The following is a 144179-nucleotide window of genomic DNA, read 5'->3' on the forward strand; positions in this document are numbered from 1 at the left end:
AGTACTGTCTAAGGCTAAGGATGAGAGTGAGGATTTGCTATAAAGGGCAATCAGATAACTTTTTGAAGTGATGGAAATGTTGTAGAACTGGATTATTCTGATAGTCACACAACTCTATACATTTACTGAAACCATGCAATTGTACACTTATAATGGGTCAATGTTGTGCTATGTAAAGTATACTTCAGTAAAGTTGGCAAAAATGTTAAAAATGGTAAAAATAAATATCAAAAACTAAATACCAAAAGGGGCGAATCTCATACACAGCCAATAAGAATGTAAATTTGTACAAACATTTTGGAAATAGTCTGTCACTATCTTATATAACATTTTCATACCTTATGACCCAGTAGTTGAAGTGCTAGGTGTGTACCCTAAGGTATCTTGTGTTTATAGGTGCACTTTTGTAATAGCCCAAAACTATAAGACATGCAAATGTCCATCAAGAGTAGAAGGACCAAATCAATTGTGGTATTTTTATACAGTGGAATACAATATAGCAATGGAAGTAAACACACTACATTTACACACACCACCATACACGAATCTCTCTAATGTTGGTTGAATAAAACAAGTTAAGTAACCAAAGAATATGTACTTTGATTCCATTTCTGTGAACTTTAAAGATGGTTGAAACTAAATTATATATTTATTTATTTTTAAGTTATTTGTTTATTTTTGAGGGAGACAGAGAGAGGGGGGAGAGGAAGAGAGAAAGAGGAAGAGAGAGGGAGAAAGAGAATTCCAAGCAGGCTCTGCACTGTAAATGCAGAGCCCGATGCAGGGCTCAATCTCACGAACTGTGAGATTATGACCTGGGCCAAAATCAAGAGTTGGTCGGTCAACTGACTGAGCCACCCAGGCGCCCCCAAACTAAATTATATTTTTAAAGGGTGCCTACACAGGTAGTAAAACAATGAATAAATGCAAGGGCTTTATTATTCAAAATCTAGATAGTGATTACCTTTGGGGAGAGAGAAATAATATAATTAGGGGAAGAATAGGGTGGGAGTACTTCTAAAATACTAGTAATGCTTATCTGGGTGTTTTTTTTTTTAATTTAAATCCAAGTTAGCATATAGTGCAATAATGATTTCAGGAGTAGAATCCAGTGATTCAACCCCTTTGTATAACACCCAGTGTTCACCCCAAAATGTGTCCACCTTAATTCCACTTGCCCATATAGCCCTCCCACCATAACCCCTCCAGCAACACTCAGTTTGTTCTCTGTATTTAAGAATCTCTTAATTTTTGTTCCCCTCCCTGATTTTATTATTTTTGCTTTCCTTCCCCTATGTTCATCTGTTTTGTATCTTAAATTCCACATATGAGTGAAGTCATATGATATTTGTCTTTCTCTGACTGACTAATTTCACTTAGCATAATACCCTCTAGTTCCATCCACATTGTTGCAAATGGCAAGATTTCATTCTTTTTTATTGCTGAGTAATATTCGTGTGTGTGTGTGTGTGTGTGTGTGTGTGTGTATACATACATATCACATCTTCTTTATCCATTCATCCATCAATGGACATTTGGGCTCTTTCCATACTTTGACTATTTTGATAGTGCTGCTATAATGATTGGGTTGCATATGCCCCTTTGAAACAGCACACCTGTATTTTTTGGATAAATACCTAGTGGTGCAATTGCTGGGTAGTAGGGTAGTTCTATTTTTAATTTTTTGAGGAACCTCCATACTGTTTTCCACAGTGGCTGCAGCAGTTTGCAGTCTCACCAACAGTGCAAAAAGGTTCACCTTTCTCCTCATCCTTACGAACATCTGTTGTTGCCTGAGTTATTAACTTTAGCTAATTTGACAGGTGTGAGGTGGTATCTCATTGTGCTTTTGATTTGTATTTCTCTGATGATGAGTGGTGTTGAACATATTTTCATGTGTCTGTTAGCTATCTGGATGTCTTCTTTGGAGAAGTGTCTGTTCATGTCTTTTGCCCATTTCTTCACTGGATTATTTGTTTTTTTGGGTATTGAGTTTGATAAGTTCTTTACAGATTTTGGATACTAACCCTTTATCTGATATGTCATTTGCAAATATCTTCTCCCATTCTGTCAATTGTCTTTTAGTTTTGCTGATTGTTTCCTTCTCCATGAAGAATCTTTGTATCTTGATGAGGTCCCAATAGTTCATTTTTTCTTTTGTTTCCCTTGCTTCCGGAGGGACGTTGAATAAGAGGTTGCTGCGGCCGAGGTCAAAGGTTTTTGCCTGCTTTCTCCTCAAGGATTTTGATGGCTTCCTGTCTTACATTGAGGTCTTTCATCCATTTTGGGTTTATTTTTGTGTATGGTGTAAGAAAGTGGTCCAGGTTCATTCTTCTGCATGTTGCTGTCCAGTTTTCCCAGCACCACTTGCTGAAGAGACTATCTTTATTCCACTGGATATTCTCTACTGCTTTGTCAAAGATTAGTTGGCCATACGTTTGTGGGTATGTTGGCCATACGTATGTTGGCCATACGTTTCTGGGTTCTCTGTTTTGTTCCATTGATCTGAGTGTCTGTTCTTGTGCCAGTACCATATTGTCTTGATAATTACAGCTTTGTAATACAGCTTGAAGTCCGGGATTGTGATGTCTCCTGCTTTGGTTTTCTTTTTCAAGATTGCTTTGTCTATTCGGGGTCTTTTCTGGTTCCATACAAATTTTAGGATTGTTTGTTCTAGCTCTGTGAAGAATGCTGGTGTTATTTTGATAGGGATTACATTGAATATGTTGATTTCTTTGTGTAGTAATGGCATTTTAACAATATTTGTTCTTCCAATCCATGAGCATGGAATATTTTTCCATTTTTTTGTGTGTCTTCTTCAATTTCTTTCATAAGCTTTCTAGTTTTCAGTGTATAGATTTTTCACCTCTTTGGTTAGGTTTGTTCCTACATATTTTATGGATTTTGGTGCAATTGTAAATAGGATTGATTCCTTGATTTCTCCTTCTACTGCTTCGTTATTGGTGTATAGAGATGCAACTGATTTCTGTGCATTGATTTTATATCCTGGGACTTTGCTGAATCTAGCAGTTTTTTGGTGGAACCTTTTGGATTTTCCACATAGAGTATCATGTCATCTGTGAGGAGTGAAAGTTTGACTTCCTCCTGGCCAATTTGGATGTGTTTTATTTCATTGTGTTGTCTGCTGAGGCTAGGACTTCCAACACTGTTGAAAAACAGTGGTGAGAGTGGACATCCTTGTCATGTTCCTGACCTTAGGGGGAAAGCTCTTAGTTTTTCCCCATTGAGGATGATATTAGTGGTGGGTCTTTCATATATGGCTTTTATGATCTTGAGGTATGATCCTTCTATCCCTAATTCCTTGAGAAAGGATGCTGTATTTTGTCAAATGCTTTTTCTGCATCTATTGAGAGGATCATGTGGTTGTTATTCTTTCTTTTATTAATGTGACGTATCACATTGATTGCTTTGTGGATATTGAACCAGCCCTGCATCCCAGGTATAAATTCCACTTGATCATTGTGAATAATTATTTTAATGTATTGTTGGATCTGGTTGGCTAGTATCTTATTGACAATTTTTGCATCCATGTTCATCAGGGAAATTGTTCTGTAATTCTTTTTAGTGGGGTTTTTGATTTATCAATCAAGGTAAAGCTGGCCTCGTAGAATGAGTTTTGTAGTTTTCCTTCCATTTCTATTTTTTGGAACAGCTTCAAAAGAATAGGTGTTAAACCTCCTTTTAATGTTTGGTAGAATTCCCCTGGAAAGCCATTTGGCCCTGGACTCTTGTTTTTTGGGATATTTTTGATTACTAATTCAATTTCTTTACTGGTTATGGGTCTGTTCAAATTTTCTATTTCTTCCTGTTTCAGCTTTGGTAGTTTATATGTTCTAGGAATTCGTCCATTTCTTCCAGATTGCCCAATTTATTGGCATATAATTGCTCATAATATTCTCTTATTGTTTTTCTGCAGCGTTGGTTGTGATTTCTTCTCTTTCATTCATGATTTTGCTTATTTGGGTCCTTTCCTTTTTCTTTTTGATCAGTTAGGCTAAGGGTTTATAAATTATGTTTTTTCTTTCAAAGAACCTGCTCCTGGTTTCATTGATCGGTTCTACTGTTTTTTTTTATTTTGATATCATTGATTTTTGCTGTAATCTATATTATTTCCTGTCTTCTGCTGGTTTTTGGCTTTACTTTCTGTTCTTTTTCCCACTCTTTAAGGTGTAAGGTTAGGTTGTGTATCAGAGACCTTTCTTCCTTCTTTAGGAAGGCCTGGATTGCTGTATATATCCCTCTTATGATTGCCTTTGTTGCATCCCAAAGATTTTGGGCTGTCATGTTTCCATTTTCATTGGCTTCCATGTACTTTTTAATTTCCTCTGTAATTTATTGGTTAACCCATTCATTCTGTAGTAGGATATTCTCCAAGTATTCATGGTCTTTGCAAATTTTTTCTTGTGGTTGATTTCGAGTTTCATAGTGTTGTGGTCTGAAAATATACACGATATGATCTCAATCTTTTAGTACTTGTTGAGGGCTGATTTGTGTCCCAGTATGTGATCTATTCTGGAAAATGTTCCATGTGCACCCAGGAAAATGTGTATTCTGCTGCTTTAGGATGAAATGTTCTGAATATATCTGTTAAGTCCATCTGGTCCAGTGTGTCATTCAAAGCCATTGTTTCCTTATTGATTTTCTACTTAGAATATCTGTCTATTGCTGTAAGTGGGGTGTTGAAGTCCCTACTATTATGATATTATTATCAATGGGATTCTTTATGTTTGTGATTAATTGATTTACATACTTGTGTCCACATTGGGGGCATAAATGTTTACAATTGTTAGATCTTTTGGTGGATAGACCTCTTAATTATGATATAATGCCCTTCTTCATCTCTTTTTATAGTCTTTATTTTAAAATGTAGTTTGTCTGATATAAGTACGGCCACTCCAGCTTTCTTTTGGCGACCATTAGATGATAGATTGTTCTCCATCCCTCACTTTTAATCTGCAGATGGCCTCAGGTCTAAAATGAACAGGAACTCTGTGCTCTCAGCAACCCACAATCAAGCACCCCTCCTTTGTCTCAGGCTTCCATCCACCCCTTACTTCTACACTGTCCATGTCCAAGTCACCTCCCTCCCAAGTTTTATCTCAGATGGGGCTGTGTTTTGAAACCCCTCACTTCTGAGAACCCTGCAGCTTGGACCCACTGCGACCCTCTGGGGGGAGGGTCTCACTGAGTAATGGGTGGTGCTGGCTTGCCCTAGAGAACATTCAGTGCAATGGCAAAGGTTCAGAGACTATGGCAAATCACAACACAGAGCCAGCGCCAGGTTTCATTGCACTCTGGCATCTTTGTTCCAATACTAGCAAACATGGCCATTCTCCAGGGTCTGCTGGGACCTTTGCCTGTGGGGAGGCCATATGGCCTCTACCAAATGCCTTCTAGGCAGGGGAACCACTTCTCTTCATGCTGTCCAAGGACTCCTCAGACCTCGTTGCCTGCTCCTGAGGGTTCACCCTTCCTCCCCACCAGAGCACTGCCAGATATTGAGCTCCAGAATTTCTGAGTATGTGCTCCCCTGTTTGTAGAGTCCTGATGGTATTGAAACCCTCTCCTTTCTCCCCATCAATGGTTTTGGGGAACAGATTTCTTGTTTAGTCCCTTGTGAATGTTTTCATTCTTTTTCTTTCTCTCCAGCTACTTTTGGGGAGAGCACTTTCCTGTACTCTCTTAATGTGCCATACTCTCCCCCCCTTTCTCTGTCCTCTCTCCGCAGAAACAGCTCCGTATCTTCTGTGGCTTTTCTCTCTCCCAGTCTACCTCTCACTGCATACCTGCTGAGTTCTGTGGCTCAAGTTATGCAGATTGTTGTGTTAATCCTAAGATCCTTATCTGGCTGGTTGTTAATGGGTATTCCCTTTGTAATTATTTTTTAAATTGTACATGTGCCTTATATACTTTTCTCCATGTATGATATATATCACTATTAAAGATTTACGAAATAATTGAAAAAAAATTGAAGGAACTTGTTCATAATTGGTATAGGGTATTAGGAAAAGAGAAGAGTGCAGAATTATTCTCAGTCTTTTGGAGTAAAGTTGTGGCAGTGGAGATGGAGAGAGATGGATGTATTTGAGTGATATTTAGTGGGGAAAAATGGCATGGTTTGGTGATGGGTTTGATATAGAGAGTTATTCCATAGGGAGGAATCAAGGATGATATCTAGTTTTTTTTTATTTGGAGAATAGGAGGGGTAGAAGTGTCATTCATTGAAATGGGGAATGGAATAAGAGGACAAAAGAGACTGAATAAAGGGAAAGTGAGGAAGACCATAAATAAAGTGTTACGCAGTTGAAGGTGCCTATGAGACATCCAAGTGGTATTGGAAAGTAGTCTGTTGGCTACACAAGCCTGGTGCTTAGTGCAGAGGCCTGGATTACTTTTCACCAACATTTGCAAATATAGCTAAAATTTACCGAATGCCTATCACATACCAGGCATTTCACACATAGCGTCTCTTCTAATCCTTTTTTGACAACTCTGTGAGATCAGTACTATTATTATCTTTATTTTATTGAGGTAGTTTAGGGAGGTAATTTAACTTCTTTGAAGTCACACAGCTAAGAAACAGTAAAGATGAGATTAGAGTCCCAAGACTATGACTCTTGAGCCCATGGTCTTTTGAAATCCTGGGCCAAAGAAGTTTAGTTCCAGAATGCTGTTGAGAGCGCACACAGCTGATGACACATAGCTTTCATGGCACCCAGTTCATGGGTCCGTGTTGGCATGGAAATGTTCCTCATAGTTCCTTTAGAACTTTGATATTGGTCAATCCCCTTAGATTTCTTGTCTCTGCTTTTCTTTGGTATCTCCCCCAATGCTGACCTCTCTGGTCATCCTATCCAAAATCTCATTTCTGATCATTCTCAAACCACCTTTGCTTCCTGCACACCAAACCTCACTCTGAATTCACTGTCCTACTGCCCGCTGTATTGACATTTTCCACAGGTGCCTTCTGGAGCCCTCAAATGAGTCCTGGCTCTCTCCTAGTGTGGGGGCAGTCTGTGACTCTAAGTACTTGCTGCTTATTCTTCTATGGGCACAAACTGTAGGAGTGGGGACAGGCCAGTATTATCTTTGACTCAAGTGCCACTTCCAACTGACTTTTTCTCTACCCTTATGTAGAAAACTTTTCCTCTTTAAAGCTTGTGTCATCCAGGTACACCATCCTCTATTACTGCTACTTCTGTCATTTTCTACCTCCCTGAATACTTCCTTTTATTTGGTGAAACATTTGCTACCCAAATAACTATCTTCATCTATACACAAGTACCATCATTTTGTTTCTTTTCTTTTTTAAAAAATTAATCAATTAATTAATTAATTAGTTAATTAATTAATTAATTAATTAATAGATAATCCCACGTAGACTCTGCACTGTCAGTGCAGTGCCATAGGCGGGACTCAGTCTCATGAACAAAGAGATCATGACCTGAGCCGAAATGAAGAGTCAGACACTTAACCAACTGAGCCACCCAGGTGCCCCTTCAAGTGCCATCATATCTATCCAACCTCCTGGTCTTTCCCTTCTCTATCCCTTTTTAATTTTCCCTCCACTCTACGTTAGCCATTTACCTCCAAGGCCACATTTTGAAACTTGTCATATTTCATCTTTGATACCTAATCCTCTGACATCCCTCTGTCCACAAGTATATATTCCCCCAAGCTTCTTACTCTCCTAATCAGACCATATCCATTCCTTGATATAGTTGAAATAACTTCATTTTTTCCTAATTATTATCTCTCTTCTAAATTCACCCTTTCGCCCTCTGTAACACAGACACTATGGCTCATTATGTCAGCCCTTGACTCTTGCTTTTATTATTCCACCTGCTTGCTCACCATGTGAAATTCAAACTCCTCATCAATGTAAAATTACAACTCCCTTTTTCTGCCCAGGCTGCTAAACACTGCTAGAGAAAAATAACACAATTGTTAAGATTGGGATCAATGCAACTTTATGTTTGTTTGTTTGTTTCTTTCTTTCTTTCTTGGCAAATATGTTTCTAACCTTAATGGGGCCTTTAGTACTAAGTTCCGCTCATCCATCCTGCTCTTTTTCTGTAGTGTCACCTCCCATTCTTCTCAGGGACTATTTTCAAACCTTCTCAACTCTTCTCAAACCCTTTAGCCCATCACCTCCCTCCTTAATCTCAGAATATAATCTTGATTCATAGGATATATAACAAAGCCACTGGACAGGAACTCCCTCAATTCCTTGCTGTAAACCTAGCAATCTATTTACATCTACATGCATTTACATCTGTGCAAATTTGCTTCCTTCTTATTATCAGAAAAGACTGGTCTGTTAATACCAGTCCCTCCCACTTTGCTTTGGGTACCATCAGAGCCATTGCTCCATTCTTCCCACCAGCAATTTCAGGAAACTTATTTGCTGTACTATTGTTTCTAACTCCTGTGCATTAAATCACACCCTCTCCAGGGTGCCTGGGTGGATCAGTCAGCCAAGCATCTGACTCTTGATTTCAGCTCAGGTTATGATCTCATGGTTCATGGGATTAAGCCCCATGTTGGACTCTGCACTAACAGCGTGGAGTCTTATTGGGATTCTCTCTCTACTCTTCCCCAGCTCTTTCTCTCTTTCAAAACAAATAATAAACTTAAAAAAATAAATCACACCCTCTCCATGGGATATTTATTTAGCAAATTTAGAGATATACAATCTGAAAAAATAAATAACAAAAACCAAAATGAAAAAAACTTCCTTAATTCTGGATGCCTCTATCTCTTTACTACCCCCATATATATTCTTTACTTTTCATGCAAGCTTGTCCAGAGAATGGCCCACATTCACTATATTCATTTCTTACTTTCCACTTTCTCTTTAATCTGTAACCATAGGGCTTCTTCTTTACCCACCCCTACTCCCCATTAGTCCTCTGAGTTAAGGTCAAAAGCTCCAATAAGTTCCTTTTTGTCAAAATTAAGGGTCTATGTGTTCCCACCTGACTATATTTATTTTGGCAGTTGTCAGTGATGACTATTTCTTTTTAAAATTGAGATATAATTGCCATATAATGTTGTATAAGTTTAAGGTGTACAACTTGTTGATTGATACACATATATATTGCAAAATGATTACAGCCATAGGGTAAGCTAGCACCCACGTCATGTCACATAATTACTATTTCTTTTTTTGTGGTGGTAACATTGAGTATCTACTCTCTTAGCAACTTTCAAGTGTATAGTACAGTATTATCAACTATAATCACTATGCTGTACATTAGATCCCCAAAATGTATTCATCTTTTTAAATTATTTTTATTTAAAAAAAATTTTTATTATGAAATTTATTGTCAAATTGGTTTCCATACAACACCCAGTGCTCATCCAAACAGGTGCCCTCCTCAATACCCATCACCCACCCTCCCCTCCCTCCCACCCCCCATAAACCCTCAGTTTGTTCTCAGTTTTTAGGAGTCTCTTATGTTTTGGCTCCCTCCCTCTCTAACCATTTTTTTTCATCCCCTTCCCCATGGTCTTCTGTTGAGTTTCTCAGGATCCACCTTATAAACTGATAGTTTGTGCTATTTGACAAACATATGTATTTTCCACACCCCCCAGCCCCTGGTAACCACCATTCCACTCCCTGTTTCTATGAGTTAAACATTTTTAGATGTCACATATAAGTGATGTCATATAGTATTTGCCTTTCTCCATCTGACTTATTTCACTTAGCATAATGCTCTCAAGGTCCATCCATGTTGTCACAAATGGCAAGACGTCTTTCTTTCTCATGGCTGAATAATATTCTATGACATAATCTATATCATCTCTCTCTCTCTCTCTCTCTCTCTCTACCTATCTCTATCTGTATCGCTGCATCTACTACACCTTTTTTTTTAACACTTATTTATTTTTGAGAGGCAGAGAGAGGCAGAGTATGAGCAGGAGAGGGGCAGAGAGAGAGGGAGGCACAGAATTCGAAGCAGGCTGCAGGCTCCAAGCTGTCAGCACAGAGCCGGACGCGGGGCCCGAACTCACAAACTGTGAGATCATGACCTGAGCTGAAGTCAGACGTTCAACCGACTGAACCACCCAGGCACCCCTCTACTACATCTTCTTTATCCATTTACCTTTTGATGAGCACTTAGGTTGTTTGTGTATCTTGGCCATTGTGAATAAGACCATTCTTTTCTTGAAATTATCTTTACATTTTGTTTCCATGGTGGCATTCTTTCTTGGTTCTCCTCCTACCTCTCTGATTATTCCTCAGTATACTGTGCAAGCTCTATTTCAGCCCACCCCTTAAACATAATTCTTCCTCAGGATTTCACTTATTTTTTTTTATTCCCCCCCCCCAACTCTCTTTGAGTGAGTTTATTCAAACCCTTGGCTTCAACTACCATCTGGTAGCTGGAGATGCCTGAATCCACATCTCTAGCTTTCCCTTGAGCTTTAGACATGAATATCAAGTTATATATTAGACATCTCTCCCCAAACATAACATGTCCAAAACTAAACACCTCATCTCAATCCACCACCCTAATGGGCTCCTTATCTCCATGGATGACATTCAAATTGCCCAACTTAGAAATCTAGGTCTCATTCTTATTTTCTCCTTTACTACTGACATCTAATGTGTAGACAAATTCAGTAGATTCTACCTGCTTCTCACCTCTCATATCTGTCTGAGCCCGATATGTACTGGGTGCAGTACCAAGCATTTTGCATATATTATCTCCTCATTTAATACTTATAAAAACTCTGTGAGATTGTTATAATCTCCATTCTACAGATGATGAGATTGAATCAGAGAGAGGTTGAGTCATATCTTCAAAGTCACACAGTCAGTAATTGGCAGAGAGGGCACTCAAAGTCAGGTACTAACTCCTAAACCTGTTCTCTTAACCACTAAAGCCACTGTTTCATTATGCCCTCTACACTAGTATGGTGTGTGGAGCCTATGTATATAGTAGGTTCACAGTAAATATTTTTGATTCATTAGCTTGTAGAATGCAGATAATAAGTTTTGCTTTGGATAAAGTGAGCTCTGTGGAAGTGCTTGAAAAGTTCCCAAGGCTCGATAAACGTGAGATTTTTTTCGTAATATTTGCTTAAGGATTGTGCAAATGAGTGAATGTGTGTGGTGATAATGCTGACATCCTCAAGTTGGCAATCTCATAATGCTATTCCCATGTATCATACTGGAAAGGTTCCAATCTTTCCTAAGAAGTATACTTTTCTTGGGACACTAAAATCTGGAGTTGAAGAATTCTCTAAAAGCTAGTCTCAATGCAGACCCTCTTGCCACCTTGGTGAAAAAAGCCTAAGATTCTCCTACAACAAATTCTCAGCGGCTTTTTTCCCCCATTTGTAAAGCTTCTAGCAACTATATTCCTCTCATCTCCATTTCTCTACCTTTCTGCAAATGCAGCTAGGCCTACCTGACATCTAACCACGCTAATAGCCTCTCAGTTGCTATGGGGGTTCTTTGGAATAAGTCAAGCTGTTAGAAGCTTTGTCTGGGAAAGGTGTGTAGCTGACATCCAAAGGAACTATTCCCTGAGGTAGGGCACTCATCCCAACAGAAAAGGAAGAGCTGCCAAGCCTGGAGGGTGCGCAGCTACGTGTTTTCAAAGCTTGCTGAATTTCGAATAGAAAATCTGACCAGGCATACAAAGAAAGGCAATTTAATATTCTGACTACTTCTCTTCCTTCCCTAATGCCATCTGCAACAGAGGCACAGTAGCCCTCCCTCTTTTTTATTAAAACGAAGACTATTGTTTCACTCTGGATCCTCATGTCTAGTCCCAATATGCTGTGTGTTCCCTACCCAAGGCAAGTGCAGGGAAAGAATGGAAACAAGGTACAGAGCACTTAGCAAGCACGTTTATATTCAGGAAAGTATGTAGAGACAAAAGAGGGCTGTAAGGGAATCTGCTAGGGGTAGATAAGAGCTGCAGGTCACCAGCACCACATGTGACCTGCTTGCGCTATAAGCCATGTGCTTTATGCCATAATTCTTGTTTAACAAGGCAATAAAGTAGGGGTGGGGGTGGACAAAAAGTGCTTCTTAGTGAGTGTATTTTGGTCACGTCTTCTGCCCTTTTCTTTTCTCTTCATAAATCTGGCATGAATGGCTTAGTTGATTGGAAGTTTTGTGCATTGTTTGGCTTATGTATGCATAGTGCCTAGGCTCTGTCTCATTATGCTTATGTTAGCACAAATTACTCCACGTGAGGCTCTGTCACCTGGAGAAGGACGAAGGAAAGGGCAAATGTCACAGGAAAGGGAAAATGAAGCTAGGTATTTATACCTTCTCTCTGCCACATTAAAATAGTATAAACGTTGATGACTGATTGTTTTAACATTGCATCAAAATATTTTAAAGGACTTTTTTTGTATATAAGAGCACAGCCTCCGGAGTCAGATAATCTTAGGCTCATGTTTCAAATATCGTATGACTTCACTTACTACCTGTGTGACCTTGGGAAAGTTATCTGACCTCTCTGAGCATCAGTTTCTTCATCTTTTGTAAAATGTTAGTCTGGCTCCTGAACCTGTACTTCTAACCACTAACCATATTGCTTCATTATGCACTAGGCAGTAGGGTACTGGATTTTATGGTTAGCATTAAATATGATACTGTATTAAAAACACCATAGTGTTTGGCATATAATAAGTATTAAAACATGCTTTTGTTATTTTTCCTGAGTATACTGATACCTGGAGAGAATATATGGACTGTGATAAGTAAGTGTAGGAAGAAGTAATTTGGGGGGTAGGGAAGGACTAGTATAGTCTAGTGGTAAATACCATTACACTAGCCATTTTGCTGAGAGTTCTAAATATCATGCGGAGTCTGATGAAAGCCATGGGCCCCCCTCCCAAAAGAATATATATAAGCCCTAATTTCCCACCCCCACACAAGTTAGTACACAATTTTGAGAAGCTCAAAGTCTTCCTGAAGTCTACTATGGACCCTATAGGAGTTTATGGACTCCAGGATAGGAATCCTTGCATTAATGGAATAGGACTTTTATGATTATGGAATCTTGATCATTGAACCCTTCATTCTTGGCATCGGGGCACATAAACAGTAAATTCATGGGATGAAAATTTTTATTTTAATCATTAGTTGCCTTTCTTTTCCAGAATTATGCTTGTACACATGAGGATACATTAAAGAGGCTTGGTTTCCAGAGCCAAAATGAAATGGCTCATTTATATGAAATGCAGGGGGAATACTTGTCCTAATGCTTTGATTTGGTTTTGTCTGTGGAGAGCTGGTATGAAACCACCCAGGAGAGATTTAATCAAATTCTGGGAGTTTGACTTATAGAAATACATATTTTTAATACTTACCTAGATACATGGGGATGAAATTAGCAACTCCCTTCTTTTTTTTTGATATGAAATTTATTGTCAAATTGGTTTCCATACAACCCCCAGTGCTCCTCCCAACAGGTGCCCTCCTCAATGCCCAGCACCCACTTTCCCCTCCCTTCCACCTCCCCATCAACCCTCAGATTATTCTCAGTTTTTAAGAGTCTCTTATGGTTTGGCTCTCTCCCTCTGTAACTTTTTTTCCCTTCCCCTCCTCCATGGTCTTCTGTTAAGTTTCTCAAGGTCCACATAAGAGCAACTCCCTTCTAAACACATCCACCTCACTCTTCTCTAACATAAAGCAAAATCCTAAGATAATATAATGTGCTACAGATATTCCAATAGTTTTGGTTTTCTGGCACATAAATGGATCTCTGAAGAATATCTTTCTTTTTTTTGTTATCAAATCAGAATTAGAATGTGCCTTACTCGCTGCTGCTGAATGGTGCATTTGCCATACAGATGTTGATGCATAATCAATGAAATATTTTAAAATGCCAATATCCCCTATAACAGACCCATCATTCACTGAGTACAGAGAGAGGCAGGGGTGGGCCAAGAGGAGCCAATCCAGTGTTGGGAAACTAAGCTGATTCTCTAGGGTCTACTGTACACTGGTCTTCAGAGTTTGAGAAAATTTATGTCAGGGTCGCTCTTATGTAAAAGATCAAGAGAACAGGGACCATAAGTAAGAGTTGTACACTATTCTCATGGTTTGCTAGCCTCTGTATATTTCTTTACATGATCAGGTATAAAGCCCTTAAAATGGGAAGAGCTTAAATGCAGGTGATCATCTGGAAGGGAGAAGCTAGGGAGGCAGTGGCCCCTTCTAACCACAACTATGTGAGAGCAGAAGAGGTAGAAACTATGGAAAGGAGATGAGAGGAAGCCAAGGGCTTGTAGCCTGCTGTAAAGAAAGGAACACAGAGAATGGCCTGGGACTGAGAAGGGGCTCTTGTAGTCTTTCATTCAACCTAGAGAAAAAAAATGTCCATGAAATTGTCCAGGAAAGAAGGAACCCAATAGAATTCTGTTAAATTTTCTTCTCAGGTCCTAAATACTTCCAAGGGCTGTAATTAGAAAGAAACGTGACTGGGGGTACTGAGATGCCTCAGTCAGTTAAGCCTCTGATTTTGGTTCAGGATGATCTCACAGTTTGTGAGTTCGAGCCCCACATCAGGCTCCTTGCCGACAGTGCAGAGCTTGCTTGGGATTCTCTCTCTCTTCCTCACTCTCAGCCTCTCCCCCACTCTCTCTGTCTCAAAATAAATAAACTTAAAAAAAAGTGACTGACAGATTAGATAGCTTTAAAATTCTGTAATTGTAAAACACCTATTGCTAGCACTATCAACAATAACCAAAGTATGGAAAGAGCCCAAATGTCCATTGATGGATGAATGGATAAAGAAGATATGGTATGTATATACAATGGAATATTACTCAGCAATCAAAAAGAATGAAATCTTGCCATTGGCAATGACATGGATGGACCTAGAGTGTATTATGCTAAGCGAAATTCGTCAGAGAAAGACAAATATCGTATGACTTCACTCATATGAGGAATTTAAGACACAAAACAGATGAACATAAGGGAAGGGAAGCAAAAATAATATAAAAACAGGGAAGGGGACAAAACATAAGAGAGTCTTAAATATAGAGAACAGAGGGTTGCTGGAGAGGTTGTGGGAGGGGGATGGGCTAAATGGGTAAGGGGCATTAAGGAATGTACTCCTGAAATCATTGTTGCACTATATACTAACTTGGATGTAAATTAAAAAAATAAATTAATTCATTAAAAAAACACTTATTGCTAGATAAAATAGTTAAAACAACTTTTTAAATGTTTATTTCTTTTTGAGAGACAGAGAGAGACAGAACCTGAGTGGGGAGGGGGCAGAGAGAGAGGGAAACACAGAATCTGAAGCAGGCTCCAGGCTCTGAGCTGTCAGCACAGAGCCCGAGGCGGGGCTTGAACCCACAAACCATGAGATCATGACCTGGGCCGAAGTCAGATGCTTAACTGATTGAGCCACCCAGGCACCCCAAAATACTTTATTTTTAAAAAATGCATAGTTGAGTATAAAGAAAAGAAATCTCCAGGAGTCAGAGCTTAGAAAGGAAACTGCAACTGAGCAGAAAGTATGTGAGCTGATACTAAGACTTGCCTGGCATAGGAGAATGTTAGTCTTGTCAATCCAAGGCACCTGAGTTTATGGGAGTTTATATAAGTACAGGAGATAAGCCCATTAGCCTATTTGGAATGGGAAGATCGAATTGAGACCTCTACATAAAATTCGAGCCCTCAAGGGCTACACTTATAGTTCCTTGGAAAAATGACTGAGTCCAGGTCTGTAGCAAGGGAAAAAAGGTTAGATGAGCCTGAAGTAATTTGAATGTCAGGAAGAAACGAAGTGCTCAAAAAGTAGGAGGACATGACAAAACGACATAAGCACTTATTCAAATGGGCCCTCACTTAATATTAGAACAATTTTAGCATTGTTTATAAAGGAAAAAGATACTGTTACAGTACAGAGGTATGTACTCTACTGTACCTGAAACGACTGATCAGAGTAGCATCACTAATAATGGGACAAACTGATATGTGTCTTTGGATGTGAAATAATGGAAAAAACACAGAGACTTCAAAGCATCTGTTATAAATATCTTCAGAGAACCAAAGTAAACCATACTTAAAGAAGTAAAGTATAATGACAATGTCTCATCAAAGAGACCTCGGGCTGTGTGGTGAGTGTGATCTCAAGATAGGCTCTTCTTGGCTGTGTCTTTTCATATTCTCTCTACTACTGGTCTGCCATTTTGCTTATTGTTGTTATGGAGCTACCAGTCTCTTAAATGCTTGCCACCAAAATTTCCATTCTTTTGAACAATGCCCTTAGGTATGAACTTCTTCATGCTCTTTTTTTCCTGTTTTATATTGAGAGAGAGAGAAAGCATGAGCAGGGGGATGGAGGGAGTAAGAGAGAGAGAGAGGAGGGGGGAGAGAGAGAGAGAGAGAGAACCCCAAGCAGGCTCCACACCCTCAGCATCATAAAATGATAAAATCATAAAAATGATTTCTCAATGCTTAAATGGTCATTTCGCAGCAAAAAGTTTCATGCAGGGCTCGAACCCGTGAACCATGAGATCATGGCCCGAGTTGAAGTCAGATGCTTAATCAACTGGGCCACCCAGGCTCCCCATTCATGCTCTTTTTTTTTAAAAAAAAATTAAGTTTATTTATTTTTGATGGAGACAGAGTGTGGGCATGGGCTGGGGAGGGGCAGAGATAGAGGGAGACACAGAATCCGAAGCAGGCTCCAGGCTCCAAGCTGTCAGCACAGAGCCTGACGCGGGGCTCGAACTCACGAGCTGTGAGATCATGACCTGAGCCAAGTTGGACGCTCAAACAACTGAGCCACCCAGGTGCCCCTCATGCTCTTTTTAAAATAAGGTCCGTTATCTTAGAGCTGTCAGGCCCTCAGTCCTTATGGTTTGCCCCGCCCCTCCCCTGGGCAGAACCTCTGCCCCACTGCAATGGAGCTGTGGGCATGGGAAGTGGCCTGCTTCCTCCAGAGTGACACTCAAGTTTTACTGCTGGGTGCTGGGGATGATGGGAGCTTGCTGCTGCCATAGTGGAATCTCTATTGTATGCGTGAGCTGGGGTGGTGCCAACTGAATGCTCATATTCTTGTCCTGTCTTTCCTCAGGCAGAGCCCTTGCCCCATGAGTGCAAGCTAAATGCGGGAAGGGAGTTTCAGCTCTCTCAGGCTCTCTTGTGCAGAATAGAGCCTCTGCAACACAAGGATGGGGAGGAAGAAAGACACCAGCACCCTGCCCCTCCCAGGGTGAAGCTGGAGCTCTAGAGTAGGTGTTGTGGGGAAAGGGAGCACCTGTCTTCCTGTTACACCTGCCTAGAGTAGAGATTTCACTGTACAGAGCTGTAAGTGGGGGCATGAGAGCATGTCGTGGCTTATATGCTACAGACATTCACTGTGCTTACTGAGATTTAGCAGATTTTCTTGGATAGATGTTTCTTCATTTGCTGTTATGTCCTTAATACAAAGTTTAGAGACTTCGTTTTTTAAAAAATATTTCTCGATGCTTAAATGGTCATTTTGCTGCAGAAAGTTTCATCAAACTTTTCATACTACCATTCCAGAAGTCCTATCTGTCTATGAGCCATTTGTTATACATACGGAAGGGTGATTCAGAGGGTGGTGCCAAGAGCTATGGACAATCATTCCTAGAGAGCAGAACTGGCCTAAACAAACAAACAAACAAACAAACACTAGTGATATATGCCCAGCTGGATTTCAGAATTGCTATGGAGTGCCATATATCTCCTGTTCCTCTCCTTTGTGAATGGGAGTGTCTACTGTGGTGACTATATACCTATGCATTATACATTGGGAATGTGGGTGAGGCTCTTCACCTAAGGGACTTCACTTGAGCAGCCTTATCCCCACCTAGACCTGATTTAGCTGATGAGATCCTGGTCCTCAAACTTGAACCTGATGTCAAAATTGGTTGAAATTTTTGGAGGCCTTGTTGAGGGGGTAAGTGTATTTTGCATGCATGAGAAATGTAAATAATTTATGATTGGGGGGATATGTGGTAGATTTAAAATGACTGTCATTTAAAATTCTTTGTCACTTCTTCCATTGAATCTGGCCTGACTAATAGAATACAATGGACATGATGTTCTAGGATTTTAGTAACAAGATCAGAAGAAACCTGAATCATCTGCCTGGGACTGTTTGAAATCCATCTATCATGCTGAGAGGAAATATAAGCAGCCATAGGGAGAGTAACATGTAGAGAACTGAGGTCCCTGGCTGACAGTGCTAAGCTGAGCTCCCAGCTGATGGCCAACACCAATTTGCCAACACTGAGAATGATGTATTTTGGAAATGGTTACTCCAGTTTCAGTAGCTCCATCCAGGTGATGCCATGTGGAGTAGAAATGAGCCATCCCCACCCAAATTGCAGATTTATGAGCAAAAATACATGATAGTTACTGCTTTAAACCACTAAGTTTTAGGGTGGTTTGTTACACAGTATAAATATTCAAAACATTCTTTAAACCAGGAAGTCCACATCTATGTATGTACCCTAATAAACCCTTTTTGCTTCCATTCTCCTCCCCTCTGGCAACCACCAGTTTGTTCTCTGTATTTATGAGTCTGAGTCTGGTTTTTTTATTGTTGTTGTTTGACTATTTGTACACATCCTAATAAACTCTTGTAGGAAAGAAAAACACATATGGGGATGTTTATTGTAGCACTGTACATAAAAGTAGCAAAGTTGAAGCAATGTACCATTCCTCAGTTGGGAAATGGCTAAATAAACTGTGCCTCATTCACACAGTGATTAAAATGAATGAACTAGATGTATATCTGGTATATCAATACATATAATCTAAAAAATAATGTTAGATGATAATAGCAATTTGCAAGAAGATACATGCAGAGATGCCACTTACATATATTCAAAATCTACAAAACAATGTTATGCATTATTTATGGACACACATTTTTATAGTTAGTGTATAAAACCAAACAGCTGATTAATAAACATCAACTTAAGGAACACGGTTCTCTCTGGAGAGGGGAGAAAAGGAAGGGAGAAGGGTTGGAAGTGGGGCTTCACCTGTAATAATTATGTTTTATCACTTTGGTTTCTTTTTTCTTTTCTATTTTTAGAGCTCCAAAACACCAAGTATTTACACCTGTTTCACATTTGTAGTAGGCACAATGGAGTCCGCTATATTATTTTCTGTAATTTGTATGCTTGAATTCATTCAGATTTTATACTTTTTTTATTTTCAAATTTTCATTTAAATTTTAGTTAATATATATGGTAAATTTGGTTTCAGGTGTAGAATTTAGTGATTTATCACTTACATATAACATTCAGTGCTCATCCCAACAAGCGCCCTCCTTAATACCCATCACCCATTTAGCCCATATTTATACATTGTTTTGAGAGAGAGAGAGAGAGAGAGAGAGAGAGCGCACTTGTGAGCAAGCAGGGGAGGGGCAAAGGGAGACAGAGAGAATTTTAAGCAGACTCCATGCTCACTGCAGAGCCTGATGTGAGGCTCAATCTCATGACCATGAGATCAGGACCTAAGCCAAAATCAAGAGTCAGATGCTTAACTGACTGAGCCACCCAGGTGCCCCTATACATTTTAATAAAAAAAAGAAAAGAGGAAGTATTGGGAATGCACTCATTAATCACCACACTATACCACCTCCACTTTCGGGGGCATGATAAAAATAAAGAATTAAAAGTTTTTACATGTAATAGATTGTACCCTTTTAAATTGTATAGTTTGTGGTGCCTGGGTGGTTCATTTGGTTGAGCATCCGACTATTGATTTCAGCTCAGGTCATGATACCAGGGTCGTGGGATCAAGCCCCACATCAGGCTCTGCACTGAACATGGAGTCTGCTTGGGATCCTCTCCCTCTCTCTCTTGCTCTGCCCTGTTCACACATTCTCTGTCTCTAAAATAAATAATAAATAAAAAAATTAAATTGTATTGTCTGATGAGTTTTGACAAATATATACAGCGATGATGCCATCACCGAAATTAAAAATGTAGAAAATGCCCATAATTCCAGAAGTTCCTGCATGCACTCTTGTAGTCAGTCTTACCACCTCTGGCCCCAGGCAACCATGAATCTGCCCTATGCCACTATGGATTAATTTTAGCCTTTATAGCAATTGATATAAGTGAAATCATATACTAGGCTCACTTTTGTGTCTGTCTTCTTATGTTTAGCCTAAGGATTTTGAGATTCATACATGTAATAATTATATCAGTAGTATGTCCCTCTATATTGCTGACTGGAATTTCATTGTATGGATACACACTATTTAAATAGTTTATTTATCTGCTGTTGGACATTTAAATTGTTCTCTGATTTGGGCCATTATAGTGCTACTATGAACATTTATATGTGAGTTGTTTTTGTGGACATAGGTTTTTATATATCTTGGGTAAATAGCTGAGGGTGGGACTTCTGAGACACATGGTAAGTGTATCTTTGTTTAAATTTACCAGATGCTACCAAAATTGTTTTCCAAAGTGCTTTACCATTTTACATTCCCACCAGCAGTGTATGAGACTTCTAGTTGATCTGCATGCTTACTGACACTTGTTATTGGCAGTCTTTTTTTTTTTCAAGTTTTCTTGAACTTTATTTTTTTTATATATATGAAATTTATTGACAAATTGGTTTCCATACAACACCCAGTGCTCATCCCAAAAGGTGCCCTCCTCAATACCCATCACCCACCCTCCCCTCTCTCCCAACCCCCATCAACCCTCAGTTTGTTCTCAGTTTTTAACAGTCTCTTATGCTTTGGCTCTCTCCCACTCTAACCTCTTTTTTTTTTTCCTTGGCAGTCTTTTTAATTTTAGCCATTCAAGTGGGTGAATAGTGAGTGGTATCTCATTGTGCTTTAATTTGCATTTTTTCTGATGACTAATGATGCTGAGCATCCTTTCACATGCCTATTGGCCATTCCTATATGTTATTTGTGAAATGTTTGTTTAAATTTGTTCTTAATGTTAAAAATTAGATTGTTTGCTTTCTTATTATTGAGTTGCGAGAGTTCTTTATATATTCTGGATAGAAGCCCTATGTCAGCTATTTGGATTATGAATATCATTTTGCGTCAATTTTTGTGTATTTTGTGAAATAAGGGTTGAGGTTAATTTTACATCACATGGATAGTTAATTGTTTCAGCTCTTGACTGGACTATGCTTGGAGTCTGTTCTACTTCTGGACTTCCTATTGTGTGAAATAATAAATAATAAATGTCATTAATTTAAGTCAAAAAAAGTATCTGTATTATTAATTCCTATGACCATCTCCCTGTTTTCATTCTAACATTTCCACTCAGAATGGCAGGAAAAGACATCGGAAAACTACCTAAGTGTGTAAAACATACCACACACACATGCGCACACACACACACACACACACACTCATACACAGACTCATTATTATTCCTGTTTATCCCAGAACAATGATATACAGCATCAGCAGCAGCCTGTGATAAAATTACTTGAAATTAAAATTGTCTATAACCTTTCTTCCTTCTTCTTTCAGCTTTGTCACATTCTACCCTTATCATTTCAGTTCTCTTTCCAAATCTGTAATCTAAGCCTTCATCATCTGCTGTGTACTCCATAGTCACCTCCTTTCTCTCTATTTCTCTCCTAGGCCCATCCTGCCTACTTTTTTTTTTTTTTCAGTGCTGCTTTTAATTGTTCCTAAGCTCAGACCTTCACAGTGTCCTCTTTCTTGTCTAGTCCCGTCAGGTCCAGACTATTCTTTCTGTCTCTCAAGGCCCCATGTCTTCTATCTTTCTTCCTAATAGTCTGGTGTCCTCCCTTTTTCATAGACACCTGTATTGATCTCTGCCACTGTATTTCTTGTTCATGCAGTTCTCCATGTCTTTCCCCACGTGCCACTTCCTCTTCAAAAATTTCATTGTGGTCTCTAGGTTAATCATCTTTTTTTATGTGTGATTTCCTATCACACACTTCACTCAGTCTCTGTATTTTCTTATATTGTTTGCTATTATTGAATGTGTACTTTTTTTTTTTTTAATTTTTTTTTTCAACGTTTATTTATTTTTGGGACAGAGAGAGACAGAGCATGAACGGGCGAGGGGCAGAGAGAGAGGGGGACACAGAATCGGAAACAGGCTCCAGGCTCTGAGCCATCAGCCCAGAGCCCGACGCGGGGCTCGAACTCACGGACCGCGAGATCGTGACCTGGCTGAAGTCGGACGCTTAACCGACTGCGCCACCCAGGCGCCCCTTGAATGTGTACATTTTATCTCCCCAACTGCAAAATGGCTGTGTGAGTGCAAAGACTATCTCTTATATCCTTCTTTCCCCTGCAATGCTAAGCACATAAATGCTTCCCGGCATTCTTAGCATATTTTTCAGTGATTAGAGTAAATGTCAACTTAAAATTAAAAAAAAAATACCTTTCACTTTAGAATTGTTTTTTTCATTTTATCTGTTGACGTCAGTGCCTTTGTTCTCCTGGAAAGGGAAGGGTTTCTGTGGAGGGAGCACTAGGTCAGCAGCCAACTTCTTGATTCTCTCTATAGGTTTAGCGGTGGTTGAGAAGCCACTATTGTCTAATTCCTGGCCAGAAGTGAACTGGAAAGTAAGAAATAGATGGCTGGAGAGTGAATGTCCTCTCTCACAGACATCAGGAGAAGGCTAGAAGCTGGCCCCTTAATTTAACCCTTGGTTGTCCTGGCAAAGACAAAGACCACCCTCTTCAAAGGACCTTGTCCTGATTGCAATGGCTACTGCTTCCTGGCTTTAACAAAGTGAAGGCAGAAAGTTAATTGGGAAATCATTTTTTAAAAATTAGTATTCTTAAAGTGCACATAGAAAATATGTGAAGGAAAAAGCATGTGGGGAAACATTACTTCTCTTTTCTATCCCCATTGTCAATGAAAGAGGCTCTAACTACACTTTCAGCTCCCACTTGAGCTATTAAAGAAAGCACACTCCAGGGGTCTCCCAGTGCCTCCCTGTGGAGCTCAGGAGAGAGTGGTATTTAGCTCCACATTCTTGGTCCCCCATACCACATGCACATACAATCAATCTCTTTAGCTCTGTCTTTCCCTGTCCTTGTTCACAAAAATTCCAGTTTGATGCCATTAAAATGGTTTAATTTGCTTCGTGCATCTCACAGAGGTACTGACCCTTGGATTCCAACAATGCTAGTGAGGAATTTTAGCTGTTAGTGGGCATAACAGGTATGCCTGAGGGACCATGAATCACCTGTGATTTTCAGCAGTCACTATAACAAACTTTCAATGGAATTAAATTCAATTTTTACATATGTGGAGTTTCACCCTGTGAAGATAAAAACAGGCTGTAAACAACAATGCTTTCAGATGAAAGTGGTGATTAGTATTTGGCTGTCATCCACTTTGTTTTGCTCTGTGGATTACTTCAACCAGAATTTCTAGTGCTGCAAAAAAAAAAAAAACAGTTGAGAAAATAACAATCCTTTATGAGCAATTTCAAGTTTTCTAACCCTTTTGCAATCTTCTGCTTTAATTTGTGTTCCATTAGTACATGCTCAAGTGTAGTGGAAAGAAAGAGTGGGTTGGGTGTGGGGGTTGAGAATGTTCTCTCACTCTACAACTATGGTCAGGCCATTTCCCCTCTCTGGGCCTCAGTTTCCTCATTTTTAAAAAGAGAGGCTTGGACTAGATGGTCTTAGAGGGCCCTTCTAGTTTTGATATGTTGTAATTCCCATCAAATATGCTATTTTCATGGACTTTTTTGGTACACAAAACCGAATTTGTAACACTGGCATTAGCAGGTTTTTAAAACATCTTTCTTTCCTCTTAATAATAAGTCTCAGAGGTGGGATTTCAAAATGAGAATTTCCTACAGGTTGCAGCCATAATGACAGAAGCATCACAGGAGTGCTACTAGAATGAATATTCTTATCTGTAGATATTTAGAGAAGCAAGAAACTTTTGAAGATCTTTTTGCTCTTTCTCTGTGTGTTCTTTATCCAGAAGTGTTTATATGACTAATGTATCCTAATGGTAAGAAAAGTGGAAATGTAATGAATGAAAGAAAATAAAGCCCCCTCCTTTTATCTTTGCCCCAAAACCCATCTTTGGTCCTTGTAATTGTTTCTCAGTGAAGCCCCCTGTGTTTTACTGCTTGGGGACATTGTGTGTACCAACACTCATTCACTGCTAATAGAGCCTGCTAATAGCATTCCTGTCTCTTGTCAGGGTTGTCACAGCTGATTTTTTAACATTTCTGTGAGTTCCATCAAGTTTAACAGGTGAAAATCCAACTCATTTAAGAAGCTCCCTAAGTATTTCAGAGTGAGCTCATTTTTCCAAGGCCAGGCTTGAGCACAGGATTTAGTAAAATGGAATCTAGATATGGATCAAGTAAGAACCAGGGACTTTATGCCCAGAACTTTGGGGAGGAAGGAGGGAGGGAGTTGAATGGTAATGCCCCCAAATGATGGCCCGTGTCTTTAATCTGGCAAAATTGTCTGGTGACCTCAAGTACTCCTTCAGAGCTCACATGGCCACTTAATATACTGGCATGTACATATAAACAAATCAGGAATGGTGAGAGGTTTTAATTTTAACTCATCCACTCATTCTTTTTTTCAGGTGACACTCTAGATTCTGCTACTTTTCCTGCAGATAGGGCAAAGACTTTTGTGACAACCCTTAAAATGGTTTCCTCCTACATTTCTCTTAGTTCCTTCTCAGTCTCCTTTGTAATTTCCCCCTCACCTCGCCAATTTGTTACTATTGGGGGTGCCCCAAGGATTAGTCCTTGAACTTCTTTTCTAGCAGTGCCCACTTCCTTTGTGACTTTATCCTGAATATCTTTAGATATCATCTATATTCTAACAATGCCCAAACTTACGTATCTAGCACAGACCTCTCCTCTGAACTCTAGACTTCTATATTTACCTGCCTACTTGGCATTTTCACTTGGATTTAGAATAGATGTTTCAACCTTAACATGTCAGAACTGAATTCCTCTTCAAGTCTGCTCATCTGAGAGTCTTCTCCATCTCAGGCAATGTTTCTCCATCCTTCCAGTTTCTCAAGGTAAACACCTTGAAGTCATCCCTGACTCTTCTTTTTGTCTGACACCAAACATCAGTAAAATCCTGTTGGTTCCATCTTCAATATCTATATATTTCCTGCATTTGGCCACTCTTGGCCTCCACTGCTATCACCCCAAAGCTACCATCATCTCTCTTTTGCATTATTACAGTAGCCTCCTCACTGTGTTTCTGTTTCTTCCCACCTTCTTCCCCAACCACAGTGTGTTCTCAATGCAGCTTTTAGAGTAATTCTTTTAGTGAGGTGCCAGATCATGTTGCTGCTCTGCTTAAACTGCCCTCTTCCCCTCCCCAGTGCTCCTCATCTCACCAAGAACTGTTAGGGTCTATAAGGTCCAACATGATCTTCTCCCTCTCCTCCAGTTAACTCTCTGACCTAATCTCTTAATAATGCCCCCCTCACTCACTCTGCTCCTTTATGTTTTTCAAACATACCAGGCACTTCCTTGTCTCAGAGCCTCTGTATTTGCTGTTTCCTCTACAGGAATGCCCTTCCCCTATTAGAATGGTTTATTTTCTCATCTTCTTAATAAGTATTCCCTGATTCAGTTTTTAGATAGCACATAGCATCATGTAACTCATCTAAAACACACATGTATGTGTTAATTTATTGTTTGGTTCCCTCCACTAGAATGTTAATTCCATAAGAAAAGTAGAAAAGTGATCTTTGTCACTTTTGTTCACTGCCTGTATTCCCAGTTGCCAGAATCATGGTAGGCAAATAGGTGCTCAATTTGATGGAAGGAAGGAAGGAAGGGAGGGAGGAAGGAAGGAAGGAAGGAATTATCCAAGCCTGGGTGACAAGTGTCTGAAAGCCAGGCACCAGAGAGACAATACAAAAAGGAAAAGTCATTCTGACTTATACTAATATAAGATCAGGGGCCCACCCAACCGAGGGGCTGTATGTTTTTCAGTATCTGCTTAGATAAGCTTAACTAAATTTTACTTCTGGGACCACTTCTCCATTTATTTTTTTTGTGTGGAACATCTCTCTTATCTTGCTCTTCCTCTACAGTCCTATTTTTATCACAGTCCAAGCCCTGACCACCTTATGCCTAGCAAACTTTAATGGCTGTCTATTCGACTCCCTGGCTTCCAGCTGCTTTTTCTCTGTGCTCCATCTTGGCATTCCAGTTATCCTGGATCTTGGCAAGACTGTGGTTTTATAATTTGGGGGCCTATGCAAGCAGCAGAGGTTGGTTAAAATGGGGATATCAGGAAAAAAAGACAGAATACTCAAACTTTAGACTCAACTGGTTTAGAGAAAACCATCAGCCCTCAGGTGGGCAGTCTTGCTGAAATGTTCCAGGGTAGGGTAGGACTGGGGGTCTAGTCCTTGTGCTACAATTTGTCAAGGGCTGTGACAAGAGGAACCAAGTACACTGGCATGCAGGCTTCTTGGTGATCCCCTGTACTAGGAATCCATTGCTCCTGCCTCCCAGATTTCAATTTTTATCAAGGGTCTGGACCAGAGAGAACTCTCTTTATATCACCAGAATCTCCATAAGGAATCCTCATACTTTCCCTGTGCTCCCCTTTCTTTGATGATGGCACTAAAGAAGGACATAGGGAGAGGAGGGTATGGCAATTATTGTTCTGGCTGACTGACACTTCTTTTTTTTCTTTTTGGCTTAAAAGATAAAAAATTTATTATCTCGGTTTTGGAACCATAAATCTGAAATCAATGGTACGGGGCCTAAACTAAGGCTTCAGTAAGGCCATGCTCTTTCCAGAGGATCAGAAGGGGAATCCTTTCCTTGTCTTTTTTCAGCTTCTGGTGGATGCTGGTATCCCGTAACTTGTGGCCTCATGGCTCCAATCTCATCATTTCCTCTTCTGTGTATCTCAAATCTTCTATGCTCTTATAAAGACAGTCATAGCACTTCCTTTTTCAATCTTTTTCAGTCTCTCCTCCCCTCCCCAGACTTCCAGTCATCTTCATTTCTCTTTGGCACCGCTCAACATCCCAATCTACTTACACAGTTCCCCCTGGAGTGTCCATTGTTTTATATGGCACTAACCCTGTCGCCACCTGGTCTTGCCACTTGAATAAAGCTGGGCAATGAGTCCCTTCCCCATAATTCCTGTATTTAAGATCAGAGGGTAATTCAATTATCCCTCCTTTGAATAGCTGGCTTTGTTATAAACTGTGGAGCTCTGGAGTTATTGGTGACAGGAGTGAGGAAAGAATGAAGTCATATTGCAGATAGGAGTAGAGACAAGGGACATGCACCAGCCTGGATCATTCTGTGGTTCCAGCTCAGTTGTTTCTGAGGCCCAGGGTGGGGATATTCCTGGCCCTTGATGATTCCTGCTTGTAATGATAGCTTACATGTCCATCATGTTCCAAGCACTTTAAATAATTTATTTACACCTCAAAACAACCTGAGGAAGATAATGTCATCATCCCCATTTTATAGACAAAGACATTGAGACACAAGGAGGTTGAGGAGCTTGTCCAAAGTCCCACATTTCAGGACTTATACGCTTACAGTCAGATTCTATGCTCTTGATATTATACTGTCAATCTTTGCAGTCAGATTTTCTAAGTTGCCTTCTGAGCCAGGCCAAGTGCCCCATGGTCACTGCTAGGCCAGAGAAAGAGTGCTAGGCCAGAGAAAGAGTCCTAATGGACAAGATCACCTTTTGTATGCCCAACTCTGAAAATTTAATTCTCTCTGCCTCTCTCTTCTTTGCTTCTTCCCTTCTTTCTTTTGTCTTGCCCTTCCTTTCTCCTTTTATTTTTGCCTTCCTTATTTCTAATTCACTCCCTCCCCTTTTGAAATTTACTTCTTGACTGTTTGCCCTATCTTCTTGATTATTCTCACTAGCATGCAATAATATTGTCATTTTTCTGTCTTAAAAAATCCTTTCTTGATTCAATTTTCCCCTGTTCAAATTTCAGCCCTGTTTCTCTGCTCTTCTTTACAGCAAAACTCTTTGAAAGGGGTCTATATATTCAGTTTTAAAGTCTTATCCCTTCATTCTCTTCTAAACCCACTTCAGTCAGGCTTTTGCCCCCACCCCTACTGGAGACATGTGACTGCCATTGCCCTCCACATGTGTAACTTGTTCAGTAGCCTTGGAAAAATACATTCTTTCTTTGTTCACTTTCTTCATTTGGCTATGCTACTTTGGTTTCCAATGACTCTTCCTTTTCAGTCTCATTTGCTGATTTTTCTTATATTCCTGATCTTTTAATCTTAGAGTTCTCCTGGACTCAGTCCTTGGACCTTTGTCATTCCCATAGTTATCTCATTTAGTTTCAAGACTTTTCAGTCTAATACCTGATTCCAATTGTAGATCCTCATCTTGGATCTTTTCTGACATTCAGTTTCCTTTACCCAATTGCCTGCTTAAGATTTCTACCTGAAAGGGAGATAGGCATCTCAAACTTAACACATCCAAATCTGGTCTCCCTTCCCAAATCTGTTCCTTCCATAGTCTCCCTTGTCCTAATAAATTCCAGTTGCTCAGTCCAAGCAACTTCATTCTTCATTCCATTCTTTCCCATGTATCATAAATTTAAATGTTTTGCATATTTGAAATACATCTAGACTCTTCAATTTCTCATCATTTCTAATACTACCACCATGGTCCAAAGCCATATTTATTTCTCATCTGGATTACTGCAGTAGCCTCCAGCTGGTCTCCCTATTTCCTCCCTTGCCACTTACAATCTACTTGCCACTTAGCATCCAGAGTGATCCTTTGAAAATGCTACTTATCTTTTGTTTTTCCTTTGCACAAAGTCCTATGATGGTTCCATTTTTCACTCAGAATAAACTCCAAAGCCTTTAGGGTGGCCTATATTGGCCTACAGCATCTGGGCCTCTGTTACCTTTCTGACCTCATCTTCTACTCTTGCCTCTTCTCCCTGTACTCCATGTATACTGTGCTCCTTGCTGTTCATTGACTATGCCAGGTAAGCTCCTGCCACAGGGCCTTTGCATTTGCATTTCTTTCTGTTAAAACACTTCCATTCCAGATGTATACAAAGCTCAGTCCATTACCTGGTAAGAATATTTGTTCAAATGATGTTTTCTCAGGTGCTCAAATATCACCCTATTTAAAATTTACCACTGCCTGCCAACATTCCCTATTCCCCTTCCTTTTTTTTTTTTTCTCTAGCACTTGGTGCCAACTCATATACTATCTAATTTTCTTACTTCCTGCCATGGACTGAATTTTGTCCCTCTCAAATTCATATGTTGAAGCCTTAATCCCTAATATGATGCTATTTGGAGATGAGGCCTTTGGTCATGTGGGTGGGGTCCTCATGATGGGATTAGTGCCTTACGAGAAGAGACACCTGAAAACTCGCTTCTCTCTCTCTCTCTCTCTCTCTCCCTCTCTCTTCCTCTCCCTCTCCCCACCCCAAACCATGTGGGGACACAGTGAGATGGCTGACATCTGCAAGCCAGGAGGAAAGCCTTCACCAGGGAACTAAATCAGTTCACCCCTCTATGTTGCACTTCCCAACCTCAAGAACTGTGAGAAATAAATTCCGTGTGTTTAAGCCACCCAATCTATGGTATTTTGTTATGGCAACCTGATCTAAGACAGCCCCCTCAATAGAGTATAAGCTCAATAAAGACAAGGAATTTTGTTTACTGTTGTATCATTGATGCCTAGAATGGTTCCCAGCATATAATAGGTGCTCCATAAATACTTGCTGAGTGAATGAATTAATGAATGAATGAACGAATGAATCATATATGGTCCCTTCAGAGAAGATGACAGGTACATCATGATCATGTACATACAAAGTAGATAGTGGTTAAGTCCTACATTGGAGGTACAGAGAAAGTTTCTGGAGGGCTAAAAGAAGGGAGAGGTCATTCAGATATGGGGAGGTGTTGGGATTATCTAGAAGGGCTTAATGGAGAAGGTACCATTTGAATGGGGCCTTGAAGAATGGGTAGTATTTGGACTGGTGGATGTACAGGGAATTCAGTCAGGCTGAAGTAGGTATTTGAAGGGGTAGTAGAAATAAGAAATAATGTTAGAAATAAAGTCTGGTGCTAGAATGCAGATTAAGAAGTTTTGCTTTTAGGAGTGGTATGAAATGGAGTGGATATGAAGGTTATAGAATTGGGAATAAAAATTTGGGTCAGAAAGCAATGATTTTCTCTGATTTCACTTTTGGTTCTTTACTCAATTGTTTCTTACTTAAGTCTAAGTTCTTTACAGGCTTGATGATGGGGTTCTTAAGCTACCACAGATAAGAAGCAAACAGGACAAAGAGGGAGGAGAGAATCTGAAAATAAACACCCCCAGAGGGAGAGAAGGGCTAAATGGCTGCTTGACCTGAAGGCTTCAAGCCTCTGTTACCATACAGTCCAATAACTAAGCTTTTTTTCTGTATATAGACATTCTTTAAATAACTTTTTTCTGACTATAAAAGTGATGCATATTCAATAAAAGATATTTGGAAAACAGAACAACATAGAAAAAAGGCCTCTGTGTCTACCCACCATCTGGAGACAACCGCTGCTAACAATTTGGTATTGGCCTGTTCTTTGCACACGTGTCCACAAATGTATATACATATATTTACATATTTTAAGCAAAAATTATGCTGTCTAGATATGAAATAGCCTTATTTTCTCACTCAACAATAAGAATATCATGAATATTTCCAAAATCAGCATCAGTTTTAGTGGCTACATGGTATTCTCTTAGCCCTTATTTTGGACATCTGGATTGTTTCTAATTACATACTATTAAATATCATCATTATATTCATCTTAGCACTTTTCTCTGCTTGTTTCTTTAGGGACAGATTTTTAGAAGTAGAATTGTTAGACTATCGTATGACTGTACTTTTTTAAAAAAGGCTTCTCCCTTCTCAAAGGTTTTACTGTTCACACTCCCATTAGTAGAGAGGATGTGTCTGTTTCTTCATGCTCAGGATTGCATAAACTTTTGTATTCATTTTCATATTTGCTTATCTTTTTCTTTTTCATGGAAGTTTTTTTTTAATATGAAATTTATTGTCAAATTGGTTTCCATACCATACCCAGTGCTCATCCCAACAGGTGCCCTCCTCAATGCCCATCACCCACTTTCCCCTCCCCCCCCCACATCAACCCTCAGTTTATTCTCAGTTTTTAAGAGTCTCTTATGGTTTGCTTCCTTCCCTAACTTTTTTTCCCCTTTCCCTCCCCCATGGTCTTCTGTTAAGTTTCTCAGGATCCACATAGGAGTGAAAACATATGGAATCTGTCCTTCTCTGTTTCATGGGAGTTTTAAAGGAAGTTTCAGAACCTAGGGACACAGCAAATTCTATCTGCCTTGTGGTCCTTGGTTGAGACTTTGACATTCCCTTTTCTCCTGGGCAGAGTGGTGCCCTAATGATGGTCCTGCTTGACTACATGCAATGCTGCTGCCCCAGGGTTGTGAGAAGCACAATATGATTGCCCTGTGGTGGAGCATGTGCCAGAAGATCTGTGAGAACCACTAGGCAGCTGCCTGCATTCAACTGAAATTGACTGAGTCTCAGCTTCTGGTTTTGGGGCAAGCAGATGTCCCAGTGACCCTCTCAGTGCAGTGCTGCTGACCAGGGAAGGTTCTTAGGGTTGAGAAAGGCAAGAGCCCTTGAGATCAGCTATTAGACACTGAGGTGGGTACTAGTCACTCAGCAGGGACCCAGCTGGGCACATAGAGGTGGAAAGGGTACTTGGAGGGCATTTACACTTCTTGGTATCTGTTGCCTGTGTATGCAGGGTATCATCCAACAGGAAACAATGTGCATGTTGATGCCATGTAAACCTATCTTGATGTTTCAGAGAGAAATGAAGAAGTAGAGGAGCCACTGGATCCTTCTCCTGAATGTGTGCACTTCTGGACCAATAGCCTTTATGTGGGCAAGATGTATGTGCTTCACTGTGAACATGGGCCAGGATGTTTTTATTCCAGCCCACTATCACCATGAGTAAGTGTGGTGAGAGTAGCCTGCCTTGGGAGTCAGACAGGCTTAATGAGTGCCTTTTGCTTCCCTGAAGAGTACAGCCTCAAGGATCAGCAACAGCTAAAGCAGCGGCTGCCAAAGGCCCAAACTCTAATGCTGGATGTAGCAGAGTTATGCTAAGACAGCCCTAGAGAGTTTTATTTCAGAGTGGCCTTAAGACTTGGTGCCAGCAGTAGGAATGATTTTATTATGTCTCTGTGCCCTTATAAGTGAAGAAGTAGGGAGACATGGACCAACGCGGGGGGGGGGGGCAGGAGAAGTGAGTACAGTTGTTGGAGGGCTCATGTGCGCAGATCGAGCAACAAAATCCTTCTCTACCTGTGCATCCCTGCACCCTTGTCTCTCAGGACTCCTGTGGGCCACAGGCTCTGTACTGTCGCTGTCTTGTTAGCTTGAGAACACTGCAGGTTCACCCTCTGAACACTGGCCACAACACAGTGTTCGTCAACCTTGGCCACCACAGGCTGATGGACTGTATGGGCTTCCCCTGCTATCTGAAAGTAGAGTGTTCCTATGAAACCTTTCATAAACTGAAACGATGTGAAGGAAAAAAAAGAAATTGCCATTTCATAAAAGCAAAAAGCCTCTTCAGATTTCTTTCACTTAGTGAAAACAGGTACTAATGTAGGTCTTTTGTAAGAGAAAAGTGGCATAAACTTTCACATAGTGGCAGAAACCTGTAGTATGACCCTACTTGGTTCTGTTAGGTGAGCCAGAAAGAGAAATCTAGTTAACACAGCCAGCATCCCCCTCTCCTGCTGTCCCGCTCATGGGACCTAGAGATTGAGTGATTTGCCTAAGGTCTCAGGGTTAGTGACAGAATCAGGAAGTCCAGTTCTCCTGACTTAGCTGTCTAATAAACCAAGTTGTCTTTTCATGGAAATATTTCACTAGCATATTTGGGCAACAGTTGAATACTGGACCATGCTGTTGGGACAGCACAGAGTCAGACACCTTTGGCCCCTTAGATAGTTGACATTCAGAGTAACATCCCTGCTACTGGTTCTGTGAGCATCTCTTAGCCCCAGTGTTTCTAGAATGGTGATCCTGGGTTAGCATAGGGAGTCAGGGCTGCCAAAGGCTGGTTCTAGCCATTTAGTAAAGAAGGATGTTTATCACAGAATCAGCCCTTTCACTGTTCCTTGTACTGTTAAATTTTTGGAAATATTACTTTCTCAGCAGTTTTATAACTAATGTTCTTAGTGACCATATGGAGTCATCACAGCAAGGTCAGGACAGGCCTAGAACCCTCTGTTTAATAGCACAGGTAGTGATGTAAAGCATCTTAGAAATGTTCTCACTTATAACAATTAAAATAAAAAGGTTGGTAATAGAAGGGGCATGTTTTACTTATGTGGTAAACTCACTTAAATTCTCAGATATTTTCTCTTACTGAATAAACAAGCCATGATCATAATACTGGCTTTATCAAGTGCTGCTGCTCTGTTTGTGTGTGTGTGTGTGTGTGTGTGTGTGTGACAGAGAAAGAGAGAGAGAGGGAGAGAGAGAGAACAAGAGATTATGTGAAAAACACTGAATTCAACATTCCACGTTTCTCTCTCCCAGATTATATAGTTGTGGTCCAGAGAGTAGAGCATGTTCCATTAATGTACTAAAACCCAGCCATTTTCTTGATTCACTAAACTTCCCTCCAATATGTCATATTCATCCTTGCATCCCTTACTGGCTGGCAGTGTCTTGGACAGAGTAAGCACTTAAGCAACATGTAAATCGAAATGGTGAGTTTCAAGTCTGGGGGCCCAGACACATTAAACACACTGTTTTAGTGGTGTGGGTACAAACCTTTTTTTTAAAAAAGGGAATAAGATAATATCATATTTTATTTCTATTTTTTTACCATGTTTAGAATTTGTTGCCTTTTTATGATTCTAACCACACATTGGACAGATGTCTTCAGGGACTTCTCTCCAACAACTCCCAGATCCCTTTCTTGTGCCAGAAATGATGGCTTGGAAACTAACATCTTATGAATAGCATTCGGCTCATTTTCTCCTAAATGCAGTTCTTTGTATTTGCCTGCACTGAAGCTCATCTGTTACCTCTTCACTTGAGGGACCTTCCTGCCATTTATGCATTGCTTTAGAATTCCCTTTTTCAAAATATGCCAAGAATCAGTTTCTCTATCATTTATAAAGTTTGTTGTTTAAAATATATTTCTCTTGAATGAGCATATATAGATCTTGCTGTGTTATGGGCACTGTTCTAAGTATAAATATTAATGTATTTAATAAAATTAATCCTGGCCTCAGTTTAGAGGCTCTCATTTCATATTTCATCTACCTCCTCTATCACCTATCAGGGGCTCTGTACCTAGAGACTGTGTGTAGAATTTAGAAAGCATGTGAACTTGGGTGGAAATATTACACTTAGATATTCACCAGCCTCTAACTGAAATGTATCATTTTCTTCCATTACAAATGTAGACAACATAGTACAGGGCGGGGCAGTGGTGGTGGTGGTGGTGTTAACAGCACCTGTGTCTTTTTCACCAGGATCACAGATATTATTATATCACAAGTTATTGCAGATTTCTTGAAACATTTGTCTTCATCACTACTTCAAAATTACAGTAGTTAGTAGGCTTGTCATTACGTATTGCTATTTAATGTGTTAAAGGAGTACATAGATTCCTATATCACAAATGTGTTTTGATAACTATTATTTCAATGTAGTTGGTTTCCTTTGTGTTTTTTTCATGCATTTAAAAGTGTTATTCTGATAAGGGGTTCACAGACTTCACCAGACTTCCAAGGGGTCCCATGGCATTAAAAACTGTTAAGGATCCCTACTTCCCATTCTCTCAGCTATACTAAGCAGAGACTGAAGATGAAGCGGGGTAGAAATTGGGAGGACTCGGGCATCCTGCAGTTTAATCCCAGATTCACCATCCACTCAGTAGTGTCACCAAAAGTATGGCTCCTCATCCTCCCGACATTTGTTTTCCTTAGCTGTGATAATGGTGAGAGAACCGTCTGCCCTTGCTAGCTCACAGGGTATTGCGAAGATCAGATGACATAATGTCCGTGTACGGGGTTGCTCTGAAAACTTTAAAGCATGATATAAGGTATTTGGTGAGGAATATTAATGAGTTAAGATTGCAGAAGTCTGATAGTCCAGAGGGCTATTAATTTTAGGGTAGTTTAATATTCAAACAGCCTTGGACTGAATGCAGTGAAGTAGAACACTCTTTAGTATGTGCCAGATCCCATTTTCCACCCAAGATCTGAGATCATCTTCATAAGGCTCTGGACTTGAGCCTGAATGCTCACATTTGTGTGTAATCAATTCCTTTTCCTTCCTTCCGTTGCCCCAGGTAATTGCTTCAGTATGCCTTGGAAACCTTCCATGCAGATAGAAAATTTAGGCAATTGGGATCTTCAAAGCTTCTGGGAACACTGAAAGAAAGAATAGGATCATGTTATGGATCTTGGGATATGGGAGAAATCTTGGGATTTCTGCACATTGATTTTGTATCCCAGCAGGTCTAAGAAAAAGCTGCTCTGGCCTTCTTGTTAATGGGATGTGGTCTGTTCTATGAGGAGAGAGGGTGAAATAGGAAGGATACTGGAGACTATACTGTAAAACAGAAGGAAGTGTCTTCCTTATGTCAGGTGTGGGACAGGCATTACTTACCTTTAATGGAGCGTTGTTTAGTAAAATCTCCTAAATTTCTCTGAGCCAGCAGGTCTCATTCTTTTTATTATTTAATTCCAGTATAGTTAACATATAGTGTTATATTAGTTTCGGGTGTACAATATAGTGATTCAACAATGCCATACATCTCTGTGTACTCATTACAGTGCCCTCCTTACTTCCCATCACCTGTTTCACCCGTTCCCCCATACACCTCCCCTCTGGTAACCATCAGTTTGTTCTCTAGAGTCAAAAGTCTGTTTCTTGACTTGCCTCTCTTTTTTTATTTTCTTGCTTTTGTTTCTTAAATTCCACATATGAGTGAATCATATGGTATTTGTCTTTCTCTGACTGATTTTGCTTAGCATAACACTCTGTAGCACCGTCCACATCATTGCAAATGGCAAAGCTTCATTATTTTGTGGCAAAATAATATTCATCGTATATACACCACATCTTCTTTATCCATTCATTTTATCGATGGACACTTGGGTTGCTTCCATGGTTTGGCTACTGTAAATAATGCTGCTATAAACATAGGGGTGCATGTATTCCTTTGAATTATTGTTTTTATATTTTTGGGGTAAATAGCCAGTAGTGGGATTACTGGATCATATGGTAGTTCTATTTCCTTTTTAAAGTTTATTTTGAGAGAGTGAGACAGAACAAGCAAGCATGAGTGGGTGAGGCGCAAAGAGACTCCCAAGTAGGCTCTGCACTAACAGTGTATGGTTCCAACTCACAAACTGTGAGATCATGACCTGAGCCTAAATCAAGAGTCAGTTGCTTAACTGACAGCCACCAGGCATCCCAGGGTAGTTCTAGTTCTAACTTTAAAAAGAAAATGTTTATTTTTGAGAGAGAGAGCGCTCAGAGGGGCAGAGGGAAAGAGAATCCCAAGGAGGCTCTGTGCTGTCAGCGCAGAGCTCAATGTGGGGCTTGATCTCATCAACAGTTGAGAGCATGACCTCAGCCAAAATCAAGGGTCAGATGGTTAACCAATGGAGCTACCCAGACACCACTATTTTTAACTTTTTGAGGAACTTCCATGCTGTTTTCCAGAATGGCTGCACCAGTTTGCGTTCCCACCAACAGTGCAAGAGGGTTCCTTTTTCTGCACCTCCTCACCAACACTTGTTTCTGTTTTTGATTTTAGCCATTCTGACAGGTGTGAGGTGATATCTCATTGTAGTCTGGATTTGCATTTCTCTGATGATGAGTGATGGTGAGCATCTTTTCATGTATCTGTTGACCATCTGGATGTCTTCTTTGGAAGAATGTCAACTCATGCCTTATGCCCATTTTTAAATGTTTTTTAATGTTTATTTTTGAGACACACACACACAGACACACACACACACACACACACACAGAATGTCAGCAGGGGAGAGGCAGAGAGAGATGGAGACACAGGATCCGAAGCAGGCTCCAGGCTTCAAGCTGTCGGCACGGAGCCCAACGTGGGGCTTGAACCCACAAACTGTAACATCATGACCTGAGCCGAAGTCGGAGGCTTAACCAACTGAGCCACCAGGTGCCCCTCTTATGTCCATTTTTAATTTGGATTAATTTTTTGGGTGTTGAGTTTTGTAAGTTCTTTATATATTTGGGATACTAACCCTTTATCTGATGTCATTATAAATATCTTCTCCCATTCTGTAGGTTGCCCTTTAGTTTTGTTGTTTTCTTAGCTGTGCAGAAGCTTTTTAGTTTGATGTAATCCCAATAGTTGATTTTTGCTTTTGTTCCCCTTGCCTCAGGACACATAATTAGAAAGATATTGTTGTGGCTGATGTCAGAGAACTTACTGCCTGGGCTTTCTTCTAAGTTTTTGTGGTTTCAGGTCTCACATTTAGGTCTTTAATCCATTTTGAGTTTATTTTTATATATGGTGTAAGAAAGTGGTCCTGTTTCATTCTTTTGCCTGTTGTCCAGTTTTCCCAATACCGTTTGTTGAAGACACTTTTTCCCATTGCATATTTTTCCAGCTTTGTCAAAGATAAATTGATCATATAGCTGTGGGTTTATTTCCAGGTTTTGTATTCTGTTCTATTGATCTATGTGTCTATTTTTGTGCCAGTATCATACTGTCTTGATTACTACAACTTTGTAATGTGACTTGGGGTTTGGAGTTGTGATATCTCCAGCTTTGCTTTTCTTTTTCAAAATTGTTTTGGCTATTTTGGGACCTTTTGTGATTCCATATAAATTTTAGGATTTTTTGTTCTAGTTCTGTGAAAAGTGCTGCTGGTATTTTGATAGGGATTGCATTAAATGTGTAGGTTGTTTTAAGGTAGTATGGACATTTTAACAAAATTTTTTTCTTCCAATCCATGACCATGAAATGTCTTTCCATTTCTTGGTGTTGCTTTCAATTTCTTTCATCAGTGTTTGATAGTTTTCAGAGGTCTTTCACCTCTTTGGTTAGGTTTATTCTAAGGCATCTTAATATTTTTGTTGCAATTATAAATGGGATTGCTTCTTTAATTTCTCTTCTTGCTGCTTCATTATTAGTGTATAGAAATACAACAGATTTCTACACATTGGTTTTGTACCCTAGCAGGTCTCATTCTTAAGTTACTCTGTGGCCCTATGGGATTTCTGATACTAGAAGGATAGCTCTGGTGTCATCAAAGCATTGTCAATGTTAATATTAGTTGAATAATAATTATACTTATTTATGGAACACTTATATTGCCAGGCAGGATTAGCACTGGCCTCTGTACATTGAGCAAAACCTCATGAATGACACTTTCAGGGAAATACACTTAGATTTACACTTTATAGATGAAAAACAAAGGCTCAGAGAGGTTAAGTGACATTGTTAGCAAATGACCTTGGGCACCATGGAATAATAGAAAAAGCATAAATTGAAGCCAGGCAGATTTGGGTTCAAATCCTGGGCTTTATCCCATACTAGTTATGTACCTTGGGCAAGTAATTTAACATGAGCCTTTCTCTTCTTACTATATTTCAAGATTCTTTAAAAAAATTTTAATGTTTATTTTTGAGAGAGAGAGGGAGACAGAGACATAGACTCTGAAGCAGGCTCCCGGCTCTGAGCTGTCAGCACAGAACCTGATGCAGGGCTTAAACCCAGGAGCCATGAGATCATGACCTGAGCCTTAGAGTCTTAACCAACTGAGCCACACAGGTTCCCCCTATATTTCAAACTTCTTAACATTAGTGAAAGATTGCACAATATCCCCCTATAACACCTTATACATGACTGTGTCATTTAGCAAGCACCCACCAGAATGTAATCTCATGAGGGAAGAGGTCATGTTTTCTAACCCTTTGATTTTCTAAGACCAGAAGTTGTACATATCAGGTGCTCTAAATAGCACATGAATGAAAAGTGTGGGGCTTTTGGTAAGGGGCTGGATGGGGGGTGGTGCTTGATGGGAAGATGTATGGGGCACAGAGAATAATTCAGGTCTCAAGAGGAAGCCATCATTACCATCATATTCACACCATTCATAGTTGGTCAACACTGAATATTTTCATGCTGAGCTTTTATGGTCTTGGCTATAGGGTGAAGGATTTAAACTCAATGTTAAAGCCTACCCTTCTAGCTCCTTGAGGGCAAGCACCAGGCATACTACTTTTGTATTGTCACAGTGGCTGGCAGAGAGCCTAGGCCTGAATAAATGGGATACATTTGAACAGCTGAGTTTCCTTTCCTGAGGTCCAGCAATGTGACATTGGTCCACAATTTTACATGTGAACACAAAAACATTTTTCTTAAGGTGAGGGTAAGGTCATAGCTTATAATTACTTTTGAATCTTAATCGTTAACTATTGTGAACTCACTTTGGGCCAGGCACTGGCCAGGCAATTTGCAGATGCTATTGTGTTGACTCTTTACCACCACTCTCTCAGGCACTCTTTCTCCTTAATTTTACCTATAACAAATTTGAAGCTCTCATTGTGTGCATGCAACTTGACACACATAGGCAGGAAGTGACTTTAGGTAGCATGATAGCATAATAGGTGCTCAGCACATGATAGTGATTGTGGTGAAAATTGTATCTGGGCCTATTTGAGAGGCTGTGCAAGACAACTAAGAATCCCAAGGGCTTACCCAGTTCTGCCAGGTGAGTCAAAAGGTCTTGTACATCTATGCTGTCTTTTCAAGTAATATAGTTTATTCTGCATTATATGAAAAACACACAGTTTTGGGCCAATTAAGAACACAACTCTGTATAACTTGAACACAGATATGTGTTTAGTTTGCTCTGAAAATGATTTCATTTTCACTGAGGACATTTAATGAGCAACTTGGTAATATTAAAAAAAAATCAGAACTAGAGATGTCACAGGACTAGGATATTTGTAAAATAAAATTTTTTTTCTGTTCATTGCCATCTGGAAATATCGATCATATCTCCTGAAAATAGCAAAACAGTAATATTTCAAAATTCAGGCAGAATAACAGAATAAATAGTACTGAGCATTTGTAAGGCAAAATAGCCTCATTAATAGAGTTCAATGATGAATGGAAAGAATCGTGAGATGGTATGTGCTGCAATATGATTAATATAATGCAAACATAGTTTATTTTTACATATTATAACAACTCTGGACTAGCAGAGTAGCCAGGGCTCTCCAAAGAAACAGAACCAGTGGGATGTACACACACAGGCGTGTGTGTGTGTGTGTATGTGTGTGTATACAGAGAGAGAGAGGGAGAGAGAGAGAGAGATTTAAGGAATTGGTTCATGTGATTGTGGGGGCTGGCAAATTTGAAATTTCTAGGGCTGGCCAGCAGTCTGGAAATTCTGGCAGGTGTTAATGCTACAGTCGTGAATCCAAAGGCGACCTGGAGGCACAATTCCTTTCTCCTAAGAGGACTTCAGGTTTTTTTCCTAAGGTCTTTAATGGATTAGATGAGGTCCAGCCACATTCTGGAGTACAATCTGCTTCATTAAATGTTAATGATATCTCAAACATACCTTGACAGCAATATCTAGCCTGGTGTTTGACCAAGCAACTGAACACTATAGCCTAGCCAACTTGACAAACTTAACTGTCACAACTAGTGTATTCAAGCTGGGAGGAGTACACCTGTACTAAATTGGCAGGAATAATAATTTTTTTAAATGTTTATCTTTGACAGAGAGAGCATGAGTGTGGGAGGGGCAGAGAGAGAGGGAGACACAGAATCTGAAGCAGGCTCCAGACCCACAGCTGTCAGCACAGAGCCAGACGTGGGGCTCGAACCCATGGACAGTGAGATTGTGACCTGAGCCGAAGTCAGATGCTCAACTGAGCCACCCAGGTGCCCCGGCAGGGATAATAGAGACCATTTGTAGGACAAGTAGACTAAGTGCAGGACAGCAAGGGGCCTCGGTGTGATAGTTGTTGAAAATTTCTGTGTATTTAACTTATTTAAATAAGAAGTAATTGATACGTGGCAAATTTCCCTTGATTTCATAGGTATTATTAAAATAAGGCATTCCAGGACCCCTGAGATTGACAAATCAAAGCCTCTGTAGCGTTGGTGACAAAGATGATTCAGCAGAGGAAGCTAGTATAAAAATAACCCCAACTTCCTGCTCCTGCCACAGCTGGGTGCCTCAGGGGGAAGTCAGCTTTCAGCATGAATGAGCCGCTGTGGGACCCTATTTCTACTTGTCAAGGCAGAAAGTTTAGCATCTTCTTTCAACATACTGGTACTCCTAAGAAGAAATCGAGATGATTTGCTAAAGGATTAGAGAGCAAGTAATTCAAAACAGAACACCAAACTGTTGTATAAAAAGGAATATTTATCTTTTAAAAATACAACTTTGAACACTACTGACATCTCATTTACAAAGTATTTTCCAGAAGTACTCTTCATTGGCTTTGCTTAGTACATTCTTTTACTTTGAACCAAGACACAAGGGAGGGCATGCTTGTGTTATAAGCGCCAACAGCACACAAGAAAAGATCATCTCTGCCTCAAAATACTAGCCCCAAATCCTCATCCTTTCCCTCTTGTTTCCATCAAGCAGGACTTCCTGACCAGTCCATGTGTGCTCTGCCATTGCAATCTGCTGGTAGGCATCATAGAGCTGGGGTGTCCCCAGCGATCGGCACTCCAGGTGGATGGAGCTGAGCCATTTGCCAGAAGCATCACACACCTGGGCTCATTCATTAACAAGAGTTTTCTACTAAGACCCATATCAACTCTTTGCAAACATTCAGCATGAAGTAAACATAATATTTACAGTAGTACATGGTTTGCAATTCAACACGCTGACAGCAGAAGAAAAGGGACCAACAGACTTTGTAAGAAGACTAGAGGCAAAAGCATATTAAAATAAATCCCTTCTGCTAGTGTGTGTGTGTGTGTGTGTGTATACGTGCACGTACACATGTGCACGCGTGTGTTTTAATTCATAGAAAACTAAACATGCCCTCCTTTAAAAGCAGACTATATACAAGGTGATTCTGAATAGCACATACACATTCCAGTCATACTGGACACTTGCTTTCTACGAATACATCTAGTTTTTTTTTTTAAATCTGATATATTGGAGAAAATAACTTTGGAACATTTGTCAACTTTTGGTTCACAGTAATTTTGCAAAAAGCCACACACCATGCTTTGTCTTTTAAAAGGTGAGCCTGGTCAGGTACCTTCTAGAAGATGCTGTGTTATTCATTTACTGGCTTACTGGGGAGTAGAGAGGCAATGTCAGTCATGGCGTGCCTAGTGTACCTCTCATTCCCCTCACCAGTAGCAACAATAATGTGAGGAGGAGTTTTGAAACACAAATCACATACAAATCATCAAAACATTTCAGTCAACAGTGTTTACAAAAATACCAAACTCTACAGCAGTAGTACAGACACTGAAAACACCCCAAATACGCTTTAGCCACAGGCCTTTTTCAATACTACTAATAAAAAAAGACAACCAATTGACAGAAAGAGAGGAAGTTACAGCACTTGAGGCTTGAGTCCATTTCTTTTTAGGGCCTGTAGCTTGAGGTGCTGCTCTAGGATCCTTATTTTAACTCAAAAGATATTCCAGGAATGAACTGGCAAACTGAAAGCAACTTCCACTTGAAAACCATTGCTAATACAAATCACTTTTTAAGCTTGTCCAACACACATGTATTTGCAGGATCCCAGGTTGTTAGGCAAAGGGATTCAGGTCAATTTCAAGCCCTCAAAGCCACAGAATTTCCATCTCTTCTCCAGACTGGCTCCAACTCCAGTCATTTCCTGCTTGAAGGTGTGCTGGAGTCGGCTCATGAGACACTCCACGTCACTGGTGCAGATCTGTGGGGCAGAAAGAAGATCTCCATTCAAAAGCAGTTCCACCTTCCAGACAGAGTCCACTGAGGTTTTGTTTTATGCATATCATAACTGCTTTATTTAGGTAATAATTTACATATGACAGATTCACCAATTTTATGTGTATAGTTTAATGAATTTTAGTAAATTTATATAATTGGGCAACTATCACCACGATTCAATTGTAAAACATTCCATTGCCTATAGAAATTTCCTTCATGCCCCTTTGCAGTCCATCATCACTCCCCATCCCTGACTCAGATTTTTTCACTGCAGTTTTGAATTTTTTGGAAATTTTATATATCTGTAATCATACAATATGTATATAGTCTTTTGTGACTAGTTTCTTTCAGTTAGTATGATATTTTTGAGACTTATCACCACTGAGCTTTCTAATGAAAAGAGCTGGTGTCAGTTGTGCAGGGAGGCTTGGGTTTGTAGCCAGCTGAATGACAGCCAGCTGATCAGTGTTGGTGATGCTATGTGCAGGCCTACTGAAGCTGCAAAGCCTTTTGGGAGGGGAGGGAGGCACAGCAGAATTCACACATGCATTGCTTTACAAAGGAAGAATGACAGAAATAAGGAATTCTCTGTATTCCTACTTCTGTGCATTGTCTCCCTCTCCCCACTTCACATGCATACCCCAATATAAAAACAAAAATGTATGGACCCCTTTAGGACTTGTTTCAGGTGGTCATCTTGACATTAGTAGCAACCTTCCTAACTGTGAACCTTGGGCACTAGGGCTCAGTTGGAGGGTACTAGGGGATCCTGAGAGAAACCCTGAGCTGCTGCCACACTGAATATTCCTGAAGTTGGCGCAAGGGAGCTGCCAGTTCTGTTGGCATCACTGCAGGCTCTCTTTGGGAGGTGCTGTCACTACTCTGGTAGGAAGCTGCTCAGGAGAAAATGGGCCTAAAGTAGGAGTGAGGTCATGCTTTCTTCCCAGTGCTAGGAGTAGACTGTAGCCAGTTAAGTGAAAGAAGCGCATTGCAGAGTATGTCATACAGAGCTGACTCTCCATTCCAAACCCATAAATATATAATGTTTATAGATACATACATACAATATAGGTGCAGCATATGTACAGAAAATGGTCTGAGATAAGATATGCTAAACTGTTAACAGTGGTCATCCTCGAGGGGTGGGACTGTTGGTAACTTTCACTTTCCCTTCACTATATTTCTATGTTGCTTACATTTTTAATGCAATGTGCATGCATTCTTTTTTTACATTTTTTTAAAAAAAGGACCAGATCATTTTTACTGACACATAGTTCAATTTCATACCACTTCAACCTACCACTGGGTCTTGGTACTCACATTCCATCCCTCCCTTTGCTGCCAAATGAGCTATTTAATTGCAGAATGGCACCACTTCCCAGAGATAAATGAGGGGGAGCTCTAGCTAGAACTAAAACAAATGCCATGAACAGGATGCATCAGCATAGCTGGATTCCCAAGTGGGCAAGTGCCTCTGTTAAGGGGACATATGCTTAAATGGCTTTGTATTTTGGACATGCAACTATCAGGAATCTGCATTCCAAAGGCACATCTCCAGAGCACTAGATCCTGTGAAATTGTGAATACAATCCATAAGCAGGATTAACTGAATGCGACTTCTGAAAAAAAAATTATCATAGTTTATTTACTCGGAGGGGTCAAGCGTCCCCTCCTGCTTCTGTGAGGTGTTATGGACTTTCTAGGGAACTAACACCCTCACTCCCCATGCTTTGTGAGGTCCCCCATAGGCATCCAGGGAAGGAAGTGGCCCATGAGATCAGCTATGAGCAGAACTTGAGTCTGCATTGAAGACTTACTGTCCCATCTGTTCTGTTTTTGCCCCTGCCTTGATTGTTTCAACATAGATAATGGCAGTGGTGATGGTGATGACTTGAATAAGACTTTCGGTTCTGGGGGCACCTGGGTGGCTCAGTCGGTTAAGTGCCTGACTTCAGCTCAGGTCATGATCCTCACGTCATGTTCGTGAGTTCTAGCTCTGTGTCAGGCTCAGCGCTGATAGCTCAGAGCCTGCTTGGGATTCTCTGTCTTTCCCTCTCTCTCTGCCCCTCCCTCATTCTCTTTCTCTCTCTCAAAAATAAATAAGCATTAAAAGAAAGACTTTCGATTCTGAACATTAACATTAGCTAGTGGTTAATGGCCCAGTGTAAAAGTCTGACTGGTGAGAGATACTGCTTCATTTTCAGCTTATATGTAAATTAAAGAGAAGAGGAAAATTCTTCTAAGATGTATCTTGGAAGTAGGGTGGCCAGTTCATTCAGGTTTTCTCAGTACTTCCTGCTTCTGGCATTGGGAGTCCCAAGTCCTAGGAAACCCCTCGGTCTCAGACAAATGGAAGCAGATAGTCACCCTACTTGCACGAGGGTGATTCTCACTGAATCTCAGTGAGAGAATAGGTGAGGAAAATTTCCTTAGAGCGATTACTAATGACTTCTGCAATAATTTCTGCATGAAGAAAATACCCTACATCCCCTTGAATGCCCACTTCAGGACCCCACATACCTTATTATCTAGACGGTGCAAGTAGGAACAGATGTATTCAATGCTTGCTCCAAATGGGTGGACGTGAAGAAATGTGGAGATAATCCCTATAGCGACAGTACCATGGAGGTTACACTTGAGCATCATATTCTTTGAGATGACAGCTAACTCACATATACCATGTACTATGGACTGGGCAATATTCTACATTATATATATATTACTCATTTAATCTATACAACAACACACTTCATATGCTGCCTCTCACTACACAATACCACATGTAGAAAAACTGGCATGTGGGAAGTCACTTCCATCATTCATGATGGCTAAAGACCATTTGAGTTCTACACATCACAATGAATTTGGAATTTTATAATGAATTTAGATTGTGCTGGGTTTTTGCCCTTCTTCTGCACAGTCTTTAAACTGGACTTGAGCCTCTTATGCATTAATAATATCTTGCTGTTGTGGCCAAAGTACAAATCAGGTACTTTGGCTGATTCACTTCATGCCTTTCACAAGAGAATTTGCTGATTATATTTGGTTTTATTCTGTGTGTAGCTCTGTAAAGAAAAGCCAAACACTTCACTCACTCAAATGGTCACTAGCATTTTGTTTGTGCTCAGGGCACTAAATCTCTTAAAGTAACACATGTTCTTTTTACAGAAGTTTACAGCTTCTGGGAATCTGCACAGTTTCTACTCAGCATAACTATGGGGTGATTGGCAGCTCTCCATACTGAGTTGATTGTTCTGGACATCACGTTAATTGTTCTAATACTTCTTTCTCTGGCAACAGGTAGAATATAAATTGTTCGAAGACCTACTATTTCTTTCTTTAATTTTTTTAAATTCCTCTAAATAGACCCAGAATTGAGTTTGCTGAGAACTGCCAGGAAATAAAAGCTAAATTTGATTTGGTTTATAGGCTATAACTTGTCTATGCCTTTGAGTGACTGATAAAGAATATCACAAGTTTGAGTTGTAGCTTGAAGTTTATTTTTTTTATTTTTATTTTTTCAGGTTTTATTTTTTTTTATTTTTTTTTTTTATGAAATTTATTGACAAATTGGTTTCCATACAACACCCAGTGCTCATCCCAAAAGGTGCCCTCCTCAATACCCATCACCCACCTTCCCCTCCCTCCCACCCCCCATCAACCCTCAGTTTGTTCTCAGTTTTTAGCAGTCTCTTATGCTTTGGCTCTCTCCCACTCTAACCTCTTTTTTTTTTTTTTCCTTCCCCTCCCCCATGGGTTCCTGTTAAGTTTCTCAGGATCCACATAAGAGTGAAACCATATGGTATCTGTCTTTCTCTGTATGGCTTATTTCACTTAGCATTACACTCTCCAGTTCCATCCACGTTGTGTAGCTTGAAGTTTAAATCAGTTCTTTGTGAAAATCCTCCAAATATTAGAGGGCAAGGAGGTGGGTTGGGGGATCTGTTTGAAATGGATGCTATTACTTATAACACTACATTATTCTTAAATGATGAGGTAAATTGAATTACTATACCGTGACTCAAACTGAGAAACTTGAATTCTAAAGAAGACAGCCATGTCCAAAGGAATTCTAGGTGCTACGGCCAAGACAGGCTGTCTGTCAGATGCTGAGAAATAACTCCATAGGTTTCAAAACACTAAGCAGTTTTTGTGAGTTCACACTGAAAACCAATTTAAAAAATAGATTTTCCTTTCTGTCAGCCCAAGACTACATTCTTTAAAAAATAAAACAAGAAACACTTATCTTGAGAATCTTCGTTTCTAGAACTATCCATTCACAGAGGCTTCCTTCTACCCTCAGCTCTTTGACAGGTCTCCCTGTTGCCTAGCCAATTTGTTAAAGAACTCTGAGTTGTAAAATGGAAATAAGTTGTCACTTTTCTTGAGGACTCAATGGCAGATACCCCTGCACGTCTTTATTAACATATCAAAGTGTTAAATCTGTCTACAATATCCATTACCAAAGAAGGCAGATAAATCTTTAAGATATGCAGAAGCCAATCAGTGGAGAGAACTCCTGAGGTTGGGGTGGGGCCGCTGTGGGGCTCAGCTTCCTAGAAGGCAGCTGGGATGATCTGTTGACACCCAGTACCCGTCCTTTGGGAATGACTGAATATTTTAGGACCTCAATCTGCTGCTGTTCTCCAAATGGAATACCAAGTCAACAAGCATTTGTGCAGAGTGCTCTAAGTACCAAGTGGTTCTCATTTACTGAGGGCTTCCTATGGGCTGTGCACTGTGCTGAGTGATTCAGATGAATTATTGCATTTAATACTTGCAGCTGCCTGTTGAGATAGGTAATATTATGCCCATTTTGCAGATGGAGGAACTGAAGCTCAGGAAGGAAATGGTAGGGTCAAACAGGAAATCAGGTCTGTGTGATTCCTTGACTGTTTGTTTTATCCTGACTCTGTGAATGAATTTTTATATAATGAGAGCAATTCTAGCATTTATCTCATCAGAGCCCATCAGTGTCCAGCACTCCATAGACAGCCTCCAGAGTCATCTGCCTGTAACCTGGGGGAAAAAAACTTCAGAGAGGCCCACGCTGCCTATGGAGGCTCATCTGGAAACCTCTGCCAAAGAAGAGTCTGAACCATAACCCTGAGTGGAATGAGGGGGCCCAGCTATCCTTGCATAGAGATTTAAAAAATCTATGTGTTTCTCCAGCAGACCCCCTCTTGTGCTTATACCCACACATTTGATGTGCCAGCAACCACCGGAGCTTGAGAAGGACTGGGAGTTGCTGTTACCATTTTTATAAAGTCGATACTTATTCTTCTCCTGTTGTCTGCACTGTTGTGCTTCCTAAATGCTTAGCATGTATATTCATCTTAGGTAAAACCCTTCCACCCTCCACCATAGCCAATACACGGGATGTGTGTGTTAGCTTCCTTACCCACTAGCAGTGCTTCACGTTCAGATTTGATAGGACTGCTGTTCAGGGTCTTCTCGAGAGGGTAGTCACTATCTTGGTTTGATGCACATAGTCTAGAAGCACAGCTTTCCTGCGGGAATAATATGCTTCCTGGGTCAGTTCACCTTACTGGGTAATAGACTTAGATTCAATTATGCAACAGGGAGCTTCTTAATGTAGTACCTCAAAAGCAATACTGTACAATTTTGATTATTGAATGGAGAGAAAATAGCATTTTTATGCAAAAGCATCAAAGATTATCCAAAACTTCTTAATATGGCTCCAAAACACAGAAAAATTTAGTCATTCATCTTTACCAGGTTTTTTTTTTTCTGCCTTCAACATTCTTGACTCTAAACAGGTAACCTGGGAGAACCAGACCTAAACATTTACTGTCTACTAGATGTCAAGCACTGTTAGATATGTATTATCTCCATTCTACAAATGAGAAAAGTGAGGCTGAGGTAAATTAGGTAAGTTGCCCAAGATCACATTTCTAGGAAGTGGTAGAGCTTAGATTTCATGCCAGGCCATCCACTGTTAAAATGACTGTTCTTTTTAATTTTAGGTCCACACTCTGCTAAAGGTAAGTCCCATATCTGAGTGGAGAATCTACAATATAGTTAATCTACTCTCAGATAATCAGCTGTTGGCTTTTGAACTAAAAAGTAGAGCTTCTATTTATTATCAGCTCTGTCTTCTCTCTGATAAGGACATTATCAGTTAGGATATTCCTGACTTTACATCAAGAAATGACCACGATCAAAATATTACTCAAGTGGCTTTCTTTGTTGTTGAAAGTTTTCTCCTTCTGAGCATAGCAGGTATGCTTCATAAGAGATACTCAGGTGAAACTCATGACCAACCATTAAACTGAAAAATACTGCCAGACCTTTCCTGGATCTTTCTTTCTCTCTTTGGGCACTGAGAACATCTTTTCTGTATTATAAATGTGAAGGAAGAGCCTTGGGAAGAAGGAATAAAAAAATCACTGCTTTGGGTCTTACTTCTCTTAGAAAAGAAAATGCTGGGGAAATGTTCCTGGGTGGGGCGGATCATGGCTGACTCAAATGCTTTGTCACTTCGTCTCTTCCACAAACCCTCAGCATGGAGAGGATTCCTTCTGTTTTCTTTAAAGATGACTTCAAAGCTTCTAGGATGTTGCCCCTGAATGAAATGAATGGTCTATGCTGCAAGACATGTTGTTTAGTGGATTTACAGGCTTCCTGGCAGTAGTCAGAAGGGAAGCTTTTCTTGATGACCTACTCAATCTTTGGCCTTTAGAATCCAATCCAGGCAGTAACCATCATGCCAAGTTTGATTTAAAATACTGGCTCACTTCTAAGCCATGGGTTGTACATCTCGTTCTAACCCCCTTAAAACATTAAATGATCCAGTAAGCCATTTCTTAAGTGTGAGAGTTTAACAGATTGGGGTTGATTTAAGATGTAAAGGCATCCTGAGAAGTTTTACACATCCTGAATAGAAATGTAGCCTTACTGAAACCTGACTTCAATTTTATTATAGCTTGCATTTAATAAATTAGAAGGTATATTGGAAGGATGCTTATCACCTTGAATTTTACTGGCAGATTCAAAGAGCTAGCTTTCTGCAGTAAGATAGACAGAAGTCACGCTGTTATACCGCAAACCACTGACAATAACTCATGCTGTGGTTTGCTGTCAAGAAACCCAAACAAAACCCAAAGAGATCCCTCCTCACCGGAACTTATTGCCTTCCTTTCAACATGAAATTATTTTTTGCAGTCTGATGTAATGGTACTTTGCTTCCTAACCTAATTGTGTCAGGATGGAATATTTGGTCACAAATCAGCTTCCCAGAGAAGATCGGTTTATAATGAACTGTCATGACTTTCTCTGAAAGCAGCTTTGTTTACTGTAACAGGAAAAAAAAAACATTCTGAGTCACATTTTCCTGATTATCAGTTGGATCTCTTTTCTTCTCCTTTTTAGCTGCCACTTTGTGGTATATTCAAGTTCAGAATGGAAAACAGACTTAGGCACAATATGTTAAGTTTCTTCTATGTCATTTGATCTCTTGCTTCTTGAAATGAAATACTTTACAAAGCAGAAAGTGGCTTACACTAAAGCGCTAAAAATGACCTTACACTAGAAATGCCCTTAATATGTCGTGTCAATCCTAAAGAATGATTCTAAGCATGACATCATTGGCATAGCCTTATGCCTATCTATAGTCTTCTGGTTACGCGCTCCATTTTATGCAAGAAGCAAAATAGCTATGTAGCAGCTCCGAAACACTTTAGCAGCTCGAAAAGGATGAGGAAATTCCTGCTACACAGAGCAGTGTTGGCACTTTTCAATTAAATGCTTGATAAATGAATTTCTCTGGGATTGTGCTCGTTTCTTTAATAGCACCCACAAAACTGGAAAGTGAGCTGGTTTTATGAAGTGGAAGAATTAAAAGCATATTGCAAATGGCCTCCAGAAGAAAACACTTTCAATCATTTGTTTCAACTACACCAAGGCTGCCAGTTCTTAATGGCACTCTGGGGGAAGTCACTATGCTGGGCAAACACACCCAGGGCCTGCACACACTGCATCTTCCTGAGCTGAGCACAGGAGATAAAAAGCATGAGCTCTTATGGAACAGTAGCATTGTTGATTTCTGGTTCTTGGTCTAAGCTCCTAATCTCTTCCTTCTGAGATGTTAAAATCAGGTAGTTATGGTCAATGGGCCTTCCTTTTCAGAGGTTAGCTTTGGTTGGATGTTCAGGCATACAGACAATTAGAGAGAAGTATGGTTGGGAGACACCATCCGTAGACATTAATACCTTAAATAGACTGGGCACCAGATTCATGCTTGTGACACATTAACTCATCCAGATGTTAGTAGACTCCCTAAGAGGCCCTCATCAGAAGTTCTTATTGCTGCAAAGTCCCATTTTACCCTTCCATGTTGCTATTATCTAGCTTTAGAATATTCTTTGTGTTTACTTTCCACACATTTTCTCCCCTTTTGGTTTTGGTTATTTCATCTGCAGCTGCTCATTATTACACTAGATGGAGTGTCTGCAAAGAAATGCCAATGTTCTAGTTGTACTTGTGTTCCTTCCTTTAATGAAATGCTTCATTAAAGGTATTCTGTGTCACATGGGTTTTCTATGTTGTTATTTGCGTGGTAAGATGAAGCCAGAATGAGGTGTACGCTCTGGTCTTTTCCAAGATGGAAAGACTGAAGAACTGTAGGGATGGACTAATTTTTTTATTAATTGAAGAGTATATTCTCCAGAATCCTTATATATGCCAAGGACTCACATCTAAAGGCAGAGCCCTTCATTCAAGAATTACCCCCAGAGAGGGGGCTTTTAATTCCCATTCAGCCAAGCATTCCACATTGATTCCTACTGCAGTAACTTCCAGGGCATTTTCACTGTCACTGAAAAGGGGGGGAAAGGGTAAGGGAACAGGTTCACATAGAAGTGATATACCTTTTCTTTAAGGTTTTCCAACATTTTTTCCACCTGTAGCTTGTCATCTTTGACTTTTTCAAGTTCAGCTTCTTTTCTTTTGTATTCCTCTTGGACTTTGAGTAGATGCTACAAGAAAAACCAAAAATAATCAAGTCTTCAGGAGCCACACTTCATTTAAAAATCCTGGGTGAAGTTAGATAGTAGGCTGGCCTGCCTCACTTCCTCCCAGCTCACACAATCATTTCTCCATGCAGAGCTACCAAAGGGAAAATCAAGGTACTTTTTACTTAAAGTTATTTTATCTAGCTCTTGGGACCTTCCTTTGGATTTGTTCATATTTTAGAAAATGTCTGAGAAACTGATCTAATCACTTAACTTCCCTATTCCAGCCAGGGCTAAGGATACGATGTAGTTAATCCCATGTGGACAGTTTCTTGATTGCTGCATAGAACTTAATGTTGGAAAGCATCCTTTCAAATAGCCATTTTCCAAGCTTAGTTCAATTTCTGTGAGGAAAGTAGTAAAGAGCCCACATTTCACAAATGTTTGTTTCCATATCAGTAGGCAAGGAACTGGATTCATCATTGCTAATGATGACAAAAATACTATTTATTTAGCATCTAAAATATGTCACATTGTGGAAAGGGTTTCATAAGTGTGACTTCATATGAACCTCAAATAACCCTATGATATAATCCTGAGATTTACAGAAGTTCAGTGCTTTGCGTAAGGCCATTCAGATAGTAAGTGACAGAGTCAAGATTTAAACCCAGGCTGGGACCACCTCACAGTCCATGATCTTAACCACTATGTTAGACTGTACTTCTTTTGGGAATAAGATGAGAGAACTTTGATCTTGTTTACAAGGCTGTTTTCCAATAAAAAGTAATAAAAATGAGTGAAATTAATTTGTCAGGATGTAGAGACCTAATTTTCTCTGAGGCCTCTGAAGTGATGAAATGGAAAAAAAAAAAAAAAGAGTTCACCATCTTTAAATTGTATTTAAGTAGCAGAACTGTCCTTATGTGGAATGGTTTCGAAATCAAGGTAAGAGAGAAAAACAACAACAAAAATGTTTCCAAAGTTTTACTTTTCAGAGGCTTGCAAAAGACTGCTGGAAGAACTAAAAGACAGTACAATGTACATTGTCAAAATTTTTTGAAGTTTAGCCGAGGAGATTCATTTTTTTGTGGAAAGATCTCTGATATATTTTACATGTCCTAATTAAATTCCATAGTGACAATAAAAGGAAGGTAAGCATTACTTTACACATTTTGCTAATAGAAAAGGTGAAATATTAATGTGATATTGCTTGTCACTCAGGAAGACAGTTGTAGCAGAAGTAATAGGAACATGGGACTCTTAGTGCCAGAAGAGACTCCTTGTTCACAATTTGTGATTTCCAACCAGCAATAAGCTTTGCCCTAGATAATTCCAAGGCATACAATTAAAAAAATTATTGCTCCATTTAAATTGTAAGGAAAATGGTCAGTAGTCTGGCAAGATGGAAGAAGATAGTACCTTTACTCAGAAATACTACTCCTTTATTATGATGAGAACAGATGTTGATATCTTTTTAATTGTAGGCTCACTGTAGTGATGGCTACATAAAAACATCTAGATGTTGAGGATCTATTAGACAATGTTGTATTTGAATGCAATTACAGTTGGATGCACCTATTTACTTTACTTTTTATACTTGTAATAATGTGCAGGTAAACTCATTCACATAAATGACTGAAAACAAACCAAAACAAAATAAAAGCAAATTGGTGTTATGTGCCCAAAGCATTGATACTGACAAAGCAAGGGTAGGATTCCTGCCATTTCTCCTAAAAGGCTGTATTGTCCAGCACTGGATCAAGTAAATACTTATTCACCAGCACTTTTTCATATCTAAGTAAGTGAGGTTCTTCATAAAGACCCTGAGGCCCTTTCCAGATCCCCAAGTACCTTCTGAAGCTTAAAGATTAGATTATGTTCAGTGTAGTTTTATTGTTAAGTGTTTTCACTGAATCTTCATTCTTCGAAAAGTGGTGACCCACGGCTACATCTGTATTGGCCAGAATATTTCATTAACCACCACCCATGATCCCTTCCTCAGCTATGGCAGAGAACAGGCTGTCAAGAAGAAGAAGAGACTTGCTATCCTATTTGCTTGTGAGGGACCCTCATTCAGGTGAGGAGCTGGCGCCGGCCTTCCGAAAAGCTCAGAAAACCAAGGGCCTTTACCTGTTGCATTCCTTGCAGGGCTTGCTGCAGGAGTTTCAGCTGCTGCTCCTTGTTTGGGTCATCTTCTCTGTGGGCTTTGCCCTGCTCTTGCTTCAGCAGTTCTACTTCATTCCTATAGGCATCGAGCTGCCAACGGAGGCTGTCATTTTCTTCCTTCAGAGCTTCTGCCTGTGACACTAAGGCTGAACAATCAATATAAAGTCGAACATCCGTATATCCACATTCCTTTGGGGTTCATCTCGGTACCATAAAAACTTAGTATTTTTTAGTTGATGTGTATAAAAAGACTCTTGAGCAACTTAGATTTGAGTTGCCCATGGCAGCAAGAGATGGACACAAAAGCCCACAGCACCATTTTTGTAAATGAACACAGGAGTCCAACATACTGAAGTCATTGTCATGTTTCCTACTCGTCACCCCAAATACAATCATGATGTTTCCAGCTACCACTGGTTACTTTTATTTGGGAGGCAGCAAATGATAAGAGCTCTGTCATAACAGAGTATAGGACTAATTGTCTTGAACTGACGTCTGTCCACACAGTAATTCTTGTGGCAGTTGTTTTTAAAAATGTAGCCTTCCTTGCCTGTTCTCCCGAGGAAAGGTAGATATACAAATTAAGACACAAGACTTCTGGTCTCTGGTCTGGTGTGTAAGGAGTTTAGAAGTCACCATTCCATCCTAATGACAAGTAAAAGCTGAATAAACTGAAAGATCAACAACTCTCCTTAGATCCATCAGAGAAGTGAAGTCACAGGGCTGCAACTGGACAGACAGGTGAATACAAAGAATCACAACTTACCAAGCTGAAAACCTATGAGCAGAAAGTTCCACAGGAACCAGGGGCAAGCAAGAAAACATAAACTGTAATTGGCTAATTGCTGGAGGCTCAGTGTGGACAAGTCTGTGATTTGAAAAGTCCAGAGGCACCTAGTCATAGTGAGGTCTCTATACTTTAGTGAGTTTTACCTCTAGGAGCACAACCAAGTTCTTGCAATGACTATTGGAGAAAAATCCCCTTGTGCTTCAAATGGGGGTGGGGAAGGAGAAACCATTTTGAAATATACCAGAGCATTCTGTTCTTCTTAACAAGGCCTGCCTTCAGAAGAAACTATTTTACCATAGCCTAACCTGCTAGCCTAATGTGCTATTACCAGAGCCTAATTGACCTGGAGAAGGGAAATACCCAAATATACACCCCTTCAGCCATCCTGCCACAACTAAGGTTGGTGAGGGGGGAACTGATAAACACTTGTGAAGTTCACAGTCCAGAGGCATATGATCACTAAAAGACGGAGATCCAATCACAGGACTATAGAATGCTTCCCATACCTTACTGCCACACTGCTAAAGTCCTATTTACTAGAGTTTTTTTTTTCACCCAGTACATCCTGTCAGATTTCAACAAAAAATTACAAGGCATACTAAAAGGTACAAAAACACACTTTGAAGAGACTGAACATGGATCAGAACAAGAGTCAGATATAGCATGCATGTTGGAATTATCAGATCAGGAATATAAAACAACTATGATTAGTATGCTAAGGGCTTTAATGGGAAAAGTAGATAACATACAAGAACAGATGGATAATGTCAATGGAGAGATGGAAATTCTAAGAAAGAATCAAATAGAAATGCTAGAGATAAAAAAATACTGTAACGGAAATGAAAAAAAAGTAATATTAATTATTAAAAGACGGGACATGCCTAGCCAAAGACTCTCTGAGCTTGAGGATATGACAATAGAAACTGCCCAAACTTAGAAGCAAAGAGAAAAAATCCTGGAAAAAAAACCCATGAACTATGGGACAATCACAAAAGATACACATAATGAGAATATTAGAAATGAAGGAAAGAAAGGAATAGAGCAATATGTGAAGCATTAATGGCTGAAAAATTCCTCAAATTATTACCAGGAAGTTCAGAGAACATCATACAGGGTAAATGCCAAGAAATTAGACCTGAAAAGACACCTCACCAAAGACATATTAGTGGCAAGTAAGCATCATCATATGTCATATGTCATACGTCATTAGGAAATTACAAATTAAAATAACAATGAGATACCACTACACACCTATTAGAATTGTGAAAACGCAAAACAATGACAACACCAAGTGCTGGCCAGGATGTGGAGCAAAGAAAAACTCTCTTTCAAGGAGGTCACTTGTTGGAACGAGCATTGGGTGCTGTATATAAGTGATGAATATCGGGTTCTACTCCTGAAACCAATACTACACTGTATGTTAACTAATTTGAATTTAAGTAAATAATGTATTCTAAAAAAAGAAATAAAACAAACAAAAAAAACCCTTCTCTTTCACTGCTGGTTGCTTTCATTGCTGGTGTTTCATTCAGGCACGTTGGAAGATTCTTTGGCAATTTCTTATAAAACTAAACATATTCTTAGCATACAATCTAGCAACTGTGGTCCTTTGTATTTACTCAAGTGAACTAAAAACCTATGTCCTCCCAAAAATATGCACAAGGATTTTATAGCAGATTTATTCTGGCAGTTTTCTAATTGCCCAGACTTGGAAACAACTGCAATGTTCTTTAGTAGATCAATGCATAAACAAACTGTGGTACATCCAGAAATGGAATATTAGTGCTAAAAAGAAATGAGTGATCAAGCGATGAAAAGACCTGGAGGAACTGTAAATGCTTATTACTAAGTGAAAGAAGCTTATTTAAAAGGCTATATAACTTATGACATTCTGGCAAAGGCAAAATGATGGAATCAGTAAAAAGATTAAAAAAAACCCCAACCCTAACCTGGTTGCCAGGGGTTGAGGGGGTAGGAAAAGATGAATAGGCTGAAAATAGAGGATTTTTAGAGCAGTGAAACTATTCTTTATGATACTATAATTGTGGATACATACATTTTGAACATTTTCCAAACCATAGAATGTATAACACCAAGAGTGAACCCTAAAGCCAACTAGGAACTTTGGATGATAACCATGTATTCAGTGATTGTAACCAATGTACTCCTGTGGTGCGGGATGTCAATAGTGGGAGCAGCTGTATGTGTGTGGAGGTGGAGACAGGGTGTTTGGAAACTCTTTACTTCTTGTTCAATATTGTTGTAAATCTAAGACTGCTCTAAATATTAAAAATTAATGTATTAATTTAAAAAAACCTAAAACACATGAGGAAACCTTGGTTAGCTTTATTTATGAGTATGGCACACTTTTCAAGGTCAAAAATCACAAAAGCTATTTCAAGATATTTAATCAAAGGATTTTCATTCATTCGCCAACACTGAATACCTTCTCTGTATCAGGTTATGATAATGGTAAAAAATGAGATTCCACTAATCTCTATGGTTTACAGTCCAAATTAATAGAAATATTTGTAGTTTATTCCAGTTTTGATTCCTAACACAGGATAAACCCCAGAAAAGAGACATCAAAATGGATCAAATTAGAAACCTGTACATTAAATATGTAAGAATGTTAAAAGGCAACTTGTCAAAGGTGTGATTTTTTTCAGCTACTTATGGGGAGGGATTTTGGGTCGAAGAAAGTAAAAGAAAGTCATAGATATCAAATCTTCAAGATTAGCTATAAGTGGTGGAAGAAGAGTTTTCTAAAGGGATTTCAAAGACCAGATTCATGCTGTACATTATAAATGGAAACAAGCTGTGATTTACAAAGATGAAATATAGAGAAGAAACCCACATTCTGAGTGTGAAAACACCCCCTATTCCTAAAAGGAGGCTGCTTTTGGTTGGGGGGGGGGCGGTTTGCAGGGTTTAATTCCATGCTTTCAACCTTAGGGTTTTCCTAAAACAATCAGGTTCCAATGTAGGCTGATGTGATCAGATTGTCTGCCCAAATTAGAGTGGCAACACTTCCTATTATATGTCAGCGCCCACATTTGTTTTTTGTGGATGGCCATGTAATTATCCTGATATGGCAGTTTCAAACCTTGCATTTTAGTTCTAAAAAGAAATTACAAAAATTTGTGGCATGAAACCTTCGTTGTATATTTGGTTTTATTACTGATTTTAATTTTTACCATAATCATACAGCTTTTGTGTCTTTGAAGAGAAAGCTGTTACACAGAGGGTTGGAGTCCCAGCACTCTAAATACTATCTATCCTTGTCATCTCTTCCAGCAGCTGGGATACTTGTCATTGGGCAGGAAGCACCCCTCACAATCACAACACCAAAAGAAGATGCTAAAAGTGAAGATGACTGTATATAGGAAACTCTATGGCAAAAGAGCCATTAGCTATGTGCCAAACGGCAAGAAATATTTGATTTGCTTGCTGGGTCAGTACCAAGGATAGCATCTCGAGCTGGAGTTCTGCTGAAAAACACAGAGGTTACTCTGTAAATCAAGTGACTGCTACAGATAGACATTTATTTCTGCTTTGGTTTGCATGTTTGTCCTCTGGCAAGCCATGCGGCTCGATACTAGTGATATTTCATCTTCCCCCTTTTGTTTCTTCTTGTACTGCAGGCCAGTGATTATGCTATGCCTTACAAGTCATGTGGAGAAACATGGAACAGAAAAGGGCAGCGATCCAGGAGCATGGTTAGAGGCATAGTCTCCAGTTTAAAAGTGAAACTTTTCCCTCTGAGCAAATGAAGAGGAAAGACTGCTTCTCTCCCTGGGGAAAGGGCATGCTGATAAGCAGAGATAGATACCTGCAGCCAAGTGGGAACAGATAATCATCTCCTCAGATCGGATGTGTCACTAAGCAAAAGAGAATGTGATCTCCTTTAATGCCACCAGGGCACCTTACTTAAGAAATGTATTTCCCACTCTCTGAAATGAGGGTTTTTGTCATTTTAATGAGGACACTAAGTCTTTACTTTCACAGACCTAATATTAATTGGGCACATTTCTGAAGTTGGAGTTCTTTGTACATTGCCAGAGCATTGAAAAGTTCAATATTACCTTTTAATAATATGTTTGAGTAGGTGAATCCATCAGTCTTGATACTAAAGAGCATAGTACAGTGAATTTATTCATATCTTGCCATCATTAGTTCTCAGCTGTTCCTTTGACTATTTTCTATATGGGAAAACCATTTCTCTTTATGGGGATTGCTCCTCAGACCTGAAGGCTGTGAGTTCATTATGGCAATATGAAAGTACGAAGGCAGCTGTGAACTCTTTTTAGAGGAACCACTGAGAGCAAAATCCCAGATATGTTTTTCTATAACAAAAGATCTGAAAGGATTTTGTGCCATTAAAAAATTAACGGCTAAGTTTCTTCAGTGGTGCAAAGAAAACAACAATTTTAATGAAAGTAAATTCAGGGGGTTGGCCACCCTCACAAAGCAGCATTACAAGAGATGCTTACAAAATGTTACCAAATTATTGAAGGAAGATGTTTAACATATGTTACCAAATTATAGAAGGTAAACTGTGCAACATTCCTCTCAAGGTTCATATAAAAAGTTTGAGCTGGAGTGATTCACAAAGAAAAAAAGCCAAAAAGGAAATTTTGAAAGAAAGAGAGGGACATATGAGTAGTTGCAGGCCAGTTCAGGCAAAATTTGAAGTGAGTTTCCTGACCTCCCAAAGGTTTGCTTTCCTTACCTCTGCAGGTCATTACTCCAATGAGGCTCCTGCCAGTATGGATGCACGAGGGACTTCATTGTTTCTCCTCTGAGCTCTCTAAATTCCCCTCTCAAAGCAAGTATCTTCATCTGTCAGTTGTCCCACTGCCCCTCATCACCCTCAGACTGCTCTCGTTCCTTGCTAGGACCTTTAATCTCCTGAAGTGGCCTACTTCACCCAGTCCGTTAACTATTTTCTGGCTAAACAGATTCTACTGCAAACTCCTCGGTACCCTGTATTCCTTCACCCTCCTGAAAACCTTTGGCCAGTCTTACCATGCCAGTTCCTAGTTCATGGCCACTTGACTCAACCTTCTCTGCACCTTACCCTGGGCTGCAGAGGACTCTTATAGGAAGGTGTGTAGCTGAGCAGTCCTGGTCAATACAGACTCATGTTGGTCCTTGCTGCTGGGTCTCTTACCTCTCACTGATTTCTTCCTTTCATCCTGCCCGGGGCATTTATTCCAGGTCTGCTCCTGCCTCTTCATGGTCTCATTTCCAAATCACTTCCCTAATCAAGAGTTGACCAATCTCTTGCTATATGGAGAAGCATGGGATGCATATATACTTTTAGCTTCACCTCTCTTATCTCAGAGGAAGACGATTCTTCCCTCTCTGAAGAAAACGCCACCTGAATTTGGTTCACTCCCCATTCTTCTCCAGGATTCCACTTCCATAATTATCCACAAGTACTCTTTCATTCTCAAGCATCTTCAACCTCACTCTCTCCATGGCCTCCTTCCCTTCTATTGAACAACAAACAACAATTTAACTTTCACTTTGTTACCAATTCCAGTTACCATTTACAATACCTGCATTTGCTTTTGCTCAGCACCCAACTATTTGACCTTTGGACTCTGTCCACTTTCTCTCCTCAGTGTCATATGTTCTGGCCCCTACCTCTATCACTTTACTAAAATAGTTCTGGCTCAACACTGTCCTCAATTCCTTCCTTCTTTAGAATATCTGATGATGTTGATTATTTCTGCTTCTATACATTCTTCTTGTGGGCTCTATAATCCAATATTTTTCTAGTTTTCTTCCAGCCTCTTAGACTGCTCTTTTTCTAACTCCTCTGCAGTCTCCTCTTTCTTTCCTTCTCCCTTACTGTGGGGTGGCCATCAAAGTCCTGTATTTAGCCTTTTACTATTCTCCAGGCTTCAGCCAACACCTCTGTACTACCATCTTCTATTCCTTCCACTTTCTTCAACCCTGATTTGAATATAAATCTCATATCTATTTCATAATTACCTACTATCTGAAACTGATCTTATATTCTATAAATCAGTCCCATGCACTAGTACATTTCTGTCAGTGCTACTATTATGGGTTTAATTTACACCTTCCCCCACCCCCAGCCACAAATAACTTTATGTTGAAGCCCTCAGAATGTGACCTTATTTGGAAATAGGATCTTTGCAGAGGTAATCAAGTTAAAATGAGGTCCTTCTGGTGGGCTTATGGACTTATATGACCAGTGTACTTATAGAAAGGAGAAATTTGGACACAGAGACATGTAAAGAGGGGGAATGTCATGTAAACATGAAAGCAGAGATTGTGGTGATGCATCTACAAGCCAAGGAACGTCAAAGATTGCCAACAAACCATCATAAGCTATGAGAGGCATTGGGGCTTCTGGGTGGCTCAGTTGGTTGAGAGTCCGACTTCGGCTTAGGTCATGATCTCACAGCTTGTGAGTTCGAGCCCCGCATCGGGCTCTGTGCTGAAAGCTCAGAGCCTGGAGCCTGCTTCGGATTCTGTGTCTCCCTCTCGCTTTGCCCCACCCCTGCTCACACTCTCTCTCTCTCTCCTTCAAAAATAAATAAACATTAAAAAAATCTTTAAAAAAGAAGCTAGGAGAGACATGGTACAGATTCTCCCTCCAGCCCTCAAGAGGAACCCACCCGGATGACACCTTAATCTCAGATTTCTGGCCTCCAGAACTGTGAGGCAATAAAATCCAGTGTGTGGTACTTTGTTGCAGTAGCCCTAGCAAACTAATACAACCACTGACTCTCTTGTCTCCCAGACTAGAAAACCTCACCTCATCTCAGGTTCTTGCTTTTTCTTCCTCATCTATATCAAATCTTGTGTCAAAGACTTTAGTTATTCTTCTGAAGTGACTCCTAGCATCTTTAATCTCATACTTTCTGTTATATCCTTTTCTTCTACCATTTAATCTCAGTTCTTGTTACCTTCACTCTAGTCCTGGGTTTTACTATTTCATATCTAAATTCCTATAAAACTCTCTGACAGATCTCTCTTTATCCAAAATTATTTCCTAAAATATATAATCATTATAAAATATTATATTATAAAATATATAATGTTGCTTTTATCATACTAGCACCATGATTGAGATATGCTTATAGTGCCATATTGTCTGTTATGCTAAATGTAACCTTGGCTTCATGGTTCCCATAATCTGGACCCACCTTGTCCACTCAATATTTTATCCCCCTATACCCATCATCCTTATTTCCCTCTTTGAGTTCTGTTCCTTATCCTCTCCTGCCTCCACATCAAGATATTTTCTTACTTTCCCTCCTCTCATCCAAACCTGTTCATCGTTTAAGGTCCTGATCAATTTTCACTGACTGCAACTACTCTGGCCACACTAATATCTCTTATCCTTGTTGCATTCTAATCAGTACTTACAGATTAGCACCAAGTGGTATTTCTTATATTTTATGTAAATTTACATATATTGTACCTCTATTTCCATCAGCTTATAGGATGCAGCGCTTGTTAATTAATCGATAGATCAAACTCTTAAAAAGGGAATAATGAGAAGTGGGGGGAGGGAAAGAAGATTGGATACCCAGAATAGTGAAAACTTCAGCTAGAACAATGCAAGAGAATGAATCTAAGTCAATGTTTTCCAAATGTGCTCCCTGGACCACCAGTATCTAAATTGTTTAGGATGCCTGATAAAATGCAAATTCCTAAACTCCATTATGGACCTAGTTAATCAAACCCTGCAGTGCAAAAATCAGAGTTTTTAAAGGTAACCCAATGATTCTTATATATACCAACTCTGAGAACCACTAGTCCAAGTGGAGAAGGAAGACAATAGATATGTTGAAAAGGAACAGCTGTTCTTAGGTTTACTGGCCACATGTACTTCCATCATGGCCATCAATAGAATGAAATAGTTTAGTTTCTCACTATCATGATTTGCTTTGATGTGATAACCTCTCTTCAACACATTGCTTTGAGAACAGCAGTCCTTTCTTCCATGGCAAGAATATTTCTAGTACTGCATCATAAATATGAGCTAGGTAATACAGAGTCTCTTGAAGAATAGAAATTTGTGGCACTCCAAGGAAAGGTAACTGAGACTGCTAGGCCAGCTTTGACTCTTACTTTCTTTGGGAAGTAAAATTTAACCAGATATGCTATAGGCTCCTGGAATTCAAGTTTGGTAGCATGGAGAGAGAAAGAGGAACTCTGAGATCTGGTGCTTAAGCCTTTAATTGGAACCAAGTGATAACTAAAACATGTAGCTGATTTAGATAAAAACTGAGGACCCACTTACTGGCTCACACTGAGCAGGATTTCTGCAGCTGACTACTACAGAAGCAAGATAACAAAATCAGATACGATCGAGGGGAAGAAAAATGCACAAAAGTCCTTGAATTAAAATGAATTGAAACCTTCTGGGAGAAAAGCTATTTGGTAAGCTCCATTAAGTCTATTGTAGATAGCTTTATTTGACAAAGCAGCATCCTGGCATGTGGAACAGGAAAGAAAATAGCTATAAGATGATCTGTCAGGGAGTTTTCAGTCTCTAAACGAATAAGATTCTGTGCAGTAGCCAATACAGCTTTTAACTCAAAAGAGATACAGAAGCAAAATGCAATTATATAACACTAGTAAGTGCATTTAATCTGAATCACCCATAGACACTCCCTCTCCCAATAACTCCTCAAACTCAGCAATTTATCAAGTAAATACTCAAACTTATGATCACATTCATTTCAGGGTAACACTGGATTAACACTATACAATACTGCAGATACTTAGATGGAAACAATTCTATAAGTCCAAGATTAGTCAGCTATAAAACATCTTGGCTAAGAACTTAAATAATTTGAATAGCTCAATTATTATTAAACTCTTTTGTTTTTTTAAGCTATAAGTTTATAGTATGTGTTTATGGTAATTAGGTCACTGTTCTGAAAATGCTATCTAATGATTACAAAGGATTTATTCTATATGCAGAGTTATATGTTTAGGGATCTAACATGTGGCAGAAGTAGAGGAAATTCAGATGTAACAGCCACAAATGACTTTTTAAAAGTCTGACTTGGTGGTTTTCTTTCCTTAAGAGTTTCTCTTGATGGAGTGAAGATTCTAGGACCACTCAAGTGGCTATAGAGCTGCTGACTTCAGTATGCAAGTACTGGAACCAAGAAGTTCCAATTTGCATTATAATCAATAGGTTCTCTGTTTCTGTGTGTCTCTCTCACACACACAGTAGGGACAGTTTACTACAATATCTCCAATGTCTCTAGCACAGTTCTTGGCATGCAATAGGTATTAAGTGAATGAATGAATTCATTTAGCCATCACAACATTCCTGTTAGATGGTTGTATAATGTACTTCTTACAACTATAAAACCTGAGGCTCAGTGGGACAGAAGTCCTTCCTGTGTCAAGAAAAACAGTTTGGACTAGAACTCAGCTGCCCTAGCTTTAGGTCTGATGCTTTGTCCACTGTACCTTAGTGACTCCTAAGATTGTATGGAATGGCTTACCTGAAAACACTGGTTTGATTTTAATCTCACATCTGGTAATCCCTGTCCCCCGCCCCTGATAAGGTTTGTTATGAAATCGAAGGGTAGTGTATTCTCATATTGTTCAGTAGGTTTGTGTTGTGAGTTCTACTGGGGACCCACACTATGGCTGCACACTGAGGTCCTGAGTATACTAAGTAAGAGCAAAAGCTTTTACCAAGACATCTGTCTGTATACTCTTGTTTGGTTCCCAATAAACCCCTCAGTAACCAGTAACTACAATAAAAGGCAGAAACTATCATATAAAATAGATATTTCCTGTTACTTGGTACAGTCTCTTTTAACTTTGTGATTCCTTAATGAAAAATATTTAATTTATATGAAGATAAATTTATCAAAAGTATCTTTTGTGATTTCTACCTTTGGAGACCTTCATCCCCAATTATATAACCAACTCCTACATTTTCCAGACTTTCTTTTGTAGTTTTTTGTTTCTGTTTTTGTTTTTTTTTTTTTTTTTTTTACTTTTGAATCTTAAATTCATCTGTTACTAATTTTGGTGTAAGGTATAAGTGACATAGGGATCTAACTACTTTTGTAAATGGCTACTTATATATTTATGTAAGCTCTCATGATTCCTACTGTAGAACATATTATTAAGAAATCCAAATCAAATATAGAACAATGCTGCCGAAATGTCAGCACTCCCAAGGCAAAAAAAAAGTCCATTTTCAATTAGGTACTGTGATGGAATATTGGAGTAAATAAGAAGATACTGTAGCCACAGGGTTGATATTCAGGCACTATGTACTTATATGGCTTTACCAATTGTTTCTTGCTGGCTCCAGACTGATGGTTTTGTGCCCATACCTTACTGGGTGTTAAAAGTTTTAAAATATCTCTGCAAGTAGATGTTAGTTAAATGAAAGAAAGAAGAATTATTTTTACCTGATTCCTCAGTTTCTTTTGTTTCTGTTGTTTCTTCTATTTCATCATCAGACATCTCCATTTCTTCTTCTCTTCTGATTCCCATTAACTCGTCATTATGTATGTTGCGAATTTCCTAAGGTTAAAAGTTATGCCTTTTAGGTAGGAAAGCTTTGAAAATGCTGAAGGAATGAACACAGTTAAGGAAAAGATAAAGCTGGGTTTTTTTGACATATGACAAAACTTCAGAGTACTCTTAAGGCAAAGGCAAAGGGGCATGTTGGGGCTGAAACTGTCTCAACAGACAAAGCAGACGGTACATTCTGTCTTTCATAAGGCATTCTTACTATATCCAGATCTCTGACCATTGATGATTCTTATATCCATTCTATATTAGAAAGTACTGTTGGTAATAAAAGACCTCTCACCTCTTACATGGATTTCTGAACTTTCCTTTTAGGTTTCTGCCATTTTCACCTTCCCATGTCAAATCCCTTGATTTTGCTCCTTTCCATCCTCTTCCCTTTCCACTTACAGACTTACTCAGTGTAACTCTTAATATAACTTTTTCAGGTTTAGAAGTTACAGCAAAAATTAGCTGTCAGGAGTGAACTTCTATCAGATCAACCCTTCCATGGATAATAACTGTACTCTGAACAAAACAAAAAATCAGACCAAACCAAACCCCTAAGTACTTGATGGCACTGGAGCAAACAAAAGCAGGCATATCCTAAACAGCTGCTGACACTTGGAAGGATGTGCATCTCTTCAGTTTTTTAAGGGCCATTTAGTCTGACACCAGACCATAGTTAGCACCTCAAAGGGTGACTACATTTTAAATAGAAAACCTGGTCTTTATATCCTAAAGCAAACAAGGAGAGAGCTATAGGAAAGTGAGGAGGGGATCCCAGAAGGGAGACAACCAGAGAGAGAGAGAGAGGGAGAACCAAATTCTGTGTATAATATCTGCTCAAATTTCTGCATGACTCTTGAACCATGGAAGCACAGGGCAGATTCCAAACAACACAGATAAGTCTAAAAGAACTGACCTGAGATTTGAGCTGCCATATAAGAGAGAGAATTTCCAGCTTAAATTCAATTAAGTAAATTGATCATTAAAACAAAAGAAACCCAAATCAACCTCCTTCAGAAGAACATAACAGAATGAACATAATAGAACATAACTAGAACCTTAAAAACAAAATATTCACAAAATGCAGGCAAAGCCCCAGATTACCTGACAAACAAAGAACTGGGATGAGATGACCCATTTTCAAGATAAAAGACAATCAACAGGGATCAAACTTGAACCAGATAGGGCAGTTAGCAGATAAGGAGTTAAAGCAGCTATTATAACTATCTCAGTGATGGAAAGGAAATATGATAATAATGAATGAAAAGACAGGAAATCTTGGCAGAGAAACAGAAACTTTAAAATTCTAAACCGGAAAAATACAGTATCCGAAATAAAAGTAACTGGATGAGCCTAAGTCTAGAATAGAGACGGCAAAACAAAGAGAGTACTTAAAGAGAGAACAATTCAAATTTATCCAATCTGAAGGACAGACAGAAACTAACTGGAATCACAGAGAGAAGAGATTGAATGTTTCAAAATACTTGAAGAAAAAAATATTTGAAGATGTCTCAAATTTGATGAAAGACATTAATCTATATATTCAAAGAGCTCAATGAACCCCAAGACAGATATGTGTGAAAAAGATCTGTCTAAGAACACCATAGTCAAATTGCTGGAAAGTAAACAGAAACAGAAACTCTTTTAACTCTTTAGTTAGCTAAACTCATGGTGATAATCATTTCGCAATCTATATAGGTCAAATCATAATGTTGTGCACCTTAAACTTATACAGTACTGTATATCAATTATATTCTCAGTAAAAGTGGAAGAATAGAGAAACTTAAAAGTAGACAGAAAAAAAAACCTAATACATTATATACAAGGAAACAATTTGAACACTTTGTTTTCTTTCAGAAACAATATAGGCCAGAAATCAGGGGAACAAGATCTTTAAAGTGCATGAAGAAATAAAAATATCTGTTTATTCAGAATTCTGTATGCAGAGAAAAATTCTTTCAAGAATGGAGATGAATTAAATCTATTTTCAGAAAAATGTAAATGCCAAGAATTTGTCATCCAAAGACTTGCACTATAAGAAATGCAGAAGAAAGTTCTTCAGGCTGAAGGGAAGTGCTTCCAGATGTAAACACAGATCTTCAGGAAGGTATGAAGAACTTTGGAAATGATGGAGATCACATTGGAAAAGTCACTTACAAAAAGTAAGCATGAAAACTGTACATTTTCAAACAGCTTGAAATCATTTAGAGACCACTAAATGCCTGTCAGAGGCTTCTCAGCATTGTGCTGAAAATTCCTTACCTAGTTTAGCCCCAATTGGGCCATAATACAGGAAATATCCAAAGCTGTCTGGTGAAAATTGCCTCCATTTAGTGGATTATAAATATTTCAAATGGGTTTCTTAATAATTAATGCTATTGTTAATCACTATCTCAACTAATATCCTCCTTTTTTATTCTTGTACCAGGAAAAATAATAATTTCTATATCAAGATAGGTTTTCACCAAAGATAAATAAAAGTACCTTTTAAAAATGTAAGCTCTTCAGTATTATCACTGGTAGAAAAATAGAAGTAATAGAAAATAGAAATACCAACATAGCATCTCTCAGGTGCTACAGGGGCCTTGCTTAAAATAGAAGAAAATAATGACTTGCTTGAGAAAAATGAACTTTAAAGGGCTGTGTCAAGAGAGAGATTTGCTACATCTTATTAAAACTCATTGCATAGAGAATAAAGGAATTGTTCATTTCTAAGAATTCATTCTGTCTTGGGAGTCTGGGTTTCAGTTATCATCAAAGAACTGTTACTGGAAAGGTGATTATAATGAGGTCTGACACTGGCAAATTCGAATATTGTACAACTTGCTGCATCAGGAAAAGTTGTGGTTCTCCTCATTGCCTAACAAAAATGTAGCCTGTCAGTGGGTGTAAGCAGAGACCATCTCTCAATTCACAAACATGTCATCTGACTCTGGGAAAGTTATTGTGTTTCTCAGAAGAGTAAATTGTGTTCCTTCTAGGGAAATGTCCCAGGGCAGGGAGATCTAACTGAGAGCTAAGACATGCCCAATAGCTGCTCAGCACCCACAAAACATCTTTCTGCTTCCAGCTGGGCAAGAAAGCATAATCTTTTCTTAGAAGTATAAAAAGTTCAATAACTAAGTGATGCAGCTTATCTAGAGGTCTTTCACATCTTCAACAAATCTCCAGAAATAAAAAGACCTATGGGTGACTTTTACCTCAATGCCTGAAAATACTTCAGGAACAAGAGTTACCAGTTCCTTTAGCTGATAGTGAAATGAGGGAAAGAAAAACTAAGGGGAAGCTTGCTCTCAGTTGTTCAGTAAGGCATGCAAAGTGATAGAGCTTAGAGCCTTCTAACCACTAGGCAATCCCCCTTAACTACAAAGAAACTAAGCCCTGTATCATTACTCTTCTGTAAATATCCCAATACAAAGTCACATGAATGAGATAAAGGCAAAGAGAACATCAGAGGTTATAGGATACCATAGTAAAGTAAACTTTTGGGGAGCATTTGGTAAATGGCAGTACCCCTAAATAAAGCAAGTAGGTTTTTAATTCTTTGAAAGCCTTATCATTAAAGCACTTGATATCAAAGATACCTGTTTTCTTTATTTCTTGTTGGGTCAAGAAAGCTCTAGTTTGGGAAGCAAACCCTAACAAATGCCTTTGGAGTGAAGGACTAAGGAAGGCACTCTACCTAGCTTGGCTCATAGGTGCAGGTAGGAGGAGGGCTCTGAGCCACTGAAGTGGAGGCAGCAAGGGAAGTAGATACCTCCCAGATTTGCCCCCTTTCCCATCCTGACATTTGAATCCAGTGCTGAAACCAAAAGAGTGGTAATGGCATGCAAAGACATTTTCCAGAAGTTTTCATTTGTAAATCTCTACCTGAAATTGACTGGGCCATGTCACTGATAGACTATATCGAAAAAGGTAAGACAGCACTCATAAACTTTCTATATACCATTCTCCTGCCCACAGTCGACCTGTGATATTTTTCATTTAAACAGCAAATTGTTAATGGTTTCTAAAAATGCATTACAATGGCTTCGAGTCTGTTTTAAAAGTAACTTAGAAAGTCACACGCTGCTCCACAATGGAGAAGACACTTTTACATAAAATCAAACTGAAACCAGAGACAGAGGAAAATACATGGAAAGAATCTCCTTTGTACCAGATGACATTTTAAATTTATCATAAAGTAAGCAAATCACAGTCATTGCACATTAAGTATCTATATAGTTTCACAAAAAGTTATATGAACTTAAATTCATCTTACTTATGATTTATGATAAGAACATGAGTCTCAGTAAAGCAAGTTCCTTATTAATTGTGTAACAAAATTGTACTTACCCAGACTTTCAACATTAACAGGATACTTGGTGAGGAAGGGGTCAAGTGAAGGAATGGAAAGGAACAGATAGCCTCTACACTTATGTAGAAATTTGAATCTGAGATATCATTCAATTCAATGAAGCAAAGCACAAACACAGGTTGTTAATCAATGCCTATTGTATGATACACATGGAAATAAAAATTAGGTTGATTCAAATTGTGTTAGTAGGTGTTCTTGTGGCTGAAAGCTAATAGCTAGTGTTAGTACACATGGGTACTAAAACAAGGGTATGCAGATGACTTAACCATCTGTTTACAAACAGTTCTTCAGAGGTTGGAATGGTAGGCTTGGAAATCTACAGAGAAAATTATTTTACCAATCACAGTATTTAATTTTATAAGAATGTTAGCAATCATCAAGTCCTTTTTTCTCTGGCCTGATGGTATAAAATCTCATATTGGGGAGGATGTAAGGGAGTATATTCTAGTGCCTACTGCTATGGCTCTAGTTTCTAGATATCATCCAAGGTTTAGCTTCTAATCTAGGCAATCTTCTTAGTGAGAGAAACATGCAGGTTTTAAATGGCTCTGTAGAAAAAGAGTTCCTACAATACACAGAACTGTCAGTGAAGTCACTGCAGACACTAACTTTTGGTTAAGAAAGGGACTTTAACCTTCTCTTATTACCCTTTCCAATTGTATCTGCAGGAGCCTTACACACATCCAAATCAGGAAAGTAAACCAATGAAAAAGACTCATTAGCAAACTAGTATGCCCAGCATATGCTATTAAGGTGAGTGCCTAAGCTCCCTGAAGGTGTGGACTTTTTCTTCTTACTCCATAACCTCTCTCTAGTAAGACATTGTTGGCTGGTGGTAGGATGACAATTAAGACAGGAGCAGGTACTTTGTGACATGAGGAGGTTACCGGCTAGGTCATTTCCAAAGGCAACTGGTAAAAAAGGCTCAATGTCAGAAGCTTCCACCTTGATGAAACCTATGACTTAGGAGTTGTAGCTTTGATCCACAGGCCAAGAAAAAGCCAGTCTAGTTTATTTAAGTCACTGAGATGCTCTGATTCTCAGTGGGGTGCTAAGAGAGAGCTCAAATTTAAGAGGATGGTTGTCACTTTCTACAGGACACCTCTTTTCAGTTCTCACAGTTTCCTATTATCAAGTTAAAATATGCAGAAGTTAAAAAAAGCCATGATTTAAAGAGGTACCAATGTAAAGTAGAAGAGGTCTTTTCAGGTTTAGGAAATGCAATGCCTGAGGAAGGTCATAAGCTATGTTCCACTCTCAGTAGTTTCACTTATCAAGATTGAGGTATTCCAGGTGGACCTTAATTTAGTCCAATCCAATAGGCAGGAAGCATTTTTCTGGGTTTCCACAAGTCTATAAAATACATCGTAAAACATGTAGCTCTTGGCAAGTCATGCTAGCTATGTACTTTATCCTTGTCAGTCTACCAAGGAAGCTGTGCTACAATATTAGGTGATAGGGTGTATAGCTCTCATTCTCTACAGGCCCAGAGAACTTTCCAGCTTACTGGCTATCTTTACTGAGAAGGTAATTAAACTCAAGTATATACCCACCAGATAGGTAGGCTTGATATAACTACAAAGAGCCTTGATGAATAATATTAATGGAAATATCTTATTGCAAACCCATTTACAGGAGGGTTGTGGTCTGAACAAATCAGTGCTCAAATCAGAGACTCCATTCCTCCTATGAAAAGATAATATTGTATTGGCAGGGCTGTCTGCAACGGGTGGGGCAGTTCAGACAGCTTCTTCCAACCCTGAGAATAGATACATGTGTATATACATTGAAGAAAAGGTAGAGACTTAATACAGCTTTTTTTTTTATTAATACAGCTTTTCTATAATTATAAGACATATTGAGCATTTTCCCTCAACCTTTATTCTTCTGAACTATTCAAACTAAAGAATTTGGATATTTTAAATTTTGGGTACTAAACTCCACTCCTCCCCCTTGAACACTTTCGTTACCCTTCTAGCTCTCTGAGGGCAAAGACCATCTGCTGAATTTTGTTTGTTTGAGGCTCGACAACTTTGAGTAGCCCTAGGATTCTAAAATCATTTTGTGCTACTGTAAGACAACAGATCCCTTTTTTGTTCCTAATTCTCTTTTTAAAAACAATTAAAGTGTTACTAGCTTTGTATGACTCTACTTATCCACTGCCCTGATGTCTTCAGGGGTTTCTCCCCAGTGACTCCCAGATCCCTTTCCTGAGCCAGAACTGATGGCTCAGAAACTATCAGTTTATGAACAGGGTTTGGCATATTTTCCTCTAAATGCTCTTCATAGTTTTCAAATTGTTGCCACACAAACTATGTCATTTTTCTCATGAAAGATGGAAATAATAGATTTATATCTTCATTTTATAGGTTAGGAAATTGAGGTCCACAAAGATGAAATGACTCATTCAAGAGTGCAAGGCAGTTTATACTAATGTTCCAAGTGAGAAGAAGAATTTCTAGTCTTGAATTGATCACATACTAGCTGTGTAATTTTGTGTATATCACTTAACATTTCTGTGTCTCAGTTTCCTCACATATAAAACATGGCAATCATACCTACTTATTCTCCCTTATAGAGTTGTTAATGATAAACAGAAAAAATACTATTTCCCATTTATATAGCATTTACATTTTCAAACTCTACACATCTTTTATCTCATTTAATCCTGCAAGACTGGCTTCCTTATTATCTCTGACTTACAGGTGAAGAAATAGAGACTGAGAAGCTGACTAACCTGGTCAAAGTCACACAGCTGCAATGTGTCATAGCTAAGACCCAGATTCTCTGACATCAGGTCCAGTGTACTTTCCATTGCACCACATCTACTGGGAGGCTCACATAGGTGAGGCAACTGTCGTGAAAGCGCTTTATAAAATGTAAATGCCTTACAAATGCTACATAAACGTTAAGGAATATGAGAACGTGCACTGATAGATATAATGGGACTGGTACCACACTAGCAAAGAGGACTCAGAAACAAAGTTGAAAAGGTTGCTGCATACACAGATCAAAAGTGTCAGGGCTGGGTAAGGAAGCTGCCCATAGGAACAGAAGAACTTGAAGTATAGGTAACACCATGCCAAAGGCAGATCCATGAAAACAAACCTCCCATCTTGGTTTTTAATCTTGGACTCAGAATAGCAACCTAATCACATAAGACATATTCTATGTGAAAAGTCATTTGAGCACAAGAGGATAGCTGCATGTCAACCTTAATCTGAAATCAGAGCCCTCTGTTACCTTTAAAGCTGCCACCTATAAAGATGGCTGAGTGGATTTGATAAAAGAAGGTCAGAAATTTCAATGTTCCAATGTAACACTAGGCAGCTTCAAGCCTCAACTGTCAAGATGCTCTAATAAATATAAGACAGCCCTAATGTTACTAACACTAGACGCACAGGTCAGTAATTATTGGTGTACCAGAGACTAGCTAGCTTAGACAAATAAACTTACAATGATCACTGCTACATTTTCACTACTAAGGTTTCTATCCAGCGGAATGCATTCAAGACAACACGTGCACATTTATTACCCTTTTGGCAGCATGTGGTCTGGTCACAGTGACAGGCTATAGAGCATATCTCAGCGTTTCATTAGAGCCTTGTTGTGACCATGGGAGCTTGGCACTATTTAATTCTGACTAAACTCCAAATCAATAACTTGTTAAAGAAATAAACTGTCCCCCTGAGGGGCTACCAGAGTAAAAAGTTACCAACCTCAGCTTGTTTGCACCAAACGCTGATGTTTTTACGCTGGGCTTTTGTGAAATGGTCCCATGCCTTTTGTTTGGAGGCAGAATGGTACACAGCTACTATCTGCTCAACTGTAGCGTCAGATCAGCAGTTGAATCAGGCCCGAGTATCATTCAGGGATGGCAAAAGAGAGGAGAAAAGAAATAAGAGAAGCATCAGCTTTGTTGTATCTTCTTGTATCACACCACTAGGCTATGGTTGTGCTCAGAAAACGTTACGTGTGTTGGGGTATCGTGATCTTAAGGAAGACTCAAAGGCAGAGATATCAGTATACAGAATGAAAAAGGGGAACTCCAGAAGGTTTGGGTGAAATGGTGACTAAAGTTTTTCTTTTAATTTTTTTTAGTGTTTATTTATTTTTGGGAGACAGAGAGACAGAGTGCAAGCAGGGGAGGGGAAGAGAGAGAGGGAGTCACAGAATCTGAAGCAGGCTCCAGGCTCTGAGCTGTCAGCTCAGAGCTCAATGCGGGGCTCAAACCTGTGAAGCATGGGATCATGACCTGAGCTGAAGTAGGACGCTTAACTGACTGAGCCACCCAGGCACTCCAGTGACTAAAGTTTTAATACAGGCAGTCTGTATTCATTCAGGCAGGAGAGGCAAGAGTTGAAGTGAATGTGATTTAGTACTAATGGCCTAGCCCAGAATGGCAGAGAGTGGAGAACTGTAACAGCTCCTTTTGACTACTGGCTTCTTTCATAAACTAGCCTCCCAAAAGGAGCCTGCATACTTCACTTCAGCAGAATCCATATTTTTATTATTCTGAGGTATGTTTAACCAGAGGCATCAAATCAGAACCTAAGATGAATGGAATCTATTTTAAGTCTACCTAGATAGGCTTGTTGACTGGAGAAATATAAGTTTTATGGGAGAATACTGTGTAAGTGCAGTCCTAAAGAGCATTTTTCAGAGGCTCTTAAAATGTCAAACAGAGAAATGTATACAAATATTCTGGTGCTTTTTCCTAAACATTTCAACAGAAGGGAACCTTAGATATGACTTTTTTTGGGGGGGAAAGGAAAAGAAGGAAAAGAGCCTCTTCCTGGGTGGGTATTCACAGTAAGAAAATCCAGAGGTGTTATTTTTTTCTTTACAGCCCAGTTTACGCCCTGTGTACTAATGATTTAAGGATTTATAATCCCATGATTGCTTGCTGCTCTTTTTTTTCTATTTATTTTGAAATCCTAAAAACATGTGCCTTTCTCTGCCTAGATTCTATGTCCATATATATTTTCAAAACAAAAATGGAAAATGAAAGAACTCTTCCTTAATCCTAATTATGTATGAGTCAAGTATGGGAAATCAAATATGAAAAGAGTGGGCCTTAATTGTTTAAAAGCCAAATCATGGGACGCCTGGGTGGCTCAGTTGGTTAAGTGTCTGACTACAGCTCAGGTCATGATCTCACGGTTTGTGGGTTTGAGCCCCGCGTCAGGCTCTGGCCAGGCAGCTCAGAGCCTGGAGCCTGCTTCAGATTCTGTGTCTCCCTCTCTCTCTACCCTACCCCACCCCACCCACACTCTGTCTGTCTCTCTCTCAGAAATAAATAAACATTAAAAAAATTAAAAGCCAAATCATAAAACTATACCCTTATTCTTAAGGTGAATAGAGTTCGTCACTCAAAAGATGTGAGTGCATAATTTTATAGTATGTTGAACTAAAAATATCACTTGGGAATTTTTCTGATCTGTCTCATTTAATGGGCCACGGAAAGGTTTGGAGTAGTACTTCTTTTTGAAAATGGCCATTTTGGTGGCTTCCCATCCCACCCAGTGTCAATAACATCCAGCGAAGAAGAAGAAGACGACAACGAAGAAGAAGAAGAAGAAGAAGAAGAAGAAGAAGAAGAAGAAGAAGGAGAAGGAGGAGGAGAAGGAGGAGGAGAAGACGACAAAGAAGAAGAACAAGAACAAGAAGAAGAAGAAACAACAACAACAACAAGTAGAAGTAGCAAATTTGACTTTTATTCAATCACCCTGGGAAACATAATTACACTTTCACTGAAATGTAGTACCTGAAAAACATATGATAACGATGTGAATCTGAAGCAGAGAAGCTTACAAATGCTGATGCTGTATTCTAACTTTAGCGATGAAATACCCAACTTTCCACTGAGGTCTGGAGCTGCTTATAACTTACTTTGAGAACAAGCAAGAATAAAAGCATGTGATTGTGGCCTAGCTGTCAGTGTTTCTAAGGAGCCGATGGAGATACGCCAGAAAAAATGAACATAGGAGGTGTCCACATGAATCCCATTAAACTGGAGCTCAGGCATTGGGCAACAGAAGGAGAACACAAGGCAGTGAAGAAGAGATCCTTGTCCTTTGACACAGGATGGCATTGTAGGCCTGGCTCCGTGTGGAGAAAATGGTGCCTAAGTGAAGTGCCCTTTCACCCTTCCACAGAACTCTGACTTCCACTCACATTGAATGAGAATTCCAGAAAGGGCCTGCTTAAATTTCTCCTTCGCTTCTTCCATGTCTTTCTCATGGGCAGCTTTCTCATTCACTAGGCGGCGAACATGGCTGTTGGCTGACTGGATCATAGAGTAGAAGTTGTTGGCACTGCGGCGGTTCACTTCTCCTCGTTCAATCCAGGTGAGCAAGGTCTGTACAGCCTCTGAGAATTTGGAATCATCTGAAAAAAAAAAAGAGATTTTTCAAATCATTAAAAGTAACTACGTCTCTATCTACCCAACATGCTGGCAAGGAGGCCACCATGGCATTTTGGAAGTGGTTGTTAAATGAACTGCTGAATAAGGAGCTGTGCATGCATATGTGTGCACATGGGCAGCAGACAGGTAGGCCAACCGAAAGAACAAAAGACTCAAAAAGTGGTCAGATTGGTTGTAGCTTCTGAAGAATTTTAAGAAAGAGAATTGTTTCTTTTTTAAAGTGTTCTTTACTGATATAGTTTTCACATGTTGCAAATTTCTTAACCTCTCTGTATGTGTGTTCCCTGTGTGTAATATGCAAATTAGCAATGAGAGAACTTCAGAATTCTACAATCCTGTTTTTTTAATAAAGAAAAGTAAACTTGTGTCTTGAGTTTAACTTGAATTTGATAGTTACTTTGTCCTGGATCCATGAAATTACAGTGTTGGTAGGAGCTTTAAGAAAGAGTTAAATGGGTAGTTCTTTAGGTATAAACACTTACATTTTTGACCTTTTATAGCATCACTCCTGCATTCAATCCACAGCCCCAGGCTTTTCACTCAGTTCCAGCCAATCTATTTTGACGTAATTCATTCTATTTCTACATTTCTCCACATCCTGATTCTCTTGCCTGAGGAACCCTCCAAGTAGATTTCTGCAGCTAGTCAGGAGTTATTCTCTGATGTTAAAATAATAGTACAGCTTATCCAAAGCTTCTGGTCCAGCTTCCTGAGATAGACACTTAGTATATTCTGTTGTTAAAGGCTCCTGAGAGAGAGAATCCATTAGCATCCCATTGAAGGCCTGTTCTGGGGCTCCACATGCCTCTCTGGCCAGGAACCCTCATATCCAGTGGAAATAGCTCTCACTGCAATCTGAATTTCTTGCCTCTTGCCATTTTTCAGTGCAGACATATAATGAGAGGTGAGCCTCCCCTTGAGAGCAGGTTTTTATTTCATTACTTGCATACAGTCTTATGTTTGATGCTCATTTTCTGCATGAACTCTACACAATCAGCAAACTCATTCTTTAAAACAAATTCAGACTGACTTGTTTGGTGTTATATAAACATGACTTTTAAAAAAAAATGCTTTCAGCCTTTCTAACTTTTCAAAATGTATCATTATTTCTGTGTCTGTATGCTGTATATATCTTCTTTTTTCTTATGTGAAGACAAAATCAATCCAAACAAAGGATTTCATAAATGTGTGAATCCCTGAGGCTATATGTTGCAAACAAGTTTGGTGAGTGAGACCTATTTGGAAAGTGGAATTAGCAACATCTTGCTGAGTCCAGAGCACAAGAAGCAGGGAAAATTCATGCCATTAGAGCTGGGTTGGTATCATCAATAAGATCAATGGGACACCAGCATTCATCCAATAAAATCAGCCAAACTTGGAGAATGAGGGAGACTGGATTTGAACTACTAACACAGGAGACCAGACAGGATGATTAATGTTAAATTAGAATAATGGCTCTGAGAGTCAAGCAGGGTAACAGGAATAAAAACTAAAGGGAGAATTGTCCTATTTAGCATGTCTCAAAGTCTCCATGGTCCCCATGTGAAATAAGTTGGCCATTTTAAGTGATTAAAGAAGTCCTCTTTTGGTTGTGGTAGCTAAGTCTTTGAGTCATCTAAGAATGTACACTGTGACCACTCTCTGGGCCTCCATTTTCTCATCTGTAAAAAGGGAATTTTACCAGAGTTTTCCAGGGTTACATCGAGTTATATTGTTCTGATTTAGAATTCAAAACTAACTTGTTATCTACAATGAAATGGGATGCTTACAGGTCCCAAGTCATGAATCACAGCTAAAATTCTCTGATGCACAAAGGCAGGAAAAACGTGTTTCATCCTAGTCATTTTATGTGTGGAGAGAAAATCGCCATCCCTTGAGACAGTGGAGGAGCAGAGACACAGGTGTGAGGGACAAATTTTCTAGTTCTTCAGTTACTGGGTACAGCTCTCTATCTGGAAGACTACAACATAAGAAATGCTTAGAACCCGTTAGCGGGAAATTCAAAGGATAACTGCCAATGGTACAAATGTATTTATTAAGTTTCCCCAAAGGAAAGAGTTCTTTTAATCACAAAGCTCAAGTGCTTTCTATACCTTTTAGTTTTTCAGCAACAATGCTGCATTCGTGATCTGAATAGTGGACCACTGGGGGTGGGGATGGTGGGCGCAATCTTTCTTCTTCCATCCTTCTACGGTGGCGCTCCTCCCTTGCTAGCATGCGCTGTTTGCATTCCCACTCATACAGGTCATCTCGAGCCTGTGCAAAATCAACGTGGAGCCGGCCTGTGTCCTTCTTGTCAGTGCTAGATCCCAGGCGAATGCGGTAACCTAAATGCACAGAGGGAGGGAGAGGGGTACAAGAGCAGCTCAGTGGGTGAGCAACGGTAAGTACTTTTCCAAGTTCAGTGTTTCAGATATAGATGCAGCAGTTTAAAGTGACCACATAATTCTCTTCCCACTACTAACTAGCAAGGTGAACCATCAAAAGACTTGGATTGTAGTTTCATTTCTGATAACAGTTTATTATTCTATGGGTTGGGTCAATCTTGCTCACAGGAGTTCTATTCCTCCATCTGCCACCTTACCTCAGAGGTAAGAGGAAGGGTCAATGGGTAATGGTATTATGAATGAGCCTTACAGGTCATGATCTCATGGTTCATGGGTTCGAGCCTTGCGTCAGGCTCTGAGTTTGTAGCATGGGGCCTACTTGGAATTCTCAGCACAGGGAGGGGAACTCAGTCAAAGTATGGTGATCTCCTTGAGTTGAGGAAATTGAACTAGGAATCCAGGGAGACTACGGAAGACAGAGTTTGTATGGCAGAGTACTAGAAAGAAGAAAGCTATACAGAGAAACAACTTCAGAGATCTGCAGAGGGTCCTCCACTATTCTTTAGCTGCATACTGATATGTGTGTGTGTGTGTGTGTGTGTGTGTGTGTGCGCGCGCACGTGCATGTGTGTGTGTGTGTGTGTAAACTACCCATGTATTAGAGGTAACAATCCCTGGAGCCTACACAGGGCTGGGAAAAGTTCCTCTCTCCACCAGCCAGAGCAGAAAAAAATGAATAATTCATAGATTATTGAGTAGAGTAGTCAGAAGGGGTTTGTCTTAGTTAGTGGAGAAAAATGAGCCCTAGACTAAATCCTGCTTTGGTGTTGCTGAACAAAACTTAAAAAAACAAGACCTAAAAGGATAAAAGATTTTCCAAGTTACTTAATTGCATCCCAGAACAAAGTTCAAGAATATTTATAGGAATGAAAAATATCTGGCACCCAGTATGGTAAAATTCACAATGTTTGGTGTCCAATAAAAAATTATCCAATATTCAAAAAATGAGGAAAATCATAAGAAACATTTAAAAACTCATCCAATCAAAACAGACCCAGAGGTGATACACATAATATAATTAATATACAAGGATACAAAAATAACTATTATAATTGGATTTCATATGCTGAAGAAGTTAAAGTTTAACCATATTAATTAGAAACACAAAAGACAAAAAAGTCAAATTTCTAGAGATTTAAAGTACAGTGTCTGAGTTGAAAAAAATTCACTGAATAGAAGCAATGGCAAATTAGACACTGCAGAAGAAAAGATTAATGAACTTGAAGACACAGCAATATAAGCTATTCGACATGAAATACAGAGAAAAAGGACTGTAAGAAAATGAACAGAGTAGTAGTAAGCTTGGAACAACTTCAAGGGGCCTAATACAGCACAACTGGGACCTTGACTGGAGAGAGGTGAGGGAATAGAAAAAAATATTTGAAGAAATAAGGGTAGAAAACTTTCCAAATTTAATGAAAACTCAGAGGTCTAAGAATTTCAATGAAACTCATGCACAAGAAACATGAAGGATATTATACCAGGCACATAATAATCAAATTTCTCAACATCAATAATAAAGAGAATATCTTAAAAGCTGCCACAGACATGACACATTATGTGCAGAGAAACAAAAAGATAACATCATATTTCTTATTGAGAACAATACAAGCAAGAAAAAAATGAAGTAACATAAGGAAAAAAAAAACTGTCCACCTAGAGTTCTACATCCAGACAACATATCTTTCAAAAAGAAAGGTAGAATAAATTATTGTTGATACATACATCAGGAGCAGACTCGCACCATAACAAATGTTAAAGAAAATTCAAGCACAGGAAAATGATACCAAATGGAAATTTGAATCTATACCAAGGAAGAGTATACATAATATATGATTCCATTTATATGAAATTCTAGAAAATGCACACTAATCTGACAGACAATAGACCGGTAGTTGCCTGGGGAGAGAAGAGGGGAGGGGTAGGAGGAAGGGATCACAAATGGGGTATGAAGGAAGCTTTTGGGAGAAGTGGACATGTCCGTTATTTTGATTGTTGTGATGGTTTCACAGATGTATGTCTGTGTCAATAATACCAAATTGTAGTTTTGAAATATGTGAAATTCATTGTATGTCAATTATTATACTTCAATAAAGCTGTTATAAAGAATAATGCCCATTAACATTCAAACTGCTACACATTATTTTTCAAAAGAAGAATAAATGCATTCCAAATAAGCACATTCTGCTAGGGCCCTTTACAACTGACAATGCACTTTCACACTCAGTCATCTTATTTGATCATCTGAGCCATCAGAAAATTGGTTATTAATGATTACCTTGGCTATTTTTCCAGGATCATGGATAGGATCAAATGAGAGGATGATACAAAAGCTTGGTGTGAACACATGACATATACCGTGATGCTATGAGGTTGGTGCACCGTGCACACTGGCAGCTCCCAAAGATGCTCAAACTCCAATAGAAAAAAAGTGGTTATTTCTACAGAATGTAGAAATGTAGCCCCTTTTCTAAAGGATTTTTGTTTGTTTTAACCTCTTCCTTTTATAATGTGGGAGAACAGCCAAGCAATTCAGGAGATTTCTAGCACTTATGAGCTTTCAGGGAGCAAGTTAAAATTTAAAGGGCAAAATTTAGCTATTTTCACATCATTGATTGCAATCCCCTTTCCTCTGGCAGCCTTGAGAATGCTTCCAGGAGGCAGTTGTTGCCGAGAGATTTCAATGATGTTTAGATGGATACCTCCTGAGCAGCAAGCCATCTTTTATGTACAGCTGTTCAGAGTTTTTTTTAAGACCTTTAAGTTTTTATTAAAATAGTCTATAGTGGAATGCTCTATTATCATTCCTAAGTGCTGTCAAATCTTTAGCATTTAGATTTTACAGCACTTAGCAAATGTAACAAGAGTCTTCTACATCTCAATAGCCAAATTATGGAAGCAGCCCAAGTGTCCACTGATAGATGAATGGATAAAGGAGAGGTAGTATATATACACAATGGAGTATTATTCAGTCATAAAAAAGAATGAAATACTGCCATTTGCAATGACATGGATGGGGCTAGAGAGTATTATGCTAAGCAAAATAAGTCAATTAGAAAAAGACAAATACCATATAATTTCACTCATAAGTGGAATTTAAGAAACAAAATAATGGGCAAAGGGGAAAAAAAGAGATACAAACCAAGAAAGAGACTCTTTACTATAGAGAACAAACTAATGTTTACCAGAGGTGAGATGGGTGGGGGGATGGGTGAAATAGGTGATGGGGATTAAGGAGGGCACTTGTGATGATAACTGGGTGATGTATGGAATTGTTGAATCATTATATTGTACATCGAAAACTAATATAATACTGTATGTTAACTAACTGTAATTAAAATTTTTAAAAATTAATAAAAAAGAATATTTTACATCTGCATGCTCCTCTCCTTTCCCATGTTACTAGGCTACTTCTTCAAACACACATTACCTTTTCTCTGCCTGTTGCAACAGGCATCTAACTGATCTCCCTTCAACTTTTTTTCTGTTTTCCTGTAATCCATTTTTATACAGAGATGTCAGATTAATCCTTCAGAAACAATTATCTTGTTCAAAATTTCCTTCATCATTTCCCTATTACCCGAGGTGTAAAGACCCAACTAGTAAACCTTTCAAAGTGTGCTAACAGCTCATGTTTTCTCTTCTCCTTTCATGCCTAGTCAGTACACAAACTACTACTCTTTGTTTCCTTGAATGTTCACTAAAACTTACCACTTTTGTACCTTTGCTTTTGCTGTATCTCTGCCCCACTGTCCATATGCAAATGCTTTCTCTTTGTCAAAGACTTGGTTCAAATGGTACCTTTTTCAATACTCCCATGGTCAAAAGTTAGACATTTTCTCTCCCTGTCCCCATCCCCTTCTCTCCTCTGAACTTCCCAAACGCTTTGTCCATACTTCAGCCCTCATTATTTTCAGTCTTGTTATTAGCACTGAGTATGTTTTATTGGTGTCTTGAGAAATGCCTAGTGCTGAATGTTTCTTTAACAAATAAATGTATGACTGCCTACTAACCCTAACTTCATTAAGGGAAAAAACTAGGTTTTACTCATTTTCTTCTCTGCACAACATTCAGCACAATAGCTTACACAAAGGAGATGTCCAACAAGCGCCTGTTATATGAATGAAGATTCTGCCACCCCAAAATGTCTAGCACTTGGACCCAGTTCCTCCAAACAATTACTCTTAGGCAAGGAAGTTGTTAATTGTTCTATGCCCTTTCAGATTACCCTGTCTTCTGCCTTTAGTCTTATTTGCCCACTGCTTCTTAGAGAACAATACCAATTCAAAATAAGCAAAGGATCAACCATGAAACTTTATCTTGAAACCACCCCAAAAGCAAAGGGCTTCACTTTATAGTATTTAACAGAAATCATTCCAATTGTAATGCCTTGCCTCAGTCTCCCCAAATTTGAACTTTTACCATGAATAAGAGACTTTTGGCAAAGTAGTTCTTACTATCTGTACTCTGTCACTTCTAGGTTAGACTAATGCTACAGTTGGCTGACTTATCTTCTAGTAACTACCTTTGCCCATGCCCTCAGTCTGTCCTTTACACAGAAGGGATATTTCTAAAATGTATATCAGATTATGTCACTCTACTACTTAAAATCCTCCAATGACTTCCCATTGCATCCAGAATAATAAACTAATTACTATACATCATAAGGGTCTACATGGTTTGGTATTTCTTACCTCTCAGACTTCATTTCCCTTCACTGCCTCTCTCTCATTTACAATGTTCCAGTCATGTTAACCTTGTCTCTTTCACTTAAACATGCCAAGTCCATTTCATCTCAGGGCCTTTAACTTGCTCTTTCTTATTTTGGAATGCTCAGCTCCCAGATGTTCACATGGCAATCCCCTTCATATTGTTCAGATCTCAATTCAAATGACAGGGAAGACTTGCTTTCCTAACAATGCTAGGCACATTAGCTATTTTAATCTTCCTCATAGCAGTTATTGGTACATGATATTAATTATTTTTTACATATATATTATACCATCTCCAGAATGTAATATCCCTGATGGCAGGAAGTTTGTCTATCTTGGTCTTTGCTGTATCCTTAGCAACCTAGCATTCTGCCTAGCTGTCAATAAATATTTGATAACTAACTGACTTCCATAGCTATTTCTGAGCATTTGCTTTTGTGCCAGATTATGTGCTAGATAGTGGGGATTTGAAGTTAAATAAAACATGGTCCCTTCCCTTAAGGAGTTCATACTCTGGTCAGGAAGACAGATACAGAAAGAGACAGTTCTAGCATGGTGTTATAGGAGTCATGCTAGCAGGAAACACTGGGTGCTAGGGAAGTGCTGAGGAGGGTCTGCCCAGAACAGCCTGGGGCACGGTGGGGAGAGAAGTCAGAGAAAGCTTTCGAGAAGAGGTTATGCTTGAGCTGGAACTTTGGGGTGTGAGAATGTATACATGGGAGGTGGGATGGAAAAGGTAATTGTAGTCAGAGGAAAAGACATAAGACACCATGGCACATTGTGAGAACTACAATTAGCTTAGTGTGCTTAGGACATGGTATGTGAGGGAAGAACTGGGAGATGGATGGTACTGAGAAGTAAGACAGATCATCAAGGCCTTCAGATGTTACAAGTAAGGAGTTTTGGACAACGGATACAATTGAGAACTATCAAAGAACTTTAAAGGAAGAAGTTGGGTGAAAACATTCATTTTCTATCTCTGAAGGCAAGAGGGGATACCATTAAGCCCAAATGTTATCTGCCACAAATGCACTGATCTCCAATCTCTGCGTTGTGCCCGGTGGGCACACTGCTCATGACTAAACACCTACCAGAGAGATAGAGGGCTTTGTCCACCATGTACTCCTCAGCAAAGCGAATGTGACAAAAGTTCTTTTTGCTCTTCCGAATAGCAATGATCTCTCCACACTGTTCGAACACTTCCACGATGATTTGCTCAGTCCCATTTTCAGGCAGGCCACCCACAAATACTGTTTTGCACCCTGGTGGGCGTTCTCGAGTTGCAGGAGGTGGAAGATCTAAGCAGAATTGCAAAAGCATTTGAAATTAAAATGTTTGCTTGGGACAGACCTTTTTAGAAATCTAACATATCCCAGAGATAGCCCTACTGTCCCCATCAGACTTTTGCCTAAGAGTGCCAGAAGCATGTGGCCTCTAAGGTACTCATCTCTCCTCCACAGCACACGAAAATAATTTTATTCAATGGTTTGGTGACCATGACATCCAAATGATAAAAACTCAGACCCATCTGCCTGTCCCATCCAGAGTTCTTTAATTCTGTTCTTGTGTTGTGACAACTCAGCTATGCCCAATTTTCAGTTGTTTTTGCTAAGAAGACAGTTAGTGGGGGGACATCCCACTCACTTTAAATTCTTACTTTCAGGAATTCTCAGAACCAAGGTTCCTGAGAAAAAGGTTGTTTAATTCAGTTGATAGTTACTAAATTCCCTCTGTTCATGGTTACTGAAATAATTGTTTCAGAATTAATTTGACAATGATGGGGTAAACATTTACAAAAATATTTATGAGTGTCAGAATGGTTTGGCTGACAAAGTCAGCTAGATTATAAACCATCCTTTTTAGGTTTTTTGCTTTTGATATCAGCAAGTCTTTCCTCAAATTCCTTGCTGGAGGGGTGAGGTCCAGAGTCAATTGTGCAGCATTTAGAGGGAAGTATGAAAGACAGCAGAGAAAGTAAGCTCATCTGGGAAATCATTAACTAAAGTGAGATCAATTTGGCTATAGAGAGTCATTAAAAACCTATGTAATGAGATGATTCTCCCTCTGCTAAAAAAAAAATATGCTTTCTACTCACTCATCTTACACATAAAGCCTGTTGGATCTGCTAGATCCTTGTTGCTATTTATATGTATCCAAGCATTTTCCAAACAAAATTCTACAGTTCATAGCCCAACAAAACAAAGCATGATGGTCAAGGGTTTCTTTAGTGTTGGTTTTGTTATCTGCAAGGATTTATTTTGTGTAATCCATTCTTTCCATTCAGCTCTTCACAACAATTCTCCCAGCTCAAGATTTGGAGAGCTCAACTAGTGATTACTGCTCCCATGCAAAAATAAATGAGTCTCACTTGTAGATTAGGCCAAGGTCTTCACCTGACACATCCAAGTTGGCAAGCAGATGATTTGGGAGCTTCCTTGGGTATAAGCATCTCTAGCTTTCTCACTTTGCTACCACTGTCTGTCTTATCAGTGTGGCTCAGAATAATCAGGTTCTCATGATGCTCTCTTCCCCTCTATTTAGTCAATAAAAGGGATAAAGGCATTCAGGGAACTTATAAAGTTTCTGTTAATAAAAAAAAATTCTGTAATTTCAAAAACTCGCTGTATTGGTCTTTTGTTCCATAGGAGAAATTTAAAGGGAAAAGGAAGAGATTCCTAGTGAGCAGGAATCTGAAATGTCTTAGTCATGGGCACTGGAATAATGTGGTTTTTAGCCAAAAAAAAGGGAAATGAGGTCCAGAATCTCTTAAGACTTCCGCTTCTGAGTTCTTAAGAAATGAAAGGATTCTAACATCACAGTTCCAGTGATTCTCAACTCCAACAGCACATTAGAATCAACTTGGGAGTCAACCAAACAAAAAATTCCTGTGTTCACTCCAAAGAATGATTTAATTAGTCTGGGGTATAGCCTGTGCATTATTTTTTTTTAAAGCTCCTCAGGCAACTCTAATAGTAGCTAGGATTGAAAACCACTGGCTTGGTCTAGACTTCTCATATTACAAAGAAAAACCTTAGCTGAGTGAGGTTGAGTGACTCATTCAAGGTCGCCAAATTGGATAGAAAGAGAAGGAATATGAACTTGGAGCAGGTAAACCTGGATTTAAACCTTAATTTAGTAACTGTATGACCTTTTGAAAATTACATATCCTCTGGGTACCTCATTCTTTCATCTTTAAAATTGGGATATTGTCCTCTACCTTACAAGGATTTTTGTAGGATAGTTGATAATCTACTGTCTATATTGCAAGTGCTACAATGCCTAGCACTTGATAGGCTCCCAATTGGTCATTATTGTAGTGTTATTATTATATACTGTTATAGAACCCAGATTTTCTGATTACCAATCTGGGGCTTTCTAAAGCACTACTACAAGACTGGGGTGGAATGGCAGCTTAAGACCTGGACTTCTAAACTCCCAGTTCCTTGTTTTAGCCAAATCTTCAGATAAGGCTTGGTTTGGGAAGGAATCACTCTTCTCAATAGAGAAATCTATAGCTGTGAAGAGACATATGGTTTTGACCATGGAACACAATCTAGCCACTGACTATATAAGTAAAAAATTTTCAAGAGCACCCCTACAGTTAGAGCCATGTTTTCAAATCAAGGGCTTTAGACTAAAATCCTGTTACAGAATCCTTCTGAAGTTTACTATTTAAGGAATTTGATGGTAAAGAATCTTTTTGTGAAGTAAATGTTCACCTTTTTATATTATTTAAGTTTGCGTAGTTAGGTCTACCTTTTGGTCCACTGAGAGACTCTAAGGAATATCTGGTTACTGATGCAGTTACATATAACACAGAAAATACAAAGTCTCTTTCTTCTCACTACATTTGTAGGATTCAAAAATTCTGTGATGAAATCATCACTCTATTTAGATGCTGTGATTATTCTGTGGTAACTGCTAAGTAAGAAAGCATAAAAGCCACTAAGTAGCGTCCAGAATTCTGGGGATTTATTTGTTTTCCTTGGGTAAATGTAGAAAGTCTCTTTGATAGCATTCACTGAGATTTAGGTGTATGCCACCAAACAAGGCAATGGGCTGTACTATCTTCCTTAGTAGACAGTACTTATTCTTTAATTAACAGCTCAAAACACTTTATTGTCTGGGCCTCATTTACTAATCCCACTGAAATACAGTGATCTGGGCACAGCAATGATAACTCCATAGGAGAGCAAATTCAAAGTCCACCTATTAATCAGGTAATGTGCTGAACTTTTGTAATACCCAATCACTACTGTGGACAGAGAAGAAGAAAACTTCATGTAAAATGATTCAAGATAACTGAGAGTATAAAAAAAACTTTAATCTCTGGTAATGGAAAAGGAGGAACTTCTAGCAATTCTAATTACAACTAAGCACCTACTCTGGGGAGCTCTGTTGGGGCAATCAGCATTAAGATCAGAGTCACTGCTGATCTTTGAGAAATGAGGCAGGGGACAGCATGGAGAACCTATAAACCACTTGCATCTTGCTTTTCAAAGGAGCATCACATATCACTCAACTGGTTTGCCAGAATTTACATACTGCAAAGTGTTTGAGTTGATTTTATTAGATGCCTAAGACTGAAGGCCCCCTCGATAATCAGCAGGGGTCAGATATATTTTAATGTAATTCCAACTGATTGGAAATAATCAGAAGACTAGTGAATTTTTATTAATTCTCAGTTTACCCACTTTCTCTAACTTTCTTTATAGAACCCAGCCCTAGGAGACAAAATGAGGTTGGCCTGTTCTGATACAGTAAAATGAAAAAATCACTCTTTTTCTGGCTCCTGGGTGCTTTCCCATGTCCCTGTACACAGATAGCAGATGATATTCCACCATTTATTCCTCATTTACTATTAACTTGACAGTAGATTCCAAATGCAACCTCTTCATGTAGAAGCTCTATCAGCTGAAGTGGGAGGAAAACCAATAGTGTGGTGTCCTGAAAGCCAAGTAAAGAAAGTATACCAATGACTAAGGAGTAATCAACTGTGTTGCATATGGCTATTAGGTCAATTAGGAAGAGAACTGAGAACTAACTACTAGATTTAGGTCACTAGTATTCTTTTTTCTTAAAGTTTATTTATTTTCAGAGAGACAGAGATAGCGTGAGTGGGGGAGGGGCAGAGAGAGGATCCCAAGCAGGCTCTACGCTGTCAGTGCAGAGCATGACGTAGGCTCGATTTCACCAACTGTGAGATCATGACCTGAGGCGAAACTAAGAGTCGGACACTTAACTGACTGAGCCACCCAGGTGCCCCTGGTCACTAGAGTTCTTAAACAAGGGAAGTTTTGATAGAGGAGTGGGGCAAGAGCATAAATGAAGATTTAAAAGAGAATTGGAAAAGAACTGGAAACAGCAAGTAAAGAAGACTTTTGCTGCTACTGGGTATACAGAAATGCAAACTCCTCTTTCTCTTTTACATTTCAAATGTTGTAATTCCTCAGGGCACTTAGCTTGTTTGTCATCCTTTCTTGATCTATATAACCTCTCTAGTGGTCTTAGTCATTCTTACACCTTCAAATCACCTAATGTTTCAAGAAGGATGAAGGGATTACTAGTACTAAGAATAGTAGAGACATAAAGTAATTTAAGGGCTAAAAATTACCCATTGGGCCTAGCACCCAATATTTAGGTGGAAATGCATTAGAGCAATGAATGATTAACTGTTGTTTTAATTTCCATATCTTCCACGTGGAAATGTTCCAGGAGAAGGTAGGCTTGCAGTTGGGCTGAAGAGGAGTGTGATACTGGGAAGCAGCTGCACTTGACTAAAAGGATGGGTACGTGGCAAGTAGAAACAATGGATTGAAGAGAGTCACATGAAGCATACCAGTGAATTTTGAAGTCAGGAGTTGGACTTGGCACTTGTAGGCAATGGGAACCTTGGGGCTTCTGGGTTCTGTATATGTGACAAGCACCTGGATGAAGTGTCAGGTGGGAGAGGGGGGAAGGAATTGATGGTAAAGATACTGTCTAATGAAGCAACAAGACAGAAGCAGATTGGATGGGTGCATAAAGAGACTGTGAGAGTCCCTAGATCACAGGACCTTACTGTTGAGAGGCCACTGAGTGCAAGAGAATATACCAGAGATAGAACCAGAATATACCGGAGGTAGGCATAAATACCGGGGTTTATAATCAAGGCCTTATCAGACAAGGTTGGTAGGCTCTGGAGAAGGTTAAGTGACTTAGTCGTACCAAATCCCTGCTCTTCCCATCACACTTTCACAGTGTGGGGCTGTGAACAAAAACGGCACTTGCCATGCTTTCAGCACCGAACAGAGGGAGTCTTCTCCATTAGCCATTGTGTTTTCCCCACACAATTAACCTGAGCCCCCTTTTGACAAAATCCAAGTTCTAAACAGGAAACAGAACACCAGTTCACTTTAAGCTGTGTCAGGAGTGTTAGTTTTTAATTCAATTCCAAAGCCAGGTTCCTTCCCTGAAGCCACAACTTTATTGGTACTAATTGCTCTGTCAGTATTCTTAACACAGAGATGAAGAAAAAAAGTATTGAGCCATGAAGGTAAATGCTTCCCTCTCGCTCTGGCTCTTCCAGCTCAGACTCAAGAAGGCATGACTGTACGTGGGAAAGATAAATGTATTTGAGGGATGTTTATCTGTTTCTTTTCCTAGAGACAATCAAAAGTTAGAGCCTCTTTAAGCCGTGTATGTCTACATTCCTTTAAAGACCACTCAATAATGTGGTCTATGTGTTATACACAATGTATCTGTTATTCTTTGGCAATTCAGAGACTGAATATCCTGTAAAGTCATCTCTTGTACCCAACCTAGACATTACAAGGTATGAGCCATCCTGTTACGTTAGACTTGATTGAGACAATGAAAGCCTAGGGCAAGCTGATTATGTGATAAATGAATGATTAAACCAGCAGGATTGTACCTTTACATAAACAGGAGGTTTTAACACTGGAAATGCCTAAATTCATGGCTTTTGAAGTGAAAAAATGTAGAATTAGTGATGCATAGCTTTCCCTAATCCAAAAGCAACACACTGGATGAAAGGGAAAAAAGTCCATTGCCCATTTGTAGGGACAGTGGCACTAAGAGGAAGAGACAGGGTACAACAGTGCCATTCATTCACCTAGGCACTAAACACAAATCCAGGAATGGCCACTTGAGCTGGCAGATAAGGCCTACAAGGCCATCTTATTCTGCATTCCCTAATTCTCTTGTGACATACTAGCTCTTCTCCCAATTCAGTCCTCTGAGATGCAGCCTCCTAGATTTCTTATTGGCCTAGAAGGAAGTACCCTGCTGACAATCAAGTTCAAAGACCTGAAGAAGGCACTGAGAACATTTCTCACTAGCAAAAAGAGATGAGATGATTTGGTCAATGAACCCTTACTGATTCTAAAGTCCTGTTAGCTATGGATAGACTATACTAGAATTTGGGTCCCTGCCAGGGCCTGATTCCATGATTAACTAATTCCTGTGTAAGGTAGGAGATGAAATAGTTGTCTGAAGTCACATGTCAAAAGTTCATGTTTAGGGGCGCCTGGGTGGCGCAGTCGGTTAAGCGTCCGACTTCAGCCAGGTCACGATCTCGCAGTCCGTGAGTTCGAGCCCCGCGTCAGGCTCTGGGCTGATGGCTCAGAGCCTGGAGCCTGTTTCCGATTCTGTGTCTCCCGCTCTCTCTGCCCCTCCCCCGTTCATGCTCTGTCTCTCTCTGTCCCAAAAATAAATGAACGTTGAAAAAAAAAATTAAAAAAAAAAAAAGTTCATGTTTATTGTGATAAGGCAAGTTCACTTGATCTATGGCCTGAACCCTTGAATGTGTCCCTTAACAGCTTTAATCTTAGCACTGTAGTGGCAGCTCCCTTAAGTAGGTCACCCAGCACCACTAGAACTGTGGAAAAAGCTCTAATGAGGCTTGGGTCATGTGTAGAAACAACGTCTGATCACTTAAAGTAAATAAAACCACAAATAGACCTAGAAAAATGTTTGAGTCAATTATTGCTGCTATGTTTTAAGTGAAATATGGCCAACATATGTTTGCAGATATTTTTAAGAGTCTAAGGAGCAACCTATTCATTACTGCAAAGATAGATCCATAGATCATTTCCACATGAATTTCATTGACTAGATGGATGCAAGTGGTTCGACTCAGTCTCAGTATTCCTCTTTGCCCTCGTAGCAAGTTAAACCTCACCCCACTTTCTATTGCAGCCCATCAGTTGAATAGCAGTAGTTTGAGTGATGTGTGAATATAGCTAGTAGCAATGGAGGATTCTTAGCACCAAATATGTATTCTCATGTGCCTCGGGCAGGCTCAGACACACACTATTACTGCCATTATCAGCATGTAGGCCAGTTATGAAAAAGAGAGTCTGCAAATGACAGTGTTGAACAATTTGTGTCAGGTGTCTCTGTACGAACACACTTGAATTCCTTACCAGATGGCATTAGAAACACGTTTTATCATTTGTAATGCAACCAACACACAGAAATCTACTATTCTATGCATAAAATTCAACCTTGCCTAATAAGAGAAAATTTTCCCGTCTTCTGTTTTCTAGGTGAAGCTTCTGTATATACATCTATGAAGCCCTAGGGTATTTTTTTTTGAAAAAGAAGAAAGTGTTCCTAGACACCAAAACATTATGACTTGTGTGGAGAAAAAGCAGAATATTACTTGGATTTGGAGGGAAAAGTGTGCAGCTTTTACAGTGTATGATCTCTTTTACTACTGGCATATCAGGTGGAATTGGAGGAGGTACTATTCCCAAGCCAGGCATCATTGGAGTGATTGGTGGAATTCCAGTCATCATTCCAAGAGCAGGATCAAAGTCTAAAAAAGGAGAGGAAAGAGAGAACAATAAGTGACACCAGGCAAGGCCAAGTGGAGGCAGAATGTTACCTTATACATTTCAAGCCAAGGGACTTTCTAAGACGAAGGCAAAATATTTAAGAAAACATGGTATTAGCATTAGGTCTTAAATATTATATTCTACTTGTGCATTTTCCTTTTGGGATAGGGATCTTTGTTTTTGCTTGACCAGTCTATTTGTCTCTATATATCATTTTTGACATCCAAGGCCTTTCATACTATGTGCCTTGTCTGTTGATCTTGCCTTTACTAGTTCTCAACACACATTCTCTGCTCCATACAGACAAGGCTCCCTACTATCCCTTGTCTTTTTGCAGTATAGCATGGTATTAAGAGCATACAATTTTGGGGATCAGGAAGACCTGGGACCTACTTCTATTGTTTGCTTAGCAGGATGAATCTTTTGAACCCCCATTTCATCATCTGCAAACACCTACCTTATAGGGAATTGTGACGAATAAGCAAAATGATGAATGCAATGTGCTTAGCATAATGTATAGCACAAAAATATTCAATGAATAACTATTCTCCTTGCTTTTGTTCATATTGTTCTCCCTTTTTGGAATCACTAGACTCTCTCCCAATTCTCCCCATACTTAAGGCTGGCCTTAAGTCTCACCCTCCCTGAAGAACTTTTTCCAGATAATTCTGTTCATTCTTAACTCTGTGTTGAAAAATTGTTCTACACTTGTTTCTACTGAATTTTATTTTATTTTGCATCATCTTTTGTTTTATTCAGGGATGCTTCTAGGATGTGTAGGGGCCCCCAAACAAATACTTTTCTGTGGGGCTCATCTATATAAACAATTCAATTCACCCCAAATCAACATCAACACTATTTCGCTGGCACAATCTCATGTGATACCATGAAAGAAATACCACACCAGGTAGCTGGACTGATTTACTTGCCAGGCTACCTTCCTGGAACAGAGTCTGGGAGGACTCCATAGGCCTGAGTTCTGAAGCTTCTTGGAGAATATGGTTGACTCCACATGTAGAGTAGAGGATTAGAGAATGCCCCAAAGAGGATAAATGATGACTGGGGTCCACACAGGTTCAGGCTGAGATTGGGACTCTGCTTAGACAACACTGCAGGCACTGGTCAGTCCCAGACAATGAAGAGGAATTTTAAAAATTTCAAGAAAGGTGCTCCTTGAGATTAGAACCCATATACGACCTGTTATGGACTCAGGGCACCTACCCTGATTATACTACCTACCTTAGCACTGGGTGGGGGGCCTTAGAAAACATCAAGGCAGGCATTTCAAAGCAGGAGGTCCCCTGAGATGCAGGCTTAGGGCAAAGTTCCCACTTGCTTGGGTCTATGGGTGGTACTGATTTTGTTTAAATTTTGTCTCTATAACAAAATGCAAGTTCTCTGAGAGAAGGAAATCCATTATACTTCCTTATTCTCTACCTCTCAGCCCTGTCCTCTGCTACAGAATGCACAGTGGGCTGCAAGCAAAGAAAGTATTGCATAAGGAGTTGTGATAATGTAGGGGCAGTTGCAGTAGCAGTAGTGTACCTGAACCCCCAAAACTTCACTCTGCTCACCACAAAAACACGAGGGGGCAATCCTTATAAGCACATCCTCAAGGAGCTCAGAATTCCCTGGGTGGTTCTCCAAGATGTTGAAAGGGATGGATCTAAACAGTGGGAAGAATGTGTGGTCCCTATAGAAGTGGAACTTCAGGTACAATAGGTCCAGTAGGGGTGAGTCTCGTGACTGGGCAGATAGGCAGGTGGTAGCGCATGTGCACAGCCAGTCCACAAGAGCTAGAGCATTCGCCATCTTCCCACACGCCTGTCATGCTGAAATATCAAGACCCTGGATATGTTTGGGAAGAAAAAAGTGTCTTCCAAGAAATTTCCAAGAAATTAGAGGAAAATTTATTTTTCTGAAAACAAATTTACTTTTAGCCTTCACGTGCAATCTCACCCAACATGCACTTTTACACATGCATGTGAGCACATGCACTCTCTCTCATGCACCCTCTCTTTCTCTCTCTCTCCCTGCCTTCCTCCTTGTGGCCCTCATATCTCTACTTTTCTCCACATAGTAGTGGAAGGTTTCTTAATATCTGTGTACCACCATTTTGTTTTTGATAAAAGTGGGGATAAATGATGACATTTAGCTCAAAGGATGAAAGGACAGAACAGATACGAAAACCCATGGCATAAGTGGTAGTCCTGATAGGTAAGTTTCCTTCCTTCCATTCAAAACATGCATACACACAACAATAAATTCACTGTTTTGGGGATTCATTCCCACATTCCACAAGCATTCGTGATAGGTTTTTATATGTCAGGCTCTATCAGGTGGGGGCAGGGGGTCCAGGTCTTCCTTTCCATCTTGGAGGACTTAGGCCCCTGATGCCCTATGTTCCCACACTGAAGAATAGGAGCACTGTGGTTAAAAATACCATTTATGTCTTTGGAAAATTTGATTTCTTGTGTTTATTATTTTGGAAAAATTGTTAACATTATCTCACCCATTTACAAACTGTTAATTTTCCGTAGGAAAAGATCAGATTAGATTGTGTGCCAACTAAACAATTCCATCTATTTTTCCTCTCCAACTGAAATGTTTGTCTTCCTTTTATTGTTCTGCCTGCCTCCTCATTGTTATTCATACAGCTCTGTCACTCACAACTCTGCCTTACCACAGATTACAGAAACATCAGTTCATTAAGCAAGTCCTGCCACTTCGGCTGAGAAAGAAATGCCCGTCTCCGTGTACTGTCTACTAACAAATGGAGACAAACAAAAAACAAATACACAAGATAAATATAACTCCTGACTGAGGTACTCACCACTCTGTTTGGTATGATTACATTAATATTTTATGAAATTCATTTAAAAGCAGATGTATTCATGACATATGGCTAAAGCAAAGAGTAGATAAACTCCCTTTCTTTCTTGCGTTCAATATGACAAGAGCTCCATAGGCTACACTGCCTAGCAGGGCTTGCTAGAGGGCAGGTTGCACATGACATTTCAAAGGCTCCTAACACATTGATTATTTCTTTTGTTTCTCTTCAGCCATTAAGCACCCAAGTCGATGTAAATTTCTGATGCCAACCAAGAAAATAACCATTTGAAGTCATGGGACTTATACAAGTATTGCAGAACCTGAAATATCAAAGAAGTCCAACAATTTAAAACACATTGGGAATAGGACGCCAGAGAAATTATCTCCCTCTTTGAGGCTTCAAGCCTGGCTTGAGGAGTACACCTATAATTACATAGTATTAATATTTATGTTAGGAATTCAAACTTCTGAAGGAGATCTGAAATCATTTTATACAAGGGCTATGGAAAAGGCCAACGTATTCCTCCAAAGTCCTTCCTATGATAAATGCCCTGTTCTGTTTTGCTTTTATATCTCTCCTTCCAGTACCTTTTCCCTGCAGCCTTTCTGACTTGGTATTGCCATGCCTGGAAGTGTCATAAATGTTGGTTTGCATTCGTCTTCTGATTCATGAACTTCCCAAAGTCCCAGCTTAACTGGAAATGCCACAAGTTCTGTGTGTCAGTTGGACCAGCTTGCTCCTCTGAGTTGCAACTCTACTATGTGATTTCAAGTAATATTTCAGTATGGCCTTAAGCTTTCCTGCCCCCTAGCAACTTGTGCTCATTCTACCTAGAGTAGTTACCTGGCAGTACAATTATCTTCCATTCTCTTTATACATTTGAGCCAGGGGGTTACATTGCAGGCACATACCATTTCTGCGCTGCCATCCAGTCATCCATATGTCCATCCATTCACTAGTCTGATGCCAGGCCCTGTGCCAGGAGTTGGGATTTAAGGAACGAGTAAGACAAAATCCTCAGCCTCATAGTCTAGTTTGGAAACATCCATGCAGTTACACTTATGTATCACCAATTATTATAAACAGCCAAATTGTTTACTGGATGCTTACAGTGTGCTAGGCACTGTGTTAAGCATTTTATATAATCACATTCCAAGAAGACTGTGACCTAGCTACTGTTATTATCCTTCATTTTATAAAGAAATTAGGCCTCAGAGTGTTGAGTTACTTGCCCAAGATTATACAGCCAGTAAGAAGCAGAACTAGGATTCAAATCCAGGTTGGTCTAACTATTAATACTCTTAACCACTACACTCAATGCAGTGTGACATTAACCTCTCAATGCAGTGTGACAATTGTTTTAATGAATTAACTTAATTATAGGTATAAAGTGAAACTGGTATGATGAAAAACATGGCAAATGAACAACTAAGCACTTCCATACAGTTATTTTTTCCCAGTGTGACAGATTAAAGGGGGATACAAATTCTTTGACACCCCTCTCACCAAGAGGTAAACTCTATGTCCCCCACCCCCATTTGAATGTGGATGGATTCCACACTGCTTTCACATAAGAGAAGTTGTGCCTGTTTTCAGGCTCAGGCCTTGAGAGAGACACCATTCCCACTTCTTGTTTCTGGGATTGCATGCTATGGGATCTTCAAGACACCATGTAACGTGTCGGACTACTGTGGTAGAGAGACATGTGGAGAGGACCTTAGAGTAAATGGAAGGAGAGAGATCCAGCTGAGCCCAGTGTTTTAAGCTGTCCCTGCCAAAATGCCATGCATATGAATAAAGTTGTCTTGGAATCTCCAGACTAGACTACCACAGCTGAGGCATCCCAGTTGATACCATATGGCATAGAAGAATTGCTCATAAGAGTCCTGCCCAAATTCTTCACCCAGAAAATCTTAAAATAGAATAAAATGATTGCTTTTTAAGCTACTAAGTTATAAAGTAGTTTGTCATACAGCAATAGACAGAATATGCAGCATGCCTAGGGACTGGGGTGTGATTAGTTAGTTAATAGAGTTGGCTATTTCCAAAGAATGGGACTAGAAAGTACACTAAGTACCCAAACTAGACTGACCATGATTTTTTCTCCGATTATTGAAATGGTGCTGTGGGATCCTGCAAGGTCCCAGAGCCACCATCTTGAGCACTTGTGGTCATTGCATTGCACGGCCCATTGAAACAATGCCAGGTGACTGATACTCTACTAGATGGACTAAGACTACAGATGTCTACAAAGCACTAGAAACCTTAGAGGTTGCCCATTTTTGATGCCTGACAAAGTTGCCACACTCACCAATTTTATGGTTCAATTCTTGATATTTTCTGGCAGGATGGATCACACTGGTTTTCTTCCGATAAAATGCAAACTCCACTTTTGTAGCGGGGGAGAGGGATGGTGTCCATAATACTATTAACCATTAATTGAGTGTGTATGGATTTTCAGGTTTTATACATATCATCTCATTTAATTTTCACAATCCTAAGGAATGGACAATATACTACTCCCTATTTTACAGATGAGGAAATTGAAGCTCACAGAATTAACACTGTATGGCCATACAGTAGGTGGCTTTTACTAACCACATTCTCAATCATTCATCTATATTGCTTCCCACAAAGTCCATGGATCCACTGGAAAAAAGAGATACTCCCTGTCAGATTAAGCTCTATCTCTACCTACTCAACCTGTAGCAGGCCTTCAAATGTTTCTCTCCAAAAGGCTACCATCTGGTTGCTTATCTCTACACTTAGAACTTCCTGTTCAGGTGTTTGATACACATATTGCCACACTAATAGTTAATTTAGAAGCCTCTTTAAAATCCATTGTCTCAACTTTGAGTCACAGATGAAGTTAAAATTGTGGCAGTGTATGAACTGGAAGTGGGCAAAGGTAGGAGGTGACACATTTACTGTTGGTCTTGCCTTTTTAGCACTGGACCTGGTTCTGGCTAGCTGGAAGACCCTTCATATCGTCAGAAAGGCTCTGCCTGCACTTAGTGACTTCTTGCCATCCAAGAGCCCCTCCAGGCCCATAAAGGCATTTCCATTTTGTTAGGTGCTCCAGAGACTCTTTGAGCACCAGGAGGTAGTTGGCACTCACAATAAAACCACTGAAATGCAACCATAGATTAGTCTAAAATAAGTGTTCCAAATGAGATCTAAATATAATTAAGGTATTTTACAGAAAATTGATTCCAATTCAGGTATACATTTCTGGGACATTATTGCTATTTGTTTAGACTTCCTATAAAATTCATTGGAAAATAAGAATTTTGCCTGGGTATTATGAAATTTTAACCCACTACAGTTCTGACTGCCTCTTCGCCATGCAAATCCTCACAAAGACTTTTCAAGCAGTCAATCTTAAGAGAGAACATATATTTCTAAGGATAGCCTGGCTACACTGACAGATGATCCTGCAGTTATCAGTAGCCCTCTTGGAAATAGAGCACTAGTTTCCAAATTTTTGCATAATGACTCTCAAATTCTACTAACATCTGCCTGCTTCTCCAAAATATCATCTAAACCCTTACTTCAGGCCAGCTGGAAAGTTGAGGCAGGGCTTGGTTTGTGTACAATGGCAAATAAGGTAGAAAACTAAGCTTGGGTGGATTATATGGCATAATTAGAGTTCACAAAGACTCTCCCCAGTAAATCTCAACTTTGATTTCAAATTTATACAAATGAAGCTTTATTTCTTTAGTATAAATTTTTGCAGATATCTACCTTTCTAGCCCACCTTCCCCCTATTCCTTCCTATTTATTTATACTGTGTTCTTCCTTTGTTAGAACATTTGACAGATTAAGGATCATGACCTTGACTCTCATCATGGGAGGCTGTGAACACCTTTGGAGGGGCATTACGGAGGACATTTCACTCTACATCTGTGGTTCCAAGATTTCTAGAGTTTAGAGAGGAATAAAAATAATTACATATGTACGTATATTATCTTCCTCTTAATTTGCCAAAACAAGACATGGGAAAAAATAACAGAAACTAGCCAATATACCATGCACACAGTTCATAAAAGACAGAATATTTTAAACCAAACAATGTAGAAAGTCTATAATCTCAGAATAAAGAACAGTCATTTCAACTAAGCAAATTTAGTTTTATATAAAAATCACTATATTTTTAGTTTTTATATTTTGCAGCAAATTAGGGAAAATAATATTGACTAGTCCTGGGCTACACAACTGTGCTTGGGCTTCAGAAATTACTCAACTACCTCACTTAGTGTACATCCCTATAAGAAGCTCCCTATGAAAAAATTCTTTCAGAGCTAAAATGTCAAATACACACACAAAATTGTGAAGGGGCATGAAAAGTTTGACTTCTCTGAGGTTTGGTATATTTTTTCTTCATGGAAAATGCAAATTACATAACTGATCATGTTTCCCTTTTTGTTTTGGCTATCTGGTCACGGGTACAGCTCAACTTTAGAAATTGGGTAGGATCCTATGACCTACACATCTGAATTCTAATTAACCTCCCTACCTGATCTTCACTTAAAAATGTATATTTATTTTGAGAAACAGGGAGAGAGGGAGAGAGGGAGAGAGAGAGAGGGAGTGGAAGAGGGGCAGAGAGAGAGGAGAGAGAGAATCCTACGTAGGCTCTGTGCTGACAGCACAGAGCCCAACTAGAGATCATGACCTGAGTTGAGGTCAAGAGTCAGAGGCTTAACTGACTGAACCACCCAGGTGCCCCCTGGTCTTCACCTTTGACCTTCATTTATATTTTCCTAGAAGCTGGTTTATTTTGCTTGTAATTTTTCTCTTTTATTATAACCTTTCTCATATGCTGCCTCAAACTTTGTGGAATGGGATGATGTAATTCTACTCAATATTTAACCTTTGTCCCCATGCCGTATACTCTAGTATACATTCCAGTAATTGATGCATCATTTCCTCTTCCTGGATCATTTTTAGCCCTTTTTTTCACCTGATACATTCTCATATATCTCTGCATACTGAGCTCAAATATTACCACTTCTGTGAACCTTCCCAGACCACCACCATCTACCTAGCACTCCCTCTCATCCCACCCTAGCTAAAATAGTACTTTTCTATATGTTTCTACTGAGACATTTGCTACATTGTAGTGTAGTGATATTGACTTTGCCTCTGCTAGTGGACTCTGAGCTTGAAAGCAAGGATTGAACCATACCCATTTTGGATACCCCGTGACCCTAACCCTAGCTCAATATGTTTTTAATGAATGGATGGATGAATAAAAGCACAAATGAACAAAATGGATAGGAAGCCTCTGATATGTTATCATTCAAGAGGCATCTCATATGTGAGATGTATTAGGGAGAAATTATGGAGGTTCTCAAAGTACTGAAGCCAGTAAGAGGGCAAGAATCTTGTCTTTTTTGTTCATTGCTTTATCCCCAGGGTTTCTCACAGTTCTCTGTGTACAGCAGGCCTCAGTAAATGTTTCTTGTATGAATGAATGAACAAATGATCTCATTTGGCCACTCTTTGTAATAGTTTCCATGGGGAGTTTTGAGAGTACCATCACTGGGTAGGCTTCAAGCTTCTTTTATGGAGGCATTAATTCTATTTGGTATCGCGTTTTACACATCATTGGTTTTCAGTAAAGTGTCCACCATGCTGATGAACAGTGGTCTCTTTTCCCAGGATTTCAACCTTATCTGCCACTGAAGCCATATTCTATTTGTGGGAGATATTAAAAATAATAGAAACAAGTCTGTCTCTCCTTGAGGAGCTTGTAGAGCAGTGGCCTATCATGTGTCACACATCCTCATTCTTTCTGCTCCCATCAGAATTGGCCCCCTGGGTCCAGTGAGAACTGCCTTCTTAAAAATGACAAAATAAAGTCCCTATTTTCCAACATCTCCTATTATGGAGGTAGTATAGTCAATAAAGTGGAGACACCATAATGAGACTCTTCTCCTTTGGGACTTCACAGGGTCTATATTTGGATGCTAAGAATATTTTAATTGAGGGGAAAATAAAGTAAAATAAAGGAGCTATTCAATGAGTACTCCTTAATTGATCCATCTTTGGATTCATCTGGTATCATGGGCAGAACAATGCTCCTTAAACAGAAGGTCTGACCCTTCTTAGTCCCTCTCTTTGAAAACTAACATTAGTCGTATTTGACCAGCTTGGAAAAGCAAATACTCTAGCAGGAAAGACAGATGCCAGACAGAGGAGACCTCCTAATTTGCCATCATTGTGGATTAACTTTATTGAATAGCAGCTGTACAAAACACCATGTTAGATGAAAGGGAGCTCCAAACCAAACCCCAGAGATGGCCTCTCTGCTCCCCACTCAATGAATATAATGACACTACCCTGATGACAAGTATGTGTCAAGAGACTCAGCTTCCATGACAGTATGGATTTGAGTTCTCTAGGGGAAATCAAGGCAGCTTATGTATCATTTGTTTTTCATCAATGCCAAAAGCCTTTTCTATTGTCACAGACCAGATGAGACTGGACAAAAAAAAAGTTTGCTGGCTCAGTAGGAAACCTCATAAGGGGCAGAAAAGTAGCTGAATTACTGAGCCATCAGTGAGTGATCTCAGGGAACAGTTCCATGTGGCTCATTGGCTGCCATTTACATTTCAAGGAATCTTGAGGCAGGGAGGATACAGGATTGGGGGATGTTTTAGCCCATTCAGTTAAAATGTTACATAATAAAAATAACAGGCATTCTGTTCCCAAAATCTAGGCAAGAAGAAAGGTAGGCAGCATTGGATTGTGGTGTCAACCTTCCATTTCTGTGGATACACCATGAGATTTACAAGGAGCAGTCATCAGCACTAGCAGGTACTATTCCCTTCACCTGCTATTGTCCAGCACTTCTCCCAGGGAAAATTTTGCTTCTGCATTCATTACCCTTCACTGTTGCTAAGAATACAAATGAGCCATAATTCAACTTTTTGTGAGCATATGTCAGATGTGAACTCGGAACAGTAATAAGAGTTAAGTTCATTGAGAGACTACTGTGAAGCAGGAATCATTCTAAGACTTTAATGTATTAACTCATTAATCTTCACAACAACCCCATGTCATAGATGCTATTATTATCTGTGTTTTACAGATGAAGAAACTGAGGCCTAGAGAGGTTAAGTAACTTGCCAATGTTTACATAGCTACTTAATGGTAGAGCAGGGATTTATTTGAACCTAGGCAGTCGGGATCCTGAACCTGTGTTCTAATCTCAATGGTTAAACTGCCTTCCTAAAATAATACACAGAGGGGAAAAACTAGTTGACACGAAACTCAAGTAAGTTTACAGATAGCTTCGTATATCTCAGCCCAATACTATTGCTCAAGGTACTTTTAAGACAAAAAGAGCACTACTAAACTAAATATCAGTATTTCTAAGATCTGGTTTCCAAAGTCAAGTAACTTTCCCTAAAGCATAGCTAAAAAATTACTGAAACACGAAGTTGAAGGGGACCCTGAGAATCTATTTCTTCATAGTGCTTAAGAAAATAAGATGCAGGCAAAGAGGGCTAGAAGTAGAAATGAAAATCACTCGTAAGGTTTCAAATGTCTGGCTGGAGGTGGATATGAGGAACACTCATTAGAGCTGATGGTGGTGGCATTGAACTCAAATACTTTCAATTTAAGTGGTAGCTCAGCAGTCATTTGAAGGAAAGATGTTAGTATTTCCTTGTTAGTATTTCCTTTATCTTAAAGAGCATATAGCACTACTAATAGTATTAATAATGATGGCAGTTAACTTTTACTGAGTGCTTATTACATGCCAAACATTGGGCTAAGCATATTATTTAATCTTCACAGCAATCCTATGAGGTAGATACTGACTTATCCTTATTTTACAGATGAGGGAACTGAGGTACAGATAGGTCAAGTAACTTGTGTGAAGTCACATAGCTAGCAAGTAGCAGAACAATGATCCAAACCCAAACAGTCTGTCTTTGAGGCCTATGTTGTTACATAGTAAACAAGATACTCTCTCCAGAAATAGCCCTTTGAGCTCCTGTGAAGAAAACCTACCCAGATTTTTAGGCCTGTTATTGACCCCAGCAATAAGGTTTGGGCCTATAGTGATGCCTTGGATGATTTTTTTACTCTCAGTGCTAAGCCTTTCTTGCTCCACATTGCAGATGGGTGACTAAATGCTGAAGATTACCATGTGAACATAGATTTATGTTTAGACATTGTAATTTACAAATAATCCAATATAACTAACATATAGTCCCCTTTGCATCAGTGCAGATCTGGCCTCAAGATTTTTCCCTGAGACATATACCCATACAGATCAGATTTCCATGAACTGGTAATGTTTAAGGCAAATCAGATTGTTTAGCTTCTCTAGACTCTAAGAGATTATGACTCAGGACCACTCCAAATGGAGCTATAAAATAATACACAATATTTTAGTTTAAATGCTATTAAAATGAAATAATGAGGAAGAACTAAATTTAAAAGACCCATTACATCCTTTAGAAATATGTATAAAAAGTATATTAATAATGATTTTAAAAATATTTTAATAGCTAACACGTTTGAGCACTATGTGCCAGGCATTGTGCTAAGGACAATTTAATTGTCACAAAAATCCTAAGGGGTTAAGTATTATTAGCCTGATTTTATGAATGAGGAAACAGAGTTTCATAGAAGATATTTAACTACTCAAAATAAAGTAGTGAAAGAAACAGGTTTGGAAGTCAGGCAGATTGACTCCAGAGTCTGAATGTTTAACCATGATGCAATAGTGGCTCCTGTCATAACACCTGCTGATTCCAGATTGGCCCCACTAGTCATTCAAAACCCAAGGAGATCTATGGTCCAATCATTCACCCTAAAAGGATCCCTGGTTGCTCATTTCAATCATGGTTGGTCTAATGGAGTAGGATGCAATCTAGTCAACTACAGTCCAAGGCATGAATTATAGTTTGGTGGGACAGTTCATTGCCTCTGCCACATACATAATTCAAGTGCCTTCATTCTCCACCCATTTCTCATTTACATATTTTTCCTTTATATTTGGCTGCTTTTAAGCTTGTTTCCTAGTTTTCTATGTAATCACATTTCTTAATTATTAAGATTATAAAGTATTGTTGCCTATACTTGCATGTCCCCATTATACCTTATAAGGATTCAAAATCTGAATTGGAATTGTGAAATTATTTTGGGGGGAGGGGTGGAGGTCACTAACTATACAGACAAATGGCATGACAAAGTGGCATTACTCTAGATCTGTTTCTCTACTGTGTTTGTGAATAACCTGGGGATCATGTTAAAATGCAGCTTCTGATTCAGTAGCTCTGGGCTAGTGCCTAAGATTTGGCAATTCTTAATAGCTCCCAGGTTATGCAGATTATACTTTGAGTAGCAAGGTACTCGATGGGCCTGGTCCTGCCATTCTTTTAAAAGTAGGATCACAATTAGATGAACCTGGGAAGATTAATATTTAGGCTATTTTAAAAGCACTCCAGGCTTCCATAGATGGCAATTCCCTAATGTCTTCACAAATCCATTTTAACGGTTAATAGTTCTGACAGTATAGAAGCTTTTTTTGTGTTTAAACGAAACCCTTCAGAGGCTGTGGCATTTTTCTTCTGATTTTATCTTTAGTGGAGATGGAGTAAGTACAACATGCCCATTCTCTTACTGGTTACTTTGTTTAAAAAAATATGAACAGTTATTCAATGTGAACCACTTTGAAATGTTCCCTACCATCTCTTCTTCCCCACTTTAGGAATCTAAGATTTTTGAAGTGTCTAAGTCAATTCTCATTTCCACTCCATGTTTATTTGTCTCCTCTAAATCTATAAAATTAGATAAACTTTATAATTCCTTGCCATATTCTGTTGCCTTTTATTTCGACAACCTATTTAAATATTAATGCCCATATCCTGTATCAGCTATATCCCTAGTCCATAGTGCAATAAGGAGTATACTAGTAACTACTGGCCACCCTGCTTATAAAGCTCATATTACAAAAATGCACACTCTAGGCAGAATCTGGTAAATGTCAACTTCAAAATAAGTTGTGTCATACTGTTATATTTATTACCACATGGTCAATAAAAAGAAACACTTGTGACGTGATTAAAAATAGCATACCAGGCAAAATTGGTTGTCCAGCGATTCCCAGTGGTGCCATTCCAAGATTATTCATTGCTGTGGCCCATGCAGTTGGATCAGACATAGGTAGCGTCATTGCAGTGGAATCCACATTCAGAGTTCTACTACTATCAGCTAAAAAAAAATGACAAGCAAAATACTTTGTTGTATTAAGGTTTCAGTATGTAGTTTGCTTAACATAAACTGGCAAACACTTTACAGAAACAGACTGATGGACAAGTAGTAGATAGAGCCTTAATTCCAGCTCTTTACAAGGGTTAAAACAATACAGCGTGAACTGAAAGGAAGTCATAGAATTTGAAAGAAGTTTACCAGATGGTATTTTAGTGTGTTTCTTTCTTTCTCTTTCTACTCCCTCTGTTCCTTCCTTTTCTCTTTTTTTTTATGAAGCCTTTATTTTTTAGAGCAGTTTTATGTTCACAGCAAAATTACAGAGAAGGTACAGAGATTTCATTTATACCCTCTACCCGCACACATGCATAGCCTCCCGCATTATCAACATCCCCCACCGGAGTGGTACATTTGTTACAATGATGCATCATAATCACCTAAAAGTCATAGTTTAAATTAGGGTTCACTCTTGGTGTTGTACATTCTATGGGTTTGGAAAAATGTATAATAACATGTATACATCCTTGTGGTATCACACAGAATATTTTCACTGCCCTGAAAATTCTCTGTGCTCTGCTTATATCATCCCTCCCTACACCCCAACCCCTGGCAATTACTGATCTTATTCCATCTCCATAGTTTTGCCTTTTCTATAATGTCACATAGTTGGAATCATACAACATGCAGCCTTTTCAGACTGGCTTTTCTCAGTAGTATGCATTTAAGTTTCCTCCATGTCTTTTCATGGCCTGATAGTTCATTTCTATCATAATAGAATGCTGCATAATATTCCATCATAGGGATGTACCACAGTTTATCCATTCACCTACTGAAGAACATTGTAGTTGTTTCCAAGTTTTGACAATTATGAATAAAACTGCTATAAACATTCATGTGCACATTTTTGTGTGAACATAAGTTTTCAACTCCTTTGGGGAAATGCCAAGCAGCACAATCACTGAATTGTATAGTAAGAGCATATTTACTTTTGTAAGAATCTGTCAACCTATCTTCTAAAGTAGCCAAACCATTTTGCATTCCCACTGGCAGTGAATGAGAGTTCTGTTGCTCTATATCATCACTAGTATTTAGTGATGTCAGTGTTCTGGATTCTGGCCATTCTAATAGGTGTATGGTGGTATTTCTTTGCTGTTTTAATTTGCATTTTCCTGTTACATAATACGGAACATCTTTTCATATATTTATTTGCCATCTGTATATGTTCTTTAGTGAGTTGTCTATTAAAGTTTTTGACCTGATTTTAAATTGGGCTGTTTGTTTTCTTGTTGTGTTTTAAGTGTTCTTTGTATATTTTAGATAATAGTCCTTTACCAGATGTGTATATTGCAAATATTTTCTCCCAGTTTGTGGCTTATATTCTCATTATCTTTACATTGTCTTTTGCAGAACATAAGATCTTAATTTTAGTTAAGTCCAGCTTATCAATAATTTCTTTCATGGATCATGCCTTTGGTATACTAAAAAGTCATCACTGGGGTGCCTAGGTGGCTCAGCTGGTTAAGCGTCTGACTTTGGCTCAGGTCAAGATCTCACAGTTTGTGGGTTCAAGCCCCACATTTGGCTTTCTGCTGTCAGTGCAGTGCCCACTTTGGATCCCTCCTGCCTGTCTCTCATGTGCGCACGCACACACATGCGCTTTCTCTGTCCCTCCTGTGTGTGTGCTCTCTCTCTCTCGCTCTCTCTCAAAAAGAAATAAACATTAAAAAAAAAGTCATCACCATATCCAAGGTCCTTTAGGTTTTCTCTCATGTTATTTTCTAGCAGTTTTATAGTTTTGCATTTCACATTTAGGTCTATGATCCATTTTGAGTTAATTTTTGTGATGGGTATAAGATCTGTGTTTAGATTTTTTTTGCATGAGGATTTCCAGCTGTTCTAGCACATTTGTTGAAGAGACTGTCTTTCCTCAATTGTATTGCATTTACTCCTTTGTCAAAGATCAGTTAACTCTATTTGTGGGGTCTATTTCTGGGTTCTCTATTCTACTCCACTGATCTATTTGTCTATTATTTCCCCAATATCACACTGGCTTGATTGCTGTAGCTTTATAGTAAATCTTGAAGTTGGGTAGCATCAGGCTTCCAACTCTGTTCCTGTTCAACATATTTTGGATATTCTGAGCCTTTTGCCTCTCCATATAAACTTTAGAATCTGTTTGTTGATAACCACAAAATAACTTGCTTGGACTTTGATTGGGATTGCATTAAGTCAAGTTAGGAAGAACTGACATCTTGAAAATATTGAGTCTTCCTATCCATGGACATGAAATATCTCTTCATTTATTTAATTCTTCTTTTATTTCATTCGTCAGGGTTTTATAGTTTTCTGGGTTTTTTTTCAAGCACATATACCACAGGAGCTTGGGATGACTAAGAGGTTTCCTATTCTTCTCATAGTCTAGTTGCATATGATTACTTCGTCAGCTTCCATCCAAACTACTCATGCATGCAAACTAAGAAAAACCATCCAACAGCTTCCATGGTGCAAAAAAAATGAAAAATTCTATTTTTGATGTAATTTCATTTCTTTAACATTTCATTTCAGTTAACATTGAATAGAGATGGACATACAATCAGCAAATATCAAATTAGCCAATTGAGTATTTTGGAAATTAGGGGGACACGAGAGAATAATCAGATAGGATATGTAGTCCTTGCCTTCAAAGGTTATACAATATAATTGAAGAGACCAATGATGGTGGCAATGATTATTACTATTATCGCTACTCTCACCACCTCCATCCATTACTACCACTAATTATTGAACACTTACCACATGCTAGGTAAAGCACTTGGCACACATTATTTTCATTTAACTTTCAAAATAACCTTGTGAAAGGGACTATTTATATTTCCATTTAATAGATGAAAGGCTTTTAAAGGTCACATATATTGTCTAAGGTCATGCAGGATATATACTTTTAGTCACAATGTTTTACTATCTCCAATGAAACCATTAAGAAACAACCAAATAATTGAATGGAATTGACTGGAAATGTTACTGAAATTTAAGTAATGAAAATGTGGCTTGAGTAGGTGGGAAAGACTTCATGGAGAAGATAGGATTTGAACAAATTGGCCAGATTTTTACAGAACATGTCTTGAGTCATGGGTAGTTATTAGATAGGTAAAGAAGGAAAACAGGAAAAAGACATTCCAGGAGCAATGATGACATAAGAAGACATTGAAGTGAGTTATGCATACAAGTGCATGTATATACTACATAGCTGGGAGCACAGAAAGACATATTTTTGGAAATTTCCCTCTGACTACTGATTTCTATAGAAAAATCTTTCCATGGCTTTTCTCCTACCTCTCAGTATGCACTCCAGCCAATTACACTCTAGAAGACAACTCTGTTCTAATCGTAGCTTGCTAACATCTATCACATCCTTCTAACCTGGAAATATCAGGGATGAACCTTGCCCTGGTTATTTATACAAGTGCTATTTTGTCACTGATTCGTCAGAACAAGAAAATGCAAATGTTCAAAAACGTTATTTCTGAATTATTAGTTTTTATTATTTTTCTATGCTTCCTATGCCTCTTCTCCACAACCCGCCCCCCTCCACACACACACACACAGAGTGATTGATGGCCTTAGCATTTGTTACTATAGTCAGAAGTCACATTTCAGAACTGGTGATTTCTCTATCACCAGAAACTCTAGTCCTCACATCCAGTTTTCAGTTGTTTCCCATGAAGGCATAGTATGGCTAGAAATAGCCATATTGTAAATATTATTAAGAAAACAAACATAGGGCATCAGATACCCTTTGAGTCAAGAGTTTACATATTGATTATTCAGTTCATCTGAACTCCCAATATCTTGTCCAGGGGAGACAAGTTTTAGGGAATGTTACAACTGGAAGGGACCTTTAGAGATTACTGAATCTGCACCCTGGTTTTCTCTAGTGGCTGGAGAATGACTCCAAGAGGAAACATCTAGGTTTAGACGGACTGGGCCCCCATACCAAAAATAATTTCTTGCAACAGTTTGGCTACTCACTGGCTCTGCAGTCCTGGGAAACATAAGAGAATCAGGAATTATTCTTAATAAGGAATTCTGAGATCAAAGAACGAGAATTTACAATGTACCAACCTAGCCAAACTCTGGACTAATTTTTGGGGAGGAGAGAGAATTACCTAAATTATCAGTTTTTTTAAAGGACAGCACAGTGTTACTATTTTCAAAATATATATTAATTCAAAGTGCCTGTTAAAATGTTAGCAAGTAGAGTTCCTGCTAAGGTTGTTTACATAAACCAGATGGTTTAGATAAGAACCATGTGGAATTTACAGCATTATTTTGCTATGATAAATTCAGTTTTTAAATTCTTAAGGAGTTCTGCCTTTTCATTTCTCTCCACTTCCCCAACACTCATCTCCACCTGTCAAATCCTACTCAGTTTTCAGGGGTCATCTCAAATGTTACATTGTCTGTGAAGCCATGTCACTAGAATTAATCACTCTTTCCTAATGTGTTATCATAACATTTAATCTATAATTTTATTTTTATGTTTGCTTATTCTCTCATTCCTTTTCCCTAAACCAAACCTTTATTGAGTCTTAGTATGTGCCAGATCCTGTGCTAGTGACTAGGAGTTACAGAGATGAACAAAACTCATTTACTTCTCTGGAAGAACTCACAATACAATGAGAGGAATGACATATAACCTAATATAAATTATTGTAATAAGTACTGTAGTAAAACTGTGAGTAAAGTGTTATGAGAACAGAAAAGGAGTAATTAAATCTGCTGGAATGACTTGGGAAGGATGTTTGGGGTTGGAGGTGTGGAGAGGATGAGGAATACTAGGGAAGCCTTTGCTGGGAAAGAATAATTTGAAATGAGTCTTTAAGGAGGGATAGGTTTTTCCCCCAGGTAGTGATAGGAGGATTAGGACTGAAAAGCATTCCAGGAAGCAATATCAACCGGACATTATCAATGACTGCCTTGAATTACACTTATTAAATACACGTCTCTCTTCTGCTGGCCTGCATGCTCCTATAGGTCAGGGACTTAGTTTGGGTGTCTTTGTTTCTCCATTTTTTAGTTCAGTGTCTGGTATAAAGTAGGTATTCAAGAAATATTTGGATGAATGAATAAATAAAATCAACCTACATTGATTTTGGGCACAATGAGCAATCCATGCAATGACACTCATTGATTATTTATATATCTTTTCAGAAAGATAAATTATCTTAAAAGTTATGGCATAGTTGCTAAACTAATTCTCTCTCCAAGACAACTGAATTTACATGTAGTAATTCATTTAGATTTACAACCAGAAATAAATGCACCTAACTGATAATTCAGTTTGATATCATTGGCTATAATCTTTCTCCCATATAGGCAAGTCATACATATAAGGAAGCTTATACATTTTTACTTTCAAAGGGAAATCCCAGATGATCATCTCTGTCTGGCAACAATCTGGATTTAAGGTCTTAACTAATAAAATATGCTGTGTTGAACATCTGTTTGGAATCATCACTTAATAGTGGAAAAATTAAGTCCAGGCCTGATTCACTTTCTAGACTAAAACTGGGCCTGATTCACTTTCTAGACTAAAAATGGACATCTAGCAATTTCTTTAAGTATTTTATAAAAGTGGTCCCATGTCACTAAAGGAAGAGATTGCTAATTTGCCCATAAGTCCTACATTTACTGGCAGTGGCCAAGAATATTCAGAAGTCAAGTACGAGTGCTGTCAAAATACCTCACCCAAGTCTGAAGAACGTGTCCTGCAATGCTCATTTTTTGTTCTGCCTTGTGTGGGAACTCCTCATGAGGTCAAGGGCTGTAGAGTAGTTGTGAATGAATCCTTTCTTTGTAAGTTGATTGAACTTATGGTACTTTGGAACAAGAGTTCATTAGTGCCAAAAGAGTAAAAGACTTGGAAGTAATTGTCCATTTTAACTTGGTATTGCTCCATAACTATCAAATCATTGCCATCTGTTTATTTTTATATTATACTTCACTTGATTAACTAGTCAATTATTGTCAGTTATTTGATCTTGAAGACAACACACACACACACACACACACACACACACACACACACACCTGTAGTAGAATTATTTCATTTGTTTCCTTTATTTCCATTGAAACAAGTTCAGTATGTTAGTGTCATCTCATCATCTATACTCTTGTATTTAGACAAAAGATGTCCTTCTCTGACAATTCACTCTCCCATAATTCTCTTTCTTATGTCCAGGTTTATATCCATTGGTTTTTATGCTTACTATAATTTTGTTACACAGTATTGTGCAAAGTTGAAGAGAGGATTTTGTCAACAAACATCTATTGAAAGTCTGTTAAGAGTAGGAAGCAACACTGCCTAGTGATCAAGAGCATGGGTTTGGGAGTCAGATGGTTCTGGACTACAGTATATGCTCATTCTGTTTCTCTTTACTTCTCTTCTTGCTGGTCTACCTTCTAGCCTTCCTTTTATATTTATTGTACATTCATTGTACATTTTCTGTGTGCCAGGCACCATTACAGACATTGAAGACATTATGGTGAGTCAAACAGGCCTCATGCCGATCCTTGATCTTATGAAGCTCTCTAGTGCAGAAGGGAGATATTAAAATACAGATAAACATAAAATAATTATACATTGTGATAAGTTCTATGAATAAATAACTGGATTTGATGAGAAAAATGGCAAGGTACGAATTTAGGAAAGTGATAGTATTTGCCTTATAGGTTTGTTGAAGATTAAATTAGATAATATGGGTAAAGAATTTAGCATGGCTTCTGGCTCAGAATGAGTACTAGGTAAGTGGTAACAATAACATGGCAATAGTTAAGGTGATGATAATGAAGTAGTCCTAGCCCTTGAAGGGTTCAAAGTCTACTGAGAGACACAGCATATATAGGAATTATAATAATATACGGATAATGAAACAGAGGCACAGAGAGTTTAAGTAATCAGCTCAATATCACATAGCTAATAAGTGGTAGAATAGGAATATGAACCCAGGCAACTCTGGTACCAATGTCCACAGTCTTATCCATCACACTAAACTCCTTCCCAAAGAGCCCTTTATTTTTTGTGTTCCCCTAGTTCATTGAACACATTACTATAATAGCCCTTATTGCATTATATTTTTATAATCTTTCTATATCTGTCTCTCCTCCTAGACTCTGGATTCCCTTATTCCTCCTGTTATTCCTCATGCCTAGACACTGTGTCTGACACAAAGTAGATGTTCAATAAAGTATTTAAAATAAATGAATGAGGAAATATATGAATATATGTAAGAGAGTCCTGTATAGACATTCTTCTTCCCAGAAGAAAGTAGGTGTATAGCGTGTGACAAGCTATTCAGAATGGAATATCACTCTGTTGTTGTATTAAGATAAAATCTCTTTTAGTCGGTCTCTTCTGAGTACTAAATATTCAACATTTTAAACAGAGAGTAAGGGGAAGATAAATGGTGATAATCTGAGGTATTATAATCCTAACATGCTGGTAGTATAAGAATATCACCATACTTAATTACACAATACTTATAGAAATACAAACTTTAAGAAAGATAAATCTGGAGATAGGAAGATAATTTTCATCACATAGAAATTCTTCATGGGTAAAAAGGAAATGACAAGAATTTCTTTGAAAATTTAAGGGTAATTATATTTACTAAAATAAATGTGCATGTAGCACCCATCTTTGTTAGCTCCTTGAAGGCAGGGGATATAAATCTCATTTACTTTTGTATATTCTACAGTGATTAGCTAGAAGTAGGTGCCAATTAGTGTGCTTTTAAATAAGTGAACTCTGGAAGAACTCAACAATTGTACAAAGTGGGGCTTACCTGCAATGCCTATTTAATAGACCTATAGCCAAATAAAATCTCTTTGCATTGTGTAGCAATGCACTGTGGACTTAGCTCTCTAGTCATTTCTGCAGAAGCAAGATAGTGGTCCAAAGATGGGCGAAACATCAGACCTCTGCAACATTCCAGGACTTAGATAAATGGTGAATAATAGTGTTAATGATAGTAATTATAACAAGACTAAATATAGTTAACACTTACTTAATACTTATTATGTGCCAGGCACTGTTCTAGGCACTTTACGTACATTAATCTATAACTCACAACAACCCTATGAAGTAGGACCTCTCATTACCCCTATTTTACTGATGAGGTAACAGGAGCAGAGAGGTTAAGTAACCTGTCAATGGTCATAAAATCAGCTTGCAGTGAGGCCTGATTTAAACCCAGGAAGTCTGGGTCCACAATTCATGCTCTTAACCACTATGCTATCTTAAACTAGGTAAATCATAAAGTTATATAATATTTGAGCTGGGAAGGCTACTGATCTCATCGTTACATAGATGGGTATTCCCCAGGTCCTCTATTGCAGGGATCCTTAAGTGGGGCTAATTTGCCCCCCCCCCCCACCGGGAACATTTGGTAATATGTGGAGACATCTTTGGTTGTCACAACTAGAGGTAGGGGGTGCTTCTGGAATCTAGTGGATAGAGGCCAGGGATACTGCCAAACACCCTACAATGTACAGGACAGCCCCCTACAGCAGACAATTATCCGACCCAAAATATCAACAGTGAGAAGGCTGAGAAACCTTGTTCTACTGCAGCAATGTTCATGTGTTCTTTTTTTTTAAGTTTTTATTTATTTATTTTGAGAGAGAGAGCAGGGAAAGGGCAGGGAGAGAGGGTGAGAGAGAATCCCAAGCAGGCTCTGCACCATCAGTACAGAGCCTGATGTGGGGCTCACAAACCATGAGATCATGACCTGAGCCGAAATCAAGAGTCAGATGCTTAACCAACTGAGCCATCCATGTGCCCCTATGTTCATGTGTTCTTACTGGAGAGTGCCTTATACCCCTAGATTCTTCACAGTCCCTTCCCATCTACCACATGTGCAGCCAATCCCAACTTCTTTAGTTGATGTACTACTCGCTTATTCCACCGTACTAAAAAAAATCAGACCACCTTCCCCACCAAGAATCTATTAACATTTTTAGCATGGTTACTTTTATGTTTCACATCAAAGAAATGATTCTCATGGTGGGGAGTCCAAGTGCCATGGAAGTCCTGTAAATAATGCTAGGAATACCATGGCAAAAGAGAGGAAGTTTAGAAAATGCTTGCATGGAACACAGAAGAAAACACCATTTCTAGCGTATCATATAGGACCTTACATACAGTAGGCACTGAAGAAGTATGTGTTGTAAAAGATTATGGCACAAGGGCACGGTTGGGTATCCTAGAACAGAATAGCATTGTGCTTCCTGTTCTCTGGCTAAGGGAAAGGAAACAGCAAGATAAATCATGTTTCGGTTCTGCATTAAGCCTAGGTCTCAAGGTTTTATCTTCTGTTTGTTATTTATTGCTCATGAAGCAATATATTGTGCGTTGCCGGTGTTATTTTGAATCCCTCTTCATTTTCTTTGAAAATTAAAAATCCATCATTGTTTGTGAACAAGGTGCTGAAGCTCGGGGCACATCCCACTCTCTCCGATCACAGACGTCACCAGCAGTGACGCCACAGTCTGCATCATGATTATGTGGGGTGAGGGAGCTGACAGCAGCCTTTGTAAGAGAAGGCTCCCACGCAGCTTGAGAGAGATGATGCTATTAGACAAGCAAGGGCTTTATTTCCTTATGAGTGTTACCAAGAATGGATCAAAAAGCCACTCAAGGGGATCAGGATGTCACAACATATTCTTCCTTGGGGAAGAGGAGAGGAGGTGGGGGAGAGACAAAAGGGAAAGGTTTTATGCTAGTCTATATTGTAAGTAATCACATGGGCAGGGTAGGAGACAATAGCTTGATCCTCAAGGTATGCAGATGAGAACCTTGGGGTAGAGAGTGCTTTCAGAAACTAACCCTTATCCTGGATGATTCATTGTTTTAGTCTATAATCTGGAGGGTCCTGGAGACAGCTACCTCCATATTGGGGCAGTTACAAGGATATTAAAGGTTTTTAAATAGATCTATAAGAAGCTAGAGTGCTAAGCCAGCCCTCCAGATGGCAGTTGCAGTGGGGGTAGGGTGTAGCAAGGAAGAAGAAAGACACAGTTCTTGGCATGCACTTCTCCAAGGAACTCACAGCATATATCCTGTATTTATAAAGGCAACAAGGTACAGTGGAAGAAATACAGACCTGGAGCCAGATAGATCTAAAATAAAATCTTGGCTCTATCATTTACTAGCTGTATGACTTTAGGCAAGTTCAACACACCTTTTAGCCTGTTTATTAACCTGTATTATTCACCTAATGATAACGATGTTGATTCCTAGTATTGATTAAATGTTTGTTATGTGCCACTGTTTTAAATCTGTATATGTATTATATAATATAATCCTCACAACAACCCTATAAGATTGGTAATATTTTCATACCCATTTTACAGATGAGTAAAATGAAAGACAAAGAAGTTAGAAAGTTGCTCAAGGTCACAGATGAAGTTAATGCTGGAGTTGAAATTCAAATTCAGGCAGTATAGCTTCAGAGCCTAAACTTTTAACCACTGAGCTATAATACTCTCACTATACTATAAAAAATGCTGAGCAAATATTCATTCGTGATCTTAACCCCACTTCCTTTATCTTTTCCTTGTTTTTTTTTTCCCATTAAGAAAGAAACCATTTGGTTGCCCTGTGGGGGTCTCTTCTCCCACTTCTCTGAGCTGGAGCCAAGGGCCTCCTTTGTTATTTTAAAGTGGGCTGGCACAGACTGAAGAATCTCAGGAATAGTCCTTGTCACTTCCAGGTTATGAGCTGAATGTGAGCCAAGAGAATAGGTTGAGGTTGGATGCAGGGGTCCTGGAAGTCCAACAGGCTCCACCATTAGAACCTTGGAGGCTTCCTCAGTCAGTGAAAGCAGGGGCTAGCTGCACTACAAAGGCTCTGTTGGGCTTTTCTGGACTATGGTCCATCCTTCCCATTCCTGACTTCTGGGCTTCTGAGATACCAGTGCACTCATGTTACCCTGGTCTTGGTTGAATGGTTGACTATGGCCGTCTGGTTTTTAGATTGCATCATTGCATTCATTCCACATTTCTTACCTAATATTTAGACAAAAAACACTGAAAGCATAATTGGGCCTCAGAAAAAGCTACCTTATCCCAGCTCTTCGAACATCTGTGCTAATTGCCTATTAAAACACACATTTCTTTTCCTAGTTTTGAAACAAACACTTTAATATTACTGTCAGGATCCCAAATGTTGTAGCTACGGCTTTTCAATTAGAAATCTTAATATTTAACCAATAAACTAATTGCAGTTCAGGTGCTAAGTATGCTCTTTAAGTTAATGGTGTGGCTGGTGGTGGAGGGGAAACAGAGAAAGAAAAAACAAAGAGAAGCATAAATTCTGTAAGTTCCCAAAGTTCTGTGGTCTGTGCTTTCCTGAGGTAAGTTGCGTAAGAGATGATTTGGCAGCCCTCTGCTCTGCTGTTAGAAGTCTGACAAGGTCTCTTGGAGGAAAAAAAATGGTCCTGGGGTTAATCCACAAGCCATTTTACTTTAGCCCTTGTTGCTGAAAATCTTTTCAACGTGTTTCAGTATACTTCCTTGCCATAGGATAGAAAGTACAACACAGATTAGGAGGGCTGAGTTTCAACTCTGGCTCCACTATTTTCTTGCTGTATTGCAATCACTCACACCTGTATTTGTCAAAGTGTGGTCCAATCATGTGCATCACAATCACCTGGAATGCTTGCTAACTAGCCAAGTTCCAGGGTCCACAGCTGAGGCTTCCATCTGGGTGGTGCTGGGGAATCTGCCTGTTGAACAAGCACCCTAGATATCTCTTACGCCCACTACAAATTGGAGAAACACAGAGCTTCAGTCTCCACATGTATAAATAAGAGTGATACCACCCCTTTCACCAGGTTGTGGTGAAAACCCAGGTGGTCAGTAAGTGCTAGCTGTACCTGAATCTTTAAGTGAGATTATGGCAGGGCTTCAGGATCCATTCTGAATATTAATTCAAGAACATGTTAAATCCACGCACTATTTGGTGGTACCAGGGGTGAAAAATCCATGTTTCCCTGCCCTTTGAGGGGCTCACAGACTAGTGGGAGAGACAGACAAACTATTGCATAGTTTGATACTGGTTAAACAGAGATATGAAGGGGAGGCAGTTACTCTACTAGAAGGAGAGGTGGTGGTAGAGAGGGAGCAGAAGCATAGAGGAAGTGATGTTAAGCTGGAGAAGTGACTTTGAAGTCGCTTTTGAAGGATAAACCAATTATGATGATACTGTGGATATCTTTTTTTTAATATGAAATTTATTGTCAAATTGGTTTCCATACAACACCCAGTGCTCATCCCAACAGGTGCGTTCCTCAATACCCATCACCCACCCTCCCCTCCCTCCCACCCCCCATCAACCCTCAGTTTGTTCTCAGTTTTTAAGAGTCTCTTATGCTTTGGTTCTCTACCTCTACTATCTTAAAAGGTGTAGGAGATAAGGCTGTATTTGTGCTAAGTCTAAAACCTAGAACAGAAATTGTCCTTGTTGGGGGGGGGGGATGGGCATGGGTGGAGAATATTTTCCATATCAGTTTACTTATTCCTCTCTCCTAAAAGTACAATATTAAAAAACTGGAGTCATTTTGTATTCTCCAGTTGGTTGGACTCTGAGAGGATGAGTATTAGACTATATTTTTGACTTGCTTTGTAAGTCACTAACTACAAGGCCATGGTCTAAGTCAGAGGGGTGGGACACTGGCCATGACCCCTATAAACAAGTCAAGTGTTAAATCCTCCTGATAATGGGAACTTTGGTTTGAGAATTGGCTGCCTCAGCAGAGTCATCTTCAAATATTAAGGCCAATGCTATATATACACATACAGCCACAGGAGGCATTGACTAATGGCTCTGCCTTATGCCAGCAGCCCTGGCCCCTTTCTAGCTTCTTTACCTCAACAAGCAGCCTAACTCAAGCTTTTAAACTCTACCTCAATTTAACAAATAATCAGAAAACAATAGCTTGTACCATACAGAACTTCACACTGCCCCCACCCCACACTTCATGTTTCAAAGTAATTGATTTTTTTTCAAAATTGCAACACACTTTCACCAACCCCCATCAGGCCTTTGGCCAGACCAAGCATGGTAAACTCTTAACCCTTAAGGCTGTGTGACCCTGAATAAAGGAAAAATAGGGTTAGAACCATTAAGATCATGGTTTTGGACTGGATCTCATCCTGGCCTTCTACTTACTAGCTCTGTGATGCTAGGAAGATGACTTAATATCTCTGGTTTTCATTTTCCACATCTGAAACATGAGGACAGTAATAGTACCTATCTCATAGGGCTGTGGTAAGGGTTAAAGGAGAAAATATATGAAAAGAAGTCCATTACAGTGGCTATCTCAGTAAGTGGTAGTGAAATACTAGTAATTATTGTGAATATAGTAACAATAGTGGGCATTACCTCTGATATCTTATAGACAACAGGGGCCATTTGTGGTTGGAAAAAAAGGGGGAGTATTATAATCCCTTCAGTTGTGAAAAGGACAGGAAAATACCAGTACAGGAATTAGCCACTTCTGGGTATGTATTTACACAGAAAAGAACAATATGGCTTCTTTCTAACCAGTTCTTTACCAAGAGCACTGCCAGAAAGAACAGTAGGACTAATCTATATGCTTCTCATCTGCTACATTTTTGAAAAGTGGTACCGTTAATAAAATCCTCAAAATATTTTCCAACGTTACCCTCCTCCTCCACTGTATATACCCCAAACTCATCAGACCTGCTTCCAAAACCCATTTGCTTTTTTTCCCAAAACCATGGATGGCATTTACATCCATGCTCTCACTTGTGGTCACCCCATCTGTGGTGGAAGAGGGCCAGCATTACTTAGTATCACTTTTTCATTTCCATCATGAGGATGGGAGGCAATGGGGTAGGCAGGAGAGCTTGCTTTTCATGGCCATCCTTCCAATAAGACAAAGGGAGCTATTTATGGCCATAAGCTGTGATCTCTGACAGCTGGGCAGAGGGCACCCACTGTATCAGCCTGCTCCAGGGACAATCCATATGTAAGTGCGTTGGTCGTCAGTTTGTGATTCTGGGACAATATTAATAATAGTGCCTTTCCTGGAATCTATCTTACATATGATATATTTTTCCTCATTTAATTCAATAGTTCTCCTGACTATTTTAATACACCAATAGTAGTCCAGATAGCAAACATGCATGAGTTATTGGCTTTCCTTCCTTTTATCCATTTCTGCTGTAACTTAAATTTTCTTCCTGAGTGAATCTCTAGGCAACTAGTGACATCACCTTTAATCCATTTGTGTTTTTTTTTAATTGGCATTAACAGGGAGGGGGCATAAGCTGCTAAAAAATAAAAGATATATAGGTTGGTGATGATCTCCAGAGCAAATCTTACAGGGATTGGTAGAGCAAATTTGATTTGAAAATGATTACAGAGGGTGAATTCCCTGTAAATAATGAATTGGAAAGAAAATCAGGCTGGGAGTATTTGCTTATTCACTTATTTCCACATGGAAGAAAAGCCGTAATTCCTGTCAGCCTGTGCTTACAGCATGCCTAGATTGGTCAGAGAGAAACCAACCCGTGACAAAAATATACAAGCTCACCTGTTCACTGCATTTTCTGTCAGGTCCAACACCAAGGAAAGCCAAAAGATAAGAAGTCTTTGGGTAACAATCCATAAATCTGTGGCTACGGTTCAAGCACTTAACTTCAAATTTCCAAATATCTGTGCCACTGTTCTTTCTCCTCCCAGAAGCTGGAAATTCACTGTCAGAAAGGAGAGAGGAGGGGCAAGGCAGCCGAAATGCCCAAAGACCCTGGGAAAATTGTGGGAAAGCATGCCCTCCCCACACATAATACTTCTTGAAAAACTAACTGGTATGTCACTGGGAGACACTGTCAGAGAAAAATGGTTACTTTTTTTTTAAATTAAAGTGCAACTAGCTTTCAAGAGTGGCTACCTTCCTTAAAAATGAAGCTAATTTCTGTATATCAAATCCCATTTGTCCACTGACTCACACTTTTTCTAATTTTTTAAATTGAATATTGATTAGGTAGGTACAAAGGGGAATATATAAGAGACAAATGTAGAGTCTAAAAAAATGGTGCAATGAAAACTGTGTACCCAACATGTGGTTTAAGAAAAACAATATAACTTTTTTTTTGGATTTAATTAACTATTCTATTTTTTTTTATATATATGAAATTTATTGACAAATTGGTTTCCATACAACACCCAGTGCTCATCCCAAAAGGTGCCCTCCTCAATACCCATCACCCACCCTCCCCTCCCTCCCACCCCCCATCAACCCTCAGTTTGTTCTCAGTTTTTAACAGTCTCTTATGCTTTGGCTCTCTCCCACTCTAACCTCTTTTTTTTTTTTCCTTCCCCTCCCCCGTGGGTTCCTGTTAAGTTTCTCAGGATCCACATAAGAGTGAAACCATATGGTATCTGTCTTTCTCTGTATGGCTTATTTCACTTAGCATTACACTCTCCAGTTCCATCCACGTTGCTACAAAAGGCCATATTTCATTTTTTCTCATTGCCACGTAGTATTCCATTGTGTATATATACCACAATTTCTTTATCCATTCATCAGTTGATGGACATTTAGGCTCTTTCCATAATTTGGCTATTGTTGAGAGTGCTGCTATGAACATTGGGGTACAAGTGCCCCTATGCATCAGTACTCCTGTATCCCTTGGATAAATTCCTAGCAGTGCTATTGCTGGGTCATAGGGTAGGTCAATTTTTAATTTTCTGAGGAACCTCCACACTGCTTTCCAGAGCGGCTGCACCAGTTTGCATTCCCACCAACAGTGCAGGAGGGTTCCCGTTTCTCCACATCCTCTCCAGCATCTATAGTCTCCTGATTTGTTCATTTTGGCCACTCTGACTGGCGTGAGGTGATACCTGAGTGTGGTTTTGATTTGTATTTCCCTGATAAGGAGCGATGCTGAACATCTTTTCATGTGCCTGTTGGCCATCTGGATGTCTTCTTTAGAGAAGTTTCTATTCATGTTTTCTGCCCATTTCTTCACTGGGTTATTTGTTAGAAAAACAATATAACTTTTAAAGACCTCATGTGCCCCTCCCAATTCTTTCCATCTCCCCTCAGAGGCAAGCACTATTCTGAAGTATACACAAGTATGATGATGCTACCTCTTCTTTTATCTGAATTTCTAAAGGATTCTCCAGTTGCTGGGAGCTTTAATTTGTGCTGTTCTCTTTCACATTTCTCCCCTTTCCTTTGTTTCTCTGCCCGCCCGGTGCAGCTTGTCTAGTAGTCTGTGATCTCTCAACAAACAAGAGTGTTAAAGATATCATTTAATTGTGAACCCATATGGAAACAGAGTAATTCTTTTGCAATATGGCTACTTTCCTTTTTTCTTTTTTTTAAATTTTTTAAAAAATTGTTAATGTTTATTTTTTATTTTTAAGAGAGAGAGTGCGAGGGGTGGGGGCAGGGAGACACAGAATCTGAAACAGGTTCCAGGCTCTGAGCTGTCAGCACAGAGCCCGATGCGGGGCTTGAACTCACGAACCACGAGATCATGACCTGAGCTGAAGTCGGACACTTAAGTGACTAAGCCACCCAGGTGCCCCATCCTTTTGTTTTTCAAGCAGATCACTGCATGGACCTTGATTTGTTTACCTGGAGGTTTGGGGACACGGAGGTGGCAGTGGGCTAAAGAGCAGGGTGACAGGAGTGTATGTATTGCCTAGCATGGGTATTTCAGGGTTCTGGAGTCAGAAGACTATGCTATTTACTGGCTGTGTGACCTCACGCAAGTTACTTACTCTGAGCTTTGATTCCCTCTTCACAAAAATGCAGACAACTATATAAAATTGATCTTACAGAATTGGTGAGATGGTTAGACAAGAGATATTAATTCTAAAAGTGTTTTTCAAGCTGTAATATACTGCAAATGTTAGTTGTTAATGATGCAGCTATTCTGCTGCTGTTGTTGATGCCATAATATAAATTCTGTCAAAGTCAAGGTAAAGGACTGGATATGAATTTTCTAAATATGGAGCTAATCCACAGATATACCCTTGCCAGCTGTCTGGCAAAGCTTGGCACAGTGAAAACAAAATTAAATTTTCTTTTCTAACTCTCTATTACCGGTCTACATGGAAACTTTCCACCTTCAAACATCTTCCTCAAATCCCACTGTACCTGCCCAATCTGCGTGTGTGGGAGTTGTGTTTGCTCTGGCTTACGTCAGTGTTGGAGCTTAGGGCAGAAAGTAGTCACACATTACAGGCATCTAACATTTTCTCTTCTTAGTCATTTCTCATAGGACGGTTCTGGCTGGTAACTCAAACAGAAATGTATGCAAGATGTGCTCATCACGTGATCAGCTTGTGCCTAAGGAACCTTCTGAAGGTCCTGACTTTTGCCTGTTTGATATTGACATAACTATTTGCATGTCATTTCCATTTTGTTTTTAAAAGGGTTTTTCCTTGAAGATCTGTGAGAATGAGAGTAAGCAGTGAAAAGCCACGTTTTGGTTCTGCAAACGATATAATCAAATCTGTAAATGGGCAAAAATACACACAAGAGACGTTCCATAAAACTGCTGGCAATTATTTCAGCGAACAGACGAAAGTTTCGCATGATTCCCCACAGCTGCCGCAGGTGTTGAAGGAAGACGTTCAAGCAACACAGGGGGAATATCGATTATCTTTTTGAATATGGAGCTAGGCTATCTGCTTGGGTGCCCAGGAGGGGGTGAGGGAAGAAGGGTGTTGGTAATGTTCCCACACGTTTCCCAGCCTTGAGGCTGGACAGCCACATGCCCATCTGCTGCTAAGAAAAAAAACTATAGACGGAGCTTAAGTACATGGGACAGACAGTTTGACCTCTGAGGTTGCAAGGCTCTTGCCCTCCGCCTAACAGCTGACGCCTGGAACAAGCAGGCCAGCTCCTCATGGCCCTTGCAGGGACTAACAGGAGGGATCCAGCTGAGGGACGGCTGCAGCTATGGCAACAAATGCCCAGGAATGAGTTAACACCAGCCAAAGGGGTTAATGAGAGAGGCAAGAGCTTTTATACAAATGCATTAGGGAAAGAAGATACAGTGGGAATGAGGTCCATTAATAAAGCTGAGTGATAAAATCCACCACCATCCTTAAATTGGACTTTGTTTCTTAAACTGCTTTTCCAAATCAGTCTCCTGTGTTCCAGCTGTTCATTGAGATACTAAGCTTATTTAAAGAATAAAAATAATACAATATACAGTGTAAAAGGAGAAAATCAGAGAGGCAAAAGGGTATAAAATTAGACTTGCAAACAAAGGAAGGAAGAAAAACAAGAGATGTGTACAACTATGTTCTGAATATGTTCAAACAGCTTGTTATTACTAACAATCACCACCTGACAATAAATTACCCTCCCTACATGTGGATTACAAGTTGCAGTATTATGATGCATTAGAATCAATCTGAGTACTAACAATAATGGGTGGTTGGGTGGCTAAACATGGCCCCCAATTACTGCTGAGTGCCCTCTCCTTTTGTGGCTACACAACAACTGTCATCAATATTCTCTCATAGAGAACGTTTTCTTATCAGCATTATGTCCTCAAAACATCCCTGGAAGGCAGGTGGATATTGATGGGCTTTTTTTTGAAGAAAACAGGGAGGCATGGAGAGGTTAAGTGAAAATTAACAGAGGTAGTACCACCATTCCATAACAGAAGTTGGGCAGCCAAGGTATACAAGCAAAGGGCTTTGGGGTGCTTTTTTGATGACAACAGCACCTACTGAATGCAGTGGATCAGTTTGTAGTCGCTTTCTCAGCTGCAGTGAAAAGCATAGAATCCTTAAGCCACTACAGTTAGAATATCTGGTTGTAGTACAGAGCACAGAACCACAGAAAACCTTTTTTAACTTTAGTAGATTACAATACAACCTCAGAGTAAAAAAAGAGTATACTTGAATTCAGAAACTAGTATCATCCATTTGGATGGTATTTCTTAGTTGTACGAATGAATGAACGAAGGTACTTCTTGAGCCCCTCTTATGGTTTTTGTTAGTGGCTGAAAAACATACAAGAGAAGTAAAAGACTGTTACTCTCTCAGAGAGTGTATGATCTACTTGAGGGTGGAGGTGAGCAGATTCACACACAATATGAAGACCAAGCAAAACTCATAAAAAGCCTAAGTATAAAGTGACAATCCTGCTTGTCCTACTCATTAGAGGAAAAGAATGAGAAAACCTGAAAGGTAGGATGTTGGTACATTCCTACATGAATGTTACTAGAAGAACTTAAGCTGACAAGTGCATTAGACACTTCTATCGACAGTGAATGTACTCACAAGAGGGGTGGCCAAAGGAGATGAACAGGAGAGAGCATGAGGTAAATTAGATGAGGTTCAAGGGAACCAGGATGGAGGTGTCTGCCGTTATTTGAATATGATCATGTCATTTTGAAAAAAATGTTTATTTTTGAGAGAGAGAGGGCAAGCGGTGGAGGGGTGGAGAGAGGGGGACAGAGGATCCAAAGCCGGCTCCGAGCTGACAGCAGAGAGCCCAATGTAGGGCTCGATCCCATGAACAGTGAGATCATGACCTGAGCCAAAGTTGGATGCTTAACCGACTGAGCCACCCAGGCACCCTGATCATGTCAATTTTGAACCAAACTCCACTGATAGGGCTTACTTCCTTGGGGACAGTGCTACTCAGGCAAGTACATCTGGTTGGCATTGTCTGTATGTACAGCTAAGAGCTAGAGGGCAGATAATTTGAGATGGAGTATTCTGGTGAGCACATGGAAGGCAGACAGTCTGTGTTGTGGGCCACTCTTCTTATTTTAGCTGTTAGGCATATGAAGTGGCCAAGTTTTTAGAAATGTATTAGAAAAGTATTTTAGAAATGAAGGTGTCTGACTTGTGTGCTTGTGCAGGTAAAGTGTTAGCCCACTCATAGGGTTTCTGCAAATAGAGATTGAATTTTCCTGACAAAAAGCATTTTGGATCTGTTTTAGTGACTTAGCTGGTATTCAACAGCATTCAAAATGATGCCTTTCTGAGCCACTTCACTTTGCATTTTCCTGTGCTCCACAGTCTCAGCCTACATACCTCACCTTGCCTTGTCTTACAAATACAACCGGCTGTAGGAGACTTGGGCAGAAGCTGCAGATTGTTCTAGAAAACTCAACCGCTGAATACGCACATTATGCTGTACACAGTGGTCAGCAGTGTGACTGTCACATGTGAAAGCTGAACATCGTAAGAAGCAACAGGTTAAAGAGCTTCTCTACATCTACTTGTGAATTTCTCATTGAGGAGAATTAAATTCAGAATTGCAACCAGACTATATCTCCCTCTATAGGACCTATCCTCTACCACTACTATCTCTTTGTAGGAAATTTGAAGTAGACCACAATTATGCCCAAGGGAAGTATCATGCTATAAGAAGTTTGTGACTCCAGCCCCTATAGCTTCAAGGTACTGTAGTTCTGACAATAGACTGGATGCAACTTTATAGCCTCAGAGCCAATCTTTGTATTTTTCCAGGAATATAAATGGCAAGTTATTACATGAATGTTACTTGTAGAACTCAAAATGACAAGTATATTAGACACATACATCAGGAGTGCATGAACTCACAACAGGGCTGGCCAAAGGAGGTGAGCTGGAAAGAGAGAGCCCATGGTAAATTAGGAAGACAGATGAAGGTTAAAGGGAACCAGGATGGAGGTGTCTGCCATTATCTGAATACAATTATGTCTTTTTTGAGCCAAACTCCTCTGATAGGTCCTGCTTCCCCAGGGGAAACACTTCCTGGGCAAGCAAGCTTAGAAGTCATCTAGGAAGAAATATTTCTTTCCTCTGACATGAGCAGCTAGGTGGAAAAGATGAGCAGACATTTGCTTTGGGAGCAAGAGGTGCTGAGGTTAGTGCCCATCACCTCCTAGAGATGATGATGTATGGTATATACACATAAAATCACTACAGCTGCTTGCTATTTCCAGTGGGGTCAGAGTACACAGTCTTTTACTCCAAGTGTCTGTTTTTCAATCTGGCTATATCTTGAAATCTGTTTTGAATACAGCTCAGACAGGAAGGTTTGGGTCAAGCATTCAGTGACTAACCTTCAAGCAAAAGAGAATGCCAGGATAGCTGCGTGACCTTTGTAGTAAAATTAATCTGATGCTTACACTCTGACCTAGAGTCCATAGACTTTATTCATGTGACAGAGTCACAAGACAATTTAGCAGGGATTATTAAATTCCACTTAAATTCATCAGAGGGGAGAACTGAGGTTGATACATTTCAGGACACCAACGAATGGGCCAAACCATGTGGGAAAAGAAAGGCAGATTGACTTCTAGGAATAAAGTGAAAGAGGCTACACTTGGTGCACAGTAGGCACTCAGTGAGGACTGATTCCGTGAATGAGGCAAAAGAGTAAGACAAACCTCATGTCTGACATGAGGCTCTCTCTGAAGAGAGCCCATTCCCTACCACACACAGATGCAACTTCAATCCTTTCGAGTTTATCATACAGGGAAACCATTTGGCAAGTGCCAGAGATCCCAGGGTAAGGCTGGAAGGTGAGTGGGTTTGCAGATGGTACAAGACATGCCATCTTTCCACATTCCCCTTCCCATTCCAGCTCATGGTAGAAAGTTTGGGGCAGGAGATTGCTAATCAGAAATGGAGAAAGCCAGGGGCTCCTGGGTGGCTCAGTTGGTTAAGCATCTGATTTCAGCTCAGGTCATGATCTTCTGGTCCGTGAGTTTGAGCCCCACATCACGCTCTATGCTGGCAGCTCAGAGCCTGGGGTCTGCTTTGGATTCTGTGTTTCCCTCTCTTTCTGCCCCTCCCCTACTTGTACTCTCTGTCTCTCAAAAATAAAAAATAAAAATAAAAATAAAGAAATGGAGAAAGCCAAATAGATACCAACAAATTACAAAGAATGCATCTTACCCAAGAGGGCTAAGAGAACCTCAAACAGGAAAACAATGTGAGGTTTCCAGAGGGCCACTGCAACAGTAGTACCAACCCCAGCATTACCCAGGAGGAATCAGTGTTCCAGTTGCTGCACTTTAACAAGTGTGTTATATATAAAGGCCTAAGATTGTTTGCAGTGGGAAATCGTGGTTGGTTTTATTTAGGCAATATAATAATGTAACTTCCTGAATCTGATGCTCTTTATTTGAACATTCATTATAATGATTCATCTCTGCTCTTCTTTCTTTGCCAATGATGTTTGCATTCTATTAGCAAATATAATTTCATAGAAGATGATAAGTGAATCAAAATTATCCAATATGTTTCCATCATGGGAACAGAAGGAATCCTTCAATGCTCTGTTTTGCATCATTCTACTGATTTCAATAAGTTTTTAATAGATATTACTCATCATCACAGAGTCAGTACTAATATAATATTACAGAGATAATCTGATTTTGTCTAAGTGAACCCCCTTATTTTGTTTCACAGGAACTGAACATTTTATAGTCTGGGGGTTCCACAGAAAGTATGCTGACTCTGTACCTAAGAGACACTTAGCACTCATGTGATTCTCTAAATGCCTGTTAGCATTTTACCTTGTATGAATAGTTAACTGGGTGCCTGAAATATTTCCGCTGCAGGATTTAAGAACTTTTGGGGCAGGAATGGCACCTCATATACTGTTAACTTACCCCCAGGATATGGCATAGTGAATGAAGAAATAGCCAGTATAGTGCTATATCAGTTTTTACCTACTTTAATCTGCTGAGAGCATTGGATTGCCTGACAATAATGGTGGCTCACAGGACTTGTTGGTTATGTTTTTAAACAGAAATGCTTTCCGTAACTTTTCTAAAAATGCTCCCCAAATTAATCTTGTTAATATTCTCCATATTAATTTTTTTCTTTCACTAACTAAGCTTAGCCTACCTAAGAGCAATAACCTCTACTAGGGATACCCCTGGTAAGCTGGTTAGCTCTGTCTTCCAAAATGATCTCAAGTCATGGGGATAAAATTGGGGAACCAGACAGTATATTCAAAATATTCAAACAGCAGCAAGGCATGAGCAAACAGAACTGGACACTGAACCTTAGCAGTTGAGCAGGGTCCAGGAGGCCCCTTGGCTGTGCCAGAGGTCAATCCATTATTGCTAGACAATGGGGAAGCCTGGGGGAATACCAGGAGGATCAGGGTGGCCTGTGTGACAGGTGGTCATTTAGGGGGATCTGGGCAGTGATTATTTATTGGCCAGGGTACCCAGTGATGACTTATGGGGTTCTTGGCAGTAACTATTTACCAACTGGTACCGGAGTTTTATTCACTATTATTAAACTGATATAGCCATTCAGCGTACACTGTCTGAATATCAGCCTGGAGGTAGAGGACCTATTTTTACCCAAACACGCAGCATAAAGAAGCAGATACTCCTAACCCACAGCTGCAATCTCCTTAAGTATTGTCTTAATCCTCATGGAAATCTTTATGATCAAAGTTATTCCTTATATTAAGCCCACATGAAAAAAACCTTTCCTACAGAAATATTAGTCTATCTTCTCTTATTCTGTCTTCCCAGGGTATGAACTGCTAGTCACTTTTTATCTGTTAAACATATTTTTTCCCTTTAAAAATTTTTTTGAGCCTAAAAAGAAAACCAAATCCTAACATCTATAGCTCTTCCACCCCCTGCAATAGAAGGTGAGTCAGGTAGGGGTAGCCAAGAAGCAGAGACATATGGTGGGACACTGAGGAGCTGTCCTTGCTGTCTTCTGCTTGAGTGGAGAAAGCAAAAAAAAAAAAAAAATTAAAACAATGGCAGAGGCTGAAAAATAAAGAACTCTCCCTTCAAACCATTAGAATCAATGTAAACAAATGTGTCATGTTTTTGTGCTCTTTTAAAATCATTTTTATCCTAGGGGTGCCTGAGTGGCTCATTGGTTGAATGTTGGACTCTTGATGTCAGCTTAAGTCATGATCCCAGGGTCATGGGATCAAGCCCCATGTTGGGCTCTGCATGGAGCCTGCTCAAGATTCTCTTTCTCTCTTTGCCCCTCTCCTCCACTCACTCTCTTTCTTTCTCTCTCTGTCTCTCTCTCAAATAAAAAAAAAAAGTTATAAAATCATTTTTATCCTAATCCCATATCCAGGTCTCTGGGTGGTAGATATACTCCCCCTCAACACCCAGTAGCTGCTGGGGTACCTTGTGTCACCCATTCTCACCTGTGTGTGCCTACTCAGCAGAGCTGTGTCACCATGAGCAGCAATTGCCTCTCTGCCAGAAGAGCAGCTGTGTTCCAAGGTCTCCGTTTGGGTAGGCTTGTCTTTGCCAGTTAGTGTGAAGTTTCCTTTGTAGGAACGCTAGTGAAATTGCTCAGACAGTTAGATAGGACATGTGGGAAATTGGCAAGGTGAGCAATTCCTGTTTCTCTAGAGGTGATGGCCTGCAGCTATACTATCTTTTGAGAGCAAATGCCAGCTACAAGATACTTAGGTACAGGCTGGGTAAAAGGGTGAGTCAGAATCACAATTTCTGCCTGGAGGGAATATCTAAGCAATCATATTGGGCATGAGGTGTTCGGCACACTCTGGTGCTAGAGAGTCAAGCATGAGAGTTTTGCTTAGTAACAGCATCAAATGAGAAAGTAAGAATTCTCACAAATTTATGTTTAAAAAAACCACAGGAGCATCATGTATGCCTTACTTTTTGGGACACCCCTCAGACTGCAAGCTGGACAGACAAGAAAACTTGGGGCACATACTACTAAACAGTTTCAAATGGCATGTCGCATACTAGCTCAGAGGCAAAGGACTTGCTACAAGTCTTTATTTGTGAGTTCCAAGGAAATATCCCCTAAACAGTGCCTTTAGTCCTCATCGACTGCAATATAAAGAGATCTCCAGTAAAGCAAAGCTTTATTCCTTGTGTATAAGATTTCCTTGTGAAGCAGAGGTTCCTTGGATATGATTAATGCCTGTGGAATATACACTGCAAATAATGGCTGGGGGCCCATAGCATAGAAGAGCTCTGACAAGCATGCCCAGTGGGAGAGACTGATTGGACAGTCAGACTCCTCCAATTTTCATGCCTACCCCTGCTTCCTACTAAGTTGTGTGAGTTTCAAACACAACGGTTAAGATGTCTTACCCAGGGATTTCACTTATGCAGTAGATCAACCAAATATTTATACATGAGGATAAATGGCTGCTTGTGAAGCACCTAAAGTTTTTTTTTCAGTAAAGGAGGAGTCTGTATGTGGCATTTGGTCTGTACTGTGTCAGGGGCATATTGCACTGACATTAGAAAAACGTGCTCTTTTCAAAAAGATTTAGTCTCATTTCCCTTTTCTTCCTACTTTCTCTCTAATGACTGGAAGCAGAATGAGACTTCGATTTTAGGATGATTTAGAGGCCTGGGAGTTGGCTCTTTCTTCCCCTGGTGTGTGACCAACTTCAAAGAAGCAATTGTGTAACTACTAAGGAAATTAGTTCTTTGCCAAGAGATGAAGATCTTTTGTCATAAGCCAGAATAAATAACTAAGCCCTTCCATCTCCATCTCAGAAGGGCCTCTGAGGAATGTCTGTCGGGTCCCTGCAGTAGGCAGTCATCTGGTCAAGAATATTGTTCATGCTCCTTCTGCAGGCAGAAGCACTGGATTCAAGAGGCTAGGGTGAGTGTAGGGAACACAAAGGAAATAGGCAGTAAACAAATTAACAGATGTATATAGCACAATGCCCGATGGGGACACACCTCTATTTATAACTACCACTTATTGAGCACCTTCTCTCTGCATATTACTGCACTAGGCAGTTTATATGCATTTCATCCTCATAACAACCTTATGAAGCAAGTATTTTGATTCTCATTTTATGGAGGAGCAAAGTGAGTCTGGAAAGTTTAAGTAACTTGCTTAAAGACTTCACAACGTAAAAGATGGGCCAAGATTTGAACACACGTTTCTCTCTTTTGACCCCAAGTGTTGGGCATTATATTTGGTACACTGTTTATGCTTAGTCCTCACAACCTTCTTGAGTTGCAGGTATGACTATCTTTATTCACATTTGGTTCACAGAAGTTAAAGACCTTGCCCAAGATCACAGAGACAGTAAGTGGCAGAAGATTCTAATCAAAGCCTGATTCCAAAGCCCAGGCTCTTAACCACTGAACTCTACCACCTCTACTGCCATGTGACCTATGTCAGACATTTGGTAAATGTTTGTCCCCATTCCAACTGGTACACTGAAGGTAGGTGGAGAACAAAGTGTTGAGGGTAACTTGAATTTAGTAGAGCAGGAGAGGTTTAATAGTAGAGCTAGAGCTAGAGCTACCATGTTCCCTGGGGGCTGGTTTTACACAGGATGTGGGGAAGGGCGATTAAAGACATAGGGAGACAGAGGGTAACTGATTTCTATCCCTCTATTCCCTAATTATAAGAGGATGAGAGACCACTCAGAACATGAGCTGGATCTAGGAGCTATTAGAGACTTACTATTATCTGAGCTGGGTTGATGTGCAAGTTATCAACATATTGCCTCTTACTCCAAATTCACCCTTGTTACTTGCTCTCTGAAAAGGGTTCTGGGCCCTTTAAATATTTTGCATTTGTCAGTTGATACAGTGTTAAGCTTTGTCGGTAGGGGGTACAACAGAAACATTTCAGAAGGAAGGGGTTTTTCTTCCTGGTACCAGTGTGCTGGTGTGCTTGCCTTGCAGGTTCCTGCAGTGTAAACACCCACCTTCCCAGTGCCTCACTCTAGCAGCACACACAGCTTCCCCAGCCCCAGGTTTCTGCAGTGCCTGCAGCTTTCCCAGCATGAAGTTCCTGTAGTACATGGTAATCAGCAGCATCAAGCAGCATCTCCCAGTACCCCTTGCTCGGGTGGTTTTATAGTGAAGTGCCTATGCTAAGATCCCTCCGAGTGAGCAGCTTTCCTTGGCACTGTAGAGAATAGATTTCCCAGAAGTTCCATAGGGCATATTTCTATAAAGTTCCAGGAGGCAGAATTCCAGCGAGTTATGTTGGCACAGCACCACAACAATTTCTCTGCTAAATCCAGTGAGCCACAACTGTATCCTTTACTACAAGATCTGGATCTCATCCCTGGGGAAGGCGTTGCACCTTGGTTGTTCTAACTCAGCAGTGCATATAGTGGCTGCTCCTTATCTCTACTATTCCTAGATTTTTACAGTTCTTTTTACTTCTTACTAGCCATCTCCTGTTATAGTTAATACTTATATTAAACTTTCTCTGTTCAGATTACTGTGTTGTTTTCTCTTTCCTGATTTCCCCCAGACCAATACAGGTAGCTTCTTCTTCCTAGATCTCAAAGTAAGATGATTCCCAGGGCAAAGGAAGGGACTGAAGGTAAGAAGGATGGCCTTGTCCCAGAAACAAGGTCTAAAGGGAAAAGAGCATCTTAATTTTTCAGGAGGCAGTTGACGTCTTCTCTTTCCTGCTTTCCATGAAAGAAAATGAATTAGGACACCATGACCTCTTAGCTGTTGGAATTATTTTAATGAGGAGGAAAGAACCTGCTAGATAGGAAAGGCAAGTGGAGCCTGAAGAGTGTTTGGGTCATGAGACTTAAAGGCTTTATGATCATTCCGAATTCAAACTGTACTTGAAATTCCATAGTTCAGGTGTTCCAAAGGAGAAGTGCGTATCTGTGAAGACAGGCTCAAAATGACCACCCTCTTTAAAAAATGATGAATATTGAACTCAAAATCTCTATGATTGCCTACAGAATCCTTCTTTCAAAGTTCAGGGTTGTTTCCTCCATGGCCAGAGATAAAATATTTTCTGTTTTTGACTTGGCTTTCCTATGAATGCATTTATAGAAATTTCCAGACAGCTTGCAATGTTCTGAATTCTGGAAAAAACTTCTGAAACCTCAGGATAGAAGTTAGGTGTTTGGAGTTGTTATGTCAGGATGTTTTTCAAGTGCCACAAGGATAAATGGTTTTTATCAGTGACAGAACATCATCATAATTTTTGTATTACTCATGGATTTGTGCAGCTGAGTTCTTTCTGAATTTCAATAAAGCATTTTCCCAGACACGTGTTGGTAATTAACCACTACCTTTCTAATTTTGTTCTCTTTATGCCTTTATGCTTCCCTGCCCCTCCCACCACCTAAAACTGCAATACTGCCTCCCCAAAACTCAATGAATGCAAAATGGAAGGCAAGCAGTTAAATAGGCGAGAATAAGGAAATGTAAATCTCAAGGTCTGACAATCAACTAAAATGCTCCCTGTACATGATACAAGATCATCTTTGGAGAATTTAGGAAGCACCGACCAGACCAAATTCAGAGACACTAAAAGCATCATGGTTAATCAGTCAGCCTGCTCAATCACTGGGAAGTTTCCAGCATACACTTGGAGGCCAAAGTCCCCCTAAACCTTTACTAGCCTTCCCTCTTTCCCTCTATCCTCCACATATATGCACACATATACACATAAAAGGATCACATTGCTAAGAATGGAATGAGAAATGGAGCACTGCCTCACAGCAGTTTGGTGGTTTATACTGTAGCAGCTGATGGGGACAGGTAGAATAGGTGATATGAGGGGTTTGTTGCTCCAGTTAGAACTTCCTCCTGAAGAGTCAGAAGACCAATGGTAATAAACCGAGAGTTGCTATAAACCAGTAAAGACTTGCCTTCACACTCAAAACAGGAATTAGTCCTCTGTTGCTGTCATTATTATGATTATAGATTAGAGAACTGGTTTTTAGCCAGGGTGGTTGGATGATCTGACAAATGAAGAAGTGGTATTGAGAGGAGGGGTGGCCTAATGCTTAAGATGGGTCCTACGATCAAGACCTGAATTTGACTCCCAGATTTACCACTAACCATAAACAAGGTACTTAACCCCTCTGAGTCAGTTTTCTCATTTACAAAATGGAAATAATAGTATGTGCATTATAGAATGTTATGAGGAATGAATAAGGTTTCCAGCAAAGAGTAAAAATTCCATATATGTTAGCTACTATTATTTCTGTAGTATTATTTACTAAAAATCACACTGTCATAACATCCTCAGTTTCTTTGCTCTCTTTTGCCAGTTTTGGAGGTGTGAATGAAAGTGGTGGTGCTGGGGACATAAAGATGTGACCCCCACAAATATTCAAAATTGGCTTTTGATAAAGGCACAAAACAAATTCGATGATTTTCAGCAAATGCTGGACATCTGTAGGGAAAAAAAAAAAAGAAAAAGAAACTTGACCTAAGTCATAGATACCTTATACAAAAATTAACTCAAAATGAAACATGGACTTAAATGTTAAATGTAAAACCTTAGAGGAAAAATCAGGGAAAAAATCTTTGGGATCTAATGCTAAAAAGAGTTCTTAGGCTTGACACCATAAGCATGACCCATAAAAGGAAAAATTGATAAATGAGATCTCATCAAAATTAAAAACTATTCATCTGTGAAAGACCTTATTAAGAAGATGAAAAGACAGACTACAAAGTGGGGGAAAATATTTTCAAGCCACATATTTGACAAAGGACTAGTATCTAGAATATATAAAGAACTCTCAAAAGTCAATAGAAAAAAAGACAAATGATTCAATTAGAAATTGGGCAAAAGACATGGAGAGACATTTAACCAAAGAGGATATATAAGTGGCAAATTTGCATATGAAGAGATGTTTAACATCATTAGCTATTGGGGAAATGCAAATTAAATCCACAATAAGAGATCATTACACACCTGTCAGAATGGCTAAAATTTTAAAAAATTATATATTTGTAAACCACATATCCAATAAGGGTAAGTTAATATCTAAATATACAAGGAACTCATACAACTCAATAGTAAAAAACAAATAGCCCAATTAAAAATGGGAAAAAGGCCTAAATAGACATTTTTCCAAGGAATGCAAACAAATGGTGTTTGTACAAACAAATGGTACATTGAAAAGTTGCTCAATATCAGTAATCATTAGGGAAATGCAAATCAAGGCCACAATGAGATATCAGTTTACACCTGTTAGGATGTCTATAATAATAATAACAAAAATGATGAGGTAATAACTGTTGGCAAGGGTGTGGAGAAAAGGGACTCTTGTACACCGTTTGTGGCAATGTAAACTGGTACAGACACTATGGGAAACAGTATGGAAGTCTTCAAGAAATTAACAATAGAACTGCCATATGATTCAGCAATCCCACCCCTGGGTATATATCTAAAGTAAATAAAATCATTATCTTGAAGAGATATCTGTATTCTTACATTGACAGCAGCGTTATTCACAATAGCCAAGTATGGAAACAACCTGTGTCTGTTGACAGATGAATGGATAAAGAAAATGTGGTATATATAAAGGAATATTATACAATCTTTAAAAAGAAGGAAATCTTGTCATTTGCAACAACATGGATGAACATGGAAGATACTATGCTAAGTGAAAGTAGCCAGACAAAGAAAGACAAATACCACCTGGTATCACTTATAGGTGGAGTCTAAAATAAATTCAAACTCATAGAAGTAGAGCAGAAAAGTGGATGCCAGGGGCTACAGGATAGGAGAAATGGGGAAAGGTTGGTAAAAGGGCACAAACGTTCAGTTATAAAATGAATAAGATCTGAGGACCTAATGAATAACATAGCAACTATAGTTGATAACACTACTGTATAATTGAAATTTGCTAAGAGAGTAGGACTTAAATGTCACACACACACACACACACACACACACACACACAAATATATGAGGTAAGGGATGTGTTAACTTGATGGGGTGAATCCTTCCATAGTGTATATCAAATCATCATGTACACTTTAAATATCTTGCAATTTTATTTGTCAACTTTACCTCAGTAAAGCTGGGGAAAAAATGACTACACCAAATACTGGCAAAGATGTAAAGATCTGGACCATTTATACACTATGAATGTGGAAATGTGAAATGGTACAATCACTTTGGAAAAGTTTGGCTGTTTCTTTTAAAAATTAAACATGCAACTACCAAATGACCCAGACATTGCACTCTGTGCATTTATCCCAGAGAAATGAAGATGTACATTCACATAAAAACATGTACATGAATGTAAATAGTAGCTTTATTCATAATAGTAAAAACCTGGAAAAAACCAAGATGTTCTCAACAGGTGAATATTAAACTATAGCACATCCATACAATGGAATACTACACAATTGACTATTGATACACACAATTATCTGAATAAATCTTGAGGGAGTTATGCTGAGTAACATAGACAATCTAGAAAGGTTAAATACTGCAAGATTTTATTTATATAAATGCCAAAGTTACAGAAATGGAGAATATATTAGTGGCTGACATAAGGCAGTAGGGAGGGGGGCAACAGGAGGGATCTTTGTGGTGACTGAACCATTCTGCATCCTGACTACACCAATGACAGTATCTTGGTTGTGCTACTGTACTATAGTTCTGCAGGATGTTACTGGGTAAAAAGTATATGGGATCTCTCTGATTATTTCAAAAAAGGTTTAACTTTTCAAAAAAGGAAGGGGGGAAAGGTGTGTAAAAACAGAAGAAGCAGAGTAGAGACAGACTCTCCTGTTTCCGATCGAGTTCAGATCTGTGTCCCAGATTATAGCAGGGTTTCCAGCTTGGCAGGCTAATCCAATGAAGTGCAGACATCCCCCGCTCCCCCCCCCCCCCGTGTAGGAAAGAAAGCAAGGCAGATTTTTCCTGCAGATATAGTGCCTGCTCCTCTCACTGGGATGTCAGTTATTAGTTATTGCTCTTACACATTTGGAAACTGGGGGGTATATGATACAATTAATGAAGGTTAAGAAGCTTTGGGTTAGAGTCAGAACTAGTAAAGTTCCTTAAAGTCATGCAAGCAGCTCTGTTGCTGGTACCAAAGCCTCCTCTGAGATTGTTTAAGCAAAGGGGATATTTGAGCAAATAGTATTTTTCTGCTTTGCTCCTGAAGAAAAGAGACAACAGAGAGAAGCCACGGGACAGTTCTCCCCTTGAAGGCAGCATAGAGAAGGAAAGAGAAAGCTTAGAGTGGTCCAGGAGGAAAGACAGGATTATAGGCTTGACAAGGAAGACAGCAGAAATTTCTCTGCCTCCATGTGTCTGGGTAATTGGGCATCTCTTTACCTCTCATGGATGCCATGCAGTACTTCAGGCAACTTGGAAGGAAAGCACTGAGTAAAGACCAATTGAGTGTTGACATCTCATTTCTAAAGGCTAATGGTTCACAGGTGAGTGGTTGCACAAAATATTAAAGAGCAGTTTGCTTTTCCCTCTGAATGATGGATCACTACAGGGAGAATGCATTTATACCACTGGCTGAGTATTTTCAAACAAACACAATAGACTTTCTTGCTCTTCTCTTCTTTTCTGTAATGACATTTAACAATCTGCTTTGATTAACACTGACTTTTAGGCCTCCCCATACACTGGCTCTGTTTATTAAATCCACTGAAAGATGCCTAGCCCAGGGGGTCTACCTACAATCAGCAGAATTCCACGGGTCAGGTGAATGTTAAATGTGTCTGAATTAAGGCATTCTAAGGTGAACCAAGAACCCCATTCATGTACATGCCTGCTGTAGCAATAGGGATGTGGCTGTCCCATGGGAACAGTGCAGGGATAGCTTCACCTCTGTGCCCATTTCCCATCTTCCCTAATGCTTCAGGGGCAGACAGGAGCTTCTTGGGCTTCCCAGTGCATTTTGTGTTCAGCCCATTTCCATAGGGCATAGTACCTTCCTGTCTTTCCTACCTTCTCTTCTGGCTGCCAGTTCTATTATCTCCATCAGAAATTTGATCCTGCTAGAAGTGCTGTGGAGTTTTTTTTTTTGTGTGTGTGTGTCTATTTTTTTTTTTAATAGAGCCTTCCAGTTTCCTTTGGGCCATTATGTTCTCCTGAAGCAATGCTTTGCCGTCAGTCATTAATATTTAATGTGACTAGAAGCTTTCACAAAAACCTAGTGAGATGCACATGTTTTAAGTGGCAAAGCTGTTATTTAATGATCTCGGGTGGATACACTAATTCAACCTACCCGTGAGGAAAGGTGACCTCCTAGTCCCTCTGACTCTGTGTCTACATTAATATAACTGAAACCTCCTCTATTTATGAAAGCATCCATTCACCCCAGAACAGAGGGCTGTAGGATTTTTTTCTGACATCATAAAATTAACTGGTGATTTCTAATAAATTGTAAAAGAACATAAAAAAATACAAGTGTGAAAAGATGTACATATGATGAATGTCTCTTATGACATTGCTATAATAAGAAAATAAATTAGAAATAACCCAACTATCCAATAATAGAGGACTGGTTAAATAAATGAAATTATATCTATTTATATAATGGAATACTTTGGAGCCAGTAGGAATGATGATGTAGATCTATGTTTATGGACATGGGAAGATGCCAAGATACATTAATAAGTGAAAAAAGTCAGGCTAAAAAAACAGTATGTACAATATGATTAAATTGTTTTTATTAAAAAAAAATAGATATACCTGCCAAAAAAAGCCAGAAAAGGTATATACCAAAATGTTTTATTTGGGTGTTGTGTTTGCAAATGATTTTCACATTGTTCTTTATATCTTTGTTTACTGTCTAAAAATTTCATACTATGGGATTGTAGCTATGTAACTTATAAATTACTTTTACTTGAAATTTCAATCCAAGTGACCTTCATATTTCCATTCAAGCCCTCAATGTTAATCTAGACCAGAGGCTGGCAAACTCTTCTATACAGGACCAGATTATAAATATTTTAGGCTTTGTGTACCATATTGCCTGTGTCATAACTACTCCACTCTGCTCATATAGTGCTAAAGCAGCCAGAGACAGTATGTAAACAACTGGCATGGTTATGTTCCAATAAAACTTTATTTATAGAAAGAGGCAGTGGTCTGGATTTCAACCACAGGCTGTAGTTTACCAAACCCGGCTCCATAGTTCTAAATAGAGGAGGCTGAAATTCCATGTGCCTCAAGAATTAATCTGGTTTCCTCTGTTCTCTTGGGTCAATGCAAAGGAGAGGTTGATGCTCTCCAAAGTTGAGGCCAAAATGGCTTGGAGACATCAGAGGACCTTCTTATTTTTTGCTTCTTGGTTTGAGAATTTTCCTATTCCACACTTGGGCCATGCTTTATCTAGGCTTCTCTGCCCACCAAAGTGAACCCTAGATCTGCCATAGATACAGCCATGGTTACAGAAGCCCCCTAAGGAACTCAAAAAGGTTGAAGAACTTACAATCACTAACTGAGTAACTTTAGCTAAACCCAGAAAGCCCAAAAGATTCAGTGTTTCCTATGGGCCAGAAGTATTGACATACTTTATAAACCAGTGTTCTGAGATGGATAATTATATCTGTCCACAGGAAAACTTTTGAGGAATCTTAAAATGTTCAACAGCCTAATTTAGGAGTTTAAAAGACTTACATAGCTGAGGCACAATGCACATGGGGAAAAAAGGGAAGTTTTAGCTGAAGATGGCCAGGACTTTTAGTCACAGACAGTACCCCTGATTCCCAGAAGGGCAGTGCAAGAAGGATTTAGTTCATGCCTTTGCCTTCAGTCACAATCAGTGTTGCAATTATTAAAGCAATTTACTTGACATACCCAATCTGTAAAGAGTATTTCCTACCTCTTCTTTTCTCTTCAAAGTAGGAAAGATTAAATTATTGCTTACACACACACACACACACACACACACACACAAACACACAACACACACACCACACACACACACACACACACACACACACACCACCCCTGAAATGCTTCCAAAAACATAGCTTCCAGATCATCCCATTCCTACTATCTAAAGTATTATTCACTCATATTTAATAGTCTAGCCACTCAAAGGAAGTCACCTAAGAATTCAATGTGTTACATACAGGATCCAGGGAACCAGAGACCCATAATCAGGATTCTGGGTTACAGCAAACCTAGATGCCCTGAATTCCTAACCTGGAAAAATCTGACAAATTTACTAATGGAATCTCAGGACTTTCAGGGCACTTGTGGACCGGCCTACCACAACAGGCTTTTTTTTTTTTTTTTTTAATTTTTTTTTCAACGTTTATTTATTTTTGGGACAGAGAGAGACAGAGCATGAACGGGGGAGGGGCAGAGAGAGAGGGAGACACAGAATCGGAAACAGGCTCCAGGCTCTGAGCCATCCGCCCAGAGCCCGACGCGGGGCTCGAACTCCCGGACCGCGAGATCGTGACCTGGCTGAAGTCGGACGCTTAACCGACTGCGCCACCCAGGCGCCCCCACAACAGGCTTTTCAGAAGAGTGAGGAGTTGGCTCAGGTGGGAAAAAGGAATGGGAAGCAGGAAAAGGTCTCCAAGAGTACCAAGAAAATTCAAGTGTTCAGAAAATTCAAAAGAGAGTAGGGGGTGGAGCCAAGATGCTGCTTGAGGTAAGTGTGATCAAAGGGCAAAAGGGAGAAGAGAGGGAAACAGACATCCTGCTAGTATCATAGCTGCCATTTGACAGAGGCAGGTTGAGTGATTCGTTCAAGGTACCCCGTCAGTTGCCTTGAAATGTAAATTCACTCTTTCCAGTTTCTACGGTTACATTATATCCCACCATGTTACCCAGCTGCTCATGAAGTTGGTGCCTGTTCATTTTCCTGAAGATTTAAAAAAAAACTTAGAAAAATACCTAGTAGTATGTAGGTGTAAAACAGTTGCTTGAATCATCTATGGAAACGGCAGAAATTTTTAAGGTGTGCAAACTGTTTTAAAACGTGTAAGTGCCTGATTCGGAATAAATGGGGATGGGACGTTCCAGTTGTTCCCAGATAGTAGATTTAGAAGCAGTGTTCCAATTCAGAGAGTGACACTAAAATTGCTATCATTACTTAAAAATTTTCAAACGTTTAACTTAAATGAACTCATGTAGAGAACAGTACAGTGGACAGGAAGTATGGGCACTTAGGGAAACTTGGCTTCTAGTGTCAGCTCTGTCACTAAGTTTACTACGTGATCTTCACTAAGTGACTTTCTCTCTCTGAATGTTAGTTTTCTCACTGTGAGATGATGAGGTTGGACTCCATCATCTCTAAAAGATCTTTCACCTCTCACCTTTTATGATTCTGTAATTCTTGGTGGGTTTTTTTTTTTTTCTCCTGACATTTATTTGCAAGGGCCATTCTATCATCCACTCAATTTAAGTTTTCAGTAAATCATGGACGGTCTTAAATAAAATCTCCTCCTTGTGAAGGGGAAAAGAACAGGATGTTTGTGCTGAAATGGCTCATGTCAGGTATGACCTTTTTAATTCAGAGCAGCTCTCTAGTGGTTCATTAACTCACCCCATGGGTAGCACAGCAGGCAAGTACTATTATAAAAGACTGCAACTGTGTAGCTAGAGAGAGCTTCCCTATTACCCAGTAAAAACAGAGTGGTTTCTTCTTTGCACCCACATGGGTCAATTTTTAGATCAGGAACATATGATTCTATCACTGAAGGAACACTGGCCAACTGATAGATACCCTGTGCCAAGTCTAACACTTGTTTTGAGGACTAAGCTGGAGTCCTTTCCACAGGAAGTAATGGAATTACTTCTAAATAATTGATAACCGTGGCTCTCTTTCTTAGATAATTAAAAATGCATGGGAAATAGAATAGTAAATAATAGCCTATTCTTGCATTGTGCTTTACATTTTACAACACATGTCAATAAGTGTATTTTTCATTTACATTTTCTTTTTTTTAAGTTTATTTATTTGGAGAGAGAGAGAGAGAGAGAGAGAGAGAGAGAGAGAGAGAGACCATGAGTGGGGGAGGGGCAGAGAGAAAGGGAGAGAGGGAGAGAGGGGAATCCCAAGTAGGTTCCCTGCTGTCTATGCAGAGTCCCAACATGTGGAGGGGGGAGGCTCAAATTCATGAAACCTTGAGATCCTGGCCTGAGCCAAAATCAACTCGAGTGGGACGCTCGACCAACTGAGGCACCCAGGTGCCCCCATTTACATTTTCTTAACGACCCACTGAAGTGAGGAAAATAATTATTATCCCCCGTTTACGAGATAAGGAAATCAAGGCTCAGAGAAATTAAGGACTTATCCTGGGTCTCATAATAAGTGGCAGAGCTGAAAGTAGAATCCACATCTTGGCTGGTTCAGCTAATTCACCAATACACCTTTTTAGCTGTCTTGTTATATGAATTGTGAGGTGTTATCAGGAGTGCAGGTTAAAGAGCAAAGATTTTAGTACTGTGTCTAGATATTGCAAAGTAATTTTACACTCATCTGAAGATTTCAGACATAGGTTTAATTTCTCATAATGGGATCAGTGGCTAGGGAGGACTATGAAAAAGTACATATGACGCAATGAATTCAGTTGATCGTTACATATCTACTAGAGTCAAAGCAAATATTTATTGAACACCTGTACAACTGACCCTGCACAAGATGATATGGAGATAAACAGAAATACAAAACACGATTCCCGACTTCAAAGAGATTAAGTAGTATATAATAAAGTGCTAAATATTGTAGTTGCCACAATAAGTGCTGTAGGAGCACGGGGGAGGTCAGCAAGGGAAATGTTCATGGAAGAAATGGAATTGAATTAAACAGTTATAGTATCGATAGGTAGAATTTCACCGGCAGAGAGGAGGAAGAAAATTCTGGGTTGAAGGGTGAATGAAGGGTGTGGGAAGGGAATTACATGAGCTAAGCCAAAAGGGGCAGGCATACATGAGACTGGATATCTGTGAGGATACTGATCCTAGTGGAGAGCAGTGGAGGAGAGTCTGCTAAAGCCACAGTTCATCCTAAGTGTTCAGGCACAGGGTTGTCTGCTTTTTGTTGCATTCTATTCACTCGAATAAAATGACACGGAAGGTAGACATAATGATTTTTAAAAGATTGGTTCTGGAGTCAGATAGACCCAGGTTTGAGTCCCAGGATTAACACTTACTTGCTGTATGACCTTGGGTTAATTAATTAACCTCTTGGAGTTTAGTTTCTTCCTCTGTAAATGCAGAGCCTATGACATAATGCTCATCAAGTACCTAGCAAAGTCCTGGCACATGGTAAACATATGATATAGGTGAACCATTGAATGAGAATTTATTTCTATACCTTTATTAAGGTTTTCATATAAATAAATTAAAAAGCAAAAAGTGCTTTTGGTCCAATCACTTGTTTTAATTTTTTACTCAAAGTTTGATTCAAAAACATGATAGCCATACTAGTGAGAACTGAGTGGGCGATAGTGTTGAATAGAAAAGTTAAGATCAGATCTTGCAGGACCTTCATGGTTGGTTTGAGGAGATTGCCCTGTGGGGAATACATATGCCTTCTGACTAAGGACAAGGAGCCAGAGGAATCAGCTCAAGGGCACTTAGCCAACTGCTGGCAAAAGTGTCCCAAGCTTGCAAACTGCTCATCCTTACCTCCATCCACTCATCCGTTTGACACTCTGTGTTCCTCTCACTTTCTCTCTAAGGAGCATTTCTTACAGCTATGGTATGCTGTGCACATTTGCCTTCCCTCATACATATACTTTCTGATGGATGGGAAGTTTGGATCAGCATTTTGTCCTGGAGACCTGAGTATAATCACCTTCTAGTAAGACGTTGGGGTCATGTAACCAAAGGGTCAGATTTACAGAGGAATAGTCTGAGAAGCTCTAGGGAAGTAAATTCCCGGCTTGAGTGAAACAGGAAGAAATAACAGGTACCGACAACAATAAGCAACAGAATCCCAGGAAAGAGCAACTGTTACCTGAGCCTGGAAGGTCATGAATGTGGAACACATTTTCAAAATAGGAGCCTAGGGACAATGCTGTAATTACGAACCAATAAGCCTCCCCTTAGTACCAGGAAAACAGATGGATACACTAATTAAAGGGGGACAGAGAGGGAGAGACAGAGAACAATGTAATATTTAAATGTGAGGAACTCAAGAGAGTCAAACTAGCTCTGTTTCTGAAAAAGAAAATTACCTTGTTAACTCCAGGTAGCTCTACCCACGCCTTAGAAAC

At 39.4% G+C, this 144179-nt stretch overlaps 1 protein-coding gene across 1 annotated transcript; it reads right to left on the reverse strand.

Annotated features, from left to right (window-relative positions):
- Positions 1 to 41427: 41427 nt before the first annotated feature.
- ENOX2 (ecto-NOX disulfide-thiol exchanger 2) lies at positions 41428 to 105232 on the reverse strand. The gene is made up of 12 exons (XM_032592121.1): positions 105099 to 105232; positions 91993 to 92148; positions 84419 to 84625; positions 78322 to 78555; positions 75979 to 76191; positions 73521 to 73627; positions 65333 to 65447; positions 54068 to 54249; positions 51854 to 51961; positions 48367 to 48475; positions 45486 to 45571; positions 41428 to 42948 (listed from the first exon to the last, which is right to left on the reverse strand). Exons 1-12 carry the CDS (start codon positions 105193 to 105195, stop codon positions 42817 to 42819), a joined length of 1746 nt encoding a protein of 581 aa, XP_032448012.1. The 5' UTR covers positions 105196 to 105232; the 3' UTR covers positions 41428 to 42816.
- Positions 105233 to 144179: the final 38947 nt, after the last annotated feature.

This window comes from Lynx canadensis, chromosome X, assembly GCF_007474595.2.
Source record: "Lynx canadensis isolate LIC74 chromosome X, mLynCan4.pri.v2, whole genome shotgun sequence".
Taxonomy (NCBI): Eukaryota; Metazoa; Chordata; class Mammalia; order Carnivora; family Felidae; genus Lynx; species Lynx canadensis.

What these genes read in the sequence shown, in the direction of transcription:
- ENOX2 (XM_032592121.1), bottom strand. Translation starts at nt 105,195, where the DNA reads ATGACGCTACCTATGTCTGATCCAACTGCATGGGCCACAGCAATGAAT. An exon ending in TGGACAACCAATTTTGCCTG is followed by an intron (nt 92,149 to 105,098) that starts GTATGCTATTTT and finishes CTCCTTTTTTAG; the next exon opens with ACTTTGATCCTGCTCTTGGA. An exon ending in CCCTGCAAGGAATGCAACAG is followed by an intron (nt 51,962 to 54,067) that starts GTAAAGGCCCTT and finishes TTTTTCTTGTAG; the next exon opens with CATCTACTCAAAGTCCAAGA.